The 116,704-nt window shown below is 53.0% G+C and overlaps 2 protein-coding genes and 1 non-coding gene across 7 annotated transcripts; 1 reads left to right on the forward strand and 2 right to left on the reverse strand.

The window, feature by feature from the left end:
• Window positions 1-1,066: 1,066 nt before the first annotated feature.
• AP1B1 (adaptor related protein complex 1 subunit beta 1) lies at window positions 1,067-62,237 on the reverse strand. 3 transcript variants are annotated; one of them, XM_012934284.2, is made up of 22 exons: window positions 62,098-62,237; window positions 33,975-34,037; window positions 30,273-30,378; window positions 27,323-27,458; window positions 25,939-26,184; window positions 23,458-23,648; window positions 22,117-22,338; window positions 18,298-18,418; window positions 17,750-17,845; window positions 16,614-16,729; window positions 16,200-16,365; window positions 11,418-11,516; window positions 10,829-11,088; window positions 9,796-9,997; window positions 9,063-9,083; window positions 8,465-8,608; window positions 5,024-5,169; window positions 4,292-4,421; window positions 4,085-4,169; window positions 3,318-3,404; window positions 3,069-3,223; window positions 1,067-2,041 (listed from the first exon to the last, which is right to left on the reverse strand). In XM_012934284.2, the coding sequence occupies exons 2-22, from the start codon at window positions 34,009-34,011 to the stop codon at window positions 1,967-1,969; spliced, it is 2,841 nt and encodes a 946-aa protein (XP_012789738.1). In that variant the 5' UTR covers window positions 34,012-34,037; window positions 62,098-62,237; the 3' UTR covers window positions 1,067-1,966. The 3 variants fall into 3 exon arrangements, with proteins under 3 accessions (XP_012789738.1, XP_004615580.1, XP_055002864.1); XM_004615523.2 differs by lacking the exon at window positions 9,063-9,083; XM_055146889.1 differs by lacking the exon at window positions 30,273-30,378 and having other exon boundaries at window positions 62,098-62,174.
• On the reverse strand, window positions 4,670-4,766 carry LOC129399042 (small nucleolar RNA SNORD125). The gene has a single exon (XR_008626886.1). It is a non-coding gene; the product is annotated as a small nucleolar RNA SNORD125 (small nucleolar RNA).
• A 36,363-nt stretch (window positions 62,238-98,600) lies between the features above and the next one.
• NEFH (neurofilament heavy chain) lies at window positions 98,601-112,520 on the forward strand. Of its 3 annotated transcripts, none has more exons than XM_055146773.1 (5): window positions 98,601-99,551; window positions 101,635-101,834; window positions 105,012-105,136; window positions 109,779-110,877; window positions 110,914-112,520. In XM_055146773.1, exons 1-5 carry the CDS (start codon window positions 98,678-98,680, stop codon window positions 111,895-111,897), a joined length of 3,282 nt encoding a protein of 1,093 aa, XP_055002748.1. In that variant the 5' UTR covers window positions 98,601-98,677; the 3' UTR covers window positions 111,898-112,520. The 3 variants fall into 3 exon arrangements, with proteins under 3 accessions (XP_055002748.1, XP_055002749.1, XP_055002747.1); XM_055146774.1 differs by having other exon boundaries at window positions 109,779-110,799; XM_055146772.1 differs by having other exon boundaries at window positions 109,779-112,520.
• The last annotated feature ends 4,184 nt before the right edge of the window (window positions 112,521-116,704 follow it).

Genomic DNA, 116,704 nt, shown 5'->3' on the forward strand with positions numbered 1-116,704 from the left:
CTACACCCCATGGTACTCAGGGCTTACTCCTGGCTCTGCTCAGGGATCACTCCTGGCAGTGCTCAGGGGACCAAAGGGGTGTTGGGGATCGACCCAGGTCGCCACATGCAAGGCCCAGGATGCTGGGGAACCTTGTGCAGGTCAGAACCTGGAGGTGCCAGGCCCTGAGTGGCAGAGCATGAGGGCGAGGCAGGGGTCAGAGGGGCCCTCACAGGGGTGCCCTGAGCTGAGAAGGAGGGCACAGGAAGCAGAAGGGCACAGACGGGTTCCCACAGCTCTGCTGGAGGGTCCCAGTTCCTGGGTGCCAGGCACGGTCACAGGCCAAGGTGCTTCTCTTCCGTTTCTCCCCAGTTTCAGACTCTTGGGTCGATGGGGACCAAACAATAGAGCAGGAAGGGCACTTGCCTGGCACGCAGCGGGCCCAGGTTTGATCCTCAGCAACCCATATGGTCCCCTGAGCACTGCCAAGAGTGATTCCTGAGTTCAGAGTAACCCCTGAGCATTGCTGCATGTGGCCCCAAAACAAAATATCAAAACCAAAACAGACTCTTGGGGCCTCGTCGCTGTGTGAATGCTGTGTGGACAGGATCTGAAGTGTACCCAGGGCCTGTGCCGTGGGGCCTTCAGAGCTGGAGGGCTGAGCGCTGGGGCTTCGCGATACTGGGTCTTGTCTGTGGTTCCCTGGATGGCTGACCTTTCCCCGGAGGTCACAGGTCAGGCAGCAGAGGGCCAGTGCCCTGAGGGGCCAGGCTACAAGGGCACCCTTCTTCTAGCCCCAGGCTGGAGAAAGGTGGGGGTCAGAGGCACTGAACCAGGGAGCCCCTTGCCACAGCGAACAGGAACCAAGAGCCCCCTAGTTCCCCCCCCTTCCCGTGCCAAATCATCGCCAGGATGGGCTTCACATGGAGTTCTTAGCACCCATCAGCAGCCAGACAGACGCAGACCGGGGAGGGAGTGCAGGGAGGGAGGAAAGACAAGGTGTGTCCCAGGGTATAGCTCTGGGGTGAGGTGGGGGGCAGGCGGCGGCGGGGACCAGGGCCCAGCCCAGAAGAGCCTCAGGACCTGACACGCTTGAAACCATCATTTTTATTCACGATCTCTCTGAAAATAAGAGTAAACATACAATATAGAGTCTCTGTTTATATATATGAGATTGTTACTGCAGGAAGAGCCACCCGCAGGCCCCGGGGCAGTTTTTAATGCTGACATTTGGTGGAGGGGAAAAAAGTGTCCGTGATTGCCAAAAGCAGAATCTTTATTATTAAACAGCAGTAACAGGAAAACCTAATGCTCTGTCAGACACAGATGAAACAGGGGCCCGAGAGAAGGGCAGCAGACCCCGGGGACACCCCGTCTCCTCCCACACCCCAGGGGATTCTCTGAGGAGAGTCCAGCCAGTAGGGGCCGTCCTGAGGGACTGGGAGAAGACTGGGGTCGGGTGTGCCACGGCCAGGGCTGGGGAACTCCTGCCAGCTCTCCAGACTGTGGGCTGGCGCCCCCCAGGGCAGATATCCCCCAGCCCCCGCCTGTGTGGATGCAGCAGGGGAGGCGGGGCGTGAGGCTGATGATGCAGCTCCAGGGGTGCGGGACCCGTGACACAGGGGAGAACCCGGCAGGGGCTGTGGCTCGAGGGGCGGTGGGGGGGCCACTGACACCAACCCAAGGGGTGAGGCGCGGGGTTTCCCCGGGCAGTGGCCTGAGGGCGCTGGGAGAAAAATGCCCGGGGCCACTTGGTCCAGCATCCAGCAGCTGCTGCTCTGGCTTTGGCTCCTCGGTCCCCTCCCTGACCCTAAACATCAGCAGCGATGGCAGAGGGGGGGCCCGAGCAAGGGGGCTGCCATGCCCCGAGGATCCAGGGCCCCCCAGGATGCCAGGAGCCACAGGCCCTTACAGGAGGGGGCGGCTGCTGCTTCCCGGGGGCGCCCCGAAGGGGGGGCGGGAGCAGGGCGGGGTGCAGGCCCGGGCGTCAGTTCTTGAGGATGGTCTCGTAGGTCTGGAACACTTGCTGGGACACCTCCGGCGCCCGGCACTTGAGGGAGAGCTGCAGCGGGAGAGGAGGGGACAGGCTGATTCCAGGGTGCCGCGCCGGGGCTGTGGCTGACTAGCCTGGGCAGATGTGCGGGAGGCAGCGGGGGCGGGCGCCGCAGCCAGCCGGGGGGGGGGGGGAGGGAACCGAACACACTTGCAGCCCACACACCTGCTGTCGGCTGCTCTGGGCTTGTGACAAGCAGCGTGATTCACCAGCTGGAACCCAAGAGCATGCGTGTGGGGGGGCCCAGCCCTCGGGGGGCCAATGGTGAGGGCGCTGAGGGTTCCTTCCCATCTCCCTCACGGGGGGGACTCGCCACGACTCTACGTGTGGCTGACCCCGGACTGTGCCACCACCCTCTGCCCAAAACTCAAGAGGGGACCCCAGGTCTCCTTGGCGGGGTTCTGTGCCCGTTAGGGAAAAGCGGGGACACCAGCTCCTGGTCACTGAGGTTCGTGGTATCCTCTGAGGGTCTGCTGACCCTCCTGTCTGCAGGCTGCATGTGTTTCTACCTAGCTTTGGGGTGCAGCAGAATGAGGCCAAGGAATTGGGGTGGGGGGAGCAAGGGCTGGCTGAGGGGCCAGGGGGGCGGAGAGGAAAGAAAAGCAATCTGCTAACCTCCAAGTCCTGCACCGCGGGCACCAGCGGGGAAGGCGGACATGCAGCAACCGAACAGGGAGATGGAAATTACCACCACCGCCGCGCCCTGCCCCACGCTCCCCGCATGCCGGCTCTGCCTGCAGGCCCAGGCCTGCCAGACAGGAGCAGGGGCGCAGCCAAGCCTGGGGCTCTCGGGGGCTGGCATCAAGGCACAGAAGCGTGCGACTGGGTGGGACTCAGGCGGGCGTGGGGGCTGGGCTGCTGGGAATCCGCCGCCTCCCAGGCGGGCCCTCCTAGGCCCAGTGAGATGGAATATTCTCGGCCCACGCACCGTCCTGAGACCCAGTTTGGGGTCTGCTCGGGGAGGCTCGCTGGGACCGAGGGCGGGGTCCTTCCCGAGAAAGCGCCCTGCCATGCCCCTGCATGCGGGGGCCCTCACCGTGAGGTTGGGGTTCCCGGGCTGGATGCGCAGCTCCGCCAGCACCCAGATGCCGTTGGTGAGCTTCAGGGACTGGTAGAGCATGTCCTGGCCCTCCACGTTCCGCTTGGCCACCGTGAAGATGTTGCTGCCCTGCAGTCGGCTGCTCACAGCGTCTGTGGGGGGTGGGAGGCCTCCGGTCAGGGGTGTGTGTGGGGGGGCAGATGAGGGACTGCGTGGCTGGGTGGGGGTGGCTGAAGGGGTCCTCACCTGCATTGAGGGGGCAGTCTCTGATCTGGAACTGGGCTTCGTTCTCATTGGGAATGTCCTTCCACGTGGCCAGGAACAGCTGCCGTTCTGGAGGGGAGCAGGACGGGGCTCAGATGAACCGGGCCTGGGCCTGGGGGCGAGGGAGCCCCCTGATGCTGAGGACAGACCGGAGCTGCCAATGCCTGTCCCGCTTGCCACAGCAAAGGTGGCCACCGATAGGGGCCGGAGTGGTAATACAGTGGGTAAGGCACTTGCCTTGCACACGGCAGACCCGGGTTCGATCCCTGGAAACCCACATAGTCCCCTGAGCACCACCAGGACTGACTGCTGAGTGCAGAGCCAGGAGTAACCCCTGAGTATCACTGGGTGTGGCCCCAAAGTCAAAACAAAACAAAACAAAACAAAACACTAACTACCAGTGCTGGGCCCCAAAGCGCTGGCCTGACCCTCCCCGAGGCACCCACAATATCCCCTGCCCCACCACCCGGACGTCAGATTCACAGCGCTTTGGAGAGAGGGAGGAGGAGGCAGCCCCCACACTGTCCTGGGGTGGGGGGAGCTAGGGATCAGGCTTGCTGCCTCCCCCACACCCATGGAAACTGCGGGCAGGGCTGAGGGCCGGCTCCAGGGCACACAGCCCCTTTGCCTGGCCAGCTGGGGTTCCGACGGGGGAGTGGCCGGCTCCAGACTCCACAGGGCTGGAACACGCAGGTCGCAGGTGGGCAGCCTGGCAGCCGGCCGGGAGGCTCAGAGAAGCCCCAACTCACCCATCTTCCCGTCTTCCACGAAGACGATGTGTAGCGGGTACAACGTGCTGAAGTAGAACACGTCGATGTTGTTCTTCACTGCCACCTGGGGAGGAGGGGGGCCGGGCCCCGGGTCACCGTTGGGATCCCTCCAAGGGGGGGTCTGTTTCCTGCACCCCCCCAAGCCCTCCAGGGTCCTGCTGGTGCAGCAGCCAGGCCGGGGCACACCTGGAGGTTGTTGAGGGGCTCCATCTTCATGACCGAGCCCACTGTGTTGAGCGGCAAGGAGATCTCCACGGTCTGGTTGGGGCTGAGCGGCGCGTGGACCTGCAGGGGGGCGGCGGGGGCCAGGCCAAAGCTGGGGAGAGAAAAGTCCCGCGGGAAGGGCGGGGAGAGCAGGACAGCTGGGCAAGCGCGTAGCCGGAGACGCTCCGGCACACGGGCCCGGCCCAGCTCACAGGTCAGGCCCCGGACCCCACATCTTGGGCTGCTGTGGCCCGGGCAGAAGGAAAGCTGCGCTCGGCCCGCCGGCTCCTGTCCTTCCCTTGAGGACTGAGTTCCACTGGGAGGCTGTTACACGGCGCCTGGGGCCCACAGGGCCTCCCTGGGGAAGCAGCTCCTTCAGTCAACTTCTTAGAGGCTCAGTTTGCTCATCACTGGAGCCACTCAGGAAGAAGAATCATCAGGAGGGGCTGCGAGGGTCCCCTGAGAGTCCCCGTCTGCTCCATGAAGAGCCACAGGTGGGCGGGGTGGGGTGCAGGTAGACCTTGTGACCCAAGTATTGGGGAAGGAGCCCAGTGCAGCCACTGGAGCTGGGGGTTTGGTGAGAATCATCTTCCGAAGGGGAGTGGAAGGGACAGATAATATAGGGCATTATCAACCCTGACACACTGCAGCCCACAGGGAGGGGGTGGATGTGTGGCCCGGGCATGCAGTATGGGGCTGCCCAGTCGCACTCACCTATTGCGGTTGAACTGGATGGCAAAGTCGGTCATGACCTGCAGGGCCTTGTTGGTCAGCTGCAGGTCCATGGAGATGGTGCCCCCCTGGCGGGTGAAGGTGCCCGAGATCTCCAGGCCCTTGGCCTTCATGGCCGGGAGCCACACCTGCAGGGGAGAGGGCAGATGGGTTGGGTGACTCCTGCTTCTCCTTCGCTCTCAGGCAGGGGACTCCCAGGTCCACCCAGGTCAGGGCTCGGTTGGGCACAATGGGTACAGAGACCTGCCCGCTGAGGTGGCCGCTGGTTGACCCAAGTCTTCAAGGGCCCAAGAAGGGGAGCCAAAGGAGGTTGGGGCTCCTTGGGCCTCAGCCCAAGCTGGAGGCTGTCACAGTATGTTCCGGCCGGCGGAAGGCAGGGCTGGCCTGGGACTGTCCCGACTGGCCTGGCCAAGGACACCACCTAGGGGGACCTCGCCTGGCAGCCCTTGGCTGCTTGGCTGCCCTTGTTGTCTGACTCTCAGCTCAAGAGCTGCAGCCTCTGGAAGACGGACCCAGACTCCGTCCCGAGGTGCCCGCCTCGGGGCCTCGAGGCAGAGGTGGGAGCTCATGTGCATGTGCCCATCTCTGCCTCTCTCTCTGCATCCCTGGGCCCAGAAGTGGGCGGAGGAATGGTACTGAGGGAGTGCTGCCTGGTCAGGGAACTTTATTTCATTTATTTTTTAAAAATTATTTTTCTTTTAAAATATTTTTTTATTGAGGTACTGTAATTAAAAAAGTTATTCATATTGGGGCTGGAGCAATAGCACAGCGGGTAGGGTGTTTGCCTTGCACGCGGCCCACCCAGGTTCAATTCCCAGCATCCCATACGGTCCCCTGAGCACCCCCAGGAGTAATTCCTGAGTGCATGAGCCAGGAGTAACCCCTGTGCATCACCGGGTATGACCCAAAAATCAACAAAACAAAAGTTATTCACAGCACCCAACTTTAAAATCAGCCATGATCAAATTTCATGTGTATAGTTTTCCCGACCTCAGATCTCAACCCCATCATGCCAGCAGCAGAGATCACTCCCGCCTGGGCTCTAGGGCTATATGGGGTGCCAGGCACCAAACCCAGATCAGCCGCATTACAAAGCAAATGCCGTACACTCTGGCTTAAAGGGGACCTTAAGGAAAGCCCTGCCTGTGCTGGACATCTCTGGGCATCATCCTATGGACACACAAACACCTCTTAGGCTGGGATTCCTACTCGGGCAGCTCAGGGGCCACCTGAAGGCGAGACTCAGCCCCCTGCCTGCTGTGTGCCCCCCAAGGTGCCCTTCACTGACTCAGCAGTGTTCAGCCCGGCAGATCTCCGGGCCCCATGCCTCAACCCAGATCCTGTCAATGTCCTCCTCTTCCGGTCACCTCCGGAGCCTTTCTCATCTCTCCACAACCACCACCTGCCAACGCTGCCTCCTGAGCTCACAGATAAGGGACTGGAGATACTCAAGTGGCAGAGTACAGGCCTGGCACCAGAGGTACCCTGAATTTGCTCCTAGTACCACATGCCATGCCAGGTGTGGTCCTGGTGGCCAGAGCACCGCTGGAACCAAGCCTCAGCTCCACAACGGGTATGGCCCCTATAAAAATATGAGGTGATGGAAGTTACCTGCATGGCAACCCCAATTCTAACTGCTCCCCCTTTTTCACAGGAGCAAAAATCATCTTCAAAAATTCAAATCTGAGGGGGGTGCAGAGAGAGACAGTGCAGGGGTTAGGGTGTGTACAGAGTGCTGTTGACCCTGGTTTCAGCCCCAGCACCACATGTGGTCCCCAGAGCCCCTCTAGGAGTGATCCCTGAGTGCAGCGCCAGGATTAAGCCCTGAGCACAGTGAAATGTGGCCCCAAGACAAAATAAGCAAATAAAACACGAGTCTGGGACCTGAGAGATACCCCAAAAGGCTGAAGCACAGCCTCTGCATGCAAGTCTAGGTCTCACCACAGCAATGCATGGTCCCTTAAGCATGACTGGGAGTGACCCCAAGAGAACCCCAGCGTATGGCCCAACATCAAACAAAGAAAAGAAAGTTTGGGCCAGGGATGTGGCTTAAGTGATAGAGCACACGCCTGGCATGTGTGAGGCCCTGCTTTGATCCCTGGTAGCACATGTCCCCCAAGTACCACCAGGTGTGGCCCTCAAAATAGTAGAAGAGAAATAAAAATAAGTTTGAAATAAAAATGCAAATCTGGGGTCACAGTACAAGGGTTGAAAGTTTTGGTTTTGCATGTGGCCAACCCTGATTTGACCCCCAATATCATGTGTGTCCCACTCCCTGAGCACTGCCAGGAGCCCCGAAGCCGCTGCTGAGTGTTGCCCCAAAACCCTCTTTAAAAACAAGGAGGGCTGGAGCGATAGTACAGTGTGCCTGGCTCTTGCCTTGTAAGCAGCTGACCTGGATTCAACGCCTGGCACGACATATGTTCTCCTGAGCTCTGCCAGGAGTGATCCCTGACCACTGCCAGGTGTGTCCCCAAAACCAAACCAAAACAAAGCAGAACTGACCCTTAACACCTGCAGCGCCCTCTTCCCAGCCAGCCTCACGTGATCCAGCTAGCGCCGACCATCTGTGCTTCTCTGTGGGGGCAGCCCACAGAGTGATGATTGTGGGGGCAGCCACGGGTTGTGTGTACCCAACCCGCAGGAGGCCCCTTGCCTAGACCTGCTCTGTGCTCTGTCACCCTGCCCTGACTGCTTGGTCTCTCTTGGTCCCTGTGGTGCCCCTGTGGTTCATGGGGTCTAGCATGGACCCTCAGCATTGTCTGGAGGAAACCAGGCACTGTGACTCCCTGCTGGCCCTGGAGCTCCAAGCTCTCATACACAGAGCACGTCATCCCCACTGAGCCAGGAGGCCTGGACAATCTACTCATCCTCACAGGTGGGGAGGGAGCCCAGGGCGCGACAGTGCTGCCAGGAAGATACAGTCGCCGAGCCGACTGCTCTGGAAGGAAGAGCGGGCTCTGAGGTCGGGGAAAGGCTGTGTCGAGGCCGCAGGGATTCCTCCTCCAGCCGATGATGAGGCTGGGGAACGAGTGCTTCCGCCTGCGATCACTCACACCACTGGCAAGCCGCTGGAACTCATTTCAGACTGCTGGTGCCAAAGCCTCGGCTCACGGCCCCTGTGATGGAGCCCGGAGCAGCTGGGAACCCTCTGTGGGCCTGCCTTGATGTCCAGCATTGTCAGAATCAGCCTGCCTGGGTTTGGATCTGGACAGATAGGTCTTCACGACAGTGTCTTGTGGGATGGGGGGCACTGAGTCCTAAGCTTGAGGGCTGAGGGGCTCACCAGGGCAGGCTGCCTGCCTGGAGCCCCCTGGCTAGTTCTGTCCAGAACTGCAGCAACCCTAATCTGGGATGCTCCCCGTCAGGTTCACTTGACCTGGTCTCTGGGAGCTGTGCCCACGAAATCCAGGTGATACTTACTGTTTTGGGGGCCACGTAAGATCCTGAAAGGGTGCCGACGCCACTAGTCAGGTCAAAGAGGTCACTCAGGCCACTGCCCATGGGCGCACCCAGGTTGGCTGGTACTGCTGTTGCAGGGGGTGTCGCAAAGTTAGGACCCCCAATCTGGCAAGGAAGAGAGAGAGAGGTCAGAGGCTGTCCTCGGACACTGGGACCCGAGACAAGCAGAAATGGGGCGGGGTGCTACAGAACTGCCGTCACATCCCCTCTAAGTTGCAGAAACAAGAGTGAGGTGAGTGGAGAAGGACGCACCCCTCTCTGCCCCACGCCATGCGAGTCTTATGGCGACCTCTGGGAATAGGCTGGGGACACTGACTCAGCCCGTGGTCAAAGGGGCACGGGAGATGCAGTGCTATGAGGGGTGGAAGGTGCACCCAGGATGTCTGAGAGGGGCCGCGAGCAGGCCAGGTCACTCTGTCAGAAGGCAGTGAGGACAGGGAGTCTGGGGGCAGCTAGCCCCAGCCGAGTGGGTACGCATGAGCTCGTCTGACCCTAGGCTGCCGGGCCCGTGCTCCCAGGAGCAGGAACGAAGGCTCGGTGACACAGGGCTGAACCGTACCCCTTCAGGATCATCCCCCATCTCCAAGCAGAAGCAGGTGGGGTGAAGAGAACAGGCAGCCGCATGCAGAGAAAGGCCAGGAGAAGGGGTGGGGGGAGAGAGAGAGAAAGAGAGGGAGGAAAGAGGAAAAGATCAGTCAGTGCTGCAGTATCCATGAGTTGGTGGTCCAATGAAGACAAGAACCCCGAATTCACACCCCTCCACGTCCCCTGCCACAGCCCGGCCCACCCTGCCCCAGGCGTCACTGCCTGCCCGGGCTACACCTGATGGGCCTGAATCAGACCAAGTGACGGGCTCTACCTGCTGATGGAAGTACCAGTGTCACCGCCACCCTCTTCTACAGGGGACAAGGACCGTCCCTGACCGCTCATGGCCTCTTGGCTTGGCGGGCTGCCTCTGGCTGGCCCAAGTCTGGCTTCGCAGCCTTACAGAGTCAAGGTGACAAACAGGGCAGGTGGGGGCCAAGAGCTGGGCCCACAGCTTGGGGCTAGGTGAAGTTTTGGCAGCCCAGCAAGGGGCGAGTCCCATGCCCAAGGCTCAGCAGCTGTGCCCCGGGGAGCAGGTCCCTGGGCCTCTCCAAGGCTCCATTTTCTCAGCGACAAGCAGGGAGCTACGTGACCCTCTTCAGACAATGGCAGCTAAGGGCCTTGGCTGGGGCTGGGCACAGAGCGAGGGTTTGTTCTGAAGGTGGTCGCTGAAGGCCTGCGGGGGCAGGGCAGGAGCCGGGACGTACCAGGCTGTCGAGGCCACCACCAAGCAGGTCCACAGCCCCCATCTGCACAGAGGAGGTGGCCATCGGTGGGCCGCTGACGGGGGGGCCGAGGTCCAGGTTGAGGAGGTCGCCCAGCAGGTCACCCTGCGTGGGGATAATATCCGGCTGCTCGCCAGGAGGTGCTCCAGTGGGCGCTGTCTCAGGGCTCTCGGCACTCTCGTTCCTGCATGGACCCAAGAGGGTGAGGTCAGCAGAGTCGGGGAGGCCTACCTCAGGGAGGGGCGTCCAGAGTCCCCCTCCAGGAGGAGAATGGGGTCACCCCATTGTTGTCCATGGGCCCCTTTTCCTCTGCCCAGCTTTCCTGCATCCTCACAGCTGGTCTCTTCCACCCCTCGGCCCACACCGCTCCCAGTGGCTGGTCTCCATGGCTGGGCAAACCCCCAGGGGGTGGGAAGGACACCAATGACCAAGCCTAGTCTGGGGCACTGGCATTCTCTGTGCCCACTGTCCTTGTCTGGGAAATGGGGACGCCGTCTCTCAGCACTGGAGGAAGGACCAAAGAGGTCGCCCCATTGGGTGCTGCCAGCTTGCAGTGTGCCATCAGTGGGAGGGTGCGAGACCTGCCAAGGGACGGCACAGGGGCCCGAGAGCCTGGGCACCCCTGGGTGAGAGAGTGAATGTGTCTGAGGCTATGAGAGTGTGTGAATGTTAAGTGTGTGTGTGTGAGAGTGTATGCATGACTGAGTGTGTGAGTATGTGTGTGTGAGAGCGAGTGTGTGGGTATGTGTGAGTCTGAGAATGAGTGTGTATATGTGAGAGTGTGTGTGTGAGTGGGTGTGTGACTGTGTGTGAGTGTATGTATGAGTGTGAGGGTGTGTGGCAGGGATAGGAGGCTGAATCCTGTGTGTGTAAAAGGGAGAGCTTGTGTATGTGCTGTGACAGGGGACTGGGGAGGCTGAGTCCCATCGTGTGTACATGCTATGGAGCGTGTGTGAGAGCTGTTGTGGGTGTGGCGATAAGGAGACTGAGCCCCATGCCCACCCACTTCACTCACGAGGCGGTGCGGGGGGGCAGGCTCTTGTGCACGGCCCCCCGGCCCCCCTCCACGAAGGCGCTGGGGGGCTTGTGGTAGACGGAGGCCAGGGTGCCGATGTAGCAGATGAGCTCGTCCAGCAGCGTGGGCTCGATGAGGTCCGTCTCCTCGGAGATGAGCGGCTTCTCGGCCAACACCACCTCCTTGGCGGCCACCGGGTCCGTGGAAAGCAGACGCCAGTAGATATAGCCTCGGTCCCGCAAGTCAGGGTTGTCTGAGTCCTTGGGGGTTGGGGGGGGTAGGAAAATCAGAGGGGAAGGGAAGCTCATGATGCGAGGGTGCGCCCAGGGCCGCTGGCAGCATCCCGAGCACAGCTGGGCGCACTCCATTCCGACCTCTCTGTCTGCCCCACCTCCTCACCGACCCTCTGCTTCTCTCAGGAACTCAACGGATGCCACTCCATCTTCTCTGATCTGCAGCCACGCTCCCTGAGCAGGGACCTGGGACTTCGTGGGGGCCATATACCCACCGTGTCCCAGGGACAGATCTGATCTGGCTCCCTGGACCCGAAAGCCCCCTGTTGAGCACAGTGGGAAGTCGGGGTACACACCTGCGTGGCCAGGCTGAGGACCTGCTGCACGAGCTCCTGGGTCTCGGTGGGCTTCTTCAGAAAGAGCTTTACGATGGCGGTCAGCAGCTGCAGCTGGACCTGTGGGGACAAGGTGACAAGAGGCTGGGGCTTTGTGGGTGGACAGAAGAAAACTAGGGCCAGAGACAGCACAGGAGGTAAGGTGCTTGCCTTGCATGCATGGCTTGAATCCTTAGATCTACAGGGGTCACTCCTGAGCAGAGAGCCAGGAATTGTCCTTAAGCATCACCAGGTGCCTTCCACCCCCCATAATAAGAAGGGAAATAAAACAGAATTTCTCAAAGAGAGAAAAGGGTGCAATCAAGGGCCCGGGAAGGCAAGAATAAATAGCCTTTTTGGGTTTGGGGTGGGCTGTGATCATACGCCCTGGCCAGCAGGGGGTGCTGTGCTACAGAGCAGCCTGGACCTCCTCAGCGCCAGGACAATCTGGTATCATTTGGCAGGCGTCCTGCTCTAGGGTCATGGAAACCTCAGGCTTCTGGGTACCAGTCTGGTAACAATTTGCTCAGGGCTTTTAAAGGCAACACATGAAGTTGGTATGCTTTTTATTTCCACCCGGGAGTCGCACCCGGCTTGCCCAGGGTTTGCTCCTGGCTCTGTGCTAAAGGATCATTCCTGGCAGGGCTCAGAGGGCCATGTGTGATGCTGGGGATTAAACCCGGGTCGGCTGCATGCGAGGAAAATGACCTACCCACTCTACTACTGCTCTGGCACCCTGGTAGGCATCTTAAAAGGACACCTGTCAAGAGGCAGAGATGGTACCAGGGAGGCCCAGCAGGGCCCTAGAGAGACAGCCTGGCCTGGTAGTCTCTCACCCTGCTGTTGCCTTTAGCCGAGTCTGCACCATCTTGCCTCATGGCTTGGGAGCCAGCAATCCACAACAAGCTTCATCAGCGTTCCTGTGCCCCATGATTATTGCTGCCCCAAAGGATTAGAAATACTTCCATGCTTCCCAGCAGCTAGGTTCTCGTGGGGAGAGCGTCCCTGCAGCCCAGGGTCAGGGCCTGTCACTGTGGCCACCTGGCTCCTCCTCAGTCTCAGGCATGAAGCAGAGCAGATGCTCAAAAAGCAGTGGCTGACAGGAAACACCCTCTGCAAAGACAAGTCTCTACACGGTCCTCCCCAAGCCACCTCTCCTTCCTGCCAGTACTGGGACAAGGCACCCAGCTTTTTCCCTTTGTTTCTGGGTCACATCTGGTGATGCTCAGGGGTTGCTACTGATGAGGCAGCGATGTGGTACTGGGGATTGAATCCAAGTTGGCCTGTGCCAGGAAAGCGCCTTCCCCTCTGTGCTCTCTGGTCCAGGACAAGGTGGTCTGAGATCCTGAGCCAGAGCCTGGTCTGAGAAAGGGGGGCTCTTACTTAAATGAGTGGCCTAATAACTCTGGCATGCAGGGTGGGTTGAGGCAAGAGGTAGGACAGGGGAAGTAGGGGACAAGGCCAGTCTGGGGCCCAGTGGCTGAGCAGAGGACACTGTTGTTTCCAAGGCAGAAAGGAGTCGACGGGGGCCCGGCTTGCAGAGCTGGCTGTGGCCCTGGTTTGAGGACCGAGAAGCAGGGAGAGATGTGGCTTTCCCTTAAGAGGGCAGATGCTGAGACTTTTTGGGGGGCCACACCCAACTCACTGCTTTGGGTTTGCTCCTGGCATTAGTGGGAATGAAATAGAGGTACCCACATATAAAGTATGCACGCTAACCCTCTGAGCTATTTCCTTGGCTCTGTCTTTTTCTGGTGTCAGGGATGGAGACGGGAAGCATGCGCTCTACCACTGAGCTAACACACCTTGCCCCCAGGGTGTTCTTAAGAGGGTTAGAAAATAAAAAATTTGTGGTGGCCCCCTTGGACCTGGGGCAAGCTCCCCCCCTCACCACCAAGGAGGTGGTGCTGGCCGAGAGGCTGCTCATTTCTTTTTTTTTTTTTTTTTTTTTTTTTTGCTTTTTGGGTCACACCTGGCGATGCACAAGGGTCACTCCTGGCTCTGCACTCAGGAATTACCCCTGGCGGTGCTCAGGGGACCATATGGGATGCTGGGAATCGAACCCGGGTCGGCCGCGTGCAAGGCAAACGCCCTACCCGCTGTGCTATCACTCCAGCCCCCGAGGCTGCTCATTTCTGAGGAGACGGACGGACGTCATATAATGATCAGTCGGGCTCTGTAACTTCCTGATGATCACCTAGACAAAACTTTGGGATTTTTATTTTATTTTATTTTTGCTTTTTCGGTCACACTGGCATTGCACAGGGATTACTCTTGGCTCATGCATTCAGGAATTACTCCTGGCAGTACTCAGGGGACCATATGGGATGCTGGGAATCGAATTTAGGTCGGCCGCGTGCAAGGCAAACGCCCTACCTGCTGTGCTATCGCTCCAGTTCCAACTTTGGGATTTTAAATTAACTGCCCTTTAGTAGGAAGCATATCACTGTTGGGGGTGTGTGTGTATATGGGTGCGGGGAGGGAGGGGACAGGACAGAAGTAGGAGTAGGGGGGGGACAATACAACTGGTGGAGAGAAGCTAACACTGGGGGAGGAAGTGGGACTGGCATGTTTATGCCTGAACATTCTATAGTAAATACCTTATAAAAGCAAACAGATTTCCTGAGTTGGAAGTCACTCCTGGTCTTGCTCAGAGGTGACTCCTGGCAGGGCTCAAGGGATGATGCAGTGCTAGGGATCAAACCCTGGCCTCCTGCATGCAGGGCATGCCCTAAGCTAGCTCTCCAGCACCCTTGCCAAGAGTCTCAGAGGTTGAGAATGAGGGAAGGTGCAAAGAAACTCTCAGACAAGTCCCCATGCAAAGCGTTGTCTTCTTTAGGGAGCTCTGACCTGTGCCGTGAACCTGGGGGCCAAAGGAACAGGCCACTAAAAACCCCACAGCCACCCAACTATGGTGGTGGGGACGAGTCTGCCCAGCACCGCAGCTCCACCTTGGTTCCCTCACCGGATTCCTGCTAGGCTCTCTCCCTCCACCAACCCTGCTAACTCTGGCTCCTCAGCAGACTTGGAAAGATTCACTAGAACATTCGGGAAGGCCCATCACGCAGGAATCCCGGGCACCACTGTGTGGCTGGGGCAGGCCAGGTCACCCTCGGCTCTGCTGCTCATACCAGGGAAGAGGCGGGTGTGGCGAGAAGGGAGGTAGCCCCACGGCGGGCGGGCTTGGCAGGCGGCGGCTGGAAGTGGGTGCTGGTGGCAATTGTTACTATGACTCTGACAGACATCTGTTGTTTCTGCCCACCCGGCATCCCTGCAGGCTCCCGCGAACACAAATGCTGGCTTTCCTTCACAGAATCTCCCTGCTCGCCGGTTTCCTCAAGAACCCCAACACCAGATGGACACTGGACTGGCCAGTAGGAGCCACAGGTCCAGGATCACACAAAGGGGCCTGGACGGCTGCTAGAACTATGGAGGCTGGTGGCTGTCCAGTCACTGAGCTGTCAGGAGTAGCCTGGATCTGTTGACCACTGTGAGCTACAGTAATGGAAAGGGACAGTCACAGCACAGGGGTGCTGGAGAGTTTCGTCCCCTGGTGTCAGAGCTCAGTGTCCTTTTTCTTTTTTCTTTCTTTTTGGGTCATGCCCGGCGATGCACAGGGGTCACTCCTGGCTCATGCACTCAGGAATCACCCCTGGCGGTGCTCAGGGGACCATATGGGATGCTGGGATTCGAACCCGGGTCGGCCGTGTGCAAAGCAAATGCCCTATCCACTGTGCTATCACTCCAGCCCCTCAGTATCCTTTTTCTGCCCACATCAATTCTTTCAAAATTCGAATAAAGAAGAAAAGAATAAAGCTGGAGGCGGCACTAGGATGGCGAGGAGTAAGGTCCATTCGTGTCTGATTATAAGTCAGAGCCCTCTCTACACCAAGGATATCTGCACCGCACCTCCAGCTCCCAGGCACAGGTCTTTCATTCAAGCATTCTGCTTCTAACAACACCCCCCTCCCCCGTCTCCCCACAGCTGGGGCCACAGTGCAGCTCTTGCCTTGTACAAGGCCAACCCAGGTTTGATCCCCACATCCCATATGGCCCCCTGAGCCTCACCAGGAGTGATTCCTGAGCAGTCAGGAGTAAGCCCTGAGTATCGCTGGGTGTGGCCTAAACCCCCCCCACCAAAAATAAATACCCCACAATAAACAAAATATAAACTATCTCTGGAGCTTTCCCCATGAAACTGGCAAGTAACAGGAATCCGGGAGAGTGGCATAAGGGAGACTTCACTCTGTCTTCTTTTATCTTCTAATTTTGAACCAAGTCAGTATCAAGTATTTAAAGGTAATTGTGAAAGAGAAAGCAGGAAGCTTTCTTTGGGGCGGGAGAGGGGGCTGTAGGGCTGGGGCCACATTCTGCTGCCTTCAGGAGTGACCTCAGGTGGTGCTCGGGGGATCCTATGGGGTGCCGGCCACATGCAAGGCAGGGTCTTATCTCCGGTGCCATCTCTCTGGTCCCCAGAGCAGTATGCTTTTGACTCTTGGCTGCTCACACACAACCAAGTAGTCTCACGCCTCCCCTCAGGTACTGCAGCCCCAGAGGAAATGGGGTCAGAGGTCCACCCGCAGACCTGCTGGCCCAGGACAGAGGGCAGGGGTCCCAAGCTGCCAGTTTCCTTTGTGACCGCTGGCCTGCGCCAGCCAGCTTGGCTCAGCTCACCCGGGTACTTTCGAGCCGGCTCGCAGCTCACCCGGGTGACCTCAGGCCTGCTCGCAGCTCACCCGGGTGACCTCAGGCCCGCCTGCGGCTCACCTGGGTGCTCTCATCATGGAAGCCCTCAAGGAAGCTCTCCAGCAGCTCATCCGCATTGTCGATGCGCTCCGCGTACTCGCCCACGATCCAGATCATGGCAGCCCGGGCCTCGGGCTCGTCCAGGGAGTCCAGGTTCTCACACAGGGTGGCGATCACGCTCTCGTACCTGGAGACAGGGCACAGCTGGCTGGGGAGCGCGGAGGAAGCTGGCTGGCCCAGAAGGGGCCTGGTGGGGGCTGGGGAGTGGGGCAAGAGGAACCAAGAGCTGCCCCATGGGACGGTGAGAAAGAGCAGAGGATGGGGAAGTGCCGTTTCTGTTATTTAGTGTAAGAAGAGGGTGAGAGCGACCAGGGATTTCTCTAGGACTCTAACGGTGGCAGAGAAGGCTGGGTGTGGCGAGGGGCTGGCACATACTTATTCGGGTACTTGCGGAAGATGTCCTTGATGACCACGATGGCTTCCTGGACCACGTAGTTGACCTTGGTCTGGATAAGGTCGAGCAGCGTGCTCACACAGCGCTCTGCAGATTGCTGTGCGGGAAGAGGAGCACGTGGCTGAGGCCCTGTGCCCCCTGCCTAGGCACTGGCAGCCGTGTCTCGATCATATCCACACACATGGAGAGAGAGAACCCTCCCCTCTGAGGGCAGGGCCCCAGGAAAGTGAAGGAGATGGAGAAGGCCAGAGGCAGCGCATGAGAGCACAGGGCGTCTGTGGGGCAGTCACCCCTCTCGGGGCAGAAAATCTGAAACTTCCTCTTTACTCTATTTTTTTTTGGCTTTTTAGGTCACACCTGGCGATGCTCAGGGTATCATATGGCTTGCAAGGGATCAAACAAGGGTTAGTCACGGGCAAAGCAAAAGCCCTACCTGCTGTACTATCGCTCCTGCCCTCCTCTTTTACCAAATTGGCTCCTGGGAACCAAAAACACCTCAAAACGCTCGCCAGGTCCTGGTGAGCGGGCCTGCTGTGGGTCATGGGGAAATGCTTCAAGGGGCTGAACCAGGGGGATCAGCTGTCCCAGGATCTGCAAGCCCCCAGTGGGTCTGCTTAAGGAGAGTCGAGGGGCTGGAGCAATAGCACAGCAGGTAGGGCGTTTGCCTTGCATGCGGCTGACCTGGGTTCGAATCCCAGCATCCCATATGGTCCCCTGAGCACTGCCAGTAGTAATTCCTGAGTGAAGAGCCAGAAGCAACCCCTGTGCATCGCCAGGTGTGACCCAAAAAGGGAAAAAAAAAAAAAGAGAGTCGAGCTCATTGGCTAAGCAACATATCTGTAGACAGAGCAGAGGGAGAAAATGCCGGGACGCAGGGTCTGGAGGGCTAGAACCTCGGAAAGAGGCATATATAATAGAACCAAGCGGCCTGGCCAAAGAGAGCAGAGCCCCTGGGCCAGAACTCAGTAAAAAGAAACGCTGGTACCTTGGGGTGCTGGCGGAACCCCGCAGACTTTCCTGGACTACCAGCAGCAGGTAAGTCATGTTAGAACAGACTGGTTCCCTGAGCCCAGCTCTCCTTCCCTGTCCCCTACCCAAGGCAGTCCCAGAGCCTCACCTCCACCTTGATGGCACAGCGGCCGATGGCTCGCACAGCCTTGCGTACGAAGTCCACATCCACCTCTGTCGCATACTCCTTCAGCTCTGCCAACACCTGGCAGCCAAGCAGAGAAGACAGAGTCAGGCTGACAGTGATCTGCCTCAAATCCCGAGCACAGCATATGGTCCTCTTAGCACTACCACAGTGTTCACCCACCAAAAATACATACATACACACACATATATCTACATATATATTTATACACACATATATATTTATATATCCCCCAAATAATAGTTAATATTTGCAAAGTGCCTGCTTATGCTTTAATTTTATTTTTCTGTTGGGCCATACTTAGCACACTTGGGGACCATGTAGTGCCGGGGATCAAACACAGGTCCCCCTCATGAACAGCATGTGGTTAGTCCACTGAGCCGTCCCTCCGTTTGTTCGCAGAGCGCTTGTTCATAGAGCTCCATACTAAACTCTCTTCCCTGTGAGCAGTGAAGCCTGGCATTGGAAGAGCCGCCATCCAAATGCCAAAGCCTGTGCCCCCAGCTACTGACCTGGGCGATGTTGGCCTGCGAGGCCAGACGGATCATGATGTCCAGCTTCTCCAGCTTCACGTAGATGGGGTCATTGTACTTCACAAAGAAGACCTTCATCTCATGCTTCAAGATCTCCGGCCTGGGGGCGAGACAGGGTGGCCCCAAGAACAGGACGTCAGGCCTAAGCTGTGTGAGAAAATTCGTCCCTGTCCCACCTCTGGGACCTGAGATAAGCAGGACACCTGGTACATGGTCATTGCCTTGACTGCCTGTTGCTTGGCAGAGGGCCTGCTGACTGGCCTGTGCGTCCAAGTGCATCCCAGAATGGCAGAGGGGAAGAGCAAAGTGGGGAGGGCCCCCTCCCATCCCTTCTTGGCAGAAATTCAGGTGCTGAGCCTCAAAGGAGCTTCCCCGGGTGTGGGAGGGAGTGAGCTTCGTGCGACCCCTAGCCCCACTAGAGGAGGAAGCCTGTGTGTGGGCTCCTCCAGGCCCGCCCCTGCCCATCTGTCTCTCTTCATCTGACCACAGTGATAATTCATCTCAATGAAAAACAATGAACTCCCAGGCTCAGTGAATACTATGGTGTGTGCTGAAGGGAAAGGGGATGAGGTGGAAAAATTGATAGAGGGGTTTTCTGGGCGGTGGGATGGCACTGGGACTCTGGTGGGTGTGAGGTGTCTGACACACACGGGACTCTAAAGCTATCCCCCTGGAAACTGTGCCTAATGCTGGGCTCCAACGCTAAACCAATGAATAAGAACCCAATAGTACCGTGGTCCCGGGGGCTAATTCAGTGGCTTGGAGCACCTGTTTGCGAGCATAAGACTGAAAATGAATTGAATAAGAATATCAATCCTGCGGAAGGTGCTGTGTGCCGGTATGGGCCGGGAGGCTTAATTTCAGAGCCCAGCAGCTGTGCTGTGATTCCCTCATTTGACTTTCTGACCACACCACCTGAGACAGATATGTGAGAGCTATGGCCAGGAAGTGTGACCCCTGCAAGCACCACAGTGACACAACCTCCAGTTGTATCCTCTAGACACAAGCTCAAGCGCAAGAGTGGAAGGAGCACAATCTCCAGGGAGCACTGAGATGAGGCAGGTGAGGCATCATCTGACCCGATGAGAAGCATTATTAAGGGTGACATGACAACCAGGTACATGTGAACCCCATTCCCCACCCATGTCAGCATCATGCAATGGCCATGACAAGGGGAAGTGGGAGAATAAATTAATGAAAACACACACACACATACACACACACACACACAAACCCTGGAGCCAAGGAGGCTGCAAAGCACACAAAGTATTTGCCTTACACGCAGTCAACACACACTAACAAACAAACAAACAAACAAACAAAAAAAACCAACGAAAAACACCAAACAGAGCCAGGGATGTGGCTCAAGTCTCAGCGCACATGTTTTGCATGGGTGACACCCTGTATTCAATTTCTGTCACTGTGTGACCCCTGAGCACTGTGTGGTCCCTGCAATAGCAATATAAAATAGATCAAATAATAAGAAACTTTAGCTGTAAGAACAACTACAGGCGGATTCCCAGGAACCAATCCTTCCAGTGAATCTCTGAAGGTGGAGGTGCTCCCAGGATCCCTGACACGGATTCCTCTGGAACGCAGTTGCCAAGAGTCATGACTGATGCCTGCCTCCATCCTCGCCACACAAAGGGCTGTGAGAATGGAGCACAGGTGTCACCACGCCTCCTGCATCAGGCACCATCCATCTCCTTCTTATGTTCCTTTAAAAAAAAATTAGAAGTGCCGAGGTATCCAACCCAGGGCTCACACATGGCTGTCCAGTGCTCTACTGCTGAGCCCCCATACCCGGACCCCCACCTCATTCTTCTTAGATGAGAGGGGACAGGCCTTCCCCAGATCAACTATCAACCCCCCAGAGAGGTGGGTGCCATGAGACACTCCCCACCTCCACTATCCTGCTATACCTTTCTGGAACTGAAGGAAGATACCACTTGGCTGAGAGCTGCCTTTGCCATACTGGGGCTATCTTGCTCTTCAGAGATTAGCCAGGCTAAGAACAGCACCCAGGGGGTGGGGGTGCAGAGGTGGCTGGAGGGAACTGGGGACACTGGTGGCAGGAAATATATACTGGGGAAGAGATGGATGTTGGAACATTGTATGGCTGAAAGCCAATCATGAACAACTTTGTAACTGTGTGTCTCATGGAGACTCAATAATAAATAAATCAATACAATTAATTAAAAAAAAAAACTAGCACCCGGAGTCCCCCAGCTCATCAGGATGTCCATGTCACCTCTCCTCACCAAATGCTGTGATGCCCTAGTCTCTGCCTTGGAAATATTTCCCACATTTATCTCCCAAACCTTGACACATTGCCCAATTCCTATTATTTCTGGGCCCCCCGAGAACCCGAATGACACCCCAATAAGGAGTGCCTGGTGTCTTTGAGGAGACAATGTCAGCAGGAAGCCCTTGTTCTCCAAGAGCCCCTGATCCCAACAATCGGGCTACACTCATACAGCAAGACTCGTGCCTGTTAGCTGCTGAGCAAGCCGGCTGGCCACAGGGCAGGAGCAGAAACAGAGTCCCACCACAAGAGCTGCAGGGCTCCCTCACTGATCATCCCTAAGAGTCCTGCCTGTCCTGGGCCCCTCGGGCCAGCTGCTGCTGTTTTTCAGTGAGATGATGCCCTGCACGCGTTGACTGTTGTAGTCATGGCCCTGGCGGAGGGGAACGGGCTGCACCGAGATCTGGCTTTCTGGCTTTGTTCCTGTTTCTGGCTATTCCCAGCAGTGTGCAGTACTAGGGACTGAACCTGGGCTTCTGGCTCTTTGAGCTCACACACACACACACACACACACACACACACACACACACACACACACACACACACACACACACACCACCTGTGCTTCTGACTCTCTGAGCTGTCACACACACATACACACACACACACCACACACACACACCACACAGAGTAATCCAATATTCACACACATACACTGGCATGCATGCATGAATCATACTGTTCACACACTCATGCATGCATACACACATATGCATGTACAAGCCATCACACAACACACACACACCACACACACACACACACACACACACACACACACACACACACACCCCACAGAGTAATCCACTATTCACACACATACACTGGCATGCATGCATGAATCATACTGTTCACACAATCATGCATGCACACATACATATGCATGTACAAGCCATCCCCTGTCCACACACACAGGTATGAGTAGTCCACTGTTCATGGTTCAGATGTACCATGCTAGGGGTGGAGGCAAGAGTGCAGTGAGCACCTGCCTTGCACACAGCAGACAGGGATTCAATCCCTGGCATCACATATGGTCCCCTGAGCACACCAGGAGTAATTTCTGAGCACAGAACCAGACTAAGTGCTGAGCACAGCTAGGTGTGGCTCCCAAAACAATTTATTTTAAAGGAGAAGCACTAAGCTAGCCTTTCTCCAAGGCTAAGCCAGGATTTCTCTACCCCATCACTATTGACATCTTGCCTGTGTAATCTTTGGGGGGAAGGGGGCACCCTGTCCACTGTAGGATGTAAAGCAGCGTGTACCCCTTAGCATCAGTTAAACCCCCTCAGTTGTATACACCAAGAGCGTTATGTCTGAGGATGAGATAATGCCAAATGTCCCTGGGGAGACAAAGCTACAACCTGCTACAAAATCCTGGATGATGTCCTCTGTCTACCTGAGAGGAGACAGGTCAGTTTCCCTGGGATTCGTCCCCAGCAGTAGTCTGGTCCTTCCTGTGTACCACACAGGCAACCTGGCTGCCATCGTCCCGGTACCTTTTCTGAACGATGAGGTTGATGTTGCGCAGGGCCACATACTGCAGCTCAGGCTCAGCCGAGAGCAGAGTGACCAGGGGTGGGGCCAGCTTCTTGAGCAGCGTGCTGTAGTAGTCCAGGTCCTTGGACAGCATCTCCATGAACTTCATCAGCACCTTGACAGCTGACAGCACCACAGCAGAGTTGGCGTGAGAGAGTCTGGGGGTGACACGCTCGCAGATGCTGGGGTCCAACCCAAGGCAGCAAACAGGAGGAAGAGACAGAGGGAAACATCCCGTTTTTGGCTATCAAGATGATACGTCTTGGGGCCAGAGTCTTAGTGCATTGGGTAAGCTTTTCGCCTTGCACGCGGCTGACCCAGGTTCAATCCCTGGCATCCCATATGGTCCCCTGAAAACCGCTAGGAGTGATCCCTGAGCGCAGAGCCAGAAGTAATCCTTGAGAGGTTTGGCTCTCCCCCTGAAAAAGAAAAGCCCTAAAACCAAAACCAAAAAAACCAGAAACAAAAAGCACATCTTTTTGCCTTTTGTTTATTTAGGGGCACACTTGGTGGTATTCAGGCTTACTCCAGGCTCTGTGCTCGGGAGTGGCCTGGCTCAGGGAACCATACAAGGTGGCAGGATTTGAACCTGGATCAGTCACATGCAAAAAAAAAGTGCCTTAACCCCAGCACTATCTCACTGGCCCTTGATGTTAAATCCTTTATATGAAGATAACCAAGATCCTGGTCCTTCTTCCTGCTAACCAACCCCCAGCAAGCTAAACCCGTTCTCAGCCTCAGTTTCCTCATCTAGAAAATGAAGACAGCAATGCCAGCTTCAAAGGGCTGCTGAGGGCTTCAAGAAGATAATGCAGGTGAAGCACTGGGCAAAGCACCTGGCATGTAGTTCATCATTCCTGTCAGCTCCCTCCCTTCCCTTGCTGCCCGGGCGTCAAAGGGGCAAGCTAGCAGAGTGGTGAGGACAGAGTCAGGGAAGCCCCTCTAAGCTGCCACTTCCTTACTGTGAAGAGGGGACCAAGCTGGGTCTGCCGGGACTGCCCTCAAAACTTTCTAAGGGTGGGAAGCATCTGGCAGAGTCCAGACCGGTGAAAACCCAAAAAACGGGGGCTCTGCTGCCGCCCACCGCCTTTCTCAAAGCCCTAGGTCAAGTCTGGATTCTGTTCTGCACCCTCAGTATGCAGTTAGCGGGCTGCCTGAGGCATGCCCTGAGAGCCTGGCTCTAGCCTCCCCCATGTTGGAGGGTGACCTGTGGGGGCAAGGCTGTGGGTAGAGGCTCTGTGAAGGCCTGTGGCCTAGCTCAGGGCTGGAGGACGGTGGCCTGCTCTGGCCAATCCGCTTACCTCTGCGCCTCGCGATCATCCTTGGGGGTGTAGTTGGCCAGGCAGTCCAGGATGAAGATCTGGCCCCACTCGGTACACTCGTTCAGGGCTGTCAGCAGCTTGTTGATGGACTGTGGGTTCAGGTCGAGCAGGTTGCTGCTGGGGTGAGACTCGGCAATCTCTGAGAGGGCGGCCACTGCGTTTGCCACCACCTGGCAGAGAGGGTAGAAGGGGAAGAGGCTGGGGAGAGGGAGGGAGGGAGGGTTGCCGCTTACAAGTCGGGGGCTAATGATGTTGGCTGGTCAGAAGCCAAATACCAGGGCTGGAGTAATAGTACAGCGGGTAAAGTGTTTGCCTTGCACACAGCCGACCTGGGTTCAATTCCCGGCATCCCGTATGGTCCCCGAGCCACACCAGGAGTAATTCCTGCGTGCAGAGCCAGAAGTAATCCCTAAGCACAAGAGGGTTTGTTTTGTTCAAGAACCAAACAAACAAAAAAAAAAAAAAAGAAAAAAAGAAAAAAACAGGGCTGGAACAATAGCACAGCGGGTAGGGCATTTGCCTTGCATGCAGCCAACCCGGGTTCGATTCCCAGCATCCCATATGGTCACCTGAGCACCGCCAGGCATAATTCCTGAGTACATGAGCCAGGAGTAACCCCTGTGCATCGCTGGGTGTGACCCAAAAAGAAAAAAAAAAGAAAAAAGGAACATGGGACCCAATGGGCAGATGTGGAGTGCTGAGACGTGCCTAGCACCGACCCTACTGACCCTACTGTAAACTGGAACTAAAGTCTAAAAGACCATGGAGCCAGAGTGATGGCACAGCAGGTAGGATGCTAGCCTTGCATGCTGCCGACCCAGGTTTATCCATGGCACCCATATGGTTCCCTGAGATGGCCAGGAATGATTCCTGAGCATAGAGCCAGGAGTAAGCCCTTCACACCCAAGGTGTAGTCCCCAAACAAACAAAAAAGGGTAAGCCATTAGAGAAAAGGAAAAAGCAAAACAAAAACAACTCTCTAATGCAAAAGCCTCCCCATCCCTATCTACCTGGCACATGGCCCCATCTATCTCTGGGGCTGGTCAACTGTGCTTCTCAGGGCAAGAAGAGTCTGCCAGAACCCCTTGGGGTTGCTAGGAAGACCCGGGGCCTAGAGCACACAGGGGCCTGCCAGGTAAATCTGAGCCTTCAACGCATCTCCCCAGAGTAGCTGTTCTGGAATGTTCTCACGGGGTCCAACTTTTCCCTAACCAAGCAATGTTCTGGTGGGCATACTGGCCCTCCCTGCACTGGCCACTCAGTCCCTGAGCGTGAGCAGTGTTTCTGTAGGGCAGAGGAGGACTGCTGGGTCATTTTAGGGGGGGTTTGGTGGAAGTGTCAAAAAGATCACCTCAGAGAGCTCTTGGGAGGTCTTGTAGCCCAAGAATTGAATTTAGAGCCTCATGTGTGCAAGGCATGTGCTCATGCCCTTGGATTTATCACCCTTGCCTGAGGTCACAGCTGATGCTGGTGCTCGAGACAGAATCCGGGGCTCTTGCTTAAAGAGCAGCATTAAATCTTTACTTGGGGGCGGGGGCAGCCACACCTGGGAGTACTCAGCAGTTACTCCTGGGCCTGGACTCAGGAATTATTCCTGGCAGGCTGAGGGACCATATGGGGCTCCAGAAACCGAACCTAGGGCAGCTGCCCTCCCTACTCTACTATCATTTCGACCCCAGCAGCATTCATATTTTAAAATTTTTATTCATTTTTTTGGGGGGGTTATCTCTGAGCCCCTACATTTCATTTTAAATAGATCCTGCCCAAGAGACAGAACAGGAGGTCAAAAGCCCTGCACACAGACAAGCTGGGTTCAAATTCCAGGCACATTTGGTCCCCGCCACCCCCGCAGCATGAGAACATCAGGAATCACTCCTGAGCACAGAGCCAGGAGTAGCCCCTGAGCAGTGCCAGGTGTGGCCCAAATCCTAATAACCAAATAAATTCTACTGAATTGCCCTCTAAGCTGCTGCCAGTGCCAGGCAGAGGCGATCAGCTCTCACCCGGCCACCTTCCGGATGCCCTGATTTCCAGGCTTTGCTGTTTCAAGGGTGACTTTCTACATCCTTGCAGTGTGGGGAAAGGGACAAGTACCTCACAAATGAAGCTTCTTTCTCAGCAAGAAGGCTACTAGGGGAAGAAGGGCAATTGCCTGGGTGCCCCCGACTCCCCAGTGTGCCAGGTCACAGTAGGCACACGATTGTCACGGTTTAACAACTTAAGAGCACCCCTCCCAGCCACAGAGCATGAGCGTACTGCTGAGGAGCAGAGGGGGTTCGCTCTGGAAGGTCTGGCAGCTGCCCCAAGGTTGCGCAGCTCGTTAGAGGGGGAACCGGGTCCAGCTCACATCACAGACAGTGCCCACAGTACGACAGCAGGAGCGTGGAGTGCGTCCAGCAGAGGATCAGGCCAACATCCCAGACGAATGAGGGGGTAGTCCCGAGGGCGGCGGCAGCTTACCATGGGGTTCGAGTCAGAGATGAGATCTTTCAGGGTGTCCAGAAAGCCCTGGTCCTCCACCAGCTGGGCATTGATATCATGGAGTTTCGCCACACACACAGCCGCGGTCTTGCGCACATAGGGGTCCTCGTCCTTGAGGCACTTCCGAAGGGGCTCACACAGGTACTCGGTGATCTTGTCCACACGGATGCAGCCCATGGTCCGCACAGCCAGGGCCCGGATCAGAGGGTTGGGATCCTCACAGTCCTGAGAGGAACCAACCATGGGCCTGGGGCGGGGGCAGCAGAGCCATCTGTGGCTTCTGCTTCTCCCTGGCTGGGGCCTGGAGTCTGGAGCCCTGCTAGGCTGAGCAACTTCGGCGACTGCGGGGGAATTTGCTGCCGCTGCAGCCAACACCACCGAAGGTAAGTGGTTGAGGGCACCTTGCCTGGTTTTGTCGCCGAAGGGCATAGCAGTCCTTGAACACAGCCTCATTTTCCAAGTGAGGGCCCTGAGGCTCTTTCTGGTAGATCAGGAATTTACCCAGTCACAGAGCAGAGTCTCAATCCCAAACTACATCCACCCACAGCCTTCAATTTTTTTCCCACTGGGCCACAGAAACTCTCATGTGTGCATGCTGCAGCACGGACAGGGCTGGGACCTAGAATTCTAGTATTATGAGGACATAACGGGACCCAAGAGATGGTAGAGAGGTTAAGACACTTGCCTTGCATGCAGCCTACCCTGTTTGAATCTCTGGCACCGAATATGGTGCCCTAGGCACTGCCAGGGGTCAATCCTGAATACAGAGCCAGGAACAGCCCTAAGCATGGTTGGGTGTGGCCCCTGAACCCAAAAATAAGCAAATAAAAGCACAGTGCTGTCAACTCAATCTGTGCTCAATCTGGAGCACAGAAAATGCAGAGACTATAAGAGAATAGAAGCTCACAGATGCTTGTGGAATCCTGCCCTGGCAGAGAACAGGGCAAAGGTTACCCCTGGGGCATGAGGGGATCTATTCATGGTCTTCATGCCACCACCTCTAATGTATGTTAGCAGGGTCTGGAGAATCTGTTTTTCTGATTTGGGGGGGCTAGGGGAGGGGAGAAGGTCACAGCCAGCACTGCTCAGGACTAATTCATGAGTCTGAGCTCAGGATCACTCCTAGTGGGTTCAGGGGGCCATATGGAATGCTGGGGTCAAAACTGGGTGGGTTGCGTGTAAGGCTTTATGTGATGTGGCTTCACGTAATATGGCTCTGGCTCCTGACATCTGGTTTTCTGGAGAGAGGAGGTGTTAGGGCTGGGAAGAAGTCTGAGTGTCTTCCTAGGACCCCGCTGTAGGAGACAGAGCGAAGCCCCAGTGGGGGCCTGCCCAGCCCTCCTCACACCCAGCCCCTGGGCACCTTCACGAAGGTGTTGACAGCCATGATGGCCATGTCAGGCTGGCTCTTGGCGTAGTTCATCAAGTACAGATAGACCAGTTTCTTCAGTTCCAAGTTGTCTGTCTGCATACAGTTCACCACATCTGGGAAGAGGGCACTGGAAGGACAAAACAGTATCAGTATAGAGAAGGGCAAGAAAGGTAGAGGCAGCAGGGAGGAAGTTTGAGGGTGGGAGGGAAGGAAATGTGACATCCGAGTAAAGAAGGTCTCAACTCTACTGGGACCAGGAGCACCTACTCATAAAAAGACTCTATGTTATTTTATTCATTTTTTAAAATTTATTTTTTGTTTCTTGGGCCACTCCAGGCTGTGCTCAGGTCTTACTCCTGGCTCTGTACTCAGGGATCATTCCTGGAGGGTTTAGGGGACCATATGGAGTACCTGGTATCGAACCCTGGTCAGCTACATGCAAGGCAACCACCAGAACCACTGTACTATCTCTACAGCCCAAAGTGGACTTTATTTTATTTTATTTGCTTTTTGGGTCACACCCGGTGATGCACAGGGGTTACTCCTGGCTCTGCACTCAGGAATTACTCCTGGTGGTGCTCAGAGGACCATATGGGATGCTGGAAATGGAACCAGGGTCGGCTGCGTGCAAGGCAAACGCCCTACCTGCTGCTCCAGGCCCTGGACTTGATTTTAAAACAAAAACAGTCCTCTGTTCTTATAGGGTCCAGACATGAGCTATGGACTTTTTCAACCCAGCTCTCCCTTTTGCTAACTACATGACGATGGGAAAATTCCTTCATCTCCTCAGCCTTGTTTCCTCATTTTCAAGAGAGGTGCCACAGAACTCCACTTCATGGGGCCCCGGTGAAACTCGAGGAGATGACAGATCTGGTCCAGTGGGCCAGGGAGACAGCACAAAGGGCTGGAGCACAGCCTGCTAAAAGACCCCTGAGCTCAATCTCCAGCACTGCATGGTTGCTCTACCAACGTGCCAGGAGTAGCTGTTGAGCACTGCTGGGGGAGGTCCCCCTACAAAAACCAAAAAATAAATGGAAGTAATTTTTTCCCCTCCCTACTTACCACAAACCCTTGCATGGGCTGCTGGTCCTAGAGGTTCTCTCAGTTGCCCACTAAGAACAGTCCAGCACATACAGAGCACATGTATGTTATGTGCTAAGGGCCTGGCAACCTGGACTCTCACTTCACGGCCACAAGCAGTCAAATTATCCCTGATTTACAGATGATAATATTGAGGCTCAGACATGGCACGCTCCTGCACATGACTGTGGAATGTGGGGTGGGCCTGACCCTGCCACTGTACCCCTATCCCAGCCACACGTGTGGCAGAGGGTCAGCACCCAGCTTCCTGTCTGTAGCATCAGCCCCCTCCCTCTCGAGTCCTGTGGCCTGAAACAGTGGGCAAAGACACGCAAGTGGGAAATTGCCAGTCCCCAAGGGTCAGTCAGGTGGACACTGAACACTCTGCCTCCCACTGGACAGTCTCTGGGGGGCCTATCCACCCTCACAAGCTCATCTGAGACAAAAAAACAAAACAAACCAAAAACAAAGCCACATCCCCTGTGAGGTGACGGCATGTCCTAGCTAGGGGAGACTGGCTTTGTCCTGGAAGGAACTTGACTTGGAAGGAGGCCTGGTGTGCCAGCCAGATCCACTGGTCACCGTCTTTCCCGGGTCCCTCAGCAACTGTAACTACTGCGGGGAGATCAGGAGGTGCCATATTGAGGTGGTGAGAGGAGAGGGCAAGTCACCCAGGCCTGTGTGGCTGGGTACCTGAGGGCAGAGATGGATCAAAAGAGACTGGGCTTAGATTTTAGAAAGGCCAGGAGGTGGTGGCGGGGTGCAGTCTTAGTGCCACCACTAATCACAAGAACACCCAGTGGCTCTTTCACTCTTCCTCATGCTTCCTTGCCAGTAAAGCCACCATTCCCCAGATGGTGCAGAAGCTAAAAGGCGTCACTAGGAGAACACGGGTGACAAGAGTTCTGCAGACTCTCCAGCAGTGGAGAGCGGGTGCTGGGTTGTTGGAATATCCAGTTCCCCATCCTTGAGCCCTTTATAACATCTACCATGTTACACGTCAATATAAACACACGAGAAAAGAGAACAGTTCCAGGTGATGGGCACACAGCCAAGACTGGACATTGAGGGGTTCTGGGAAATGGACTGCGGTGATGGGGGACAGCAACAGAGAGACTGCAAACAAGTGGTAAAATCTAGAATGTTCTTCTGGGTGACCGGAAAATGGGATGTTACTGGCAGGGGAAAAGCATACTCAAGGGAGTGGCAACTACACACACCACTGGCTCTGATAGCAGATAAACACCAGAGGGGACACAGGGGATAGAGGGCACCCATCTTGTCGGCATGTGTGTGACTTACATCTTTCTTTCCTTTTATGTATTTATTTTTGATGGTAATGGTGGCAGAGGGGGGCATACCTGGCAGGCTCGGGGATCATATGGGACGTCAGGGATCAAACCCAGGTCGGCTACGTGCAAGGCAAGTGCCCTACCCAATGTACTATTGCTCCAGCCCTGTATTTGTTTCTTTGCTCAGTATCATCTAGCAATCTGAAACAGGAAGACTTAGAATGAAAACTTAGATTTCCTGTTCTTCCTAAAAGCGGGGAGCCCTAGCCATCCATGCACGGGGGTGGGGTGGGGACAGCTTCCCCTAGCCCCACTGGCAGCAGCCCCGCGGGGAGTTGGGCAGGGTTCATGCCACAAAGACTTTGCTGGTGGCTTTTTAGATCGAGTCCTATCCCTTGCTCTATCAGGTGTGGCCCACCAGCATTTGAGTGCCTGACCCTCGTGAGCACAATGCTCTGCGTGGTCAGGAGGTTCGTGAGAGGAGCTGAGAGGGGGAGCCTGGGCCCCCAAAGCTGGCCTCCGGAGGGATCTGAACTCGTCCCCAGCTAGAAAGCCTCCTTCCTGCACACCTGACATCTTTGCCCACGGTCATCGAGGCGATCACTTTCTTCACTGCCTCCTTCTTCTTCTCCTTCTTGTCACTGTTGAGCTCTGCCTTCAACTCGAAGATCTCCCCTACAAAAGGAGGCAGGCGTGAGTGAGCCGTCCCCACCCTGCCAGCCGGGCAATGCCTGGTCCTCAGGAGGGAGGCAAGGGGGTCATGCCATGCTGCTGGCCGAGGCCACCTCTGGGTCCTGGTGTCCCGTGGATCCGGCAGCCGCGAGAAGCATAGCAGGAGAAGCATGACGGTGATGGAGGCATGTGGACAACCCTGAGGGAGAGGATGTGTGGAAGCTACAAGGATTTTGAGGCACAGAAGCAAAAAGGTAGGGCCTGTTCAGACAGATTGGAAGCATAGAAAAGAAAGCAAAGTCCTCCACACCCACAGCCCTCAGGGCCACGTGGAATGGAACTGCAGGGTTTGGGGTTGAAGGGGAGACAAAAGAAGAGGCTGAATTCCTGCTCAGGGGCTGGGCCTACTGGCCCAGAGCTTCCAGTTAAAAGTGCTCACTCAGGGTTTCACTTCCTGAGGTGATTGCTCAGCTCTGAAAACGGGAATTGGCTGCCCCACGAGGGGCATGTAACTAGCTGCTTTGGACAGCTGGATGAAAAGCTGACGTGGGAAAAAAGGAAAATGAGGAAGTACGGTTGCCTGTCACAAAGAGGTCCCCAATAACCCTAATAATGGGGTTTGAGGGCACAGACTCTGGGGTTACACAGGTCTCTGGCCTTCAGCACAGCTGTTGTCGGCATGCCCCACTCTGTATGCCATCTGCATGTTGTCTCACAGATGCATTTGTTCCCATTTTATGGACAAGCAAATGGAGGTTGTGCCTAAGATCACACAGCTGGAAGGGCCCGCGACCAGCGCCCAGGTCCATGCTCTGAAGTCCTATGGGCCGACTGAGCAGGACATCACTTTGCTTCTGTTAACCTGTTTCCTGGACCCTACCTGGACTGGAGGGCCGGATACCCCATCCTGGGAAACCCTCACTCTAACCCGACTCTCAGAGGCATGCGCAGAGGGCACTACTCTTCCTGCAGGTTTTCTCAGATCCTGGATGTCTGTGTCTCTGTCGCTCTCTTTGGGTTTTTGGGCCACACCCACCAATACTCAAGGATTACTCCTGAATCACTGCTGGCAGGCCTGAGGGACCAAACGGGATGCCAGGGATTGAATCTCGGTCGGCTACATACATGCAAGGCAAGTGCCTTACGCGATATACTGTCTCTCTGGCAGAAAGAAAAGGGTTTGGGGTGAAGTGGTCTACCTTAAAGCAGGGTTGGGGGTGCAGAAAGGGCTGAAGAAGTACTAGCTGGATTTACAGTGAGAGAAAGAAAAACTATCGAGGTTGTTTTTTTTTTTTTTTCCCCCTGGTTTTGGTTTTTTGCTTTTGCTTTTGAGCTTTGAGGAAACCATACGGGATGCTGAGGATTGAACCTGAGCTTGCTGTGTGCAAGGCAAACACCCTACCTATTTCTCCGGCTCTCGAGCCAGAGGGATTTTTTTAAAAAATCAGGACTGAATGATGTGGTATTCAGCAAAGAACTTGAGAAGATGGCAAAGGAGGTTAATTAAAAACAGTCACACAGCACAGCCAGGGGCAAGGCCACACAAAGGATATGGCTCAGCAGAGCTGGAAAGAATCTGCAGAGCTAGCGCTTCAAATCCAGGGCTCCCAGGCCTGTCTCCCTGAGCAGGACCCAACAAGCCTGCACGGCTCAGGGAGCCCGAGCCGCCAAAAGCGGACCCCTGCTTTGCTCAACACCCGCCCACAGGCTCCATACAACTACCAGTCAAGTTGATGGATCTTGGCCCCCCAAAGACTGGAGAGATCTGTCTGGGTCAGAAATGTCTCTTTCTGGGGCTGGAGTGATAGCACAGCGGGTAGGGCATTTGCCTTGCACGCGGTCGACCCGGGTTCGAATCCCAGCACCCCATATTGTCCCCTGAGCACCACCAGGAGTAATTCCTGAGTGCATGAGACAGGAGTAACCCCTGTACATTGCTGGGTGTGACCCAAAAAGCAAAAAAAAAAAAACAAAACAAAACCAAAAAAACCCAGAAATGTCTCTTTCCTCTCAGGGACCCCAATTCAATTAACCCCTAAGTCTACGTCATTAAACACAAACAAGAACTCTAATTGTCTCCACCCCACTGCCACCACCCGACAACATCCCCACTCCAACCCCCTCCACACACACAACCCCCTCAGACATGGTCATTTCTGGGGGGGCTGGGGGGCGGGGCTGTGGTAGGTAATGATCTCCCTGCCTCCCCTCTCCTTTCCCTCTTTATCCTTCATCAGAATCTGCCCTAGACCTTCCTTGATAAAAACCAACAAGGAAGCCGTATTTGAACTTGGGCTGACAAGTCACAGGAGGCCAGAGAGAGCACAGGGGTTACGGCACTGTGTCGGGCTCAATCCCTGGGACTGCATATGGTCGACCAGGAACAATCCTTGATCCCAGAGCCAGGAGAAAACCCTGAATGCCACCAGGTGTGCCCCAATATCCTCCTGCCCTCTTCCCCCCAAAGCCCACAGGGCTGGGGATACAGCTGTGGCAGAATGCTCGCCTTGCATATGTGAGGCCCTGAGTTTCACCCCAGCACCCCCTTACCCTCCACCCCCGCAAAAAAGAAAAAAGCCCACCTACCCCCTCCAGCCCACCCCAGACACCCTAATCTACTCAGCACTGAAATTCACCTCTCCGGCCTGGCCCCGGCCCCACAGGTCCCACACCAGCCGCCTCTGCACGCCACTCCAGCTTCCCTTCAACCCCCCTTTCTCTGGCTCGCTCCCCTGGGGCTGTCCAACAGCCCCCTGCGCTTCTCTCATCATAGCACCCACCGCCCTCTGGTGTGATTCCGACTTAGTAGACTGTCTCCTCTGCACAACGGCCAAGCAAAGCCAGCTCAGAGGCCGTGTGGCTCCTCCCCCACACCTGGAAGCGGCTTGATCAAAAACTGGCGGGCGGGGGAGGGGCGGGCAATGAATAAAATGCTGCGGGAGAGGGAGAGGCAGCCGGGCTCAGCTGATTTAATGACAGACTCGCTGTCGGGCCAGCAGGAAAGTGTCAATCTCACTGGGAAGGCAGGAGGGTCAGAAAGGTGCTTGCAGATGCAACAACCTGCTTCCCGAAAAGCAGCCCCAGCCCCAACACCCAACAACAGACTGCCCGGGAGCCAGTCAGCACAGCAACGCAGCAGACGGAGACCCAGTGGTGAGAACTTGGGGGAAATGTTTATGATAATGGCAAATGAAAAACAGGATATAAACGCCTGACGTCAACCACGTAAAACATGTGCCCGCTGATAAGGACCAGACACACAAATATCACTGTGGGGTGGCTGATAGGAGCATGTGCTTGCTTTCCTCTAGGAAAAGGAAATCGTATTTGGCAATTTTTAGCCAGGGGAAAGAAGAGAGCTTTCTCTTTGCTCAGAATGCTTGCTCTTCCCTTCTTGAGTTCTAAAAATGGCAGATCATTTCTCCTACCATCAATAGACACATTTCCCGGGGATCCATAAGGTTAACGATGCTCTGGGGAATTCCCACTGCCGGCTGCCAAGCCACCACCCCGACCCCATTCCCTACTCCCACAGGAGCGAGGAAAATGTGAGGGCAGAGAAACAACAGGACAAGACCCCACAATGAGACACACGGTACCTTTTTTGGTTGTGGTGAAATATTTTGAGTCGGTCATTTTGGTCCCTTGTCTGTGGCCAGATTCTGCAAGACAAAAGAGAAGAGTGACTTAGTTCCACGGACAGTTCCAGAGCACAAGAGGACAAGGACGAGGAGGAGGAGGTGGAGGAGGAAGAGGAGGAGAAGCAGAGGGCGGAGGAGGAGGAGGAGCAGGAGAAGGAGGAAGAGGGGGAGAAGAAGCGGGAGCAGGAGGAGGAGGAGGAGGGAAGGATCAGCAGGTGTGCTGAATGACAAAACATCTTTACCTCTCTATTAGGCAAAGAAACAGCTAGATAAGCAGATATTCTGAAGAATAATCCTGAAGAATCAATCCCTTTTTTTCTCGTATGGTTTTTAGGGTCACTCCGGGCAGTGCACCTAGCATAATTTAGGGAGCCATGCAGTGCTGAGAACTAAACCAGGAGCTCTTGCATGCAAAGCATACTTTTGTTTGTTGGTTTGCGTTTTTGTTTTTTAGGCTATTTTGTTTGGGGGCTGTTCCCAGGAAAATTACTCCTGGCTCTGTGCTCAGAGGACCATATGTGGTGCCGGGGATCAAACCAGGGTCACCTCCAAGCAAAGGCAGTCCCCACTGTACTTTCTCTCTGGCCTGCAAAGCACACTTTCTAACCCTTGGAGTTATCTCCTTGGTGTTCTTTTTGTTTGTTCTTGGTTTTGAGCCACACCCAGTGGTACTCTGGGGCTATTCCTAACTCTCAGCTCAGGAATGATTCCTGATGGTGCTCAGAGGACCATCTGTAGTACCAGGGATTTGATACAGGCACTGCCACAAGCAAGTGCCCTACCTCCTCTTCCATCTCTCGGTCCCCCCATCACATCACATTTTTTTACATCACTTTTTTTTTTTTTTTTGCTTTTCAGGTCCCAGCAATACACAGGGATTACTTCTGGCTCTACACTCAGGAATTACTCCTGGTGGTGCTGGGGGGCCATATGGGATGCTGGGAATCGAGCCCAGGTTGGCTAGGTGCAAGGCAAATGCCCTACCCGCTGTGCTATCACTCCAGCCCCTCCATCACATTTTTAAATGTGCAATCCTTTAACCCTAAAATTCTGTAGGTAATGCTCCCAAAAAGTTTTTGCTGAAGTATTGTCCATATCAATGTAGCACTGAAAATAACTTAAATGCTCATCAGTAAGAGAATGACGGGACTAGGAAGAGAACTCAAAGGGCCAGAGTGCATGTTTCACATGTTGGAGCCCTAGGTTGAATCCCAGGGACCATATGATCGCCAAAGCATCATCACGAATAGCCCCCAAACATATAAGAGAATGACTGAATGCTCCAAAGGGTTCATGGTTAAGAAGCCCCAATATGGGGCTGAAGAGATAGTACTGTGAGGAGGGCACTTGTCTTGCACACAGCTGACTGAGGTTTGATCCCTGGCTCCACATATGGACCCCCAAGCTTTGCCAGGAGTAATCACTAAATGCAGATTGAGCTCTGAGCACAGCTGGGTGTGGCCCAAAAAACCAAAGGGGGAAAAAAAAGCACTAACAGTCACAGGTGCTCACCCTGCCCAGCAAGCACTGTTCCAGGTGCTTCGAATGTGGTAACTCCTTTAAGCCTCTTGATTATCACGGAGTACTATTCATTGTCCCACACAGTCCAATGAAAATATGGGCTTGGAAAATGCCAAGTTTCACAAGCCAGGCAGGATTCTTCTCTCTCTTCACCCCCCTTCCCCATTTTCTCCAACAGTGAAGTGATACACACTCTTTATCTCGAGAGATGGCTAAAATCTACAGATTGCAGACTCAGCATTTTCCAAATCAAACTGATATCTTAAAGCATCTCATCTGTGCAAAACGCAGTGTGAAATGCACAGTTCTAAGGCAACGACCTCTGGGTTTATTCAACAGACATTAGCCAAGTGGCTGTAGAGATAGTACAGCAGGCAGGGTGCTTGTCTTGCACGTAGCTAACCCAAATTCAAACCTAAACACCCCATATGATCCTCTGAGCCCTGCCAGGAGTGATCCCTGAGTGAAGAGCCAGGAGTAAGCATGAGCACTGCTGAGTGTGGCCCCAAACAAAAAATAAAATAAACAAACAAAAACCCCAAACAACAACAACAACAACCCTTCAAACAACACACATTAGCCAAGTACCTATCACACTTCTTTTTAGTCAAGAGGAAAGAGACGTAACACAAGAGCTCAGCCTCCTGGATTCTGACAGAGGCTTCTGGACTGGGCTAATATGTAAGAAGCAGGGGAGATGGCACACAGGGCTGGAGCACATGCTCTGCACTAAGCAGCCCTGGATTCGACCCCTAGCACTGCCTGGTCTCCATGGACAAGCAGGTGACCCCTCCCCCACCAGTGCCCATCCCAGGAAGAACCTATCATTTAGTCAAGACTGATCAAAGCAAAGAGCATCACGCACATTTTACTTAATCCTGCTAATAAAGTGACTTCCTTGAACTGCCTTTACTCCCTTATTTGTTATGGGGCCACACCCAGCAGTGCTCAGGACTTACTCCTGGTGGCACTCAGGGGACCATACTGGGATGCTGGAGATCAAACCTGGCAGCCAAATGCAAGCAAAGCAAAGGTCTGACCCTCTGTACTATCTTTCTAGCCAAAGTTATCTGGTTCTTTTGGGGGGCGGGTATTTGGGGGCTTTAATCCCACTTACAAAGGAGGAAACTGATGATCAGGGATGCTAAATGACTTGCCCAAGGGCACATGGCTTTTTTAAATTTTATTTTTTTAAATTTTATTTTTTTTGCTTTTTGGGTCACACCCGGCGATGCACAGGGGTCACTCCTGCCTCATGCACTCAGGAATTACCCCTGAGGTGCTCAGGGGACCATATGGGAAGCTGGGATTCGAACCTGGGTTGGCCGCGTGCAAGGCAAACGCCCTACCCGCTGTGCTATCACTCCAGCCCCAAGGGCACATGGCTTTTAAGTGACTGGAGAGATCTCTAATTTCTCTGAGCTTAGTACCTATGCTGTATCAGGAAAGAATTCTGCTTCCCCAGCAGAGAGGGCAGACAAAGACCTGACATGGGCTGGGAGCTCAGCTGGAATAAAAACAGGAGACTCTCAAGTACCACTTTCCAGTCAGGTGTTTTTCAACTGCTAGTCTGCAGAGGTAAAAAGGTCGAACTGAAAACTGGGTGGAAGAGGAGTGAGCCGTGAGCCGAGTTTGGAGTAAGCTCTGAACACCCTGGGTTTGTTGCGGGGGGGGGGGGGGGGGGGGGAGAGGAGGAGGGGGAGGGGGGCTAGGGAGAGGGGGGGAGGGGCAGCCAAATCCCTACCGCAGTCTCTCCCCGAAAGGTTGGAAACCAATGTTCTGGCCATATCCGTAGTTTCCATGGCACAGAAAACCACACCAGATTGTGTGCTGTGGCTCAGTGGTAGAGTACAAGCACTGCATGCGGAAGAGTGAGGGGAGAGAAGGGAGGGGAGGGGAGAGTGGAGAGGAGAGAGGCGAGGGAAAGGAGGGAGGGAAAAGGAAGGGAGAGGAGGAAGAAATAAAAACCACCCAACCAAAACAGGCACGGAATGGAGAAAATCAATTTACTCTGCTCCTTCTGCCGCTTCTATGAATGAAGCTAGAGCATCTAATCAATCCATTAACTCCCTTCAATTCGTGTCTGTGTGGGAGTGAAATGAAGGCTGCTGGTGGGGGAGGCCAGAGCCAAGGAACACTTGAAGTCTCTGGAAACAAGGACTCTAGCATGCCTCTCAGCCCAACTGTGTTTTTCCAGTTAAGCCTGTACTTCAGATTTCCACGGAGGCTTGCCCTGATGGCTGGACAGCCACATGGCTGCCCCCCAACCGAGGGGCCCAGAGACCGTTTCATTTGTCAGTGGAAAATACGAATGCCCATTTTGGGCTGCCTGAAATCCTCTGGAGGTTCCATTTGATATTTTTCATTTGTTCTATTTTGGGGCCACACATGGCAGCGCTCAGGGTTTACTCCTAGCTCTGTGCTCAGGGATTACTCCTGGTGGGGCTCAGGGGGCCATATAGGATGTCGGGGATCAAATGCAGGCTGGCCGCATGCAAGGCAAGCATCCTACCCGCTATACGATCAATTGATTGATCGTGTGATGATGACTTTACGACAGGCCAGTACAAAGAGACACACTCTTCCTTTCCTTTCACTCTGTAAGGCTGAAAGCGGGCTGCTGGGGCTTTTCTCTAGGCACCGTGAGAAGGAGCAGGAGGTGACTACAGCATTGGAGGCCGGCCCACAGTGGGGACTCTCACCAGTCCTGGCTGTGTGGATCAGGGTGCAGACAGGCCCACACAGAAGACCCACAACTACCCCCAGCCCACCTAGGGCCCGCCCCAGCTCTCCGCATGAGACAGGTCAGTGTTCAACAGGGAGCCCGTTAGGAGGTTGTCTCGAGGGGCTCCCCATCAACTCCGTTATGCAACCACTCACCATTTACTTCCTACAGGAGTCTGTTGACAGTAAAAACACTTTTATTTCTCCCCACAGTGAACATAAAATTTTCTCAGAAAAATCTCACCAACCAAGAGGCCTCTGCTGGCACGCTGAGGATGAGCAGGTAACTAAGGTAACAGGATGTGTGCTGCAGATTAAAAGCTACGCAGATTCCAAAGTCACAGGCTCAAGAGCATAATTAGCAGCGGTATCCAGAACAAGAGAGTATCGTTTCTCCTGGCTGTGAGACCAGGGCTGCTCCAACTTTCCCCACTTGTGACCGCTGGTTACACAAGTACCTAAAATAGGTGCACAGGACCAGAACAACAGTACAGCGGGCTGGGTGTTTGCCTTGTATGTGGCTGATCTAGGTTCGATCCCCAGCTTCCCATAGGACACAGCTTCCCTGGACTCTGCCAGGAGTGACTCCTGAGTGCAGAGCCAGGAGTAAGTCCTGAGCACCAATGCATGTGGCCCCCAGACAGAAAACCCCAGCCCCGCCAGGATGCCTGAGTCTGTCTCCTCGGCACCACAGGGCTCGACAGCACTGCATCCCGACACCCTTGAGTTCAACCGCTGGCGCTGTTGGCTGAGCATCACCTGTGGGGCCCCCAGCCCTCCTGACTACCGCTTGGGAGACTCAATAACATAAAATAAGCAACAGAGCTGCGGGGTGAGTCAGCTGACAACCCTACCACACAGGGCTTCCGCTGACACCATTCCGTACAGAAGCTAAGCAAATGCCCCCTGGGAACTGCCGCCCCCACATCAGCTCTTCTCTGCAGGCCCTATTTCACACATCCTTCTGCAGAGGGCACTCGGGCACTGACGGCACAGAAACTGCATCCCTCTAAAACTGTTCCTTATACAGAAAATGTAAGTCGAGGGGAAAGGGGAGCTGGGGAGCAGGAGATGGCCTGTGCTTTGGTGCCCTTCCTGGGTTTTTTTCTCTGCAGTTTCTTCTTGGATAGCAGGGCAGGCGGGAGTTTTCATTCTCTCCCTCCGTGTCCATCCTAAAGGGGCTCAGACTTGCAGGTGGTGGGGACAGACTAGCACTGCTGCTGGTACTGCTCAGCTGGTGTCAGACCGCACATCTCTCCGTTCACAGAGGCCGAGGGAGCTGAGGCCTTGTTTCTATGAACCAGCTCATGTGTGCTAGCCACATCTGAAAGCAGGTAGCCAGTGTGTAGGCAAGAAAATACCTTAGGGATTGGATTCCATTTTTGGTAGCAGTGGGGTACATTTAAGAAGTTAAAAAAAAAAAAAACAGAAACGAATTGAGAGGGGATTTTTGGTTTGGAAACTACTCAGGCCAATGTGAGTGAGTCGCTTGGGCTAAGGAGATGGCACTCTGGGCTGGGATATCTGTCATTTTACAGACCCAGGAAAGCCTTCAGGGGATCGTCAGAATTATCAGAGCAGACCTGGAAGGACTGGTTTCTTTCTGAAGAGCACAGCAACTGCTGCCCTTACCCTAAATCTACCTTCCCACACCCACACTTGACAAGGCTGATGCCACAATCCCAGGACCAGTCACTTTAAATCTCTCTTAAAAATAAAGGAGGCCAGAGAGTTAGTAGGGGGCTTAAGGAGCTTGCCTTATACTCAGCCTGATTTTACCCCTGGAGCCACATATGGTCTACCCAGCACCGCCACAGGGGTGACCCCTGAGCACAGAACCAAACGTGGTTCAAAACCTCCCCCCTCCAAAAAAACAGGACTCAAAATCCTCTTGCTGTGTCTGCTCCCGATGGCCACAAGGTTTAAAGAAAAGGAACTGTGTGCTTTAGACATGGATTTGGAACTTGATTCCAAAATCAAGGGGAATGAAGTAAAAAATAAACAACCGGGCTGTTGAGACAGTACAGGGGATACGGCACCTGCCTTACATGTGGCTATGGTTTGGTCCCCAGCACCACATATAGTCTCTGGAGTATCATCAGGAGCAAACCCTGAGCACAGGGCCAGGGGTAGTGTCTGAATACCACTGGGAATGACCCCAAAACAAATCAAATCGACACAATGGGATCCTACCAAACTAAAAAGTTTCTATATAGCAAAAGAAATTTGGGTACATCTATACAATGGAATACTATGCAGTTGTTAGAAAAAAATGAAGTCATGAACTTTGCATATAAGTGGATCAACATGGAAAGTATCATGCTAAGTGAAATTGATGTAGGCAGGTAGATAGGGAAAGGCCCTTGGCAATGAAAATTGAGATTTAACAGAGTCTCTGGGAAGGGGACTCTTAAGATGTGCAGATTCAAGAAAACAAAAGACCCGGAAGAAACCATCAGCAGACCCTGAGGACAACAGACCCCTCCCCAGGGGGTTCCCCAAAGAAGGCCATCACCACTCCCAACCTCCCTGGTAACCTCCTTAGCAACGGACTTTTACCTGGGAAGAAGCCCCCACGTGGGGGCAGGTTGAAGAAACCCTATAAAGGCCACCTTGAACAAAGGAAGGGCGCGCATATGCTGCCTGAGCCCATGTGCTGCTAGTGCCATGTGGCCGAGCACATGTGTCGCCCGCATCTCCCCCTTGAGATGTGTACTTTCATGCTTTCGTGTCCAGTGCTAGGATGTGTGTAGAGCTCTCTCCACCCTTGGAGAAGCCCGCGTTCTCTCTTGAGCGCGTTATTCTTACTATTCTCTGTCCCACTTATCCCTTCCTCCCTCCCTCAGAAACCTCTGAATAAAATCTATTTACTTCACTGCTTGTCTACTCCTGAAATTCTTTTCCGAGAGCGAGACAAGAACCCAGTAACCCTGGGTCCCGGGTGGTAGAGGCGGCTGGAGAGAAAGTGACCGTCTTTCTCCTCCCCGCTTCACGAAAGTCACCCGTGGGGCCCACCGACATCAAAATGAGTCAGAAAGAGAGAGACTGACATAGAAAGATTGCACTCATCTGTGGAATATAAAATAACAGAGTAGGAGACAAACACCCAAGAATAGTAGAAATAAGTACCAGACGGTTGACTCCATGGCTTGGAAGCTGGCCTCACATTCTGGGGAAAAGGCAGCGCAGATAGAGAAGGGAACACCAAGTAAAATGTGGTTGGAGGCCACGTGGGGGAAGGGTGATGCGTGCTGAAAGTAGACTAGAGACTTAACACGATGGCCACTCAACACCCCTATTGCAAACCACAACACCCAGTTGGAGAGAGAGAACAAAAGGGAATACCCTGCCACAGAGGCAGGGTGGGGTGGGGAGAGATGGGATTGGGGGGTGGGAATGATGCTGGGTTTATTGGTGGTGGAGAATAAGCACGGGTGAAGGGATGGGTTCTCAAACACTGTATGAGGGAAACACGAGCACGAAAATGTATAAATCTGTAACTGTACCCTCACGGTGATTCACTAATTAAAACATAAATAAATTTTGTTGTTGTTGTTGTTGTTTTGGGTCACACCCGGCGATGCACAGGGGTTAGTCCTGGCTCATGCACTCAGGAATTACTCCTAGTGGTGCTCGGGGGACCATATGGGATGCTGGGATTCGAACCCAGGTCGGCCGCGTGCAAGGCAAACGCCCTACCCGCTGTGCTATTCCTACAGCCCCAAAACATAAATAAATTTTTTAAAAGAAGAAATTTGGGTTTGGACTGGGAGTATAGTGCAGCAGTATACGCAGGAACTGCTATAGTTTAGTACTTGTTTACATGTGTGAGGTTCTGGGTTCAATCAATGCCCAGTAAAGTAAGAAAAATAAAGAGATGGGGCTGGAGCGATAGCACAGCAGGTAGGGAGTTTGCCTTGCATGCGGCCGATCTGGGTATGGTCCCGCAAGCACCGCAGGAGTAATTCCTGAGTGCATGAACCAGGAGTAACCCCTGTGCATTGCCGGGTATGACCCAAAAAGCCAAAAAGGAAAAAAAAAAGGAGAAGAAAAGAAAAATAAAGAGAAACACAAAGTGAATGGGCAGGAGAACATAATTGCATACCATATGTGGGACAAGGGGCTAATACCCAAAATATACAAAGAGCTCATGAGCTCATGAAACTGATCAATTAAAAAAATATATTAAAAATGGGCAGGGGGGCAGAGAGATGGTACACAGGTACTGCATCTACCTTACATGCGGCCAACAGGTTCTATCCTCAGCACCATATGGGTCCCTTGTGCACTGCCAGGAGTGACCCATGAGCGCAGAGCCAGGAGCAAGCACACTGAGCACAGCTGGGTGTGGCCCCAAAATTTGAAAATAAATTAAAAAGCAGAGGATCTGAATAGACACTTGTCCAAAGAAAACAAACAGATGATCAATAAAAGGCACCTAAAAAAGATGTTCATGAATCTTATTATGGAAATGTAAATCAAAACCACCATAAGCCATCACTTCACAGCTGTAAGAATGGCTATTCTCCAAAAGATAAGAAACAACAAATTGGGCTGGAGCAATAGCACAGCGGGTAGGGTGTTTGCCTTGCACGTGGTCGACCCAGGTTAGATTCCCAGCATCCCATATGGTCGCCCAAGTACCGCCAGGAGTGATTCCTGAGTGCAGAGCCAGGACTATACCCTGTGCATTGCCGGGTGTGACCCAAAAAGCCAAAAAAAAAAAAAATTTAGGCGAGAAGAGAGAGAAGCCATAAAAACTGTTGATGGCAAGTAAAGTGGTGCAGTCAGTATGGAAAGCAATCTGTTTTCCTCACAAAATTGGAAATAAGAGGGGCTGGAGTGATAGCATAGCGGGTAGGGCGTTTGCCTTGCACGCAGCCGACCCGGGTTCAAATCCCAGCATCCCATATGGTCCCCTGAGCACCGCCAGGAGTAATTCCTGAGTGCAGAGCCAGGAGTAACCCCTGTGCATCGCCAGGTGTGACCCAAAAACAAAACAAAACAAAACAAAACAAAAAAATTGGAAATAGAAGTTCCAGAGGCCAAAGAGATAGTATAGTGGGCAAGGTGCTGGCCTTGCACACATCCGACCTGGGATAAATCACTGGCATCCCATACAGTTCCCCAAGCACCATCAGGAGTGATCCCTGAGCACAACCAGGTGTGGCTCAAAACCCCAAAATAAATAAATACAGAAATTTCACATGATCTAGCAATACCTTATGGAAAATATCAAAGAGATATTTATTGCAGCATTATTTACAATAGCCAAGAGTTAGAAACTAAATATCCACTGACTCCTGGATGAGTGCTCTACACACAGTGGAACATTACTCAACCATATATATACACATATGCATATATACACACACACATATATAAAAATTCTGGAATTCTGGCCTGGGAGATAGTATAGGAGGTAAGGTGCTTTCATCCAGCCAACCATGGTCTGATCCCTGACACCATAAAGGGTCACGTAAGTACAGAGAGGAGTAATCCCTGAGCATCTATAGCCCAAAACCAAACAAAACAAACAAGCGAAAAGCTGAAATATGGCCGCTTTTACAACATGGCTGGACTTAGAGATTAGAGAATATGCTTCGTGAAGTCAGCCAGATGGAGAAAGACAAACACTGCATGATTTCATTCATTATATAATATACAGAAAAAAGCACACAGATGAACTGATAAAACAAAAACAAACTTTTGGACTCAAAGACCAATTAGTGGTTACTAGAAAGGAATGGAGAAGGGGGGTATACTGGACCAAGGGGACAAAGAACAGAATTGGACTCTAAATTAATGTTAATGCAACTTAATGTTGCATGGACAGACACTGAATTTCAATGACAGGCACCTGAACCTTACATAATGATAGCGTACAATGTCACTGCAATTTAGAAAAAGGAAGTTAAAGGAGCTACATAATAAAATTTGAAAGAGTAGTTTTCTCAAATAAGAAGTCTTTGGTAAAATTCTCTGACACTAGACAGGGACAGAAATACAATGGAACCTAAGAGTAGAAATAGGAATTCCTAATAAGAAAAGGAAAGGAAACAAACAAACAAACAAACATAAAAACAAAGATTTCCAGATAAACACTAGAGTTAGAACTCGGTTTAAGAGGAAAATGAACCCAATACTTTCAATTTTTTGTGTCTTCAAATATCTAAATGCAATTTTACGAGCAAGAGATAGTATCTGCTATGTTTTATGCTAAATGAAGTATTTAAAATAACCCCCTGAGAAAATGAGTATTTGGGGAAAAAAAAAAGAAAATGAGTATTTGGGGACAGAATGATAGTACGGTGGGTAGGGCACTTGCCTGGCACACAGCCATGCTGAGTTCAGTTCCCAGCACCAGCACCACATATGTTCCCCTGGACACTGCCAGGAGTGAACCCTGAGAGAGAGCCAGGAATAAGTTCTGAGTACCACTCTGTGTGGCCCCAAAAGAAAAAAAGTATTGGCTGAGGGAGATACGGGCTGAAGCACATGCTTTGCATGCAAGAGGGCTGGGTTCTCTTACACACATGGCTCCCCAAGCACTGCTGGAAGCACCTGCACAGCACAACATCCTCAGACCTCCACAATGTGCCACAGGTCTGGCAAAGGGAGAATTGTGGGATGGGGGACCCCCAGGTCTCCTGGGTTCAATCCCTGACACCACATGGCTTGGTGTCAGGAGCACCACTTAGAAGGTCAGAAAAAAAAACAACCCAGAAACCTATGAATGTGAGAAAGCACAAAGATATGAACTATTTGTGCCATAAGAAGCAGTATGCTTCAAAGTTACACATAACGAGAGAAACGGAGTCTACCACGAAGGACCTGCTATCAGCTACTAGGCTGGTGAAGACCCAAAATTCTGATAACACTACATGCTGCTGCTGTCACGTGTGAGGAAAAAGATACCCTCAGAGGATTCCAGTGAGAATCTACAGCCACTGTGCAACATTTATCAAAGCTGCAAATGTGTATCCATTGCTTACCCTTGACCCAGCAGTGCTACTCCCGGAATTTATTTATAAGTACAAAATGATGCAAAAACAAAGCTGGTCATGTAGTACCCTTTGCAATTGTCAAATATTGTAAACAACATAACTGTCCTTCCATAGAGGACTGGCTGAAAAACTTACAGTGAAAAGACATACAAGGGAAAAAAAAAAGGTTAGGGTTTTCTCAGGAGGAAATGGAGAAATAAGGGGTAGACAGACTGACTTTTCATCATTCTCTTTATTTTTTAATTCTTCTGGTGCCAGGATCCGACTGAGGGCCTTACACATGCAGGCTATGTGCTCCACCACTGCATCACATCCTCAGCCCTCATTATTAATCTCTTTTTAATCTCGGTAATTTTGTATCCTGTACACTTATCACCTCTTTCAGATAGAATGCAGTTTAGAGAACAATAGTGCATCTTAGCCAGCACTGTTCCCAACCCAGAACCAGTTTTCAGTCTTGGTTCAAACAATGCTGACCCCAAAGGACTCTTCTCTGGACTCGGAAGGGCAGAAAGTCAAAACTGGGGCGTCTGACTCAGTTGCATCCTGCATTTCTTCACAGCAGCCCTCTTCACACCCTCCCGCCTCTGGGATCGGGCCTGTTAAATACTGACTGGCACTACGCCTGGCAGACTGCAGAAGCTCACCAAATGTTTGCTGGCAAAATGAATGAAAAGGCGGGTTCCCAGGGAAGCTACAAAACTAAGGCCCATAACAGATCAAGACAAGGGACTCACTGATGAGTAACAGACAGAGAAGATGGGCAGAGCAGGAACATAAATAAGGCTGTGTAGTTAACTTCTAACCATGCTAAGTTTGATCTGACGCCAAGATGGCTGCTGGGAAATCTACTAACAGCTGTGTAACCCTGGCAAATCCCTCAAGCTCGAAGTCTTACTTTTTCCAACTTTAAACAAGAGAATTCAAGCCAATCAATGGATTTTCAATTTTCACCCGTTTGTACTGGTGGGGGCAGTCTTGCTAGCTGCATTGCTCAGGGACCACATAGTGCCCTGGATTGAACAGGGGTTGGTCACATGCAAGGAAGCATCCCCTGTACTACCTCTCTGGGCTACCCTCCTTGCTTTTAAATTATTTAAAATCAGGGTGGGATAGATGGTACAGTAGGTAAGGCTATTGCCTTGCATGAAGCTGACCCCAGTTAGATTCCTGGCACCATATATGGGACACCAGGACTCCTCCTGAGCAGAGAGTCAGGAACAGCTCCTGAGCACTGCTTGGGGCAGTGAAGGGTCATGGCACTCCCACTCCCACCAATTATTTAAAATAAAAACAGGGGGCTGGAGCGATAGCACAGCAGGTAGGGCGCCTGCCTTGCACACAGCCGACCCGGATTTGATCCCCAGCATCCCATATGTTTATTAATTACCCCTGAGCACCGCCAGGAGTAATTCCTGAGTGCAAAGCCAGGAGTAACCCCTGTGCATTGCCAGGTGTGACCCAAAAAGCAAAAATAAAAAATAAATAAAAATAAGTGGGGGGGACAGAGCAATAGTACAGCACGTAGGGCACTAGCCTGGCACGCGGCTGACCTGCGTTTGGTCCTCAGCATCCCAAGAGAGCACCACTAGAAGTGATCTCTGAATGCAGAGCCAGGAGCAACCCCTAAGTATCAGCAGATATGGCCCCCAAACAAACAAAAAGTAAATAAAATAAAAGCAGAAGTGCTCTTGTTGAAGTGAGGGGTGAGGGGACCGCCTTCATTCTGCTGTGCTCCTCTCTCCCCTTCCTCACCAGGCCCACTGGAGACAACCCACAGGCCCACTGAACAAAGCTTGAGAACTAGTCTGGCAGAGAATAGAAAAAGTTCCTTCCTCCCATATCATATCTCCTATGCTATGATTCTCTGCTAGATTTAAAAAAAAAAAATTTTCCTAACCAAGGAGTGGCTTTTTTCCCCCCTAGGTAGCAAACAAGAGGAATTAGAGCATGATCATTCTCAGAGCATGACAAAAGACGTTTCCACAGGGACAAATGGGAAGGCAAATTTGGAATACAGCCAGGGCCAGCAGACCTTATAAATGCTTTGGTGAAGAAGGAAAACAGCAACATGCCAAGCAATTCTCCAAATGGGCAGCCAGTGGCCCAGGAAAAAACATGTGTCAGCCTGGGCATCTGATCCACGCCAGCACAGTCCACGTGCCGCCCAGAGAATGAGAAACTCGAGTCTGATGGCACCAGGACGGGCTCTGAATGAACATCACCAGCCTACAGGGAACAAGCCAAGGAGACAACTGGTGGTGTGAGATGAGTCAAAGAAGCTGCTTTAGGAAAGGAAAAGGGATACGAGACATTTGACAAGATCTGAGCCAGTGGCCAAGGTCCAACTCTGAATGGAAGAATATTCAGGCAGGGAGCACTGAGCCTGGTTAAGTCTGTGACTTCCAGTTTCAGGGCAGAAGTGTCACTGCGAAGGTCTTGTCTGTTCAGAGACCTGCTCAAAAGCACACTGGGATCCAGCAGTCAACACCAAGTTAGAGAGAGTGAAGAGAAGGCGCCAGGGCAGAGAGAACCACCATTTTTTGCTCGTGTTTGTTTGGGGGCCACATCTGATGGTGCTCAGGGATCACTCCTGGAGGCGCTCAGAGGACCATATGATGTATCAGGGATCAAAGAGAGGTTGGCCACATGCAAGCAAGCACCCTACCCACTATTCTCTATTTCTCTCTCTGGCCCCAGAGGGGACCACCAGTTTTTCTTATTTGGAATAGAAAAGTCAAACTTGAGGCCAAGAGACAGTCAGGAGTTAAGGCACTTGCCTCTCATGCAGCTGTCCCTAAGCACAGCTGAGTGTGGCCCAAAGCCCATCAAAATAAGAAACGCTGAACTATGATCGGCTGGTATGTTCTGCTGTTTCAAATCTTTTTTACCCAGCGATGCACAGGGGTTATTCCTGGCTTTGCACTCAAGAATTACTTCTGGAATTACTCCTGCTGGTGCTCGGGGGACCATATGAAATGCTGGGAATAGAACCCGGGTCAGCTGCATGCAAGGCAAATACCCTACCCACTGTAATACCGCTCCAGCCCTCAATTCTTTTTTTTTTTAATTTATTTTATTGAATCACCAAGTGGAAAGTTACAAAGTTCTCAGGCTTATATCTCAGTTACACAATGCTCAAACACCCATCCCTTCACCAGTGCCCATATTCCACCACCAATAAAAACAAAAACAAAAGCAAAAACAAAACAAAACAAAACAAAAAAAAGTATACATCCCACCCCTCACCCCCCAACCCACCCCGTACGTGAGTGATAATTTCACTTCCTTTTCTCTTTACCTTGATTACATTCCAGATTTCAACACATAACTCACTATTGTTGTTAGAGTTTCAAAACAGACTCACTATTTTTGTTGGAGTTTATCCCCTAAGAATACAGCTCTATTAACAGGGAAATATTTGATAATAAGTTTTCCACTGATGAGAATGAAGAGATAAAATGTAAACCTCGGCCGCGCGGTTTACAATTTCTGTATTATAGTAATTAAGTCCGCGAAGATTTAAGTTTGAAAATGAATCATTTCCCTTCCTGGAACAGCATGTAGCCAAAGTTAGTTCACAGTCTCCATACATGGGTGCAAGCACTTGCTGGAACCCCAATTCCTAAAGCTGTCTGGTTCCCGCTCATTCCACATCCACCGGCTCTGCAGAGGCATGGGCACCGGGGCCAAAAACCCGGCCGGCCGGAGCCGAGCCACCGGCCCCGGCTGACCAGACCTCAATTCTTAAGGCAGAGGTTCACTTATTTCACGAATATCCCTCTACTTTGGCCATAGTCCAGGTGGTATCCCTGCCCCCAAGAAGTCTGGAATGTAAAGAAAAGGGCATGGATCTGATAGACAGTACAGTAGGTAATGTGTTTGCCTTGCACACAGCCGACCTGGGTTCGATCCCTAACATCACACGTGGCCTCCTGAGGCCACCAGACTCCTGAGCACAGAGTCAGGAGTAAGCCCTACAGGATGTGATCCAAAATCCAGAAGAATAAAGAAGAGGGTCATGGATAGCTCAGTGCCAAGTCCCTGCTGTGTGAGAATGAGGAGAAGGAGACTTAAGTTCTATCTTGACACCACCCCACGTGCCCGGGACACTGCTACTTGGGGTCACTGGTGACATCAAGTGTGTGACTCCTAGTGAGCACCACAATCCAATGTGCGTGGGCCAGGGATGCAGCTCAACGTTAGAGTACTTGCATTGCATGTGTGAGACTCGTGGCTTGATCCCCAGCTCAGCAAAACAAACTTCTAAAATTCCATGCTTTGGGACCAGAGTGACGGTACAGGAGGTAAGGTGCTTGCCTTGCATGTGGCTGACCCAGGTTCAATCCCTGGCACCGCATTTGGTCCCTCAAGCCCTACCAGGCGTGATCCCTGAGCAGTGCTGCATATAGGTACTCCCCCCAGAAAAATCCCTTGCTGGGGCCAGAAGGATAGTACAGTGGGTAGGGTGCTTGTCTTTCACGCAGCTGACTCAGGTTCAATCCCAGCATCCCATATGGACCCCGGAGCACCACCAGGAGTGATTCCTCACTGCTGAGCATTGCTGGGTGTGTACCAAAAACTTAAAAAAAAAAAAAAACCTCATGCAAAACCCTCATGGTTTTCCTTTTCACTCCTTTCCTCTGCCACTGCCTCTGCAAATGTGGCTTTCTCTGCCATGTTTTACCACATTAGAATTAAGAAGTTCCTGGCCAAGAAAAAAAAGTATAACTGACCCATTCCTCAATGGACATAGATAAAACTGGTCATAATGTCAGGGGCATCTCCAAGAGACTGCAGCAGAACCTGTAAGGAGCCGTACAAGCTGTAACAGGCATGTAGCATCTTGCAGGTCGGGCGGCAACCCATCTCCAGTATAAAATTGTTTTTGTTTCATTAGGAAATAGGGTTTGCTCTGTACTTCTGTACCTATTTTGCTGATTCAGTAATAAGTCATCTGCAAGACCCTTAAAAAAAAAAGAAAAGAAAGAATCCCATGCTTTGGGCCAGAAAGTCCCCAGCAAAAAGGGTGCAGGTGAGAGACCCAGATTCCATCCCTGGCACCACCTGGTTCCCTAAAATCTCCAGGAATGACTCCTGGGCACCTCCAGGTGTAGCCACAAAGAAAACAAACCAAAAATCCCACAAAAACAAAGCATACAAGCACCACACCCAAGTGAGTAGGCCCTGATACCATGACGTGACCCCCAGCCACTGAAGAAATGAAGACAAGAAAGGGAAGGGCAGAGATTCGGGGTGAAGGCGGGTGGGGGGACTGTATTCAGCACAGTAATCCTACTCACCACTCCGCACCTCCTGATAGGAGCCTCTGAAAGGGTAAAAAGTCCCCACAGGTAAGTACTAAAGTTCACTTTACAGGAAACAGGTAAGTGCAGCTCAAAGATTACAGGGTGAGTCAGCAGTAGAGAAACCAGATTTTGAACTTCTCTCTTGAGACAACCAGCTACCAAACTCAGACAGGCCTTTTCAAATGGGTCCAATAATTAGAGATAATAATAGTAATAATAGGCTGTGTTCTCTGGATTTGGCATGAAATTCGGAACTAAGGTAGCTGGGGTAATAGTAATGGCAAATAGATATGAACTATGGGCCAAGACACCTTTTATTTTGTTTTTGGGCCACAGCTGATGGTGCTCAGGACTCAAAACTGGCAGTGCTTGGGGACCATGTGCAGTGCCAGGGATCAAATCTGGATTGGCTGCATGCAAGGCAAGCGCCTTAACTCTTGGACTATCTGTACTCAGGGCTTATTCCTGGCTCTCTCCCTGGGATCACTCCTGGCAGGGCTCAGGGCACCATATGAGGTACCAGGAATTAAACATATGCAAGGCAAGCGCCTTACCCACTGTACTATCCTTTTAACCTTGTGCTGGACACTTCTGAACAAGCTTCCAACTTAATCATCACAGTAACTGGAAAGAAGGTATTAAGAATGTCACAACTTTGACGCTGGAGAGAAAGAACAGTGGGTGGGGTGCTTGCCTTGCACGTGGCAAACCCAGGTTTGACTGCTGGGATTCCATATGGTTCCCCAGGAGTGATCCCTGAGTGCTGAGCCAGGAGTAAGCCCACAGCAATGGGTGCACAAAAAAAAAGAATTATCACAAATTTACAGATACAAGTAAGTAAATCTTGAAAAATTTTATTCAGAAAAATCAAAATGTTTGTCATACAGTTCAAAAATGGTAACACTGACACTTTGAGCTCTTGCCCCCTGACAAAGCCACCTATGGCCCTTGGCTGGGCAAGTCACCCCCTGAATAAAGCCTTGCATCAACAACACACCTTGCAGAACCACGAGCCCAGCAAAGATGGCATACCTCCCTGTGGACTCTGTCAAATGTCAACCCACAGTTTATTTGGGGGTCAGCCTGTTAAGTTGGAACAAGAGGAATGGCAAGCTTGCAAGTCTGTCTGGTCTCCAGGGATCTGAATGAAAATTGGTTTAGTCCAGGGGCTGGAGCAATAGCACAGTGGGTAGGGCGTTTGCCTTGCACGTGGCCGACCCAGGTTCGATTATCAGCATCCCATATGATCCCCCGAGCACTGCCAGGAGTAATTCCTGAGTGCATGAGCCAGGAGTAACCTGTGCATCGCTGGGTGTGACCCAAAAATCCAAAGAAAATAAAAAAGAAAACTGGTTTAGTCCAGGCCAATCTCTCAAGATCCACCAGCTTAAACTAAAGCCTCCAAATGACAAGGAATGAACACAGGGAGGCCAGAGACACCTTCACTACATCTGCAGCAGTAACACGGGGTGAGAGGTGACAGTTCCCCTGGACTCGGGGCAGTGGGGAGCAGGAGAAAGAAGGTGCAGAACTATGGAACAACACCAGCCAAGGCCGGGCCTGTGCGTGTGTGGGAACATACAGGCTCCTCTGCTGGGCTTTGACGGGCAGGGGCTGGACGCAGGACTGCAGGTGAGAAGCCCGTGAACAGGGCCGGGTAGCACCACCACAGCTCAGAGAGGGGCGGAACACCAAGGGGAAGCATGGGATTTGGCTGGGCAAGAAAAGATGGGTCAAATTAGGAAGAGAGCCGGAGAGGCCTTGCACAAAGGCCCTGGCACCCCACATGGTCCCCTGAGCCCACCAGGGTGCTCCCTGGGTGCAGAGCCAGGAGTAAGTCCTGAACGTGGCCAGGTGTGGTTCTCCCCCACCTCCCTCAAAAAATTTTTTTGGGGAAAAGAGAAGAAAGGGTGACGTGTAGATGGACCATTAGTTGCCAGGATTAGCTGAAGGCCACTCCTTCAGTGGCCTTTGCCAAAGAGATCCAAAAACTTGTCCCAGGGACACGTGGACTTGGATCTGTCCTGAAGATGCCAGCCTAAGGGAGCACAATGAGAATAACTCATCCACACCATCACGTTCGAGGCTAAGTGTGCTCCAGCCCTGTCTCATTTTATTCTCAAGGTCATCACTAACAAGAAATTTACCTAGTTAGGGGAAAAACATTTTTTTAAAAAATGGAAACAAAGAATAAGAAATAATGAAACAGTGAGTTATCCCCAGCCACGGTGAGCCTGCATGTTGGGGAATCCTGGAGCCTCCCTGACGGTCAGGAAGGCATATGGAAGGGGAAAAGGTGAGGCCATACAGGAAGAGGACAATTCAAAGACGCTGCCACTGCCGGAATGTGGATCTGGCCAGCCTTAGAGGCTGTGATTCTGTCAATCAAGCCACCAATCAAGTCTCCAGGTCGGCAGCAGTGTGGATGCCGCAGATCACTCCCCTGGACCCCAGGTCACCCTCTCTCTGGGTTTCCTGGCACCCCACCATCCCATCCCTCTGAAGCTCCCTTAGCATCTCCTGCTCTCCCTCTCCTTCAACAGCCAAGGGCTCCTGGCTCCAGCCAGTGCCTCTTCCCTGAGTTCAGCCACTGTCAGGGCTGAAGCCTCAGAGTCCAGAGGCTGACAATTCACAACTCTATCCCCAGGCCCGACGGCTCCTCTGGGCTAACTGACACCTCCACTGAAATGTCTACACGGCCTGGGCCAGAGACACGCCTCGATGCTATTCATGCAGGAAACCCGGGTCTGATTCCTGCACGGTGCCCTGAGCACCCGTAATAGCAAGGCCCAAGCATGGAGTTGGGGAGAAGTCCTTAACACCGCTGGACGCAGTCCCCAAACAAACATGGATCATGGGGCTGGAGCGATAGCACAGCAGGTAGGGCGTTTGTCTTGCATGCGGCCGACCCGGGTTCGATCCCCAGCATCCCATATGGTTCCCTGAGCACCGCCAGGAGTAACTCCTGAGTGCAAAGCCAGGAGTAACCCCTGTGCATCGCCAGGTGAGACCCAAAAAGAAAAAAAAAAAAAAACATGGATCAGAATGACAGTACAGTGGGTAGGGAGCTAGCTGGATCCCCGGCACCCCATATCTCATACACCCCCACCAGGACTGATCCCTGAGCGCCGAGACTGAGCACAAAACAAAACCAAACAAGCAAATATCTGTATGGCTATGAGGCAGATCCAACTGAATGCAGTGAACTGAGCCCCCTTTCTCCTCTCCCCAACAAGCCTCCCACTGGGATCGCCTTAAAGCTGCTCCGGTGCTGCTCCTGACAACCCAGCTCAGCAATGGCCAGAATGATGCTATTTCGGTGCAGCCCGTGGGACCCCTTCAAAGTCCTCCAACGGTGCACTTCCTCTCAAACAAAGTAAAAGTCACAAACCAGACTCTTCCACCGCCTTCTGGCCCAAAAGCCAGAAAGTTCTGTACAAAATTTCTAAATTTCTCCCTCTTCTCTTCACACACAGCCTCGCCCACCATGACCCCTTTGAACTTTTCTCTCCTTTTTTTTTTGTTTTGCTTTTTTTGGGGTCACACATGGCTATGCACAGGGGTTACTTCTGGCTCTGCACTCAGGAATCACCTGCTGTACTATCACTCCAGCCCCGAACTTTTCTCTTTACCATCCTCCTCATCTCCCCCTCAGTTCCGACCTCTTGGGCCTCTCTATTGACCCTTGAATCCCACAGTTGTGTTCCCATCTCAGGTCCTTAATACATGCTGTTCCCTGCGCCAGGGAGGCCCATTCTCCAGACAGCCACATGGCGCAGTGCCTCATCCAGGCTGACTTTGAATACTTTATTTAAAAGTGTAGGGGCTGAAGAGATAGCATAGCGGGTAGGGCGTTTGCCTTGCACTCAGCCGACCTGGGTTTGGTTCCCAGCATCCCATACGGTCCCCCAAGCAACACCAGGAGTAATTCCTGAGTGCATGAGTCAGGAGTAACCCCCGTGCATCGCCGGGTGTGACCCAAAAAACAAAACAAAACAAAGTGTAAGGACTCAGGTTGGCAGTGGGAGCTAAATAAGGCTGGAACACACACGCTGCATTGAGAGCCCTCGGTTCAATCCCCATCACTGCATGTTCCCCCAAACATGCAGTGTGTGGCCCCAAAACCAATAAAAAGAATAGTAATAGGGGCTGGAGAGATAGCACAGCGGGTAGGGCGTTTGCCTTGCACGCGGCCGACCCGGGTTCAAATCCCAGCATCCCATATGGTACCCTGAGCATGGCCAGGGGTAATTCCTGAGTGCAGAGCCAGGAGTAACCCCTGTGCATTGCCAGGTGTGACCCAAAAAAAGCAAAAAAAAAAAAAAAAAAAAAAAAGAATAGTAATAAAATTGAAAACCTCCTCTAACAACTCCTAGCATTTCCTCTTATCTTCCCCTTCCTTTTTCTTCAAAGAAAATAGACACCATAAAATGTATTTTTTAGGGGCTGGAGCAATAGTACAGCAGGTAGGACATTTGCCTTGCAAGCAGTCGACCTGGGCTCGATTTCCAGCATCGCATATGGTCTCCCAAGCACTGTCAGGAGTAATTCCTGAGTGCAGAGCCAGGAGTAACCCCTGAGCATCGCTGAGGGTGACCCAAAAAGCCAAAAAAAAAAAAAAAAAGCCAAAAAAATGTATGTTTTAGTGTCTAATGCTCCCGCCTCATATTGTAAATCCCATGAGGTGGATGAAATCCCGTTTCATATGCTACTCTACTCTTAGCTCCTAGTCTAGTATCTGGCAAACAGAAGATGCTCAGAAATGAATGACTGGTGTTCAACTCTCTTCTTGGGGAAATTTCATGTTTTATAAATCAACCTCAGCTAGACTGCAGCTTCTATTCGCTGGGTTTGCCAGGATCAGAGAAGCATCTGCTCTAGCTGTCAAGTTATTTTGACAAAATCAAAATTGAAAATGCCAGATCCCCCAGCTCATTTTACAGCCAATAAATGTAAGGTAAATAAAAAAAGGTTGAGAGAGGGCCAGAAAGATAGTACAGTAGGTAAGGTGCTTGCTGTGCATGCAGTCGCCCCCAGTTCAATTCCAGCACCACATGTGGTCCCCCCGAAGCACCACCAGGAGTAAGCCCTGAGCACCACCAAGTGGTGTGGCCCTGAAACCCAAACAAACAAAACTGTCAAGAGAAAGAAAGGAAAAATGGTAGATCATAAGGCAACATTTCATACAGAAGAGAAATGCTCCTTGAAGCCAGACTGTTGTAAAATCCTGGAGTCCTCGGCCCCCGGGCCACCTTCTTGACACTCTAACTGCCCAGTTCTTCACTCTCTTCGTGCTGATGATCCCTCAGTGCGGGTCATCCTCTCCTGCTTCTAGCATGAATTTTCCCTCACCCTTCCGGTTTTAGCATGGGTATCACTGCAAAACCACCTCCTCTAGGGGCCAGGGATGTGGCTCAGTGGTAAATGCCTGGCATGCATGAGGCCTTGGGTTTGATTCCTGGTGCCAGGAAAAAAAAAACAAACATACAAAACAAAGATACTTTCCCTGTGTGCGTTAAGTAGTTTTCTACCCTCATTCCGATGATTCCTGTTCATACAGGAATAGCACTTCCCACCTGGCAGCAATAAGCCTACAAGCTAGGGATGCGGCAGAGAATGCAGCCGACAGATCTTCCCTTCACGGAGCTTACATCCTGGTGGGAGGACAGGGACTACAAGCAAGATAAATAAGTGAAACAGAAAGCACCTCACAGAAACAACTGCCACTGCAGCAAAAGAACAGGGAAGGCGGAGAGAGGGTGCAGAGGAGGAGGGCTGGAATGTATCCGGGCACCCAGGGAAGGCCTCCTTGAAAGTAACAGCTGGCACTGTCAGAGGAAGATCAAAGGTAGGAATGTGCTTGGCCTATTTGAGGACCGGCTGGGAAGCAGTGCAACAAGGTCAGAGGAGAACAAAAGGAGCTGGAAAGCTCCAGGTTCGGGACTCTGACTTCTACTGCGTGAACTGGCAGCTGCCGGGTGATTCTGAAGAGTCGGGAGATACGACTCCGGACATTTTAACAGACTCTGGCTGACAACCCTATTTCCCTCCTGCAGGAAGGATGCATGCCTTGCAGGCAACAGACTCGGTTCAATCCTTGTCATCCCATATGGTCTCCTCTAAGCACTGGTAGGAGTAATTCCTGAGTACACAGTCAGGAATGAGCCCTGAGCATTGCCAGCTGTGGCCCCCAAATAAATAAAAAGACTCACAGAAGTAGACACAACAGTTAGCTATAACAAGATTTTGTCATTTCACTTTCCATATGCTTTAAAAAATGGAAGTAATTAGGGTGTGGCAAAAAGGATACACTACACACATTTATTCCTCTACAGAGCTCACCTCCAGCAAATGTTTTCAGCACTAGAAGCATATACTGGTGAGCTGGAGTGATAGCACAGCAAGGAGGGTGTTTGCCTTGCATGCGGCTGACCCGGGTTTGATTCCCAGTATCCCATATGGCCCCCTGACCACCACCAGGAGTAATTCCTGAGTGCATGAGCGACCCAAAATGCAAAAAAAAAAAAAAAAAAAATAGCATATACCAGATTTGGAGATAAAGCAGTTGCTTTGCATGTGGACATGAGCCTGGTTCAATTCCTGTGACCCTAGTTCAATCTCCGCAGCGGAGAAGGGACAGCGGGTAGGGTGCTTGCCTGTATGTGGCCAACCCACGTTCATCCCCCAAGCCTGGCCAGGGGTGATTCTTGAGTACTGAGCCAGGAGTTACCCCTGAGCACCATCAGGTATGATCCCCCCAAAAAAACTAAATAAATAAAGCTTTTGAGGCCTGACCTCCAAACAGGGTATCTTCTAGCTCAGAGGCCACAGAAGCAGGGGAACTGGTGACTAAAACACCCTGACGGAGAATTAACTTGGGCATTCTAACATCAGCCTCAGACACTCTTCCTGGACATCTAGAAGAGGTCCCCTCAACTTCAGGGAGAGTCACTCAAGGAGGTCAGAGGTCAAGACCCCAATGCCTAAGGACCCCAAAAAGCCTGAGGCCTGGGAGTTTAGACCCAGGATCAAGGCCCTCCACCACCATGGAATAAGAGGACACAATTTAACAAGAGCTGGGAAAGAAAAAGTGATCCCTGAAGAGAGGGCTACCAGAGAAATCTATTAGGTACCTGAGGGGTTTGTGAGGCTAGAACTAGCCAACTGGTACACAGCCTCAGCAGTGCCAGTCCTCGCAGTAGACTGTGATATCAGTCACTGTTTCTACCACACAGGAAAAGCATCTCCCTGTGGTCCTCAGTACCTAATGCAGAGTTTTGGAGACCACGAAGCACTTTGGTGCCAAGACAGGTGGTAGCGACAGCAGTTTAAAGAGAATGAATCCCACTACTGTCAGATTTCTTTATAGCCTGCAGATAGGCATGACATGAGACAGAGAGAGATCATCTGGAAAACACTCTGAATTCCATAGGGGTCAAGGCATGTTGATAACTCAAAAGCAATATTCACTCATTCACCATTTGCTGAGCACTTACTTTGTACCTGGTGTCCCTCTAAGCGTGGAAGACAGTTAAGATAGATCCTTTCCAAGGACTAAGAGCTGTTTACCTAAAAAAGTCAGCCAGGTATTTACCTAAAAAAGTCAGCCAGGTATTTAATAACTCACTGTGATCAGCAGCAAGAGGGATCACCTGCTGGGGGGCACCACTGAGTCATTCTACAAAAAAAGTTGAGTGTTGGGGGTTAATAAGAAGTGGTGTTTGGGGGCTGGAGCAATAGCACAGCGGGTAGGGCGTTTGTCTTGCACGCAGTCGACCTGGGTTCAATTCCCAGCATCCCATATGGTCCCCCAGCACTGCCAGGAGTAATTCCTGAGTGCAGAGCCGGGTGTGATCCAAAAAGAAAAAAAAAAAGAAGTGGTGTTTGGTAGTGGGAATGGCACAAAGCAAAGCCTCAGGTATAAAGAGTTGGTGGGTAGGCCAGGGATGTAGCTTAGCAACACAGCGTGAGCCTCGTGTGAGGCCTTAAATTTGATCCCTGACACCTCAGAAAAAAATAAAAATAAATAAACAAAAGAAGAGGACTGGAGAGACTATACAGCAGTTAGGGAGCTTGCTTTGCATGCGGCAGATCAGAACTCCACCCCCAGCGCCCCATATGGCCCCTGAAACCTTGCCAGGAGTGATTCTTGATTGCAGAGCCAGGACTAACCCTGAGCACCACTGGGTGTGGCCCAAAAACAAAACTAACCTCCCCCGAAACGCGCTCCACAAAAAAAAGGATTTACTGCTTTCCAGAAAAACAGTTGAGTTTGGGAATACACAGAAGTGCATAGTAGGAAAGGTGCCACAGAGGAGTCAGAGCTCAAAAGGTCTTCTGTACCATGCTAAAGGAAGCAAGTTTTAGCCTAAAGACAATGGTGAGGGGCTGTAGTGATAGCACAGCGGGTAGGGCATTTGCCTTGCATGCAGCCGACCCAGGTTCGATTTCCAGCATCCCCTATTGTCCCCTGAGCACCAGGGGTAATTACTCCAGGGGTAATTCCTGAGTGCATGAGCCAGGAGTGACCCCTATGCATCGCCGGGTGTGACCCAAAAAGCAAAAACAAAAAAAGACATTGGTAAGCCCCTAATGGACAGCAAGCAGGTCTTTGCCTTTGGGTTTTTTTTTTTTTTTTTTTTGACAGTGCCACTGAGCAACATTGCCAGTCCTCCAACATGACTTCCTAAAAAGCATTTCCCAAGAGCTTAAATGAAAGTTTCTCTCTGGCATTACCTGTTCCTCTCTATAGAGAAAATGACACGAAAATCATTTCTGGACTGGGTTCATCTCTCAGTCAGTACTTCTAAGCAAAAAAGACCCATCCCTGTGGCTGGAGTTATAGTATAGTGAGTAGGGCACTTGCCTTGCACACAGCCAACCCAAGTTCAATCCCCTTCATCCCATACAGTGCCTCAACCCTGCCAGGAGTGATTCCTGAGTGCAGAGCTAGGAGTAACCCCTAAGCACAGAGCCAGGAATAACCCCTGAGCACAGAGCCAGGAGTAACTCCTAAGTATCACTGATGTGGCCTAAAACCAAAACCAACAAAGATGCTTTCCTGGGCTAAAGAGAGAGCAGAGTGGTTAAGATGCTTGCCCTGCATGCAGCTGGCCGGGTTCAATCCTTAGTACCCTACATGTGTCAAGTGATCCCTGAGCACAGAGCCAGGAGTAAGCCCTGAGCAGAGCCGGGTAGGGCCCAAAAAACAAACAGAAAAATGACGCATCCTAGAAAAACCAATGTGTTCATGGGACAGATGTGCCTTAGCTTTCCTGTCTATACCAGAAGGGTGGTGCCCAGCCCCAGGTCGAGCCCACAATGGCATGGCAGGTGCTGGTGCCAGGTGTGGGGTTTTATGAGCCATGAGCAGTCGAGACATGCCACTTACAGAGAACAACTAGAAAAGGATGAAAGGGTAAGCCCAGGGCCAGCAGGACCCATGGACTGAGCTTGTTCTGACACACTTTTAGGAAGTGAAACAAGAAGGCAGGGGGCCATCCTGGGCACAGAATGGTCTCTATGTGCAGAAGGAAGCATGCCCCACCAGTTTGGCAGCTCCCCCCAGACTCAGGCCCCTGGCACGTGTCAACCGGCCTGGGTTAAAGGCACTCACCACCACCATAACAGAATGCCCGAATTTCCTCCTAACTCCCCCCACACTGACACTGGGGTGCAGAAGCTGGTACAGAATGTTCTTTCGGAGCTAAGGGAAAGGAGACTGGGGATGAAGTAGGCTGTCCAGATCCTACTACCACACTGCTGGTCGGCACCCGGGCTGACTCACGGGGAGTCGGGGAGCATATTTTCCATTACACTTCAAGTCTTTCAAGGCACTTGGGGTGAAGTCTCTGCTTGTCTCACATGCAAAAGATTGTTGCATACAACCTCTCAGGGACCTGACTCTTGGGGAACAAGTGAAGCTTCGGGTGCTGGAGAGATAATATAGGAGTCAAGGCACTTGCCTTTGCACGCAGTTGACCTTGGTTCAATCCCCGGCTTTGCATATAGTACCCTGAGCACTGCTGGGTCGTATGGATCTCCCTCACCCCCAAGAAGTCCAGGGGAGCCTGGTGGGCTCAACTCAGAACAGACTTAGACGCTCTGGCCTCTGCTCATGTTTCTGCATCTGTGACAAGTCGCTTCATTTCATGGGTAGGGATAAGGTGACAGTATTAAGTTTCTGTGGACGGAATGGAAGTAGGAGAACAGATCATGAAGTGAAAAGAAAAAATTATTTTTTCCTAATCTTTTAGAAAGGCGCTACAGTAGTATTTTTATCACAACTGTCATCATAACCAGGTGTGAAGGCAACCTTCACAAGCTCATTCAGCCATGGAAAGGAAGACAGCCTTCCTCCGGCTGTTTTCAGGAGAACTGAGGCAGAAGGGGAGCAAACGAATATCTGCATAGGAGGAAGGCTCAGCCTCACAGAGCTACTAGGTCCGCGGGCCACCTCCCAGGCCCAGAGTCCTCGCCCCAGCCGAAAAGCGCACGAGGTGGCCAAGAAGCACAAACCCTCTCCCTTGAGCATGTTCTGGAGCCCCAAACTCCCCGAGGGGTCAGGTGGCTCCTTGGCTCTTGATTCCAAAAGGAACTGCAACTGCAACCACTCTCCAGGGAGCAGATGTTCTTCAAACGGGGGTTCCGCGGCTCAACAGTCCCCGGGACGCAGGAGAAACTTCTCGGGTGCGCGGATGAAAGCCAATCACTGACTTCTCACCCTGGAGCCAGTGGGCCGCTCCCGGGGCGCTGGTCGGAGGAGGAGGAGGAGGAGGAGGAGGAGGAGGCGACGTCCCCAGCCCAAGGCAGCCCCGGGGGGATTCACACCCGCGCCGCGCCCCTCTCGGCTCCCGCGGGTCCCCACGGCCCTGACACGCGCGACTCAACCTCTGCGTGCCTTGGTTCCCCGCCCCCCGTCGCTGACCCGGAGCCCCCTAACCGGGGGGCGGGGGGCGCTGGAGGGGAGCTGACGTAAAAAGTGGCATGCCCGGCGGCAGGCGCGTTGGGGGTGCTTTTTTGTCACTCTTCCGAGCCGAGCCGCATTCCCGGGGCCGCTGAGTCTCCAAAGGGCAGCCGGTACCCGACCCTCCCGGGCCGGCGGGCGGGCGGGCGGTTTCCTGACCTCCCCACCCCCACCCCGCCCTTTTTAGAACCCGAGCAGAGAGAGATAAGGCCCCCGACGCCCAGGAGGCCGCCAGAAGGTCGCGCGCGGAGGAGCCGAGAGTCCGGCGAGGACTTTCCCCTCCTGCCAGGGGCCTCAGTTGACGAGACGCTGTCGCGCAGCCCCGAGCGACGCTGCGGTCCTGGGGCGTCAGGGGTGCGAGCCCGCCCCTGGCGGTGGGCGCGAATGAATGAACGGGCACCGCGGCCGCCTCCGGCGGGCCTGGCAAGCCCCCCGCGCCCCTCGGCCGCCCCCGTCCTCTCCACGACCTCTGACCCCGAAATCCCCCCTCACCTCCGATTTCGTCCCCCGCCCCCGACTTTTCTCCGGCCCCGCCGGGTTCCCCGTTTCCTCACCCGCAGGTCAGGACGGCTCTCGGCGCCACGGCTCGGCTCGGCAGCAAAATGTCCGCGGCCTCCGCCTCCCGATCTCCCGGCGAGTCTCCGCTGCCCGCCGCTCCGAGCCCCGCGGCTGTCACCTGCCAGGCGGAAGTGAGCTGCCCGCGCGCGGCCACTTCCGGTGCACGCACGGCCCGGGGGCGGGGTCAAGGGTGCATCCCGGGTGGAGCGGGCCTGGTGGGCGGGGCGCGGAGGGGCGGGGCCTAACCTGGATTAACCCCTCCCCGGGCCGGCTCCTGCCGGACTTCGCACGCGTCGGAGCGCTGGAGAAACTGAGCCTGGGCTGGATGCTTAGTACAGCGGGTAGGGCATCCCATGTGGTCCCCTGAGCACCGCCAGGAATGATCTCTGCAGAGTCAGCCTTGAGCAACCCCGGGTGTGGCCAAAAAAAGAAAAAAGCAATTATCCTGGGGGACCGGAGCGATAGTACAGCGGGTCGGGCCCCTGGCACGCCGCAGTCAACCCGGGTTCAGTTGTAAACACCCCATATGATTCCCAGAGCCTCACCAGGATCATTGGAGGGTGTGAAGCAAAAAAAACAAAAAGAAGAAGAAAAAAACGAGCCTCCTAGAGTCTAAGTAAGATAATGAGATGGAGGTGGGGAAAGTCGTGGACTCATTTGAGGGCTGTATTTTGTGTTTCAGACTTTGATTCAAAGAAGAGCAAAATTTTACTAGATATTACTAGGATTTTCTGGGGTGGGTTCATTTGGGGATCAAACCCAAGGCTCCACACATGCAAAACAAGTGTCCTACTTTTTTTTCTGGGGGGGTTACACAGCGTTGCAGCGTTGCACAGGGGTTACTCCTGTCTCATGCACGCAGGAATTACTCCTAGCGGTGGTGCTCAGGGGAACCATATGGGATGCTGGGAATTGAACCTGGGTTGGCCGCGTGCAAGGCAACACCCTACCCCCTGTGCTATTGCTCCAGCACCCTATAAGTGTCCTACTATTGAATGACATTGCACATCCTTAAAACATTGTGTGTCTGTGGGGGGGAGTGGCACATCTAAGGATGCTCAGAGATTACTCTTGGCTTTGTACTCCTGGCAATGCTAGGGGGAACCGTATGGGATGCTGGAGAGGAAATCCTGGTCAGTCGCATAAGAAGCAAACATCCTACCCACTGTGCTATGGCTCTGGCCCCTCGCTTTTCTTTTTTTTACTGGGAGAAAAGATGGTCAGGCACAAGCAGTGCTCAGGGGCCTCTGATCCCAGAGGCTAGTCCCTGTGACACCCTATTGCCAACGGGAGTCAGCAGTTTCGTGCTTGGTCCCAGCCAGCACTATTGCTTGTTCTCAAGGGTACTTGGGGGGGGGATGCTGGGAACCAAACTTGGGACCTTGGCTTGCCGAAGTATGTGCTCCAGCCCTTTGCTTTTGTTTTATTTCGTTTTTGTTTGGTCAAAGCCAGGTAGGCTGCGTGCAAGGCAAATACCCTAGCAACTGTACTATTGCTCCAGACCTTCTTTTATTTCTCCTAGTTGTTCTAATTGCTTGAATCTCATTAATTATTTTATCATTATTTATATCCATATTCAATTCTTGAACTATTAAAATGAAATGATATATTATCCATATGAACTCGTGAATGATTCATTCTGAGTAATTATCCAATTCTATTGTTATATATTTTGTTTCTTCGTTGTTCCAGCTTTGATCCTTAGAAATACTTTAGGTTGGTGCCTTTAAACAGACTTCTAATGTGATCGCCCTCCTCGAAAAAAAAAAGTATTTCCTTCTTTTTACTTTGCTTTGGGTTTTCTTTTGTTGTTTTGTTTGGGGGTCACCTGGCTGTGCTCAGGGCTTACTCCTGGCTCTGCTCAGGGATCACTCCTGGGGTGCCAGACATTGGACCCGAGTCAGCCACATGCAAAGTAAACACCCCACCCTCCATACTATCACTCTGCAACCAGTTCAGACCCCATTCAGAAGTCAGTCAGGGAAGGAGGTGTCTGTGAGCTCCAAGCTAGCGCTAGCCACTGCACTATCGTGCCTCATCCTTTTCTTATGTTCTTATACATTCAACAGTCCTAGGCGCATCACCTATTTTCTCTACCCCAGTTCTGGAATCACTTATTTTTCCAAATAACTACCCTGGGATCAAGATTGTGTTAAGTAGATTTATTAACTGTGCCTCTTCTGGTTGATGTATAACTTGGTTCTCTGGGTATGTAACATGCATCATTTCTTTTTTTTTTTTTTTTTGGGTCACACACCTGGCAATGCACAGGGTTACTTAGGAACTACTGCACTCATGCACTCAGGAATTACTCCTGGTGGTGCTCAGGGGACCATATGGGATGCCTTGAATCGAACCCGGGTCGGCTGTGTGCAAGACAAACGCCCTACCCGCTGTGCTATCGCTCCAGTCCCCGACATGCATGATTTCTAATCCTCATGTTACCTCCACAGGTTGTGTGCTGTGATTATTCTTATTTCCAACAGATACAGTTTGTAAATGGCAGGTGGAAAATTTGACCCCAGCTCTGTGGGCCTGCAATGCCCGGGGGGGATCATGGGAGTTCAGGAGCCCAAGGGCACCTGAAGGAACATAAATCCACGTACACAGCTGCAGTCTCTGAGGCTGTGGCAGATCTCCTACGTGTCCATTTGGCGAGGTTGAAGGACGGTTCTCAGAACTGAAGGACAGTTCTCCAGAACCTGGGGGAGTGAACGAGCACAAGAGAAGAGGCCCTGCGAGAATGGGAGGAGGAAAGGAAACAAAAGCCCTTTTGGTCACTCACACACCTGGATGCTGTCTGCCTGGCCCCTGGCCCTGTTGGCTCCATCAGTTGGCTCAGTGTGTAGCCACAGAATAAGTGAGTGTGCGGTGTACACTCTCCCCCCCACACACAAGTGTTTGATGGCCATGAGCCACTCCCCCACCCCAGCCCAGCCCGCTGCTGCCGCCAACAGACGGCAAAAGGAGGGAACAGGGCCTCCAGGCTGGTTGGTGATCAGTTGCAGTTTATTCCAATCTTGTCTCCCTCCTTCCAGTCTCTCCCACTCCCATATTCCTCCTGTCCCCCTTGCTCATCTCTCTGTGCTCCATCTCGCAGCCTCAGTTTAGAGCCCAACCTCCAACAAAAGTTGGGGGAACCACTACACTTAGGTCAGATAGCACAATTAGCACATGTAAAGCCCTTCCTTCCGGGGAAGGCTCTTCTAAAACAAAGATCTCCTCCTAGGAGATCCATCCGCTATAGAACCTTTATTTATTTATTTATTTATTTATTTATTTTTGATTTTGGGGTTACACTTGGTGAGGCTCAGGGCTGACTCCTAACTCTGCACTCAGGAATCACTCCTGGCAGTGCTTGGGGGGACCATATGGGATGCTGGGAATAGAACCCAGATCGGCTGTGTGCAAGGCAAATGCCCTACCTGCTGTGCTATCGTTCCAGCCCCATCTAGGGCGTTTTTTTTTTTTTTTAATCTAAGGACGTATTTCTCCTTTCCTTAGTCCATAAACAATCATCTTAGATTTAATTACTTAATAATCTTTCTAGTCATTTTGTATGGATACAGTAAAAGATTAATTTTATAGGGTGGTGCTCTTGGGGACATCTCGCTATAGATCCCAGACTACAGTGCTTAGGCTAAATAGTTCTTTCCTAACCCTATCCGTATCCAGCTGTTACTCTTTGGATCATGACAGAATTTGTCCATGATTATGCTCTTAACTTATTGTTAAATAGTTAAGTATTATGGCACTTGACCTGTCCCATTCCATGCCAGGGTAGCTCATAGCTTGCCCTGGGTCCATCCAGTCCTTTCGTCAGGACCCTGCTTTTGGGGTGCAAGGAACTTAGGGCAACTGAGGCTTAAGTCGAGTAAATATGACAGATGCCCAGAAGTTATTCAAAGTCAATTTAACTCGCAAGTTTCAAAATCATAGCATAACTAGCTTTCTGTGTCTATACAAAAAAGGACATTGCTCTAAAGTAAGCTATGCAAAGGACAGAAGGAAAAGAGAAAAGCGATATTTCACTTACAAATGCAAATCCAGAGATCTCTGAAGAGTTTGACTTTACAAGTCGCTTTACAAGTCACTGCTTAGGGGAAATGAGTGACTAACAGGTAGACAAAGCAGAGCACAGAGAAATTAAAGATGGATACCGAGGAAATGGGAGCGCTTCGCGAGCACTGTGATGGGTATTACTCAGTAAACCTAAGCTCCTTGTGGCAGAGGAGAAAGCACAAACCAATGTGATCCTGCAGCTCCGGCCGCCTGCCCCAGTGCTGCCTTGACTGTGCCGGCTTTTTGTTTTAGGGCCATACCTGGGAGTGCTCTGGGCTTACCCCTGGATCTAAGCTCCTCAGGGGTCAATCCTGGCAAGCACCTTCCCTAGACCCCCGACTTTGAGTCTAGGAAGGTGTTTGAGTTTATCTCTGTGAGAATCTCCAGATTTCTTTTTTTTTGGGGGGGGGGGGTGGGAGGAAGCTGGTTATAACCAGTCACACCCAGTTCTCAAGAGTCTCCTCCCAGGGGCCGGAGCGATAACACAGTGGGTAGGGCGTTCGTTCACCTTGAACACGGCCGACCCAGGTTCTATCCCCAGCATCCCATATGGTCCCCCAAGCACCGCCAGGAGCAATTCCTGAGTGCAAAGCCAGAAGTAACCCCTGAGCATCGCTGGGTGTGACCCAGAAAGCAAAAAAAAAAAAAAAGAAAAGAGTCTCCTCCCAGATCTTTGTTTGAGGGTCCCGCCCAATATCCCCAGTTGAACCCCCAGCTCTTGCATTTGTAGAACCTGGTTTCTCAAACACCCACCCACTGCACCGCCCCCCGAAACACACACACCGTGGAAGTTTGTAGTAACAAGAAGGGCACAGGGAGCTGAAGAAAGTACAGCAGGTAGGGCGCTTTGCCTTGCACGCAGCTGACCCGGGTTCAATCCCTGGCACCCCAGATGGTCCCCTGAGCCCACCAGGAATGATCCCTGAGCACAGAGCCAGGAGTAAGTCCTGATCACTGCCGGGTGTGGCTCACAAACAAACAAACAAACAAACAAAAACACCAGAACAAAAATAAAATCCCTTGCATCCCACTTTGACAAATGGGCGTCTGGGAAGTGGACACAAATGGGCACCCTGGGGACACTGGGTGACAGGGCTCTCCCACCAGGACGGGCACATGTGTGCTTTAGGGTGGGGTTTGGGGCTCTGCGGTCAACTTTGTTTGTTTTGGGATTACACCTGGCGATGCTCAGGGGTGTTACTCCTGGCTCCTAACTCCTGGAGGTGCGCTGGCGGACCATAGGGGATGCCGGGATCGGACCTGGGTCAACCACAGGCAAAGCAAACGCCCTCCCCGCTGTACTATCACTCTGGCCCTGTCTGCAGTCAGCCAAGACCCCACTGCAGAAGTCAGTCAGGGAAGGAGGTGCCAGTGAGCCAGCAGAGCTCCAAGCTAGAGCTCCCAAGCTGATCTTTGGGAATATCGACTCTGCATCTTGCCTGGCCACCAGGAAGCTCAGGGGCCACGTCCAGGAAGAACGCAGGGTGCCCAAGGTGAAGCGGGACAGCCAGCGCCCTCTAGGGTGGCTCGATGCAATGACCGCATCTGCTCCATCTCAAGGGCTGAGAACAGAAGTGGGATGAGTGTCCCCTAGGAAGCCCCCCAACCCCCGCCAGGAAGGCTCCCCGGTGCTCATCATGCAGGCCCGGGGGAGGAGGCAGACCCTGGCTGCTAAGGTACCTATTAACTCCTTCATAGATATCAACTGTGAGCTCTGTCACCTGAAACCCTGCTTAGGACTCAAGTTCCCCACCTGTCCCATGGGACAAGGGTGGTCTAGATTGGATGACCGTTCAGGTGGTCCCCAGTTAACCAGTAATCATAGTGATAATGGTGGCAGTGATGATGGAGATGATGGAGATGATTGCCCAGAGCTCATCATGAAACATTCCACAGAGGGGTCCCATGACTGGACCACTTGCCTTCACCTACAGGACAAACTCCAGGGCATGCTCAGCCCTCACCCATGTTTTAGAGGGAGCTAGTGCAATGGGGACAAACATAGGCCCGGGATGACATGGTCTGGGCTTGGGTCAGATTTGACCATTTTTAGCTGTGTGACTGTGAGTGAGTCACTCGCCCTCTCTGAGCCTCTCTCCTCTGATGCCTTGGAAGCTGCCCGTGGAACCTCACAGCAAAGCCCACTGCCCTGGGAACTGCAGGAACTTCTTGTTTATTCCTCTTGGAGCTTTTCCAGCGCCCCCCTAGACAAGGCCCCACACACTCCACTTCGCTGCGACCCACCTGGGCAGCCCTGTGAGCTCATAGCCGATCCTCAGGGTGTGCGCGAGGATTAAGCGAAGGAGGTGGTGCCCAGCACTTGGCCTGCAGGGAGCACAGCAGAGACAACCGTCATTGTTTCTCGGTAAGTACCTGTCATCTGTTACCGGAATTGTCAATAGGCAGAAGCAGGAGGGAAATGCAATTGCTCTGAGACGCAGATCTTGTGACAGGCTCATGTCGCCCCCTAGTGGAGTTAGGGTGCTATAGCAGAACATTCGGCTGCTCCTAAACCAGGTCTCCCTGCCCTCAGGGCCTCAACAAACCTCTTCAGCAGCTATGCAAGGCCCGGCTGCACTGCGTCCTGGTAACCCCTACAATCCCAATACTAGCCTGGTCCTCAAAAACTGTAGCACTATAGCACTGTCGTCCCGTTGTTCATTGATTTGCTTGAGCAGGCACCAGTAATGTCTCCATTGTGAGACTTGTTACTGTTTTTGGCATATTGAATATGCCACGGGTAGCTTGCTAGGCTCTGGCATGTGGGCGGGACACTCTCGGTAGCTTGCCAGTCTCTCCGAGGACGGAGGAATCAAACCCGGATTGGCCATATGCAAGGCAAACGCCCTACCCGCTATCGCTCCAGTCCAAAAACAGTAACAACAAGTCTCACAATGCAGACGTTACTGGAGTCCGCTCGAGAAAATCGATGAGCAACGGGATGACAGTGACAGTGACAGCCTGGTCCTCAGGGATCCCCAGAGCAGTTTCCGGTTCATGGGACTTAAGGTCTTGCCACCGAGTCTTCTCCACGGTTTCTCTTCTGGAACTAGCCATGGCTGCCCCTGCCCTCACCCTTACCCAGGTGCTCACAGGCTCTGGGCCAGGGGTACAGCTCCTCCTGGAGCTCAGTGGGTGGGTGGCAGAGGTGGGAATTGGACACACAGAACTGTCCAGTCCCCACTCCGGAGGGCTACTACAGTAAGGAGGGCACTTGCTTTGCACACAGCCAACCTGGGTTGCATCTCTGACTCCCCCCATGGTGCCCCGAGCACCACCAGGAGAGAGTCCTGAGCATCAGCGGGTGTGGCCCAAAACAAGTACAAAAACCCATTCCAGGCTCTGACTTACAACCTAGAACCACTGCAACCGGAAGCACATTCACCTTGTTTTATTTGTGTTGGGGGGCTCATACTTGGGAGTGTTCAGGAGCCACTCCCAGCTCTGTGTAGTGGGTCATGTGGTGGCAGGGATTGGACCCCAGGCTTCTGCATGCCAAGTGTGCGGTTCAACCTGGTGAGCCGTATCTACTGTCTGTCCTCTGTGAAATGGGCTCGACGTCTCTCTCTGGACAGTGCTCAGACCTATTCACGAGTGAAGGTAGAGTGCTTGCCACAGTCTGCCCTATGGGACTCCCATAGGCGGATGTGGCCATAGTAGCAATGGTGACACATCCACAATTGTCCCTTTTGGCTCCAACCCAACTGTGACAGAGGGCCTGAAAGCGGACACTTCCCTGGATGCTCGCTGTGCGTGAGGACCTGGCTTGGCTGTGTGATGGGAGGCAAGTCACTTGCCTTCTCTGAGCCTCTAGTTCTCCTCTGCACAGTGAACGTGAGGGACCCGTAGACTATCTCTCCAGGACTAGATAGCACAGCGAGTAGGGTGCTTGCCTGTGGGGGTTCCGTCCTGTCCAGCAGGGAGGACCCTTCGTGGGGCTAAGGAGGGGACGCAGCCGAATGAACAGACGCAGAGCCAGAAGGGGGAGGAGGAGAGAGAGTTTATTCTACTGCAGTTACAATACTTATACCTCTCTGCTGGGAGGAGGTGGTATAGTATGCATGCTTGGACCCCGGTAGGAACAGTAGTAAAATGCAGATCAGGCATGGGTATTGGCTAGTGAGAGACAAATGGCAAAATGATAAGATCAGCAGTGGTGTCTTTGCTACAGGAATCCCAAGCAGCCCCCGCTTGACTAGACCATACGAGCCAAGCTCTGTAAAATGGCTCCCTACACTTGCCTTGCCTGCAACTGACCTGGGTTCAATCCTGGCGTCCCAAATGGTCTCCCAAGCAGAGCCAGGAGTGATTCCTGGGTGCAGAGGCAGGAGTAACCCCCAAGCATCACCCGGTGTGGCCCTAAAAATAAAGCAAACAAAAAAACCAACAAAAACAGAGAGAGCCCTCTGCACTGCAGGACGGGACAAAACCCCACGTGACAGTGCCAGGTGACACAGAGAGAGGGGCGGCCACAGTGACTGCTAAGTGCCGGGTCACTCGGGAGTGGCCTGTCCTCTGCCCTGGGTCACTCATCAGCTCACCTGCCCCTTCAGCCGCCCGCTCGGGGCACCCGGGCTCAGCAGGGGTCTCATGTGCAGCCCCAGCAGATGGGAGCAGCCACAGATTGAGGCCTACAGAGAAAGACGAAGACCCCCAGCCTTACAGTGTGACCTGAACACGGGCCTGGGGGGCCACCCCCCTGTGTTCCTTCTTTGCTGGCTGTCTGGGCTGAAGGAACACGGCCCGCAGCAGTCCTGGTCTCCAGCTTCCCCAAACCACTGGACACAGCACCCACTGTCACCTCCCTCGGGCTGCCCTTATTTACTCGGGGGGACTTTGGGGTTACACCCAAGGGTGCTCAGGGGCTACTCCTTTGGGGGGAGGGTTGGGCCACACTCAGCAGTGCTCAGGGCTTACTCCTTGGCTATGGGCAGCAGTGACCCCTGGCGGTGGTCAGGGATCAAACAAACGCCTTAACCCCCCCTGTACTGTCTCTTTGCTCCTGGCTGCATTTATTTATTTATTTAATTTTAATTTTAATTTTTGCCTTTTGGGTCACACCCAGTGATGCTCAGGGGTTACTCCTGGCTCTGCACTCAGGAATTACTCCTGCGGTGCTTGGGGGACCATATGGGATACCGAGTATCAAACCCAGGTCGGCCGTGTGCAAGGCAAACGCCCTACCCGCTGTACTATCACTCTGGCCCCCAATTTTAAAAAATATTTTGGCAATTCCCAGTCTGTTCGATGCAAGAGCCCTTGAGGCCAGCGGTGCCAGAGGCCTTTAAGTGGAGTTGAGAATAGAACTGGTGTTGGGGCATGCGAGGCAAGCGCCCTAACCATTGCACTATCTCCGGTCTCCCCCTGGGTTGCCCTTTAGAAGGTGTCGCTTGTGTCTGGAGAGATAGTACAATGGTAGGGCACTTGCCTTGCACACTGCCGACCCAGCTTTGATCCTGACACCACATGTGATCTTCTGAGCCCCACTAGGTGTGGTTCCTTGAGCACAGAGCCAGGAATAAGCTTTGAGCATTGCCAAATGTGGCCCCCAAACAGAGACAGACGATGTTGCTTGAATGGTCCTCCCAGTCCTGGTCTCTCATCTGATCTCTCACAAACTAACCCCCAAGCAAGCATCCCCCACCTGGCTCACCTGCTCTGGGCACCTGCTTGCAGAATGTGCAGCATTGTCTGAAGACACCCTATTTCCTGAAGGTAACAGCACACACCCAGACAACCAGAGTGAGCAGAGTTGGGACAGAGTTGCATTGTTGGACCCATATAGACTTAGGGATGGGTTCAATTAATAAGGGGTAGAATATTTTGGGGGGAGGAACCTACACACGTAGATGCTCAATGGTTACTGTGCTTAGGGATCACTCCTGCCTCCTGCCGGGGCTCAGGGGACGATATGGGGTGCCAGGGATTGAACCTGAATGAGCTATGTGCAAGGCAAACGCCCGCCCTCCCCGCCATAGTGTTGCTCCAGCCCAGGAATTTTTAATGGTATTTAAAAGAGGAGAGAGGAGGGGCTGGAGTGATAGCACAGCGGGTAGGGCGTTTGCCTTGCACGCGGCCGACCCGGGTTCGAATCCCAGCATCCCATATGGTCCCCTGAGCACCGCCAGGGGTGATTCCTGAGTGCATGAGCCAGGAGTGACCCCTGTGCATCGCCGGGTGTGACCCAAAAAAAAAAAAAGCAAAAAAAAAAAAGAGGAGAGAGGACCTTGGGTTGGTGATTCCTGGAATCAAGGGGTCACCCGGAGTCAGATTTGGTCATCTCCTGGGTTTGCTATGGTGCTGGTAAACTTTGGGTGGTTGTTAATTATTATGCCAATATATTACAATGAGCCTGCAGTGACACTGGATGTCATCCTAAGATCCTTGGTCCTCCATCTGGAATCTTGTCATGACTCACGACCATCAGAGTCTCAGCTCTCACCCACTGATGTGCTCTGTCTCTATAACACACAAACTCCTTTGGCAGGATCTTAAGCTTCCCACATCATTTGGGGCTGTAAAGGATGTGATCAGAGACTGGAGCGATAGTACAGTGGATAGGGCGTTTGCCTTGCACGAGGCCAACCCAGGTTCAATTCCCCGTATCCCATATGGTACTCCAAGCACTGCCAGGAGTAATTCCTGAGTGCAGAGCCAGGAGTAACCCCTGAACATTGCCGGGTGTGACCCAAAAAGAAAAAAAAAAAGGATGTGATCGACGCAGGATCTGGTCAGAAATAGGGAGCGTTGATTTTTTTTCTGGTTTGGGCCTACATTCACAGTGCTGAGGCTTGTTCCTTGCTCTATGTTCAGGGGTCACTTGTGGGAGTTCAAACGCAGTTCCCGGAAGGCAGGCGCCTTAGCCCCTGTACTCTGGCCCCGGGGGTGTGAGTGAACACACCACAGTACCAGGCACAACCACTCCTCATCCTCGGACAAGCGCAAAGACGTTTGCTTGGGGGAGTAACAGAACGTTGGAGCTATTGAGTTTTTCAGTGTCTGCACAAAGGATAGTTTCCCTGTGAGGCCAAGTTTTCGGATTTCTTGCCCACAGAGGACAGCCTTTTAAAATTTCTTTTTTCAATTTGGCTAATTTATTTGTTCTTTTTGTGCTTTAACTGGAAAATATACTTTAATGGGAAGCAATAAAACAGGGAAAGAAGACAGTCTTTGCCGCACTTAGCCTGACACAGAGCGGAAATTCACTGTGACGCCTGGAGCAGGAAGGGCTGTGAGGGAGAAAGGAGCTGCGGGAGGTCGGAGAAGGGGGCAGGGGAGAGGTGAACGCAGCGGAGGGGAGGGGAGGGGGCAGAGAGACAGGTGAGGAGATGGAAAGAAAGGGAGAGGAGAGGAGACGGGAGGGGTGGGAGAAGGGAGGAGAGGGGAGGGGAGGGCGGAGAGAGGAGAGGAGGAGAGAGTGCTGAGGTGACAGCCTTGGGAGCTGAAAAGTGGGTTCCCTATGGTGCTTGGGGGGTTCCCTGTGGTGCTTGGGGAACCCTAAGTACAGGAGTCAGACTGGAGTGAGCAGCATGCATGGCCTTACTCCCTGCTTACCTCTTTTTTTTTTTGCTTTTTGGGTCACACCTAGCAATGCTCATACTATGGGATGCCGGGGATCGAACCTAGGTCAGCCGAGTGCAAGGCAAACGCCTTACCCACTGTACTATCACTCCACCCTCCCCTCCCTTTTACCTCTTCCTGCCCTCCTGAAATACAGATGTTTAAGATGAGTTTTCTCCCTTCACTACAAAAGTGACATGTGCTGGTGGTTTTAAGAAAAAGCTCCAACCGTGCAGGGTCCCTTCTGAGCTGGGGAGCAGCTCTCCCAGGAGGGCAGAGAAGGGTAGCTCTGACCGAGGAGGGAGACTGAGCCTGGAGAGCAAAGGCTCAAGTCTGCATAATGCTGGAACCCAGAGATAGCACAGCAGGGAGGGCGCTGGCCTTGCACACGGCCTGTCTGGGCTTGATCCCGGCATTCCATACGGTCCCCTGAGCACTGCTAAGAGTGACTCCTGAGCACAGAGCCCGGTGTGGCCCAAAACAAACAAACAAAATCTGCATGATGCTGGCCCTGACTCATGTTGCTAAGTGCCTTGGCTTCACCAAACCATGGTAAAAGGAAGAGAACAAAAGACCAGGTTAAGGGGGAGATCTGAAGATTGGAGTGTGTCCATACTGGGTGCATGACCTGCCTAGAAGATGTGACAGCTGGATGGGTGGGTGGGTCGGTGGGTGGATGGTCAGGATGAATAGATGGATGGGTGGGTTGATGGGTGGGTGGAGGGGTGTGGGGATGGATGGATGGGTGGGTGGATGTGTGGATGAATGTATGTATGTATGTATGTATGGATGGATGGATGGATGGATGGATGGTTGTGTGGATGGGTGGATGAGTGGGTAGGTAGATGGATGGATGGATGGATGGGTGGGTGGATGGTTGTGTGGATGGGTGGATGAGTGGGTAGGTAGATGGGTGGATGGATAGGTGTGTGGATGGATGGATGGATGAATGGATGATGGGTGGATGGATGGCATCTATTCATCCGTGGATGAATGACTAAATGGATGGGTGGTAGCCATCATTTATGGGGATATCAGAGCTTCCCAAGGCAGATCCAACAGGGCTGATCAGTCCTGGCCTCTCAAACCCGCTGGCCGTACGGGCAACCCACAGAACACAGAATAAAGAGACGGGCCAGCCTGGTGCTCAGTGATTTCCCTAGGACCTTGCTCCCAGAACTGGCGGTGGCCCAGGTCCCGATCCCATGAACATCTTCTGACCCTGGCCTGCCTCGCCGGCTTTCATGCCCTGGACCTGCCCCCCTGGGAGACTGTTCCTGGGTTTGGCAGAGCCAGACCCGAAACAAGCTAGTTGGGGTCAGAGAGAAGTACCAGGGGTACAGCCCTGGCCTTGCATGAGACTGACCCCAGTCTGAATACACTGCACTCCATACGGCTCCCAGGAGTGACCCCTGAGCGTTGCTGAGGGTGGCCCAGGCCCTCCCCTCCCCTGGCTGCCCCCAGTGTTCTCTGTAACCGCTTAAGCTCTTGGTGACTGTGAATCTTCTTCCGTCAGGGACTGCAGAGGCCCCGCCTGGCAGCACAGCCAGGGCTGACTCGCTCCTGCTGGCTCTGCAGGCACGGGGCCAGGCCAGGATGCCCGGAGCCAGGCCACTGCAGCACCCTCGTCCTCCTCCTTCAAGGCCAAACCAGAGGGCCGGGCTGCCCACTCCCCCGACACTTCCTGCGTGAAAAACAGTCCTGTCACGGAGTCTGAAGACAGTCATAATCATTAGCCCTAGAAGTTCCTGTTCAATTCACAAAAACAAGTTGCAATTACTACTTAATCTATTCTCAGGCAACACACGATGTTAAATGTGTTAAATATTAGGTTTGCTCGGTTCGTTTTGGTTTTTCTCAGTCCTGTATTTTTTAAATACCAAAAAATATGATATATAAATGCTTTAACAGTAAATATAAAATATTAAAAATAAAAACAAAACCAAGTGGCAAGACAATATATAAAGCAATGTATTCTGGTGGAAGAGGTGGGTTTGGGCCACACCCGGCAGGGCTCAGGGGCTACTCCTGGTTCTGGACTCAGGAGTGATCCCCGACAGTGCTCAGAGGACCATAAGTGGTAGCCTAGATCCAAACCAGGCTTAGCAGGATGTAAGGCAAGTGCCTTAACTCCTGTACTATCTCTCTGGCCCTATAATGTAATATTTTATCTATCTATTTATTTACTTTTAAGTCACACCTGGCAATGCTCCGGGGTTACTCCTGGCTCTGTGCTCAGGAATTACTTTTGGTGGTGCTCCAGGAGTACTCCAGTGGTACTCCTGAGCTATTGCTTTAGTCCCTAAGGTATCACTGTATCACTGTCACTGTCATCCCACTGCTCATCGATTTGCTCGAGCGAGCACCAGTAACGTTTCCATTGTGAGATTTACTGTTACTGTTTTTGGCATATCGAATACATCACGGGTAGCTTGCCAGGCTCTGCCGTGCAGATGGGATACTCTTGGTAGCTTGCCAGGCTCTCTGAGAGGGGCGGAGGAATCGAACCTGGGTCGACTGCATGCAAGGCAAACACCCTACCCGCTGTGCTATCGCTAAAAACATAAATACTGGGTGGGAGCAATTGTAGAGTGGGTAGGCACTTCCCTTGCATGGTAGCCGACCTGGGTTTGATCCCTGGCACCCCAGATGGTCTCCCAAGCACTACCAGGAGAGATCCCTGAATACAGAGCCAGGAGTAAGTCCTGAGCACTGCCACGTGTGGCCCCAAACAAACAAAACATAAATATTGAGGCCAGACAAATAGTCTAAGGGGTAAGGTGTTTGCCTTGCCTGTGGCCAATGCAAGGTTGATCCCTGGCATCACACGTGGTTCCCGAGCACTGCCAGGAGTGGTCCCTGAGAACTTCTGGGTGTGGCCAAACCCCCTCAAGCAAAAATAACCCCCATAAATATAAATATTATTTACTTGTAAGTGCATACAAAGACCTGGAGGAGTATAAAACTAGTGGTTCTCTCTAGGAAGGAGGGTTTCTGGGACTTTGAATACCTCAGACATTTCTGTAACTGAATATTTTTTATACAAGCATATACTATTTTAAGGATTCCCTCCCCCCACCTCACCCCATTTAAAATATGATTCTCTAACAGAATCACCAACTATCTCAGTTCTCCAGACCACTGATAGGAAAGATACAGGCATCTGAAGTTCACGGAAAGGCAGACCAACAGGATTAAGGCCTGGGTTTGAAATTGCTGGGTTCTTGTGGGTAAGATAATTAATCTATCTTAGCCTTAGTTTACCCTTTAAAATCGGGTTAATGATAAGACATTCTTTCTTCCTTTCCCCTTCTCCCTCCCTCCTTCCCTCCCTCCCTCCCTCCCTCCCTCCCTCCCTCCCTCCCTCCCTCCCTTCCTTCCTTCCTTCCTTCCTTCCTTCCTTCCTTCCTTCCTTTCCTTCCTTCCTTCCTTCCTTCCTTCCTTTCTTCCTTCCTCACACCCAGTGGTGCTCAGGGCTTACACCTGGCTCTATACTTAGGGATCACTTTTGGTGGTGCTCAGGGGACCATATGCACACTATTCTATCTCTCTGGCCCTCTTTCTTCCTTCTTTTATTTTTTTTTGGGGGGGAACAGTGCTCAGGGGCTACTCTCAACTCCATGTGGCAGTGTTCAGGGGATCATGTGGTACTGGGGATAGAACCCAGGCCTCCTGTGTACAGAGTGTGTGCTTGGTCTGTTATACTATTTCCCAGTCCCTCAAAGAGCCCCTTACATTGGTAAGAAGGGAAAATGATTTTAACACACAAGTGAGGTTCTTAAGAACCATAGCAAAGCTCTCAGTGCTTATGCTGGGTCTCAAAGCTGTGTTTTTTATTGACTGTTCTTCCCAATGGTTTACTACCCTCTGGACCCCCAGAAGGTCCCCACCTTCAGGGACGGAGCCAGAGGACAAATGTGGCTAATGGAATCTGGCCTGGCTTCCTCGTCTGGCACCAGCTCAGCAATGGGGATATAAAAAACCCAGACATCACCTCATCGCTGTTTCATCAAAAAGAGAGACTTTCCCCCGACATTCCTGCAGAGGACAAATTCCTGCTGGCTGTGTTGCTTGGGACGGAGCAGGATGGGCAAAAGGAAGAACGGGGCAAATTTCACCTTGTCTCAGGGGTCAAAGTGCAGCCCAGCTTATCAAAGCAGTTCTCGGACTGGCCCCTCGGGAGCCGTGCTGACCTGTGCTAGGCTTGGCAAGGGCACCTGAGAAGCAGAAGCCCCTCACCCCGCCCATGCCCCCTCCACGGAGAGCCTAGCAGCTTTGTCGCAGGTCACTGAATTACAGCCAGGATTTGTTTAACTCGTTTGGACTTTAGACTGATGGACTCTAGTCTGGCTAACTCCAGTCTGACTGACTCCAGACTTGACTCATCTGACTCGTCTGACTGACTCCAATCTGACTGACTCCAGAGCTAACTGATTTCAGTCTGACTTCAATCTGACGGACTCCATAGCTGACAGACTCCAGTCTGACTGACTCCAGAGTTGACTTCCATCTGACTGACTCCTACTTGACTGACTCATCTGACTTCAATCTAATTCATATAAATGACACCAATCTGACTGATCCAGTCTGACTGACTCCAACCTGTCTCCAGAGTTGACTTCCGTCTGACTGACTCCAACTCGACTGACTCATATAACTTCAGTCTCACTCATATAAATGACAAGTAATCTGACTGACTCCAGTCTGACTGACTGACTGCTGAGTTGACTTCAGTCTGACGGACTCCAGAGCCAATTTACACAAGTCTGACTCCAATCTGACCCACCTCCAATCCGACTGACTCCAGTCTGACTGATTCCAATCCGATTGACTCCGATTGTCTTGCACAGAGCTGACTGATTCCAGTCTGACTCACTCCAGAACCAGTGCTCTCAACTTCCAGAGGGCCAAGAGGCCCACAGTCTGAGCACTGCCCACGCTCCTCCAGCTCCCTCCGTGATGTCAGGCAGTGCTGAGATTGTTCCTGGGTATTGTAGCATCCCTCGGAGATTTTCAGAGGAAAATTCCAGGCTACCACCACCTCTCTCTCTAGGGTAGCTCTGCTCTGGGTTTATGTTTTGGAGTTTTCTGGGAGATTCTGGTGGAACCCAGGGCCTGATAGCCTTCGAAAGAAGATGAAAGCAAAAACCAAACCCCCATAGAAAGTTCCAGTAGTCCAGACACCCCCTGAGCTGTCCCAGGGTCATGCCTGCTCTGCCTACCTGGGTCAGGATTCTCACACCTTCTTTCCTGTCACCCCGGGAGGAGGCAGGGGCCCCTCAGGCCTGGGGAGTGCTGAGCAGAGGACCGGGGAGCCTGGAGCTTTCTCAGAAGCCCAGTGAGGTCCAGATGGGCCCCACCCACACCAGGCCTCACCTTGTGTCCTTCTCCCGCTCCCGCCCCATCACAGGCCCTAGAAGGCGGGCCTCTCCAATCATCTGTCTATTAGAGCATTACACTCACATTTTTTTCTTTTGGGGTTTTGGATCCCACCTGGTGAGGCTCGGGTTACTCCTGGCTCTACACGCAGGAACTACTCTTGGTGGTGCTCAGGGGACCCTACGGGATGCCGGGAATCGAACCTAGGTCAGTCGTGTGCAAGGCAAATGCCTTACCCACTGTACTACCGCTCCGGCCCCTATACTTACTCTTTTCTGTTTTTAGGCCATACCCAGCGATGCTCAGAGGTTTCTCCTGGCTCTGTACTCAGGAATCACTCCTGGCAGAGGAGGAGCTTGAGAGACCATATGGGACGCCGGAGATTGAACCCGGGTCGGCCCTGTGCAAGGCAAGCGTCTTCCCTGCTGTACTATCCCTCCAGCCCTAACTAACCCTCTACTTTTCCCTTCCTTTCGGTTTTGGGGCCAGTCCCAGTTGGGCTTGGGAGTTCTCAGGGGCAGCTCTAAGCGGTGCTCCAGGGACTGTGCACGGTTCAGGATAGAAGCACGTAATGTCTACACCGCAGCCCTGTGAACCAACCCCCCAGATCCCACACCAACCAATCTGGAGGAGCTGCCTCTGTGTATGGGGGTCAGTTTCCAAGTTGCCCAGGAAGCTCCCAAGTTTGCAAATAACAGAATCGGACACCAAACGAGAGCGGTGACAGCAACAGACACTGCAGGAATGTTTACACCCACCCAGCTCCGTGTGGGAAGGAAGGAAGGAAGGAAGGAAGGAAGGAAGGAAGGAAGGAAGGAAGGAAGGAAGGAAGGAAGGAAGGAAGGAAGGAAAAGTTCTTTCTTGCATTCTGACTTTTTTCTTTTTGACAGGGAGGGTTTTGGGCCACCCCTGGTGATCCTCGGGTGCTATTACCAACCCGGTGCTCAGGGGACCATGAAGTGCTATGGATTGAACTGGGGCCTCTGTCACATAAAACATTCACTCGGGCTGCAGCCAAGAAGCAGCAGCAGGGACCCAGCACAGCCAACCGCTGGGAGGGGGATAGGATGTCCCCACATCTCTGCCAGGTGCACTCTGCCAGGCTCTGAACCCCACTGGGTGCCAGGGCACCTCACAGGGCTAGGCGGCACCCTGCTTTAATATCCACCCAGGGTTTTGTCATTGCTGTTATTTGGGGGCCTCTCAACAGTTGTTTTGTTTTGGGGCCACACCCAGCTGTGCCCAGGCCTTGCTCTTGGCTCTGGGCTCAGGGATCACTACTGAGGGCTCAGGGGACCTTATGGATGCTGGAAATAGAACCGGGGTCGGCTGTGTGCAAGGCCAGTGACCCATCTGCTGTGCTATTGCTCTGGTCCCCAACAATTTTTATAATGGGGCCAGAGAGTTACCCCGGTTGTGTCTGGGGAAGGGCTGGGTAACTGGGGTGAAGCGCAAGGCAGGGGATTTCCACTGTCGGCCTTAGGGACAATTTTTTTTGGAGGGGGGAGGCAAATCTGGCAGTGCTCAGAGCTTACTCCTGGCTTCGTGCTCAGGGATCACTCCCAGGTCAGCTGTGTGTTGGGTAAGTGCCCTATACTAGCTTTCTGACCCCAAGGGCTTCTGGGCTGGAGAAATAGTACAGGGGTTAAGGCACTCACCTTGCATCCCACCAATCCTGGTTTGACTCCCTGGTACCGTGTATGGACCCCCTGATTACTGCCAGGTATCACTCCTGAACAAAAAGTCAGAAATAATCCCTGACCAGCACTGGGTATGGTCCTTCAATTTTTTTTAATTTAATTTAATTTAATTTTTTAAAATTGAATCACCATGAGATAGACCATTACAAAGTTGTTTATACTGGGTTTCAATCATACAATGTTCCAACACCCGTCCTTCTACCAGTGTACTTTTCCCAGCACCAATGTTCCCAGTTTCCCTCTCACCACCCCTGCAATTCCCCCTCCCCCTGCCTGCCTCTATAGCAGGCACCTTTCTTTTTTCTCTCTCTCCTTTTTCTTTTTTGTGCATTATGGTTTGCAATACAGGTGCTAAGAGGTCATCGTGTTTGTTTAGGATGTTCAGGATTTTTATTGGGAAGGTACAGCTGGAGTAACTTTTCTTTTTCAATGGGGTGGCAGCTTTGTGGTGTGGATGTGACTACCAGGGTTTCCAGAGGCACCGGAAAGTGGGGGGGAGGTAGCCCATCTGGACCCCAGGGAAGCTTGGAGATTTCAGTCACAAAACCTGCATACCCAAATTTTCAGCAGATTGATGTCTCAGTTAGGTCTGTCCTAAAACGGTGGAGTCCAGCCAGGGGCATAGTGAGTGATTTTGGATTGTGGGAGCAAGCAGCTGTGGGGTGGGGGAGTGGGGGCTCTGTGATACCAAAATTAAAACAAAACAAAAAAGGGAGATAAAGAAGGACATAAAGAGTGAGAAACTGGGCCGGGGGGGGGGATGTGGCTCCAATGGAAGGAGCACTTGCTCAATGATTATAGGGGCCCAGAGAGCATAGGGAAGCTCTGGGCTCGCTCTCCAGTGCACCTGGTCCACCTGCACTACTGGGCGTGGCCCCGAGCATCCCCAGGTGGGGCCTTTCCCGAAAACCTCTTTAGCTCTAGAGTGGGAAATCTCTGTTAACTGACCTTGAGCAAGTCACTTACCGTGAGATTTGGTTTCCTCACGGCACAGACTGCGCAGAGTAAAAGCAAGCATGGAGGTCTCTGAGAACAGGACAGATGTCACTATGACTAGCTAAGGGGGGGTGTTTGGGGCCATATCCGGTGCTTGGGGCTCCCAGCTCTCGTGGACCATGTGTTACTGGGGCTGCCCACTTGCAAAGCAGGGGCCCCTTAATCCCTGTGCTCTCCAGGCCCCTATTATCATTGAGCACCTAATAGACGCCAGGACTGTCTGCCATAATCCTGTCACCTTCCAGGGTCTTGTACTGAAGCCCATTCTAGAAATTTCCAACAAATTCCCTCCAGCTCTGGAGCTGGGAAGATGGGTCACTCCACCTCGCTTTCTTTCTCTGTGAAACAAAACTAGACCTTCCCCATCCTCCCCTCGTGCCCAAGAAGATCAGGTCGACAATGGCTTCAGACAATCTGTCTGCAAAGAAGAATAGAAAAGAAGTCTCAGGGGCTGGAGCAATAGTACAGCGGGGAGGGCATTTGCCTTGCACATGGCCCACCCAGGTTCAATACCTGATATCCCATGTGGTTCCTTGGGCACTGCCTGGAGTGATCCCTGTGAGTGCAGAGCCAGGAGTGACCCCTGGGCATTTCCTGTGGCTCCCACACCGCAAAAAAAAAAAAAAAGAAAAGAAAAAGAAAAAGAAAAAGAGGGGCTGGAGCGATAGCACAGCGGGTAGGGCGTTTGCCTTGCACGCGGCCGACCTGGGTTCAATCCCCAGCATCCCATATGGTCCCCCAAGCACTGCCAAGAGTAATTCCTGAGTGCAAAGCCAGGAGTAACCCCTGAGCATCACTGGGTGTGACCCAAAAAGCAAAAAAAAAAACAGAAAAAGAAAAAGATGAAGGGACAGAAAGAATTTACAGGCAGTTATGCTGGTGAGAGCTCCAAAGCAGCAATAAATGAGACGCAGCCGCTCTGGTCCAGAGCAGGGACTAGTGGCCAGCAGAGGGCGCCCCCATCCACACCCTGGCCCATCAGGGGCGCTGCGGAGGCAGTTCCTGGTAGGGCGGCTGCTCTGCAGAGGGAGGGGATTGCGGAGATGCTGAGCTGGGCTCCCGCAGTCCAGACGCAGCCAAGAGAGCAGATGCCCAGAGCCCCGCTGGGGGCTGGAGACCTAAGCAGGCACCGGGAAACAGCACCGGAGCGGGGGCTTGAGTTCCCTGCCTGCTCAGGCCTGTAGATTCCCGTGTGACCTTAGACGCGGAGCCTGGAGACGGAGGGCAGGAAAAGGGATGGGATTTCAGGAAGGGGCTTCTTCAGGCTCTGGGAGGGGTCCAAGGAGCGTGGGCTGGGAGCGCATCCTGCTTTGGGGAAGTGCATAGTCTGGTGGGGATTGGAGAGATGGAATGCGTATCCAATTCACTGTGTCTCCAGAGCTGTTAGGGTGACAAAAGGTGACAGAAGGAGATGATCATGGTATCAGGAATGATGAGCAGCAGAGCATGAGAGTGTCTGTGAGCTTCGGCACAGCACTGCAGGAAGGCACTATTCTCTCCCATTTTACAGATGGGATAACAGAGGCTCAAATACCAACGACCTGCAATGGGGCTGGTACACTCCATCAGCCCTTGGGTAAGCCCCTGAGACCCTTTAGTTTATATCAATGGAGTCATATAATATCCAGAAATCTTTTGTGGAATTTATTATTGTATTTTTGTTTGGAGACTACATCTGGGGTGCTCTCTTGGCAGTGCTCAAGGGACCATGTGAGACTGGGGATAGAACCCAGACCTCCTGCCTGCAAAGCATATGCTCCAGCTCACTGAGTTTTCTCCCCATCCCCGTTTTGATTTTGTGACACATCTGAGGGCACCTCGCCCCTACAATCCCATTTCACCTAAGGGTTCTGCAACAGAAACCTCAGAACCCAGTTGTCCCATGACGCTGCTCTCAGTCCTTCAGGCGTCCTTTGGGAAGCCTTCCCTGATTGCTTTGTCTTTAGGCCTTTCCACACCTGGTGAGGACAGGCAATCTGGCATCACTTCCTTGTGGATGGAAAACTGAGGCCCCTGCCCGCCTTCCCCCTCCCAATCCCTGGCGGTGTCTGAGATCTGCAGTAATGATGGTTCATGAAGAATGGAGCCCAGAGCTGGATCCTTGATTCCCACGCCAGTGTTCTCTCCCCTTCTTCTCGCCCTCACCCCATTTTTTTTTTTTTTTGCTTTTTGGGTCACACCCGGCGATGCACAGGGGTTACTCCTGGCTCTGCACTCAGGAATTACTCCTGGCGTGCTCAGGGGACCCTATGGGATGCTGGGAATCGAACCCGGGTCGGCCGCGTGCAAGGCAAACGCCCTACCCGCTGTGCTATCGCTCCAGCCCCCCTCACCCCATTTTAATTTTATTTTTTAATTTTATTATTTTATTAATGTACCGTGGGGTACAGTTACAGACTTACAAACTTTCATCCTTGTGTTTCAGTCATACAATGATCAAGTACCCATCCCTCTACCGGTGCCCATTCTCCACCATCAATTGATCCTAGTATCCCTCCCACCACCCCTATCCCATCCCCCCACAACCCACCCCGCCTCTGTGGCAGGGCATTCCCTTTTGTTCTCTCTCTCCTATTTTTTTTTTTTTTTTTTTGCATTTTGGGTCACACCTGGCAATGCACAGGGGTTACTCCTGGCTGCACACTCAGGAACGACCCCTGGTGGTGCTCAGGGGACCATATGGGATGCTGGGATTCAAACCCGGGTCGGCCACGTGCAAGGCAAACACCCTACCTGCTGTGCTATCACTCCAGCCCCCTCTCTCTCTCCTTTAGGGTGTTGTAGTTTGCAATAGAGGCAATGAGTGGCCATTGTGTTCGATCTATAGTCTACATTCAGCACGCATCTCCCAACCCGAGCGGGTCCTCCAAACACCCTTTACTTGGTGTTCCCTTCTCTATCTGCGCTGCCTTTTCCCCCAGCATGTGAGGCCGGCTTCCAAGCCTTGGAGTAAACCTCCTGGTCCTTATCGCTACTATTCTTGCTCACCCCATTTTTAAAGTGCTGCAGTCAGGGCGAGGGCATCGAGGCTCAGCAAGGCTAATGACGGGCCTCCAGCAAGGTACTGAGCTAGAACTTACCAGCTGTTGCCTCAACTTGCTCCCCACTACACTACACACCGGGGGAGCCTCAGTTCAGGGCTCCCGGGCCCCAGACTTGCGCCTCTGTCAGACCTTGTGTAAATCAACTCCTTGACTGGCTGGGGCTGCAGCCAGGGTGCTGGGAGAATCCTCCTCCCCAAAGTAGGAGGCATCAGGCTGTGTGTCTGGGTCCCTCTGTCCCTAGAAGCATGTGCAGGCTGGACTTGAGGCTCAGCAGAGGCATGGACAGGAAGAGAGGAGAGTCTTGGTGCATGGACCGGGGAGGCCCTTGGCAGTGCCCTCGCTGTGTGGGGAGTGAACCACTGCCCACTCCGTTTCCATTTCTGTTCAATATCCGGAAGGGGGTAGGGGCTGCTTCCCCAGGGCGGAATATGCAGAACCGGGCCAGAAACCAGACTTCTGTCAAAAGTGATATCAAAGGGCCAGAGAGAGAACAGAGGGCAGGGCACTTGCCATGAATTCAGCTGACCAGAGTTTGACCCCTGGCACCACAAGGTGGTCCCTTGAACCCCACCAGGAATGATCTCTGAGCACAGAGCCAGGAATAAACCCTGAGCACAGCTGGTGTGGCCTAAAAACAAGACCAAACCCCAAATTTTAAAAAAGTAACATTTTAGAGAGATATCTAATGGATATCCAATAGTTATACATCTTATAGCCTAGTTCTCCCTCTTGGAGAAACTGGCAAGCTACCTAGAGTTTCCTGCCCACATGGGAGAGCCTGGCAAGCTCCCATGGCGTATTCATATGCCCAAACCAGTAACAATGATGGGTCTCATTCCCCTGACCCTGAAAGAGCCTCCAATGAGGCACCATTGGGAAGGACGAGTAAAGAGAGGCTTCTAAAATCTCAGGGCTAGGACAAATGGGAGACGTTACTGAGACCGCTCGAGAAAATCGATGATTAACGGGATGATGATGATGATGATGATGATGATTATGATGATGATGATGATCCAATGGAGCACACGTGGGAGCCCTGTGCTTATTTTTTGCCCCTTTCCTTTCTTTTTTTCTTTCTTGTTCGTGGTTTTTTGTTTGTTTTTTGGGCCACACCCGGCTCAGGGATTACTCCTGGCTCTGTACTCTGGGATCACTCCTGGTGGTGCTCGAGGGACTATATGGGATGCCAGGAAACTGGGTCAGCTACATGCAAGGCAAGCGCCCTTCCCACAATACTCCATGATACTATTGCTCCAGCCCCCCGTGTTAGGTTTTTCACATGTTTTCATACCTAATCTCAAATGGACCTGGACCTATCAGCACCACAGTTTACAGATGTGGAAACTGAGGCACAGGAGAGAGGTTGCTTGACCTGGTTTGGTCTTGCCTCAGGGATAGGTGCTGAACCACTAGTGGTGTGACCACCCAGATGCTGCTGACCGGAGCTGGCAGCTGGCCGTCGGCCACATGGGACAGCTTTATCTGGAAGCCGCACACGGAAGGGCACAGACTCGTATTCAGTAGATAATTTCAGCAGATCCATCACTTGATGAGTCACAGGGGGTCTTTAAACTGATGGTCATCAACTATTATAGCTGGATGGAGGGCCTGGGGCAGGGACGTGGCCAGTGGGAGGTCCTTGCAGGTAATCAGGTGGGCGGCACAGCCTTTGGGACAACATGGCAGCCAGGGGGCAACCCTTCCCAAATACATGTCAAAGCTGGAAATTGGGGCCGGAGCGATAGCACAGTGGGTAGGGCGTTTGCCTTAATGTGGCTTGCCTGAGTTCAATCTCCGGCATCCCATATAGTCCCCCAGCACCACCAGGAGTAATTCTTTTTTTTTTTTTTTTTTTTGCTTTTTGGGTCACACCTGGCGATGCACAGGGGTTACTCCTGGCTATGCACTCAGGAATCACCCCTGGCCGTGCTCAGGGGACCATATGGGATGCTGGGATTTGAACCCGGGTCGGCCGCGTGCAAGGCAAACGCCCTACCCGCTGTGCTATCTCTCCAGCCCCGACCAGGAGTAATTCTTGAGTGCAGAGCCGGGAGTAACTCTCAGCATTGCTGGGTGACCACCCCCCCACCAAAAAAAAAAAAAAAAGCAAAAAAAACCCAAAACAAAACGGAAAGTGCCCTGGGGCATGGGATTACCCAGGGTGCCCCCAACAAGGGCAGTGCCCCCCCCAGTGGGTGCCTGTGCAACTGGGGGTGCGCTTTGCCCACTTAAAGGAGGTCCAATTCAGGGAGGCACTGAGTGACTTTTTTTTTTTCCTGAGAAGGGGTGAGAGGCCAAGTAAGTTTGGGAACTTCTGGTCTAGGCTCACAATCTGGTAGGAGGAATATCAAAGCCCGAGAGGCAGGAGATGAGGCAAGGCAGGCCAGTCTCCGAACAGCAGGAACCAAGAGCAGGCGCCTGAGCCAAGGCACCGCCCCCGAACGCCAACAGGCCTGAGGCCAGGAAACAATCTCCAGGGCTTTCCAGTAGCTGCATCTCATTGTTTTGTTTCTATACTGGGGCTCCCTGGGCAGTGCTCAGAGCATACTCCTGACTGAAGCTCAGGGATCACTCCTGGTAGTGCTTGGGGGACCATGTGGGGTGTTGGGGATTGAATGACAGGGTCTGCCACGTGCCTCTCAGCCCCAACAAATGTCCGTGGTACTGACTGAGGAGTCAGAAGAGCAGGGGCCTTCTGGAGTGACAGTGTATTTCTCCAAATAGTCAGAGCTGTAAGCTCGTCACACCGTTTCTCATTAATACTGGCACTGTTTAAAATTAAAAAAAAAAAAAGCTTCACAGGTTCTGAGGGCTGGAGCGATAGCAGAGTGGTTGGGCGTTCACCTTTCACGCGGCCGACCTGAGTTCGATTCCTCCGCCCCTCTTGGAGAGCCCGGCAAGCTACCGAGAGTATCGAGCCCGCTCCGCAGAGCCTGGCAAGCTACCCGTGCGTATTGGATATGCCAAAAACAGTAACAATAAGTCTCTCAATGAGAGACATTACTGGTGCCTGCTCGAACAAATCAATGAGCAACGGGATGACAGTGACAGTGACAGGTTCTGGAGAGATAGTATAGTGGGTAGAGTGCTTGCATTGCACAGAGTCAATCTGATTTCAATCCCGACATCCCAAATGGCCCCCAAGAACCCCCAGGAGTAATTCCTGAACAACAGAGCTACAAGTAATCCTTGAACACTGACAGGTTTGGCCTAGATAAACACTTTAAAAAGCTTCATGTAGGGGCTGGAGCAATAGCACAGCAGGAAGAGTGTTTGCCTTGCACGCAGACGACCCAGGTTCGATTCCCAACATCCCATATGGTCCCCTGAGCACCGCCAGGAGTAATTCCTGAGTGCAAAGTCAGGAGTAACCCCTGAGCATCGCTGGGTGTGACCCAAAAAGCAAAAAATAAAATAAAATAAAAAATAAATAAAAAGCTTCATGTAGGAAGTAGAGAGACAGCAAAGCAGAGAGAGCACTTGCCTTGCGCACAGCTCATCTGGGTTCACTCTCCGGCACCCCAAGCCCTGCCAAGAGTGATTCCTAAGCACAGAGCCAGGAGTAAATTCTAACTCCATCAAATGTGACCCTCTGCCCCACATCTACTCCAACAGAGTCAATGAAATGGAGAGTCATCGCACCTCCGTTTATTGCAAAAAGATTGGGCCCCAAAACCTTCAACAATTATGAGCCAGATGCAGTATTCCGGCTGGCATGCACCATCTGTGAACTCCGGAATCCCAGTTCATTTCCTTGTTTGTCCTCAAACATACGAAGGAAACTCCTGGGGACGCTTCTGTGCACGGGAGTTGGGAGCAGGTCACCGCCAGGAGCACGGACACTGCTTGGGAAGCTTCAGGCCAGCGCCCCTCTTAGAGCTGGGGGGATGGTCTCCCCCCTCCACTCTGCTCCAGGCTGGTTCCTCAGACCTGGTGGAGATTGTGGAGGATGGTTTCAATCCTTCTGAGCCAGGGCTGGCCTTGAACCCTGCACCTCAAATGCATAAATCAAGGGAGATGAGGGCGAGGTACTGAGGAAAGGCAGAGGGTGGGACTCTGGCCTCCCTGTAGAGTGGGGCACATTGTGAGTGCTCAGCGAGTCTGACCTACTATTGTTTCCGGTTCCTTCCCTGGCCCAGTTGTCCAGCCCTCCAGACTCAAGGGGCCGCAAGGCCAGAGATACAGTACAGCAGGGAGAGCACTGCCTTGCATGTGGCCGACCCGGGTTTGATTCCTGGTACCCCATACTGCCCCCCGAGCACCATCAGGAGTGATCCCTGAGCACACAGTCAAGAGTAAGCTTCTGAGCACTACAGAGTGTAGCCCCCAAACAAAAAATGGGTGAAGGGGCTGGCTCAGAAACTCAAAGGCTTTTTTTTTTTTTTTTGCTTTTTGGGTCACACCCAGCAATGTACAGTTACTCCTGGCTCTGCAATCAGGAATTACTCCTGGTAGTGCTCAGGGGACCATATGGGATGCTGGGAATCGAACCTGGGTCGGCTGCGTGCAAGGCAAATGCCCTACCCGCTGTGCTATTGCTCCAGCCCTTCGAAGACTTTTTGTTTTGCTTCAATTTTGTGAATTCACTGGGGGTCGGGGACTAAACCTCTGTTTGGACCGACAAGCACCCGACCTGGAAGGGCCCACCATGCACAGGGGGAGACTGAGTGCCCACATATCCAGGGCTTGACGCTTGGGGACCCTCATTGAGGACACAGTGCCTGAGGGATGACCAGGCAGCCCAACCCGGAGGAACAGCCAGCAAGAGCCCTCCACACCTCACCTTATCCCCGTCGCGCCTCAGGGGTATCCCATGTCTGTCAGGTACATTAGATGCAGGAAGAAATACCAAATGAGGCTACTGTCACCTTCCCGCTGTCCCAGATTGGGTGACTGGGGAGCGTCCTGGGGAGCCCCCAGCCTCCTTGGTGAAAGCTCTGCCTGAGTTTCCAAGACTGACCTTGGTGCAGGTGTGCCTAAAAACCTGCAGAGGGCGCTGTTGCAGTGCATTCAGCAGGAAGAGCAGCCCAGGGCTGCAAGTCAATGAAATTTGCTCTGTAATTCTGAAACCTCAGTGTTTCCTCTGAAAAATGGGTCTGGGGATGATTTTATGAGGTCCCAATGGAACCCGGATAAACCTGTGAAAAAACGACAGGGGTTGATGGAGAGATTGTCCAGGGTGGAGGGCCTTGCATGCACTTATCCTTGGTTCAATCCCAGGCACCACCTATGGCACCCTGAGTACTGTCAGGAGTTATCTCTGAGCATGGAGTAAGCCCTCAGCACTTCTGGGTGTGGCCCCTCCAAATAAACAAAAAAACCCAAAAGACTAGAGGAGGGCTGGGGAGATGGCTCCAAGCACTGGAGCGAGCATCTAGGTTTTGATCTGCAGCATGACACAGGCCCCTCGGGAGCTCTGGGAGTGGCCCCAGCACAGCCTAGGTGCCTCCCACCAGCTGAAAAGTAACTAGAGGGGCTGGAGCAACAGGAGTGCACCAAGAAGAGTAGTATATAACACAAGGAGGTTGGCTCCATGGCTTGGAAGCTGGCCTCACATGCTGGGGGGAAAGGCAGCCCGGATAGAGAAAGGGACACCTAATAAAATGTGGTTGGAGATCCCATGCGGGAAGGGAGATGCATGCTGAAAGTAGACTAGAGACTGAACACGATGGCCACTCAATACCCCTATCACAAACCACAACACCCAAAAGGAGAGAGAGAAAAAAGGAATACCCTGCCACAGAGGTGGAGGGGTGGGGAACGGGATTGGAGGGTGGGAGGGATACTGGGTTCACTGGTGGTGGAGAATGGACACTGGTGGAGGGATGGGTTCTCGAACATTGTATGAGGGAAACACAAGCATAAAGATGGGTAAATTTGTAACTCTACCCTCACGGTGACTCACTAATTAAAAAAAAAGTAGTGCAGGTAGGGCACTTGCCTAGCACACGGCCAACCAGGGTTCGATACCCAGCGCCCCCATACAGTCACCCAAGCACCACTACCAGGAATGATTCCTGAGCATCGCTGGGTGTGGCCCAAAAACAAGAGAGAGAGAGAGAGAGAGAGAGGAAGTGGGAGAGAAAAAAGAGAATGAAAGGGAGAGAGGAAGGAAGGAAGGAAGGGAAGAAGGAAGGGAGGAAGGGAGGGAGGAAGGAAGAGAGGAAGGGAGGGAGGAAAGAAGGGAGGAAGGGAGGGAGGAAGGAAGGGAGGGGTGGAGGGAGGGAGGGAGGAAGGGAGGGAGGAAAGAAGGGAGGAAGGGAGGGAGGAAAGAAGGGAGGAAGGGAGGGAGGAAGGAAGGGAGGGGTGGAGGGAGGGAGGGAGGAAGGGAGGGAAGGCTGGAGGGAGGGAGGGAGGGAGGAAGGGACGGAGGGCCACACAGAGCGTATAGGAGCTAAGGCCCTTGCATGTCACTGGTTGGATTCCTGGCAACACAGATGATCCAGGTATGACCCGAAAGCCAAAATAAATAAATGCACTCACAAAGATCAACAACAGCAACAATGAAACACGCCATCAAAAATTAGGGAGAGGAGCTAACCAGAAACTTTCTCAAAGAAGAAAGAAACGGCAAATAGGCATAGGGAAAGAGTGTTCAAGGGGCTGGGGGGGAGAGAGAGAGAGAAAGAGAGAGAGACAGAGACAGAGACAGAGAGACAGAGACAGAGAGAGTCCAGGAGGTAAGGCAGTCTTGCATACCTCAGCAGTGACCCCAGTTTGCTTCCCTCTCATAACATCGGTCCCACAAGCCCCGCCAGGAGCACAGAGCTCAGGCCTGAGCACCTCTGGATGTGGCCTAAAAACCAAAGGAGAAAAGAGAAAAGCGTATCATCTTTGCTAATTCCCTTAACAGCCTGCAGCTATCTCAAGGCAAGTGTCTCCTCCTTGCTCCGCCGCTGACCTCTGCAGAGGCCAGTGCACTGAGCCGAGCTGAGCGTTCACAGGCGCATGTGAATCCTGGGTCGGGGCCACTCTGGGCTTCTGCAGCCTTCTGGCCGGGGCCAATACTTGGCTTAAGCCTGAGGAAGGGGCTTCACCTTCCAGCCATGTCTCCCCACTACTGGTGTTCGCTGGTTTTGGCGGGCGACTGGCAGGTTTGGGTGGACCGCAGAGGACAGGCCCGGGGGCAGCTTCCCCTGAGCAAGGCAAGCGTCCCCTGCGCCCTGCGCGGTACCTACTTGCATGGCTTCTTGGGAAGCGCAGAAATGACTTGTTTCCCTTCCAACATTGGCTGGCCATCAAGAATGAACTTTCTGGTTTTGGGTCAGACCCAAAAACAGGACTGAGAGGTGGTTCAGGGTTTCCAGATGCATATCCCAGTGCCGCACCGACCCCCCAGTGCCAAGTGCAGCTCTGGAGACCCCCGAGCACGCTGTGCAGCCCTGGCGGTTCCAGCACTGCAAAGCCTGAGGAGCAGCACATGCTCAGGCCCCAGCATTCAAGCGTCCAGCTTGGTTGGCCTGGAAGCTCCAGGAGTGACCCCAGGACCCCCCCACTGAGCACTGTTTGGGAGTCCCCCCAAAATGAACAAACTCTCGGGCTAATATAGCAAGATAGTATGGTGGGTATGGCATTTGTCTTGAATATGGCTGATGTGAATTTGATCCTGGCACCTCATCTGGTACCTGAACCCTGCCAGGAGTGATCCCTGAGCACAGAGCTGGGAGTAAACCCTGAGCACTTCTGGGTAGAGCCCCAAAACAAGAAAATTCAAAATTTTATTTGATTTTTCTTCCCCTAACCCCCCACCCCTATTTGAAACTCCTGGGCATCAATGTTTTGGTTTTTTTTTTTTTACTTTTGGGATCACAGGGCGATGCTCGGGGTTTACTCCTGGCTCTGCACTCAGGAATTACTCCTGGTGGTGCTTGGGGGACCATGTGGGATGCCAGAAATCGAACCCAGGTTTGCTGCGTGCAAGGTAAAAGCCCTCCCCACTGTACTATCACTCCATCCCTGCACCAATTATTTTTAACATGACTATGGCTCTGCCTTCTGCAGAACAAAGAGATGAAACATCACTGGAGCACTTTATTCAGAGTCACCAGGACATCAGAGTGTGCAGGAGGTCTTGGGGGAGACACCACCCCTCACCACCTTGTTCTTTTATTTTTTTCCACAGGAGCCATACCTGGCAGTGCTCAGGGATTACTCCTGGCTCTGCACTTAGGAATTACTCCTGGCAGTGCCTGAGGGACCCAGTGGGATGCCGGGGATTGAACCGGCTCAGTCGTGTACAAGGCAAGCACCCTATCCACTGTACTATGGTCCCACCTGCTGACACCCATTTCCGTCTCTTCAGGCCAGATCGTCCAGAAAGCTGGCTTGGCTATCTTGGCTGTCATTCTGCTTCCTGACTGCACTGCAGGGTGGGGGGTTATGGGGGGGTCTCTTGCCCCCTCCCCAATCAATGCCAGGTCTCAGTCCTTCATGCTGCTGCTACGGGGCCAGAAGGAGCTTGGAGAGCAAAGCCTGTACCAGGACGGTACCAGGAATGTGCGGGTCCAGTCTCTGTGTGGGTCCAGTGGGGTCTGCCTGTGAACACCCAGGGGTGAAAGCTGTCTTGTAGTTGAGGTTACCTCCTGCAGAGCCCCCCCAGATGTGGGTTCTACGTCTCACTTCCCCCGTGACTGGCTGTGTCATCTGTGGTCCTGCCCCCAGCCCCCTCCGAACCCCATTCCCCAAACTCAGGGTCAGGGAGAGTCTTCACAAGGGGCAGGCGGGGGGCCAGGCACACAGGCAGCGGTGCCTGTCCCTCTCCTTAGATGAGTCTTCCTGCCGCTGCCTGGCTCCTGCGCTAGGGAACAAGAGCGAGCCAGCCAGCATGCATGACTCAGCAAGCCTCCCCCCACCCCCCCCCCACGCCCGCTGCTACAGCCAGTCCCCAAGAGGAACCCGTCAGCCCTCCCACTCCCGCTCTCAGGAATCAGAGTCCAGGAGTCATTCATCTACCATCACTCAGAGAGAGAGGGCACGGCCCCAGGGGAGAGAAGGCGGATGCAGGCATCCACCCACCAGCTCCTGACCTGGATCGCACCTGGGGGCAGCGGGTGGGTGGGGAGATGGGCTCGGGTCCCTGGCGGTGAAGACTGTGGGTAGATACTAGGATGGGGGATGCAGAACCACACGGGGCTTCATTTTTGCTGTTTGCCAAACTGAATGCAAACAGAAAAAGGTAAGAGTCTGCAGGTCAGCCGGGGTTGGGGGGTGGGGTGGGGCACCTGAGTCCAGCCCTTTGAAATTAGGACACCTCTGGGAGGGGGGGAGGATGGAAGAGATAAGGAAGACAGCAAAGGGGTGTGTGTGATAAAGGGACAAGGCACAAAGGGGAAAAGAAATAAAGGGGGGAAAGTGGGGGTGAGGGAGGGAGAATGTAGGGCATGATAGCATTAGGGGTGAAGAGACGCAGGAGGAAATATTCTGAGATTCGTGAGTACAGAAAAGAACTGCTGAATTCAAGAAGCAGAAGAGTCTGCAGGTACCGAGGCAGGCTGGCATGGGCTTTCAAGTCCCGCCAAAGCCTCAGGGCGGGCGCTGTCCAGTACAGTAGTGCTGAAATGTCTGGGCGACCCCCACCACCACCAGGCTTCTCAGGCAGGAAGCCTGAGCCCCCCAGATGATAGTTTCCTGCTCAGCGTGCGCTTATACAGCCATTGCTCCACGCATGGGGACAGCAGCAGGGAGTACAGCAGCAAGCCCTGCCCAGAGGAAGTATTCCGTGTGAGAAGAGCCTTCTCCAGGCTACCAAGCATTTGATTCTGCGAAGAAATAGAAAGCAGGAGTTGCTTAGCGACGGTTCCGTTCAAACAGTGGTCACACGCTATTCCGCCAGGCAGCAGTGAGGTGCCTCGGTCGACAGAGCACCAGGATGGAAACTGGCCCAGGGCATGAATCCATTTCTGTGGCCCAGTGCAAAAGTGAGGAGGCAGGGGCTGGAGTGATAGCACAGCGGGTAGGGCGTTTGCCTTGCACGCGGCCGACCCGGGTTCGAATCCCAGCATCCCATATGGTCCACTGAGCACCGCCAGGGGTGATTCCTGAGTGCATGAGCCAGGAGTGACCCCTGTGCATCGCCGGGTGTGACCCAAAAAGCAAAAAAAAAAAAAAAAAAAAAAAAAAAAAAAAAAAAAAAAAAAAAAAAAAAAGTGAGGAGGCAGAGGGGGCCCTGTGCTGGGCTGGGAGCCCCCACATAAAGCAAGTGTGTGCATGAGTCAGGGATCACAGGGACTTTCAGGGGACAGACCCCCACCCCAGTCCACTGTCGGTCCCTCACTAGGGGTCTCTCATTCCCTTAGGTCATCTGGGCCTCTGCGAGGCCAGAGAAATAGGTTCCTGTCTTATCTGCCCAGCGCTCACTGAGGACTGGATGCTCTGAGTCACAGGAGTCCCCCTGGTGCCACTGGGCAGCCACTCCTGTACCCCGGGCTCAGCACTCCCGTCTAAGAAACAGGGACAAAAAGCCTGCCGAGTGGAGGAAGCAGGAGAGTGGGGCCAAGTTCAGGATACAGGACACGTGGACGGACTCTCCCTCCCGCGGGGCCCACTGTCCAGTCTCCAGCACTCACCCCGGGGGCCGGTCCTGGAGATGCTGAGTGCAGAGACTGAGTGGCAAGAAGGCTTGGCCGATGCCCACAGAAAATCTTTCTGCCTGTGCCTTTATGCCACAGCCCGTTCCTGAAAAGCACAAACCTTGGGGTCCCGGGAGCCCAGAGGCCACCTGAGCCCCGATGGACAGCAGAGACTGGGGCACCCAATTCTGAGCGTGAAACACAGGCTAGGAGCCAAAGGTCAAACAAAGCTGGGGGGGCTGGGTCTGCTCCACTCCTCGCCAATTGCCAAGTGCAGCCCCTCCTCCCCCACCACCCCCAGCCCCCCACTCCCGCTATCGCCCTCCTCTCCCGAGTGTCACCGGTGCTGAGGACAGCGTCTGGGGAAATGCTGGGCTGGGGTCTGGGGAGGGTTTGGGCATCCTTGTCCCAGGAAGGCCATCTGGAGACTTATGGGCTTCTGGACCCTCGGAGCTGAGGGGGTGCCTGCCACCTAGCAGGTGACTGCCAGGGGTCTTGGGAGAGAGGGAGGAATGGATATTCCTATCTCACTGCTAAGAACGGCCAGGAGGGAGATGAAAGGGATGTGCAGGGACTCCGGGGATGCAGGTCAGAACTGAACTCATGCATTCACCTACTGACAGCAGAGTGGTGAGCGGGATGCAGCCCGAGGGCTCGAGAGATATGAAGGAAGCCAGGGATAATTTTTGGGAGGGGAGCCCGGGATGGTATTTGGGGGGTATGGAGGGCATTTAGGAGGGGAGCCCAGGATGAAATTTAGGAGGGATCCTGGGATGGTTTTAGGGAATGGAGCCCAGGATGGTTTTTAGGACAGGGGGCCTGGGAGGGCTTTTAGGAGGGAAGCCCAGGATAAATTTTAGGAGGGGAGCCCGGGATGGTTTTTAGAGGGGGGGCCTGGGGTCCTATGGAAAACTCACTTCAGGGTTCCCACCCTCATAGTACTTTTCCAGCCATACAAAGCACTCCAACTATCTTGGAATCCTGGTTTCTTGCTATCTCTGCCCCGTGGGCCCCAACATCAGCTTTATGGGTCCTCACTCAGCAGAACCCATCTTGACCTTTCCCCTCCCAGTGCTCGTCAGGCTGCCAGTACCCCCAGGATGTATCTGCATTCTGCAGAAGAACAGGAAGACCTAAAGGAACACGGTTCTGATGGCAAACGTCCAAGCAGAATGAAAAGTAAATGGGGGAGCCCTGTGGGAGCAAGGGGGACCGACACTGTTCCCTCCCCAAGGCCATTCTCAACCAGCTACTCACCTCTGCCTTCCCCTCCATAAGCCAGAGCAGTCCCTCTGCGCCCCCCTGCCCTGCAAAGTGGAGAATAGCTGGATCTTTAAACGGGGTGAAAAATGCTTCATCATGTTCGGTTTCTCCATGCAAATCCAGAGCCTCCCTTCCCCCTCCTCCCAGGAAACCATGGTTAAGGGGCAGAGCACTCTCAAGCCCCCTTCCTAGAACAGGGGGGTGGTGTGTAGGAAAGAATGCAGCAAAGAGGAAAGAACTGACAGAAAGAAGTCTCTGTGTGTGTGTGTGTGTGGGGGTCTATATCTGTCCCCATCCTGGGGACCCCATACAAGGAAAACGAGTGTGAAGTTGGAGTTAAGTGGGGGGGGAGTTGGGTCACTTCCAGAGAAATTCAGACCTGAGGTTTCTATGCGGACTCCCCAGTGGGGTCCCCCTGGTTCACAGCACCCCTGAGTCCTTGTGGCACAGTCACTTGAGCACGTTCAGAAGTTCAGAGAAAACGGGGCTAACCCCTATAGAGAGTCAGTGGGGTGGGTCTCTGGCAATGCGGCACAGGCGTGAGGCAGGGCTAGAAGCATACTTCCCTCCTTCCCACCCGAGTAAATAAAGGTGGCCGGGACCCTCCTTTCTCCCGTATGGTGGAGCAGGCGCTGTCCCTGGTGCTGAAGCGCGGCCACTCTAGCAGCAGCCCCCACCAAGAGCCAGAACCAGAGAAAGCTGAAGAACTCCAGCTACTGCAGCAGTCCCACACCCCAGAGACCCCCTTTCTACATGAAGCCCCGAAAGATGGGAGTGAAGAGCTTCGGTGCCCCCAGAGCATCCCCACTTCCATGGGTAGGGGGAAAAGCAGCTTATGACTGTGGGGGGGGGGGGATGACAAGTGCGAGCTGCGGGGACAGGGAGGGAGAGTAAATGAACTTCCACCAGCAGCATGTGGGTCCCCCTGCCCCGCCACTTCCAGAAAAGAGCCCTCAAAGTAGAACCGAGGGTCCAAGGGGTAGCCTGTCCCACGGCAAGACCCCTTTCCCGATGGAGTGGGGGAGTTTGTGGGTGGGAGGGAGAAACGCCTTTTGTTCAAGGTCACTTAGCTGACCTCAGCCGGCAGACCCTGGTCTGAGTTTCTGGGGGCGCCCATAAGTCAACCCCACCCCAACCACAGTGCCCCTACCTGGATTTTCTGACTCCCACAGTCGCACGGAGGGGACCTGCCACCCTCTGTACTGGGGGGCCTCTTGCCTCCTACCCTTGTGTGTAACTCTAGGCTTTTTGGGAACCCTATGTACCCCCATGAGGGCTTTACTCTCTCCATCCTCTGCGACCTCTTCGGTACCCCTAATCAGAGTGGACTTGCCATCCTACTCCCCCCACTCCAAGTCCTGTCCCCTCCTCCGGAAAAGGCTGCCGAGTTTCCCGTCTGGCTATTGGGGTGCCCTGGACCTCGGTAAGAAGTCCTGGTTCTGCCTCCCGGGCGTCCCAGTGCTTGTCCGTTATCTCCTCGCTCCCTCCCCTGCAATCCGCAGCTCCCCCCGCCCCCCATCCTGAAGTCCTCTCCAACTATCAGGAAGCGCTTGCCGCACCCGGGTCCCGGCATCCTGCTGACTCCAGACTTCCACGGCTCCTTCCCGAGGGCGACCCCGCCTTCCCCCCCTCAATGAGGTGCCCTCTCCGCGTCCTGAGCCCCTTCTCTTAGCATGCACCCCGCACCCGGAGGTCTCCCCCGACTCGAGTCCCCTGGTCCCGGCCCCAAGCCGAGTTGGCGAAGGGGGGTTGGGAATTCCGGGCATGCAGCGTCCCTCCCCGCGCGCTCCGTAACCCCTCGGCCCCGCCCCGCTCACTGCGGCGGAGCCCGGCCGGGGCAGAGGGTGGGGAGGAGGCGGAAAGAGCCCGCGCGGGGCCGCCCCCCCACCCCCCCCCTAAGCGCGGAGGGGCTGGACCGGCCGGGCGCGCTATAAAAGGGCCCGGCGCGCCGGCGCTGCCGCAGTGCCGCCCGCTCCGTCCCAGCCGCGCACCTGCTCCACCACGATGATGAGTTTCGGCGGCGCCGACGCGCTCCTGGGCGCCCCGTTCGGGCCGCTGCTGGGCGGCGGCAGCCTGCACTACGCGCTGGGCCGCAAGGGCGCGGCGCGCTCGGCCGCCGGCTCGTCCAGCGGCTTCCACTCGTGGGCGCGGACCTCCGCGAGCTCCGTGTCGGCCTCTCCCAGCCGCTTCCGCGCCGCGGCCGCCGCCTCCAGCACCGACTCGCTGGACACGCTGAGCAACGGGCCCGAGGGCTGCGTGGTGGCGGCGGCGGCGGCGCGCAGCGAGAAGGAGCAACTGCAGGCGCTGAACGACCGCTTCGCCGGCTACATCGACAAGGTGCGGCAGCTCGAGGCGCACAACCGCAGCCTGGAGGGCGAGGCGGCGGCGCTGCGGCAGCAGCAGGCGGGCCGCGCGGCCATGGGCGAGCTGTACGAGCGCGAGGTGCGCGAGATGCGCGGCGCCGTGCTGCGCCTGGGCGCGGCGCGCGGCCAGCTGCGCCTGGAGCAGGAGCACCTGCTGGAGGACATCGCGCACGTGCGCCAGCGCCTGGACGACGAGGCCCGGCAGCGCGAGGAGGCCGAGGCGGCGGCGCGCGCGCTCGCCCGCTTCGCGCAGGAGGCCGAGGCGGCGCGCGCCGAGCTGCAGAAGAAGGCGCAGGCGCTGCAGGAGGAGTGCGGCTACCTGCGGCGCCACCACCAGGAGGAGGTGGGCGAGCTGCTCGGCCAGATCCAGGGCTGCGGCGCGGCGCAGGCGCAGGCCCAGGCCGAGGCGCGCGACGCCCTCAAGTGCGACGTGACGTCGGCGCTGCGCGAGATCCGCGCGCAGCTCGAGGGCCACGCGGTGCAGAGCACGCTGCAGTCGGAGGAGTGGTTCCGAGGTGGGCGCGGCGCGCGGGGGCTGCGGGGCGGGCGAGGGGCCGGGGCGTGCACGCGCGGCTAGCCGAGCCGCTTCGCTGAATCACACTCTTTTGGGGGCTCGGGCTCTTAGCTGGCCCGCGGCACGCCCCCTGCCCCCAGTGCCTCTGGCTGCCTCCCTCCAGGGTCCCTCTCTCTGTCTCTCAGCGCGGGGCGCGCTCTGCTTCCCTCCACGGTGAAGTTAAGTCAGGTCCTCTCGGGAGCTCCAAAGTAACCCGCAAGGCTCCCGGTCAGGTGCTGTAGGATCTCTGCCCTTCTCTGCTCAGTGTGGGGCACCCCATTCTCGTTGCTCTGCAAGTTACTCCCCACTGTGTGCAGGGGAGCGCCTCTCACCTGCTTCCTCCCCACAACCAGTGACTGAGAATCTGGGCTGTTGCCTGGTGCTCTCAGGGATGCCCCCCTACCTCCACCCCCCCCCCCCGCGCCCTTCACAGGAGCTGGGACCCTTCTAACACTGCCCCTTCCCCCACCCACCACTCCAGACCCCCCACTCCAGGTCAGCTCTTTGCGTTGCCCGTTGCTTTGCCGCAGCAGCTCAAGCTGTGCCCAACGATTGTCCCCCTCTCTCCCTCCCCCCCTCCTTCTCAGGCTGTCATTTATTTTTTATGTCATTTATTTTTTATGTTGAAAAAGGGAGGGTGGCCCCCGCTTGGCGGCTTCTGATTTTTCCCAAGCCCACCGTGAAACTTCTGAACTAGGGGATGAGGGTGGGGAGTGTGCAGAAGCTTCACCAACGTTCAGTGGGTAAAAATCTTTACCTGGAAGGTTTCTTCTTTCGGGTGGTGCCAGCAGGGGAAGCAGGGACGACCAGGGCTGGGACATGTGGCTTTCCTTGTCCTTTTCTGTCCTCTGCAGCTGCTGAGCGGTCCCCTCCCCCTCTCTGCAGCAAGGCTTGTCCCAGAGCACCCCTTTGCTCTTGTGCTCTTTAGGCTGGCAGCCACCCCCAGGACTCACTTCTTTTCCACCCCCCACTCACCCCAGCTTCCCTGCTTCCTTCCCGGGTCCCAGCCCTGGGGTCACTTTCTCAGGATCCGGGGTGTTCACATTCAGGACTAGGCATGTCCCCAGGCCCCCACTGGTCCAAGGACTAGGCATGTCCCCAGATCCCCACTGGTCCCAGGTTTTCTGGGAGTGAGCAGCCTCTCACATAGGGGGTCAGGGTGACTTTTACCAGCTCAGGGGTCCGTGGGCTAGACAAGGCGCGGCCAGGTAGAGGACAGGGCAGAGGAGCTGGCCCGCTACGTCATGACCTTGGACTTCACGGAAGCCTCCAGGGAAGGGACGGTGGCTCGGTGCTGACCTGATTGCTCACAGCACCTCGTGCCTCTGAAGGTCACAGTCTCAAACCCCAAGCCCTGTGACCAGGTTTTGCATCCAGACCCTGCGCAGCATTGCCGACCTTTCTAGGGAGTGGAACCCGCCTTTAGAGCAGACACAGGGGCTGGCAAGGAGAGATTGCAGTGACTGGGGCACTTGCCTTGCATGGTGCCTACCTGGGTTCCATCACTGGCATCCCATAAGGGTACCCTGGGCCCCTCCAGTAGTGTAGAGCCAGGAATAAACCCTGAGCACTGCTGGATGTGTGTCCCCCCTCCCCCCCACACACAAAGGCATTTCATCTGCTCTGCAGCCTTTCCAGTCCCTTAAAGGGGAAGCAACCTGATCTTTGGGACCAGATAGCACAGTGGGTAGGGTGCTTGCCTTGCACACAGCCAACCAGGGTTCTGTTCCCAGCAGCCCATATAGTCCCCCAAGCCTGCCAGGAACAATTTCTAAGCACAGAGCCAGGAATAAGCCCTGAGCATCTCCAGGTGTGGCCCAAAATAGAAAAAGAAAAGGAAAGAAAGAGAAAGAAAAATCCCAGCTCCCTGCTATAGGCAGTGGAAACTACAGTGGGACTACAGGCAGTAGAAACGCTTTTCCCTGGGAGCAGGGTAAGTAAGTATTCCAAGTGTCTGGAGCACAGCTGATGCGAGGTCACCTCCCACATGGGCCCGAGAACCCAGATCTAGGTGTGTCTAACACTGCCCTGCTCTCGTCCCCCAGTGCGGCTGGACCGCCTGTCAGAGGCAGCCAAGGTGAACACAGATGCCATGCGCTCTGCGCAGGAGGAGATCACGGAGTATCGGCGCCAGCTGCAGGCTCGGACCACAGAGCTGGAGGCGCTCAAAGGCACCAAGGACTCGCTGGAAAGGCAGCGCTCGGACCTGGAGGACAGGCACCAAGCGGACATCGCCTCATACCAGGTGAGCCAGGCAGAGGCTGTGGGTAGCTGCCTCATTGGCTCATTGACTGAGCTCAGGGATCATGCCTGGTGGGCTCGGGATGCCAGGGCTTGAACCCAAGTCAACTGCATGCAAGGCAAGGACCCTAGCCACTGTGGCCCCATTGCTCCATGACTCTGCTAGTGACTAGTCTCTGCCCCAGTATGCAGGCTGACAGTGCTCACAACCGTGGTCCTTGGAGTCAGACAAACCAGGGGTGCTAGAGAACCCCTGCCTCTTTGAATTTCTTTCCTGTTTTGGTATGGGGAGGGGGTTTGGGCCACACCTGGCAGTGCTCAGGGACTCTTTTGAGCTCCATTCTTGGGGGCTCACTTCCCACAGCCCTTGGAGAACCATGTAGTGTTGGGATCAACCTTGGGTTGGCCTCATGGAAGGCAAGTGGCGTACTGTCTCTCCAGCCCTGAATCTGAAGACTTTCAGTGCCATGATGCGGGGGGGTGAGGGAGGGAGGAAGAGAGAGAGAGAGAGAGAGAGAGAGAGAGAGAGAGAGAGAGAGAGAGAGAGAGGAGAGAAAGAGAGAGAGGTATTAGTACAGGGGTAAGGCACTTGCCTTCTGTGCAAACTGTGATCACCAGTTTGATCTGTGGCATCTGCTGTGATCCCCCAAGCACCTCCAGGAGGGACTCCTGAACAAGGAGCAGTCTGGGAATGTGGCTCAGTGGTAGAGCATTGGTCCTGTCTGTTAAGGCCCTGAGTTTGATCCTTAGCACTAGAAAGAAAGGGGAGAGGGAGGGGTAAGGGGAAGGAGAGGGCAGGAAAGGAGAAGCGAAGGGAAGGGAGGGAAGGCAAAAAGGAAGGGAGGGAGGGGACCCTGGGGCATTATTATTGATGACTGAGACAACACTTAAAGGATGGTCAATATGAATTAAAGCTTTACCCAAACCCAAGACCACTGGAATCACAGCTTAAAGTGAACCATTATGGCCGATTTTTGTTCTTTTGCCTTCTTTTTTCGCTAATCACCACAATTACTGGCTACTGTAAGCAGTAGCCAGTGTCTGTGAGTGAGTCGGGAGCCTGGGGAGGCTCGGGCAGATGCCCTCAGCTGAGGGCCAATGAGATGCTCAGTTGGCTGGAGCACAAACTGCGTGCAAGAGGCCCCGGGCCAATCTCTGGCATTACGTGGTCCCTCGGTACCTCTACTAGGAGCAACCCCTGAGCACTGAGCTTAAAGCAGCCTCCAGCACTAGTGGGTGTGGCCCCCAAAACCAAAAGGGAAAAAGACAACAGACGAAAAGGAAGAGCACTAGCACTTTGGGCTTTGGGAGAGAAGTGGTGGGAAGCAAAGCATTCTGGTGAGGATCTTTCAGGGATTATTGAAATTCAACATTTTCAGCCTGGTCAGGATCTCCTCCCCTCACCTCCCCCAGCAATCCCACCGCAGGAAGCAAGGATATCGCTTTTTGTTTTTGTTTTTGTTCTTTGGGTCACACTCAGCGATGCACAGGAGTTACTCCTGGCTCATGCACTCAGGAATTATTCCTGGTGGTGCTTGGGGGACCCTATGGGATGCTGGGAATCGAACCTGGGTCAGCCATGTTTAAGGCAAACGCCCTACCTGCTGTGCTATCGCTCCAGCCCCCGGATATCGCTTTTAAAGAACTTACTGTGCAAATAATTTGTGGTGATTATCGAAAAAAGAAGGCAAAAGAACAAAAATCAGCCATAATGGTTCACTTTAAGCTGTGATTCCAGTGGTCTTGGGCTTGGGTAAAGCTTTAATTCATATTGAACATCCTTTAAGTGTTGTCTCAGTCATCAATAATAGATGCTTTTGAGTTCTTACTGGGGGGTGAGCACTGTTTTGTTTAATTTTGTGGTCCACACTGGCTAATGCTCGGGCTTATTCCTGGCGGTCTTGTGGGACCCTCTGGTATCCTGGGAATCAAACCCAGTTAGCCACGTGCAAGGCAAGAGCCCTCCATGGCTATACTATGGCTCTGGCCCCAGAAACTTTGGTTTTTGAGGGGGTTGTTTGTGATTTTGGTCCATACCTCGTGGTGTTCTGGGGTTACTCCTTGCTCTCAGAAATTATTCCTGGCAAGGATTGCTCCATGGTTTAAAAGCCAGTCCTATGCTAGGGGAAAAGGCAGTCCGAATGGAGAAGGGACCACATGGTAAGTGATGGTTGGAGGGATCGCTCTGGATGGGAGATGTGTGCTGAAAGTAGACTAAGGACCAAACAGGATGGCCTCTCAGTATCTGTATTGCAAACCATTATGCCCAAAAGTAGACAGAGAGAGTTAGAAAGAAGGAGCCTGCCACAGAGGCATGGGGTGCAGGTGGTGGGAGGGACACTGGGAACATTGGTGATGGAAAATGCGCACAGGTGGAGGGATGGGTGCTCGATCATTCTGTGACTCGCAACTTAATCATGAAAGGTTGTTACTGTGCCTCACAGTGATTCAATAAAAAAAAATCTTAAAAAAAAAAAAGAAATTACTCTTGGCAGTGCTCAGGGGACTGTATGGGATGCCAGAGATTGAATCAGGGTCAGCTGTGTGCAAGGCAAATGCCCTACCTATTGTACTATCACTCTAGCCCCCCACTTTTTAAACTCATTTTTGGGCCATACCAGGCAGTGCTCAGGAATCACTCTTGGAGGTGCGCAAGGGACCATATGGGATGCCAGGGATCAAACCTGGGTTGGACGCATGCAAGGCAAATGCCCTGCCCACTGTGCTACCGCTCCGGCCCTGGGGTGGGCACTGTGGAGCAAAGAGAAAACAGTAGGGGCAGAGTGGACAGCACGTTCCCATTGAGTATTTTCTAGTTTTAAGAGCTGTGCAGAAACATCAGGGCTGGGGCGATGGCTCAGCGGGCTGGAGGACAGGCTTTGTATGCGGGAGCCCCAGATCCCACCCCCAGCACCACAGGGCCCCCTGAGCATGGCTGAAGTGAAAAACAAAACACCTCACCCATCATCCCATCCGTTGGTGATAACCGTTGGTGGCAGTTGGTGTCTTTCATTCCCGACTGTGGCCCCTGAGATCACATGCACAGCTGGACCTTGGCTCTGGGAGGTGGAGATTGGCCCCAGGTTGAAAACCGCTTTGGTTTGCGCCATGTGCCCGCTTCTGGGTGGAGGGGGCCAAGTGCTGGCCGGTGTGTGACGGGTGTGTGCCCTCTTCTCCCCAGGATGCCATCCAGCAGCTGGACAGCGAGCTAAGGAGCACCAAGTGGGAGATGGCAGCCCAGCTCCGAGAGTACCAAGATCTGCTCAATGTCAAGATGGCTCTGGACATCGAGATTGCTGCTTACAGGTGGGCACGCCTGGGGCCCCAGGGGTGGGGACACTGTTGTTCATATGAGGATCTCAATCTTGATGTTCAAACCTTGAGAGGCAGTGTGCCTGTCTTAAAGAGTCAAAAATCAGGGCTGGAGCAATAGCACAGCGGGATGGGCGTTTGCCTTGCACACGGCCAACCCAGGTTTGATTCCCAGTATCCCATATGGTCCTCTGAGCACCCCGCCAGGAGTAATTCCTGAGTGCAGAGCCAGGAGTAACCCCTGTACATTGCCAGTGTGACCCCCAAAAAAAAGTCAAAAATCTTTTTTTGAGATGGAAATGGTAGATAGGATAAGATTTACCATCTAGGGACTGGAGCGATAGTACAGTGAGTAGGGCACTTGCCTGTATGCGGTCAACCTGGGTTCAATCCCTGGTACCCCACATGTACCCTTGAGCCCCACCAGGACTGATTTCTGAGCACAGAGCCAGGAGTCATCCCTGAGTACCTCCGAGTATGGCCCCAACAAAACAAAATTCACCATCCAACCATTTTAGTGGGTTTGTTGTTGTTTGGAAAGGTACATCCAGCATTGTTTGAGGGGATTTGCTCCTTCAGTTCTTTGGGGTTCTGAAGATGCTCTGGGTCTGTGTAGTACTAGGAAATAAACCTCGAGGTTTCTAAATGCAAAGCATGTACTCTGACACAGACACATTGATTTATCTCCCAGGCCCATTTTTTTCTTTTTGGGTCATACCCAGTAATGGACAGGGGTTACTCCTGGCTCATGCACTCAGGTATTACTCCTGGCAGTGCTCAGGGGACCATATAGGATGCTGGGAATCGAACCCGGGTTGGCCGCATTCAAGGCAAATGCCCTACCCGCTGTGCTATTGCTCCAGCCCCTCCCAGGCCCATTTAGCTATTTTATTTATTTTCTTAATTTTGGTTTTTGGATGGTGTTTACGGGTTACTCCTGCGCTCAGTGCTCTGTGTTCAGGGTTCTCCAGGCAGGGCTCCAGGGGATCATATGCAGTGTTCAGGATTGGACCAGTAATGGTAACATGCATGACATGCACTTTACAGATATATATGTGCTATATCTCTGGCCCTCATGTAACTGCTGTATTTTTGGGCGTGGGGGAGGCACACCCAAATGTGCTCAGGACCTGCCCCTGGATCTGCATTCAGGGATTACTCCTGGCAGTACTTGGGGGACCTATAGGGTGCCGGCAATTGAACCCAGCTCCGCTGTGTGCAATGCAAGTGCTTTAGTTGCTGTATTGTCTTTCCAGCCCTCATTTAACAATTTTAAAGTTATGATTCAGGGGTTGGAGCTATAGGATGGTGTGGAGTACATTCATCTTACACATGGCCAACCCAGGCTCAATCCCCAGCATCCCATATGGTCCCCCAAGCACCAGCAGGGATGATTCCAGAGCCAGGAGTAACCCGAGCATCACTGGGCCTAACCCCCCCACCCCCACCAAACCAAAACCACAAAAAGTTGTGATTCAAGCCAGGATACAGCTTAGCGGTACAATGCATGCCTGACCTACATGTATTAGGTCCCTAGAGTCAATTCCCAGAGCATACAAATATTTGCGACTTAGTTCCGTTAGCACATTTACACCACTGTGTGATCATCCCATCGCCATCTCTAGAACTTTTTCCATCTTCCCAATCTGCAACTCTGTGCCTTAAATAGAAACTCCTCACTCCCTTCTCTTGCAACCATCATTTTACTTTCTGAGAGGCAAATGTCTTTTCTTTTGGGGGTTGGATCTCTCTCTCTCTCTCTCTCTCTCTCTCTCCCTCTCCCTCTCCCTCTCTCTCCCTCTCCCTCTCCCTCTCCCTCTCCCTCTCCCTCTCCCTCTCCCTCTCCCTCTCCCTCTCCCTCTCCCTCTCCCTCTCCCTCTCCCTCTCCCTCTCCCTCTCCCTCTCCCTCTCCCTCTCCCTCTCCCTCTCCCTCTCCCTCTCCCTCTCCCTCTCCCTCTCCCTCTCTCTCTCCCTCTTCCTCTCCCTCCATGTTTGGCTCTGCTCAGGGAGTGTCCCTTACTCTGGACTCAGAATTGACCCCTAGTGGTAGCTCAGAGGACCATATGTGATGCCAGGAATTGAACCGGGGTTGAACATGTATGCTACTCCTCTATTATCTCTCTGGCCCAAGACAAAAACTTTTGTTTTCTTTTGGTTCTCAGGGTTTACTCCTGGTGGGGGGGCTCAGGGACCATATGGAGCGCTGGAGTTGAATCCAGGCTGCATGCAAAACAAGTACTTTACCTGCTGGACTGTCTCTGTGGCCCTACCAGGACATAAGCATCATCTTTCATTTGGACAGTGACTTAATGTTAAGTCATTGTTAAGCCAGCAGAGGCTCTCTCTGGAGGAAACGGAAGTACCTGAGTTTTCAGGGAACTTCCACTGTCCCTCTCGCTCAGGGTTCCTTAGCTGCTGAGATGATGTCTGGTTCAGTTTCCCCTATAATGGGAGAGGATGATAATAGTGATGACATGAAGGTGGTGGGGGAAAGGTGCTAATCCTGCCTATGAGCTAACCCCCAACTAATGCAGGGAGCCCTGGGCTGCCCAGAGAAAAGTCCTGAGGAAGTGGAAGCCTGGAGAAAACCAGGAAACCCCCCAGCTTAGCAGGTTGTTGCTCAAGAGGCTGGCTGGTCCAGGAGGCACTGTCCGAGGTGCTGACGACTGACTCTTGGTTTGCCATGTCTTGTTCTAGTCTTGTAGTCTGGACACTCAAACATGTTCTGTGAACTAGCACAGTAAGGATCATTCAGGAGTCCATTAACAGGCATACTTGGGGCCAGAGAGAAGGTACAGTGGCCAGGGCACTTGCCTTGCACGCAGCTGACGAGCTTTGATCCGTGGCACGCATAGAATTCCCTGAGCCCCAGTGAAGTCAGGGGCACCAGGAGTGGTGATTTCTGAGCAAAGAGCCAGGAGTTATCCCTGAGTGCTGCGGGGTGTGGACATAAAACAAAACCAAAATAAAAGGTAACCTCATCCCAGACCTACTAATCAAGATCTGCATTTGATACCGGGCTGTTCGTGCACATTTCTGTCTGTGAGTTTTGGCCGTGCTGGGGATGGGACCTAGCACTCTGCTATGGAGCCACATCCCCAGCGCAGAACGGCGTGAGGTTGGGATTGCCCTGGCACCTGCTCTGATGGAGGCTCTACCTGATATTTCTCATTCATTATCTCATTGAAACTACCCTAGGGCCCTTTTTTGCCAGTGAGGAAACTGAGACTTAAAAAGTTTGGTTCAGGGATGGGGCTGGAGTGATAGCACAGCGGGTAGGGCGTTTGCCTTGCACGCGGCCGACCCGGGTTCGATTCCCAGCATCCCATATGGTCCCCTGAGCACCGCCAGGGGTAATTCCTGAGTGCAGAGCCAGGAGTGACCCTTGTGCATCGCCAGGTGTGACCCAAAAAGCAAAAAAAAAAAAAAAAAGTTTGGTTCAGGGGCCAGAGAAATAGATAATACAAAGGTATTTTCCTCGAATCCAGGCATTGCATCTGGTCCCTTGAACACTGCCAGGAGTGGCTCCTGGGTGTGGGGAAAAAAAGTTTGGCTTGGCCAAAGTCACATACCCAGTAAGTTGCAAAGAGTAGAAACTGCCCTCCCCTCCCTGTCTCTAAAACTAAGGAATAAAAGAAGAAGAAGAGGTAGCAGGAAACCTGGACATTTGAAAGGAACCTTTTTAAGAGATCTCAAATCCAAATTTAAGTTTTATTTGTCTTTGGCTATACCAGCAGTGCTCAGGGCTTACTCCTGGCACTGGGTGAACTTGAGCGATCATATGTGGTGCAGGATTTCGAACCTGGGTCAGTGCTGTGTCAGGCAAGCACCCTACCTGCTGTACTGTCACTCCAGCCTTAAACCCAACTGTATAAAGGTGGAACTATGTGTTCAGGCTCCCGACTTTCTCTTGAATGTCATTTTACTTGGGGGACAATAGTAGGATTTTCATTAATGTAGAAATTCTTTTTTTTTTTTTTGCTTTTTGGGTCACACCCAGCGATACTTAGGGGTTACTCCTGGGTTTGCACTCAGGAATTACTCCTGGCGGTGCTTGGGGGACCATATGGGATGCTGGGGATCGAACCCGGGGGGTCGGCCGCATGCAAGGCAAACGCCCCATCCGCTGTGCTGTCGCTCCGGCCCCAATGTAGAAATTCTTTGAGGGCAGTTTTCCATGAGGGTCGGGAGAAGGTTGTTTTGTTTTACAGGCTGCAGCATTAGCTGCATTAAACACGAGCGATGCCAGTGGGGTGCAGATTCTCCATGGTCTCTGGGGTTCTCTGCTAGGTGGCTTGCCCTACTCTGAGAGTGCAAGCCCAGCATTCACAGTTCTTCTCTGCTGAACCCATTGCATGCTCACTGCATGCTGTGGACCTTCACAGGAGCCCAAGAAGACCCCAAGATCAACCATTCACCCGAAGTTGAGTAAAATGTTCTGGGGCTAGAGAGATAGTTCAGAGGTTGAGACATTCACCTGCATGCAGCTGATCCTGGTTTGATCCTGGCCCCGACATCTGGTTCCTGGAGCACTATCAGGAGTGAGCCTGGAGCACAGAGTCAGGAGTAAACCCTGAGTGCCGCTAGGTGTGGGCCAAAAAACTGAGAGCAAAATGTTCTGTTCTTCATTCTGCAGGAAACTCTTGGAGGGTGAAGAGTGCCGGATAGGCTTTGGTCCAAGTCCTTTCTCCCTTCCAGAAGGACTCCCCAAAATCCCCTCCGCAACTACGCACATAAAGGTCAAAAGTGAAGAGATGATCAAAGTGGTAGAAAAGTCAGAGAAGGAAACTGTGATTGTGGAGGAACAGACAGAGGAGATCCAGGTAACTGAAGAAGTGACTGAAGAAGAGGAGAAAGAGGCCAATGAGGAAGAGGGGGAAGAGGAAGAAGGGGAAGAGGAGGAGGAAGCAGAAGAAGCCGAAAAGTCTCCTCCAGCGGAAGAGACCGCATCCCCTGAGAAGGAGGCCAAGTCCCCAGTAAAAGAAGACAAGTCCCCTGCTGAGGTACAGTCCCCAGAGAAGGCCAAGTCACCAGAGAAAGAGGAAGCAAAGTTGCCTCCTGAGGTGAAGACACCAGTGAAGGCTAAGTCCCCCATGAAAGAAGAGGCAAAATCGCCAGCTGCTATCAAGTCCCCTGAGAAGGTCCCAGAGAAAGAAGAGGCCAAGTCCCCCGAGAAGGCCAAGTCCCCTGTGGAAGCCAAGGCCCCAGAGAAAGAAGAGGCCAAGTCCCCACTGGAAGTCAAGTCTCCTGAGAAGGCCAAGTCCCCCATGGAGGTCAAGTCCCCAGTGAAGGCCAAGACCCCAGAGAAAGAAGAGGCCAAGTCCCCTGAGAAGACAAAGTCCCCTGTGGAGGCCAAGTCCCCTGAGAAGGCCAAGTCCCCTGTGGAGGTAAAGTCCCCTGAGAAGGCCAAATCCCCTGTGGAGGCCAAGTCCCCTGATAAGGCCAAGACCCCAGAGAAAGAAGAGGCCAAGTCCCCTGAGAAGGCCAAATCCCCTGTGGAGGCCAAGTCCCCTGAGAAGGCCAAGACCCCAGAGAAAGAAGAGGCCAAGTCCCCTGAGAAGGCCAAATCCCCTGTGGAGGCCAAGTCCCCTGAGAAGGCCAAGACCCCAGAGAAAGAAGAGGCCAAGTCCCCTGAGAAGGCCAAATCCCCTGTGGAGGCCAAGTCCCCTGAGAAGGCCAAGACCCCAGAGAAAGAAGAGGCCAAGTCCCCTGAGAAGGCCAAATCCCCTGTGGAGGTCAAGTCCCCTGAGAAAGCTAAGTCCCCTGTGGAGGTCAAGTCCCCTGAGAAAGCTAAGTCCCCTGTGGAGGTCAAGTCCCCTGAGAAAGCCAAGTCCCCTGAGAAGGCCAAGACTCCAGAGAAAGAAGAGGCCAAGTCCCCTGAAAAGGCCAAGTCCCCAGAGAAAGAAGAGGCCAAGTCCCCTGAGAAGGCCAAATCCCCAATGAAGGAAGAAGCCAAGTCCCCCGTAAAGGCCAAGACTCTTGATGTGAAGTCCCCAGAAGCTAAGACCATAGTGAAGGAGGAAGTAAGGTCTCCTGCAGACATCAAGTCCCCTGAGAAAGCCAAAAGCCCTGTCACAGAGGAAGTGAAATCCCAAGAGAAGGTTAAATCTCCGGAGAAGGAGGAGGCCAAGGCACCTGAGAAGGATGTCCCAAAGAAAGCAGAGGCCAAGTCTCCCGTGAAGGAGGAGGTGAAAGTCAAAGAACCCCCAAAGAAGGAAGAGAAAGCTCCAGCTGCTCCAAAAACTGAGGAGAAGGATGGTGCAAAAGCTGAGGGGCCCAAGAAGGAGGCTGCCAAGCCAGAGGGAGAGAAGAAGGAACCTGCTGTGGAACAGCCCCAAGAACCCAAGGTGGAAGTCAAGAAGGAGGAGGCTGAAGAGAAGAAAAAGGCAGTGACTCCTGAGAAGGAGGCTCCCGCCAAGGTGAAAGAAGAAGCCACACCCAAGGAGAAGGCTGAGGAGGCCAAGAGGGAATCAGAAGACACCAAGGCCAAAGAGGCCAGCAAAGCGGCAGAGAAGGAGCCGGAAAAGCCAAAGAGGGAAGAGACACCAGTAACCTCAGGGAAAAAAGAGGCCCAGGAGGAGAAGGCCACCGAGGCCAAGAAGCCTGAGGAGAAACTCAAAACAGAGGCCCAAGGCAAGGAAGAGCCCAGCAAAGGCAAGACGGAAAAGGTCGAGAAATCCTCCAGCACAGACCAGAGAGACAGCAGGCCTCCAGAGAAGGCCCCGGAAGACAAGGCCACGAAAGGGGAAAAGTAAGGCCAGGAACAAGGCACAACCAGAACAGCCAAAGACATTCACGAGGGCCGGGAGCTCAGGGGTTGATGGAATGAATTTTCATCTTTTTTCTTCCTTGTCTTCAAGTCAGGACAGAGTCTGCTTGGCTGATGGGGCCCTCGCTCACCAAACAGGAATTTCTATTTAGCAATATGTTAGCAAGAGAGGACACTCTCCCCTCCACCCCACCCTCCTACCCTCAGACCCCAAACTCGCCCCTGGCCGATGGACAAACATGATAGCTTATGTAGCTGAATGTGCTGTATATTGAATGGCCCACGAAAACACTTGACTTCCACAGCTGGCCCCTCCCTTTCCAAATAAGTGCATTTATTTCCTGTGTGTGCAACTGACAGGTGACCGCAATCATGAATGAGCAGTTAGAAACACATTATGCTTGAGATGTCTTAACCTATTCCCAAATGCCTTCTCTTTTCCAAAGGAGCGATCGGAGCCTTGCCCAGAGCTCTCTGTCCTGGTAAGAGCCGGAGCGGGCGGGGCCGGGCTCTGGCCACTGAATCATGCCAGGGCACACTTTGCCACTGGAGTCCACTTTCAATTGCTTCTGTGCAATAAAACCAAGTGCTTATACGGTGAAGCCACTATTGCTGGTCCTTATTCCTTTCCCGTGGGCGGGGGAGGGGGACCGGGCTAGCGATCAGTCTTGAGAGGGCACAGGACTGAGCAAGCTTCCAAGGTCTCCTGAGGGTTGAGGACTAGTGATGTGCCATTCCTGGGCTGCAGGCAGTGCTTTGCTTTGTGCTGGCTCAGAGGCGGCCAGATGTGTGATTTCTCAGTGTGGTCTGTATGCCACTTACAGCAGGAGCAGCTGGGACCTCATAAACAGGTTCGAGGGGGCTGGAGCGAGAGTACAACAGGTAAGGCCTTGCACCTGGGCAACCCGGGCATCCCATAAGGTCCCCTGAGCACTGTTAGGAATGATCCCTAAGTGATCCCAGGAGTAAGCCTTGAGTACCGCTGGGTGTGGCCCCAAAACAAAAAAATACCCAAACAACCAGATTAGGTCCTTCCATCCCAGACCAGGAGGGTCCATGCTTCACCTGCTCCTTCTTGACTGGGAGGTACCCAGAGTGTGGGAACAGGTGAGGTCCCAAGGACATCTGCATCTATCTTTGCTGAGGAGGAAAGCCTGCCTGGATGCAGGACCACCTCTAGCAAATTCTCCTGGAGTGAAGACTGCAGTCCCCCCGGGGAAGACTTTGCATTTGCTTGATTATATCCTAACCTGCAAGCTATGGTGCTCTTTCCGATTCGCCTGGGTCTTCACTATAAAAGGCTGTGGTTTCCAATTCCAGTTTTGCTTCTTGGGTTTGCGCAGCACCTCTCCTGGGAATTGCCTCTTGCCAGTTTACCCCAACCAGATGGTTCTCAGGAAGCCAGCACATTCTTTTTTGGCAGGGAAGGGAGTATTTGGGCCACCCAGCGGCAGTGCACAGGAGCTACTCTTGACGCTGCTCAGGGATCACTCCTGGTGGTGCTCCCGGGATCAGAGGTGGTGCTGGGGATTGGAACGAAAACAGCCTTGTGCAAAGCAAGTGCTTCACTTAATCCTGTGCTATCTTTTGGGCTCCATTCCCTGATTGGGTGTTTTTTTTTTTTTTGAACTACATCCGTCTGTGCTCAGGGATCACTCCTGGTGCAGCTTGGGGGACTATATGGGGTGCCAGGGATCCAACCTGGCGTGGCCACATGCAAGGCTTGCAACTTAGCCTCTATTATTTCTCCACAGCACCCCTGCCCCACGCCCCAGTAATTTTTTTTTCACCAGTGAGTGTGCAGGCAGTCTTCTGGTTGCAGAAAGCAAGAGGAAGTGAGAACTGCCAGAAACGAAAAGTCAGTTTTCCAAGCTTGTGGATAAATGGGCCTATGAGATAGGTTGAGACAGATGAACAAGACAAGATACTTAAGTAGCAAATTTAACTGCTGTTTCCATTGCTTACTGGTCGTTCTAAGAACCCAAAGCCTCACACAGCCTCTTCCATTTAACTATATTCCTACTCCTGAGAAACTGCTTTTTTTTTTTTTTTTTGGTTTGAGGCCATACTCAGCAGTGCTCAGGGGGCTATGTGGCACCAAGTACTGAACCCAGCCTTTCCATATGCACTCTGCATGCACTCAGCCCAATGAATCACCTCTCTGCTCCTCCCTAAAAAGTGCATAACTCGGGGCTGGAGAGATAGCACAGCGGGTAGGGCGTTTGCCTTGCACGCGGCCGACCCGGGTTCAAATCCCAGCATCCCATATGGTCCCCTGAGCACGGCCAGGGGTAATTCCTGAGTGCAGAGCCAGGATTAACCCCTGTGCATCGCCAGGTGTGACCCAAAAAGCAAAAAAAAAAAAAAAAATAAAAAAAAAAAATAAAAAGTGCATAACTCAATGACAAAAATGACAATTTTATAGTGACCATAGGCTTGAACAGATCCAAAGAAAATAATCAAATAACCAATAAGCACCGGTAAAGATGCTCAACATCATTGGTTACTAGAAATGCAAATCAAAACCACAATGAGGAGGGGCTGAAGTGATAGCACAGCGGGTAGGGCGTGCAGCCAATCCAGGTTCGATTCCCAGCATCCCATATGGTCCCCTAAGCACCGCCAAGAGTAATTCCTGAGTGCAGAAACCAGGAGTAACCCCTGTGCATCGCCAGGTGACCCAAAAAGCAAAACAAAAAAAAAAAACCACAATGAGGAGTCACTTTATTTCCACTAGCAGAACCATCATAACAATTTATAAAAATGGGCTAGAATGGATGCACTCAGTAGTAGAATTCATACCTTGAATATGTGAGGCTCTAGTTCCATCACCAACACTACAAAGAGCATAAACAGCCAAAGTGCCCGTCAGGGGATGAATGGATAAACCACTCACAGTATACGCATATAATGGAATGCTAGAGACCACGGTAAGCAAGGAAGTATTGGTATGTGCTATAGCCTGGATGAATGATCATTATATTAAGTGAGGCCAGACAGCAAATTGTATGGTTTATTGATAGAAAATATCTAGGATAGTTAAATCCATGGATCTAGGAATAGATTAATGGGGCCAGAGAGATAGTACAGCAGGTACGGTTTGCATGCGGCCCACCTGGGTTCTAACCCCAGCATCCAATATGTCCCCTGAGTTCCAGGAGCGATTCCTGAGTACCGAGCCAGGAGTAAGGCCTGAGCCCAGACAGGTGTGTCCCCCCCACCCTCTGCCAAAAAAAAAAAAAATCACTGTATCACTCTCATCCCTTGCTCATTGATTTGCTCGAGCGGGCACCAGTAACATCTCCATTGTGAGACTCCATTGTGAGACTTGTTACTGTTTTTGGCATATTGAATACACCACGGGTGGCTATATATATATATATATAGGTTGCCAGAAATTGGCAATAGGGAGAAATGGGTACTGATTATTTATGGGGTATAGGCTTCCTCTTTGGTTTTATTTTTGTGGTGCAGGGGATAGAACCTAGGGCTTCACATGTACCACTGAGTTTCATCTGCGGCCAGCTCTGCCTCCCAGCTCTATGGATTTATATAAATCTGAACATTTTGGTTTTTAGTGTTTTCAGCCACACTCAGCGATGCTCTGGGGTTACTCCTGGCTCTGTGTTCAGAGCCCAGGGGACCAAACCCAGGTCGGCCACATGCAAGGCCTTGCTCACTGTACTATTGCTCTGGCCCCAAATCTAGATATTTTTTTTTTTTTTTTTTTTTTTTTTGGTTTTTGGGTCACACCCGGCGATGCACTGGGGTTACTCCTGGCTCTTCACTCAGGAATTACCCCTGGCGGTGCTCAGGGGACCATATGGGATGCTGGGATTAGAACCCGGGTCGGCCGCGTGCAAGGCAAACGCCCTACCCGCTGTGCTATCGCTCCAGCCCCAAATCTAGATATTTTTATATTGTTGCAACCAAACCTGTTTGACCTTTTGTGCCTGACTCTGTTCTGGGAATAGGCCACCTCACAGCTAATTCCAAGATGAGGGGCTGTGGCCAGGGAGGTGTTTTGTTGTTGCTAGAGACTTGACTAAACCCTGAAGATTCTTCAAAACATGTCAGCCTTCCATAGTGCATTACTGATTATAAAAACAATTTGCTGCCTTTCTCACTCTTCCAAATCTGAGTTTTCTCATTACACTGAATATTTTACCATATCCCTAATAGACTATGAGCTTCATGTATTAGCTCATTCAAGAAATACTGGGGCTGGAGCAATAGCACCGTGGGTAGGGTGTTTGCCTTGCACGTGGCCAACCCGGGTTCGATTCCCAGCATCTCATATGGTCCCCTGAGCACCGCCAGGAGTAATTCCTGAGTGCAGAGCTAGGAGTAACCCCTGTGCATTGCCGGGTGTGACCCAAAAAAGCAAAACAAAAAACCAAAAAAACTGATTTTCTATTGCGTGACACTCTAGGGAGATAGAAGTGAGCAAAACAGACCTCAATCTGGGACCGGTGAGACGGTTCAGTTGGTAGGACACTTGCCTTGCATACAGCCAACTCGGGTTCAATCTCTAGCACTACCTGGGGTCTGCTTAAGCCACCAGCAGTGATAGTGCAGAGCCAGGAGAAAGCCTTGAGCACTGCTGAAAGTGGCCCCTAAAACAAAAAGCAAAATACAAAAGACCTGGTTCTATCTTTGCTGAACAGGTACCAGGGCTGATTTGGTGATTCATCATCGTCCTTAGTGTAGATGAGGACCACGGTGAATCTAACCTGCTCAGGGAGACATGACTTGTGCGGGATAAGGTCCCAGGTGGGCATTTGGACATTAAG

This window comes from Sorex araneus, chromosome 9, assembly GCF_027595985.1.
Source record: "Sorex araneus isolate mSorAra2 chromosome 9, mSorAra2.pri, whole genome shotgun sequence".
Classification (NCBI taxonomy): Eukaryota; Metazoa; Chordata; class Mammalia; order Eulipotyphla; family Soricidae; genus Sorex; species Sorex araneus.

Coding starts and splice junctions, on each gene's coding strand:
- AP1B1 (XM_012934284.2), bottom strand. CDS start 34,011: ATGACCGACTCAAAATATTTCACCACAACCAAAAAAG. Junction 9,998..10,828: donor CTGCCCCCCCGCACCGCCTC/GTGAGTGAAGTG, acceptor GGGTCCATGCAG/GAACGAGAGTGCCGAGAGCC. Junction 4,170..4,291: donor AGCCCCTCAACAACCTCCAG/GTGTGCCCCGGC, acceptor CCTCCTCCCCAG/GTGGCAGTGAAGAACAACAT.
- NEFH (XM_055146772.1), top strand. CDS start 98,678: ATGATGAGTTTCGGCGGCGCCGACGCGCTCCTGGGCGCCCCGTTCGGG. Junction 99,552..101,634: donor GTCGGAGGAGTGGTTCCGAG/GTGGGCGCGGCG, acceptor CTCGTCCCCCAG/TGCGGCTGGACCGCCTGTCA. Junction 101,835..105,011: donor CGGACATCGCCTCATACCAG/GTGAGCCAGGCA, acceptor TCTTCTCCCCAG/GATGCCATCCAGCAGCTGGA.